Source organism: Alosa alosa, chromosome 11 (assembly GCF_017589495.1).
Source record: "Alosa alosa isolate M-15738 ecotype Scorff River chromosome 11, AALO_Geno_1.1, whole genome shotgun sequence".
Lineage (NCBI taxonomy): Eukaryota > Metazoa > Chordata > Actinopteri > Clupeiformes > Clupeidae > Alosa > Alosa alosa.
Genome location: NC_063199.1, coordinates 29851070 through 29966069, shown reverse-complemented (window position 1 = coordinate 29966069; position 115000 = coordinate 29851070). Strand labels below are relative to the sequence as shown.

Below are 115000 nucleotides of genomic sequence, written 5' to 3'. Positions count from 1 at the left end.
GATATTTCTTCTAATATTTGCTAAAGCATACAGGGTGGTAGACATCTTTGGCTTATCAGAAGTAGATTACTGGGAAATGTCTCCACCTTAAACTCTAAGTCATTGAGCATTTTCTCTACAATATGTGAGTAAACTACAGGCCAAGACATGACCGGATTCCTGTAGCCCACAGATTAGTTCCACCTCATATTTCAGTGATGCAGAAACAAGCCCTCCAAGAACCTCAGTGCTCCACATGCATACATCTTTAGACACTTATTCACACCAACATGATCTTTTGACAATCGTGAGAATCAATTATCAGTCTCATCTTCACTTGTGGGACCGTGTCTGATAGGTGTCTTGAGGACAGAGGCTTCTTTGTGTTATGTAGCACTTTTCCGAAGGAATCGTCAAATGATTAGAGTAGGACTGGTGCTGATCATGTGGTGATTAAAAAGGATGGTCTGTCAGTCCTCTAAAAGCCCTTTGGAAGATAAACATGTATTATAGACCCTTTCAACAATAAAAACAAAAACAATGCTTGAACGTTCTATTTGAAAGGGTCTATAGCAGAGACGAGTCGCATGTTGTGAGGTAGGCTACAGCCATCATAGTTTTCCTGAGGGGGTAAGACACTGATGCAAACTGGGAATAGCCCCTTTCAAGAGAGTTCCATTATCAGCATCATAGTTGGCCCCACAAGGCTTCCGTTTTAACATTCCATATGTAAGGGAAAATGTATAGAACGCCGGTCATTATGGGGAAAATAAGTCCTGACAGGCCGAACCGGACCCCGACGCGCTAGCGGAGGGGTCTTGTTTCGCCCTGAAGGGACTTATTTTCCCATAATGACCGGCGTTCTATACATTATCCCGCTTATTATACGGCTACCTGCCAAAACGAAAAAATAAACTCCATGATATGTCTCTTTACACTTATTTTTTACCGTTTCGTCGGGGCTTTTTCTGAAAAACAAATAGTTCGCAACACATGCTGAACTTGAATCAAACATTCTTTAGAACACAGCTGATCAACCGTTTGCTTTCACTTTTGAATGAAGTTCCAATGCAAGAAGTGACCGGAATACTTGCGGAGTGATATGATCAGCAGCACAAAACCCGTTGCCATTGACAGCGGTAATTATATGTTTGCAGCGGTAATTACATGAATTTATTTTACCGTAGAACGTTGGGAAATCCCATTCAAGTTAATAGAGCGTTCTACTAGCATTGTGAAGAGCCGTATAATAAGTTATCTTAATGCAGTGGAAGAAGATTGGGAACCAAATAGAATGTTCAAGCATTGTTTTTGTTTTTATTGTTGAAAGGGTCCATAGTCAATTAGCCAAGCTAGGTTTGACACAAGAAGGGTTGAACTCTGGTCAAATAACCCTGATCGGACCCTGGTCAGTGTTCTAAAAGAGGTGTATGTATCTCTACCTGAGGTGGTATGACGCTCTTCCTCTCCTCCCTCGCCAGGCGGCTCTGTCTGTCTCTTAGGTCCCCTTCATCATCAGGACTCTCTTTATGGGACACTGGGGGGGGGGTTCCAGACCTCACAATGTCATAAGCATCTGAGCAAACAGGACTAAACTTGAACATTCCTCATATCTGTTAAATGCTCCTTTATAATATTAGTAAGACATTGCACACACACACACACACACACACACATGCAGACACACACACACACACACACACACACACACACACACACACACACACCTTCTGAACAAACACTGTTCAATATACGCACTATATGATACAAACACTGTACATTTGTGGTGCTGTTGACGTGTATTAATATGCCATTTCCTGTCAATGATTAGACTAAGCTAAAATTAGTCAAGGATCTACTTACCGGTACTAAATTAAAAAGTTAACCATTCTGTCTGTATCGCATAACCACCTTCAGGGCATACTGTATGACTCAGAGTTTAATGATGAGTAAAACAGAAACGTGACAACTTTAACAAGAGTCAGGGTGTGAGTGAAATCTGTTTACATCTGCCACACTACTATCCTGAGAGGATCTACTGTGGTCTCCCAGACTATTTAGATGTCAGATGCGCTTTGTCCAAAGCACACTCGACGCCCAGGCGCGTAGCCCAGAGAGAGGGTGCAACTGGAAACCTCTACCCGCTCACCAAAAACATCAGTGCCTGAGCAGGCCCGAGACAACGGAGGGGGAGGCTGTTGATGTAAGTGTGACTGAGACCGGCGAGGTCAGACTTTTCCCAAGAGTCCTCATTCTCCGCAGGCCCACACGGTGCACCGAGAGCCCGAGGAGAGACTGCAGCGGGTGGATTTATGAGGTCACAGGGGTCACTCATAGTCATTTCTCTGCATCGCAATGCAAACAGACCACCGCCCAGAACACATTCCTTTCATACTATAGCACCAGTGATTTAGACGCTATAAGCAATAAAACTAGAAAAGGAAACCTTGCATATTTATCAACATTACTCAAAGCCACGAAAGGTATGTGTCACTACAGACAGGGCAGGCAGGATTTGTAAACAGTGGGACAGGACGGGAGACAGTGACATATTCTATACATATTATACACCCTGGATGTTTTAATTAAGCCTGGCTCACACTTTCTTAGGTTGTCAATTGATCTAAAGGCAGAGTTTTTACTAGCTTTTGCTGATGAAAAAAACTCCCTGCTGGATGGGACAAAAGTGCTTTTTATTGTGTTTTAAGTGGGGAGGTCTTTGTAGACCATTTTAGACCAACTAATCCTTACAATCAAAAGACTTGGCATTTAGATTACAATTTTGTGACTAAATTTAATAAATCATGTTCAGAATCAGTGTCAGTTTGTGCTGCTCACCGCTGATGTCTTCATACGGGTTCTCTTCACAAGAGCTCTTAGAACCAGAGCGATGGCACATTTGCATGGAGACAGTTCCATTTGTCTGAACTGTGATTGGCTGAAAGGTAGGACGATGGGCAGCATCGCCTAAACAGTACCAGTCCCTGCAACACACAAGACACACATCCTGTTGTCCTGACAAAAACATTCACACAAGCATTTCCCAACATACTTGACAAAGCTAAATTATAGACACTCACAGACACACACACAGATCTGAACTAACTCATTTGTACAAAAGTATTACCTTAAATACTTCCAATGAAGGAAAATGTATACAAATTTACAGAATACAAAATCTATATTATCTATATTATGCTCAGGTACAATTTAGAAAATAAGGAAATACAATTATTGCTAAGACACCAATTTGTGACTCACATCCCACTCAGTTTTATGTACAGAGACCAAGGGCTCCTCACCTGCTGAGAACGGTTCTGCAGAAGCCACTGCCTGTTCGGATGTGCTGACGGGTGTGCCTGGGGAGGTGGGGGGTTGGGGAAGGTGACAGCATGCGTGGGTGACTCTGAGGGGGGCAGCCATTGCCAGGCGAGGTGGGCCTCTCGTGAGGGTGGTTGAGCTCATACTCAAAGGTGCGCTTGGGCTTGGGTAAAGGGTTGACGGGCATCCCTTTGGGGGGGTTCTGCTGGGTGGCACCTGGGCTCTTTAGAGGTGTGGGGCTTTGCACCCTCATGTGGCCCGGCCTGAACTCTGGCACAGGGCTAGTACACCTGCTAAACTGTTTCCGCTCAAGTCCCCCCAAAGGCCTGCTGGACATGGAGGGGTTGGGGATAGATCCCCCAGGTCCGAAACAGCTGCTCGGGTACTGGGGGGCCTGCTCGGGGCAGTCTTTCAGCGCCTGCTCTATCTCCTGCACACGGCTGAGCACGGAAGAGCGCCCCCTGTGGGTGGACAGGGACCGCAGCAGCATCGCCTGGGCCTCTCGCCGGCTGGGCCTCTTCTCCAGGCGTCCCATCGCTCCTCCTCGGCGGACCTCTGAGCCTCCGCCTCCGCCCTCCTCGTCCTCCGTGCCCGGGTATGAGCACTCGGAGAAGGCGCGACTCAGCTTGCGCAGGTCCTGGAAGTCGAAGGCCTTCTCGCTGCAGGGGGAGGACAGCAGACTGGGGCAGCCTTCACTACCCCCGGTCTGCTCCCCCAGGGATCGCCGCTCCACGTAGAGACTCATCCGGGGGAGTTCAACCCGGCAGTACTCCCTCCGGGGCAGACGCCGCGGAACCGGCTGGGCTGAGGCCTCCGGACCGGGTTGGTTGGGAGAGGACGGCTGGGTGGGAGTGGAGCTTCTGCTGATGGACAGTTTCTGCGGGGGGTTGGAGTTTGGCGACGTGTCGGAGGCCTTGTGCGTTGACCCTTGCGAGGGCGCGTTGCTTTGAGGGTGCCCGCTTGAAACCCCCTCCAGTCGATTCTCCTTCTGGCCTCTGCCTCGACCGGGAGTGGCCGGCTTGAAGACGGAGAGTTGGGGGTCCAACCGGCCAATCCCGCGGCTCCTCAGCAGCTTGAGGGAGGGGCATTCTGCGGAGAGGGAGGAGCTATTCCTGTTGTGGGGTCTGAGGAGGGCGTGGTCTGCAGGGCGAGTGGGGCGCGGCCGTGGGATGGACTCCTCGCTGTCGCTGAAGGGGTGCGGAGAGCGCCTCATGACAGGCAGAGTGGGCGGAGGGGACACTGACTGGCACCTGAAACACACAAGACACACTCCTGCAAAACAGACCAATCTCTGTCCAGTAGAAAAGAACCGACACCACTGCCCTGAACCACATCACAAACACACACATCACATATGGGATGTGCACAGAACAGAATGCACCCCACTTCATGTCAAACGTGGTGGATGCACCAACCAAACAACATTGACTGTTGTTGGGGGTACAGATGCATTGTGGAGAAGTATCACTGTAATACATACACAACAGAGAATCAGGAGAACTTTAGAACTCATATAACCATCAGGAACGCTGCAACAGTCCAGAAACCTCAATAAAAGTAGTCAAAACAAAAGAAAACAGAACATAATTGCACATTAGTTTCAAATGAATAAAACCTAACAAACTGACAAATTCTTTTAGTCTGACACCATCTCTTTGACTCTGCCTGTGGACCATATGCCCCTCCTAGAGATACTGTCTTTGGGACACAAAGTAGGTTAGCAGAGTCTTTGTTCCGCACTCCAGTCTGACGGTTGTGCAATATTACGCTTGGCAGAGGGACTGGATTAGAGTGGGCGCTCGTTTCGTTTTCTGCTCAAAAAAGGCCAGAGGAACTCATCCAGAGCTCATTTCAGCGAGATCGCTGAGCGGGCCGGCCGCTGTGGAAATCCAGATGGGCCATTTCCACAGTTTACTGGAAATTTAATCTAAACCACATGGACATCCACCGTGCATGCTGGATGGATACATCACATACATCTTCCAGTTGTTTCATTTCAATTTTTTTAAGAGGGCAGGTTTTTCCTCTTGAGTATCACCATAACCTTGTCCACTGACACACGTCAAATCATCGTCTGACAAAGAGCTTGATCTCAAAATCTGGTTTTCAACAGTAAGCTCATATCTTTTGGTAGCCGTTTTTTTCTGTTTTTCTTTCTCCACCTGAGCACCTCTTCTGTCCCAAACCCGGATCAGCATCACTCACCTCTCTGGAATGTCCCCTGGTCCTCTGCCTCTTCGCTGAGACGCCGTTTTATAGTTCTTATTTGCGGTCATGGTGATCTTCCCTCAGACATTCCAGATACCTACAAAACAAAAGAAAACGACTTGGTTTCTCTTTCTCTGGAAGGTTCTAACTTGTTGAAATCAGGATTTAGCAACTCAGCCTGTCTGTCCCTGAGGAGTGGAGCATAGTTGGAAAGGACTACCAGCACCTGAAGGCATAGCTTCTCGATTCTCTGCTCTGACGAGTGTGCTATTTGTCAGCCTTGTCGGAGAACCAAGCCTTTGGCCTGCCATTGGAAACAAACTCTGTCTGTCTGAAGCACAGCTGAGCTGTCTGGGCTGTTCTCTTCTGGGACTCTCTGGCTCACTGATCCATAGATCTCCCAGTGAGAGCGAGCGAAAGCCAGGCGCTAGGCGTGCTACGCTAAAGTTGTCTCACCGCAAGCCCCAGCCAGAAGGAGGATCACTGTGCTTTACAGCCGGACATCTCCCAGAACCCATCAGATGAGGACAGCATCCTCAGTGAACTCGAAGTCAGAGTGAAATATGTCTCTGGCACCTGTGAGGCCTCTAGGAGCCTCGCATATGATGATCACCAGGGAAGTCCTGTGAACACTCTGAAACCATTTAGTGACTTTGAGTGGACTGGCACATTATCAGACAAATCAGTACCATATTCAGAAGAAAATGAAGCCGAGCAGGGCTGGGCAGCACAAAGAGCTGGAATATTTTTCAGGAGGATTAAAAAAACATCTCGCATAATGTTAAGCAGCCAACACTGTGAATAAGCCAAATGCCTTTTTCCAGTCAAAGACACAAACATTCTCATGACTAACACACATTAATCCCAATTTAAAAGGTCACTCTGCCTGTGCAATAAGAGATGCCAAAAATGTCAAACCAGTTGACCTGAGTATTGTTCCCCTTTCTGCTCTGTGTGAGGTATAAAATTGAGGATGAGAGAAGGCCTTTAGGGGCTGCTATCTGAAGGAGAGCGGTGGTCCTTGCTTTCTCTCCAGAAACAGACACTTGAGAAGGGAGAACACATTCTTTCTGTCACTCACTTCCTGCTTGGGAGGAATGGGAGATCTATGATCTCCATTTCAAATCCATCGCGAGGCAAACTCCCCCAGTGAAGCCTTTCTGGGTCATCCAATCAGATGTGAAAGTTCCCTGGGCAGCTGGACAATGCTGAAGTCATGCAGGGAGGAGAGAGCCGGTCAGAGTCTTGCCAGAGCACTCTGTGGCTTTACTCCAATACTGTTTCAGGGGGTAACATATGGATTAAGAGGTCCAGTGTTCTTTAACATATGAATGCATATTTGCCATAAATGCATCCTTTATAGTTCTATGGGAAGGGTCAAATGGTTAAAGTAGAATTCAACCGCCACCTTGGAATCATTTTCCCCCAATTTGCAGAAAACTGTCAGAGGAATGTTTCTCTCAGCCACTGTGACACTGCATAGTGCCATGTGACGGAGCTGACAGGTAGGGTCCTGCACCGTGAAAACAATGTAGGAACACCTGAATGGGTCACAGCATTTTAACACAACAGCTATGACAAAAGAGGGCATTTTAGGCAGACTGGTTGTGGCTATTCTTCTATACTACTAACTGGTGTAAGAAATCAACTTTCCAGAGTAACATACTAGCCCCCTTCTAATGACCACTTTTGGTTTCACAGTAAATACTAAAAGGGAGAATAAAATATTGTATCCAACATGTGTTGTACTCTTTGCTGACACACTTTTCATTTGAAATGAAAAGCACAAATACAGCTACAGAGACATAAACCAAGGACTGACTGAATGAATGAATGAATGAACGAATTACTGAATTTGTGTCTGAACTTAATCATGATTGAAGATGTCAGTCCCACATACCCCAAAAGGACTTTTATATTGTGCCTACTTTTTATTACATAAATGATGGAACTGGAATTGATGTAGTGTCAAAAGAATGTCAGTATCCTAAATCAACTATGAATGTGAATATTGGCTTAGATTGAGAGAAATAGCCTACAGTCCGTTTTTTTGTGAAAAAGACAGAGGTCCCATTCAATCAGTCAAGACCAGATCCTCTTGTTAGTTTTTTACAATTCGTTTTCAAAAGTTGCATTGTTTTCAAAAATCCAATCAAAAGAGGATTGGGTTGGCTTTTTTACACAATACGTGCATATACTGTACTTCTGCACTTAATGATTTAAGTCAAGTGTTAAGGTCAAGTTTTACATATCTACATTACATGACTATGAAAGAAATGTCATGTATGAACAATGTAAACAATTCGTTTCATGGGAACAGACAACAGCGCGGTGTTTATCTACAGGGGACTGTATCCCTGAAACCTAACAGCAGAACCGCAAACTGATGCGCTTTCTTTATCTTTTAAAGTCCCGTTTTAACATATATTTTAACAAGAACTGAACGAAATGCAAATAGATGTAACCATAATGATTTGCCTTCAAAGCACATAAACCCACTTACCTTCTTTTCAGCGTTTAATCAGAGTTCATTTCACCCCATTCCTAACAGTGCATTCCTCCTCCGACGGTCTAGGCGACGAGTAGGAGGACTTTTGCGTCATGACAAGGGAGGCAGGAAAACTAGTTAACGGGGAGAGGTTTTACAGAAGAAGAAACATTGAAAACGTGTCTTGTCATCTCTTCGTGATATGAGCCATTACATTAATTGCATCTCTGCCCAATTTCTTTCTGGGCAAAGTCCATCATGTCCTCGGGTGCCGTTTGGTAGATTGTCATTGCGCGTCGTGACGCACCGGTGGACACTGGTAAAAGCCCCTGCTTGTTCCATTAGTTGTGGTTTGTTTACCAATAAAACTGGGTTCCGTTGTGGTTGGGCTCATACTAAACATTTAGTTTGTTAATTAAAATTAATCTGAAGTCACCTATCACTAAGACTGCTTTCACAGACAGATGCACCGAATAAAGGCAACATCACAAATTAGTTAATAGGCCTATCAATTACAATCAGGCCTGCACTGATCATTTTCTGGAACAAAGGAGGCAAAACACATCACCATAATCATTTTGTTGAGGTAGCCCACCATGAAGGCTAAAAAGACAGGAAATCATATATTTCAGATGATAGGCTAAGTCTATAATAACCTCTGCCCTAAACATCGGGAGAGGACGAAACGGTATCGTGGTCTTAAACACCAAAGTTCTGGGAAGTGGGAACACATTCTGGTATGAGACATGGCAAGTTCCACGTTCCCCAAAATCAAAGGTTGTCAAAGCTGTAGCCTAAACAGCTGTACACAACTAGCGAACACGGCGCATTCAGCGACACAGTGTGGCCATATTTGGAACAAAATATCAACCTCAGAAAAAGAAACTTTTCCAGCCAGCAGTTCCTCTATTTATTGCTGGGTGATCCTTCAATTAGGCTGTTTTTTCCATCTTGAAGTTTGATAAATAAAATGAAGAAGAATTTTGTTTAAACTATGTCAAGACAGTGTTTACATGCTTTGATGTAAAGATATAATGATGGCCACAGCTGAGCCTAAATAGAATTGAAATATTATATTTATTTGCCAACTGGCATAGTTCGAAGTTATATATATAGTTATAGTTCTGTCCCCAAAGAGACAGAAATATAAGTTTTGGGGGGTTCAGATAATTTTTCTGATATTGTGAAAAAAGTCAACACCTATTTTCACTGTAGGAACATTTTAATGTAAAGCGATTTCAGACACCCCTATTGTGGACCGTACCATTGCGCTAGAAGCAATGGAGATAGAGAACGACTTCAACTTCTCAAGCAAGTGTGACCGTTGAATGACAAAACGCTAGGTAAATTCCTCCAGTAGGCTAAATTAGTTTGCTGCTGACGTGCATGGGTAAATGTAAGTTGCTAGCAGAGCATAGACATAATATACATAGACGCCGCATTGGCTGCTGGAAACAAGAAATGCGGCCGCCATCTTGGACCTGTCATACTCCTCATTGCGTTGCAGCAGAAAACACAAGATGACAGCACTGTGCAGCATGTTCCTGCTCAAATCGGCGGACCATACTCGGGGGGATTTACTTTTCACAAGTAAGATTTAACATTATCGTACTATTGGTTGTATTTTGTATTTTCGAACAATGTGGCCTGTATCATAGCTACATGTATGACCTTTGCAGCAAAAAAAACCGCGTGAAAATCTGTTCGGTATTCAGTGAGATATGATTAATTAAGTGTGCTGACAGCTCATTGCACCGGCCAAACAGATTACACTGAGTGGAGTGGATGACCGGTCCAAGATGGCGGCTCCAAATCTCGTCAGCGCTAGTAGGGAGCAGCGGTCGATGCGGCGTCTATGTATATTATGTCTATGGCCTGGAGACCATGGAGCAAATTTTCGCCTGAGATAGGGAACCAATCACAGAACAGGGGGAAGAGCAAGACGATGATGAGCTATGCACAGACGCATTTGATAGACATCCGTGGCACCCAATAAACGGATCTGGGCATTTTTTTCAAATACGAGAAAATTAACGTTTGGTTCCCAGACCACGTCTCATTGAGAAGTGTAAAAAAAGTGTAAAAACACCTCGTCCCTTGTTGCCTATGTCAAAAACGATTTGTTGCTCTTTGCTTTTCTTGATGCTTTCCTTGACCTGCCATGTCATTCTATTGTCTACCTTAAGAGAAATTTGTCTTGGAAATAATCTATAAAAGGACACACAGTGCACCACTAGGTGTCATAGGCATGGGTAGTTAAGTAGCAGTAGGCAAAATTAAAAGTAACAAAAACAACAAAAACTGTTTGTTACAAAATCAAAAGTAACAAACAGACAAACCACGGATATAAGTTACAAACTAACAGACAGACAAACCACGGATGGCCCTCTCACAGCCTGAATGAATACAAAAAACAAATAACTCAAGGGGAAACATTGGTCAGACACTAAGGCCCTGTTTAGATGACAACAAAAACGATGCAACTGGTGATGTTTTTCTGTGTTGGACCCTGTCATTTAGACGCAAACGGAGGTTTTATCCCCCTGCAAACTGAGTTTTTAAAAAAACTTTTTGAGTTTGGAAAAAACTCTGTTTGTTTGTTTGCGTCTAAAGAGGTACAAGCGGAGACTTATGTGAAGAGGCGGAGATTTTTAGTCAGTTCAGAAGAGAAAGAGGAAGTGATTCATTGCTGTTGTTGGTATTTTCGGGATTTTGATTGGCTAACGTGGGATTGAGCTTCTCCTTACACTGCCACCGACAGGTTTGGCATGCATATGAAGGCATATACCTGGGTTAGTGTAAAGGAAAACTTTTCTGAAAACTGACAGGTGTGCACAATGTTATTTTTGAAAACGGAAAGGGTGAAATGTCCGTTTATGAAAATTGCCGGCCACGTTGTGCATTTGCTCTCTTTAATCTGGTACGCCCTCCAAATGAGCCTGGGACAGTTGGTCAAGGCTAAAGTTAACACCATCTTGGTCACTGTGATACTAAGCACTAGTCCAGGTGTGGACTATGGCTACCCTTAACGGGTCTCCAACTGCAGAGTTACCGAGGCCTGGCTCCCTCCCGATACCCCCATGAGGCTGTGGAGCAGCCAGTGCTGGTGGGCTGGATGAATCTTGACTGGTGGGAACAGGTTTAAGCTCGGAGCGATGCAGGATCTTAAGGGGGCCCTCCTCCCCATACGGCCTGATCTTATAGTGTGTGCCAATTCCATCCAGACACTCCACAATTTCATACTTGGTGGATACCGATGTATCCTGGATTTTGTGGGGCCATGAAAATGGTTCTTGCAAAAGAGTTTACATGTACATTACATTTAGCAGACACTTCTTGACCAAAGTCACTTATGTATGTCATGACATTACACGTACAGTATGTCAGCTATATTACAAGGGATCACATTGTCCCCGGAGCAACTTGGGGTTAAGTGCCTTGCTGAAGGGCATAACAGTGGAAGCCGGAAATTGAACCGACAACTTTCAAGCTACTGCACGCTAGCCCAGCTCCTTAAGCACTACACTACCACCGCCCACTAGAAAAAGACTAGAGTGCCAGGTGGTAATATGGGTACGGTGTCAGGACCACCATGCCTACAATATGCCGCAGCCTCTTCTAAGTGTCTCCTATCACTAGCATAGACAGGTGGTCGACTGGTAACTGTGGCTTCTAACCGAACATCAGCTCGTATGGGGAGTGCTGTGTGGACTGGTACATGGTGGTATTATAGGCGAACAGGAGCTGAGGGAGCAACTGGGGCCGTTTACGCTTCTTTTCAGGGGGTAAGGTCCTGAGCAAGTCATGAAGTGTCCTGTTGAAATGTTCACATTGACCATTCCCCTCTGGATGATAAGTGGTGGTTCTACTCTTTGTTATGCTGTAGATGTCACACAGGTGCTTCATCAGCTCCCCCTCAAAGCTGCGCCCTTGATCAGAGTGGATTCTCCTTGGCACGCCATACACATAGAACCATCTCTCAGTTAGAATCTACACATAGAACCATCTCTCAGTTAGAATCTAGTTAGCTACGGTGGAAGCTCTCTGATCAGGGGTGGGAAAGGCCTGGGTCAACTTTGAGAAAACATTTGTCTAGTTACATTTGTCTTGTCTAGTGCTAGCCCCCAGATGGCCATGGTTGTTGTGTAGGCTAGTGAGCACTTCGACTCGCAACACCTTTGGCAGTAAAAACTGCAGCACTGGATCCCTGGAAGGAGGAGCCTGGATTGCTCGGTACAAGGTCCCATCCACTTCCTGTATCTGGGACCACTGCTTTATCAGCTGCTGGACTTCCCTTAGTTCACTCCAGTTGTCTTAACGGGTAGGTGGCCATCCCTGTCGCCAAAACCACAGGGATCTGGAAATACAGGGATCAGTCCCTTGTAGGACTTTCAGGTCTCTTTTGGTTCGACCAGGGATGGTGTCCACCATACAAGATTCTGTCGTCCAAGACTCTTGGATAGGTGCACTCGAGGCTTACATGTTAGCTATGGCAATCGGCAGGGGGACATCCAGGCCTTGTGACACAGATCGCAAAGTGTTAGTGGGGCTTGTGGGAAGCCTAGAAAGGGCATCGGCATTGCGATTAGCTGTCCCAGGACGATATTTGATGTTGTAATCAAAGAGGGCAAGCTGAGAAACCCAGCACTGTTCCAGAGCGCCCTGTTTCGCTTACTGCAGGTATTGGAGGGAATTGTTGACAGTGTACACGGTGAACTTCATTAGTTTCACTAATTCACGGATTGGGTTAAATGCAGAGACCAAATTTCCCTCACGGGATCAAAAGAGTATATATATACTTGTTGCCCAGGAGAGTTTGAGTTTCATGGCACTATAATTTGACATGTTCCTCTCACTTGGCCGCAAGCCCCGGCTAGCAAAGGCTATTTTTTCGACGTAACCCATCCTTCTCCTGTCACAGAACTGTCCCCAATCCTGCATGGCTTGCATCCGTCTCTAAGATAAAGGGACGACTGAAATCGGCATAACCGAGGACTGGTGCTTGAACAAGCCGTTCTTTTAAGGCTCTGAATCCAGAAAAAATTCTGAAGGCAAACCTGAACCTGACTACATTCAATGTTAACTATCCAAAATTCAGATGTCTCTTTTTTTTGTAATTGAAATGTATGCAAATTAGTGCATAATTAATGAGATATTGTTAAATTACATCAATAAACATACATTTTCAGAAAACTTGTAATGCAAAAAAATATTGTCTTTACATAAATAATCAACTAGTAAAGTTTCATAAGAATATCAAGGAGTTTTTTTTTTTTACCCTATTCACCCGTTCTATGTTGGATATGGAGGGCAGTTTTAGGCCGCAAATGCTAATTAACAGGTTTAAAACTAAAAAATCAGCTAAGTAAATATGATATTCAGAATCAGCACCCTAAAATTAGGCAAAATACCCTCTTTACAAGTGTTTTCTCATATTTGATCCCCAAGTGATAGTAGTCCCAGTCCTAATTATGCATTATATAAATGATGATGTCATCTAAGTGTGAAAATGGATTGTGAACATTTGAAGGCAAAAAAAATCTTGTTCCTATACTAGCAAAATATGCAAAAAAAATCAATTTTTACAAGAAAATCCAGCGGGATTACACAAGACACCGCACTATCATATCACGTCTTCATACTGTACATTGAATTACTGGCTACTTACCTGCTACTTACCCAGCTGAGGCTAGTAAAGTGGACCTTGGTTAGTTACCAAGGTTAGTTAGCAAGATAATTCTCTGTTTAAATCAAGCTTTACATTGTTGTGAGGTAAAATCGATTGTCATTTCCATGGAGATTAACTCCATAGCCTAGGTGTCCATTCTCATTTTATCTTGAATAAATTATTGTGCCCTTTTGAAATTAGTTTTGCACAGATCCTGTGTTGTTTTTATATTATGCACAAGAGGGTGATGTAGCTAAGCCAACAGTGTTTGTTGGAATACATAGCTGTTCACTGTTTCAGTTTTCAGTAATGCACTTCAAGCATAATACATAGCCTACAATACATATACACCTTTTACACATACTCATACATAACATTTATGTCAGATACAGGTCTAGAAATACAGTGTAAATTTGTCTGGAAGTGTATAGTGTTTGTGCATGTGTGTATGTGACTCATTTGTAGGATACTGTAGTGTTGATGATACCCAGCTTGTTCAGGTTATCGGATTCTTGTAGGTTACCGCTCTGTAGTTCTTCTGGTTTCTGTTGTATATAAGTATAAGTATATATACTTTTTTGATCCCGTAAAGGGGATCCCGTAAAGGTATTACTTTTACTAGTAATTAGAATGGTATTTCAGTGCACTTAACTTCTAACTTTTGGGAGTTCAAAGGGAGATCAAAACAGAGATCTGGGAGATCAAAACAGTTCTCTTTTGGATATATAATAACAATGAGATATTCTGTAGCCTACTGATTATCAGTTTGTCGCATGTTTAGACCTTGTATGTGTGTTGCACAACACATGTTAAACTTGGCGATCACGTTGGGGATTGATATGGTAGTGGACCATGGTGGTCATAAGATGTGAAGGAGCAGTACCCCCCAATTATGGTGGGGTAATTCGCACTCTGCCAACTGGCATTACACAATGCCATTACCATCATAGCATCAAAATCAATCTTCAAAGTAAAAAAGATCTAAAGTTGAATCTAATATAACAGGGAGATAATTTAAACTCTTGAATGTGGAAAACATGGAACCCATCAACAATAAGTATAAAAACAATGTTTATATTCAACAAATTACATTTAGGCTATGTTCTTCTCACCATCAAAATGTGTTTTCCCTTTGTTCAATAAAACACACTTTTGCATTACATTATGTTTTTCATATAGCAGCTTAACATTGAAGATAACAATGAAGAAAAGGGGGTTTATTATGACCGCCGCTAGCGAAATAGGGATTGTCAAAGTTTTTGTTTTTTTTCCGTCATCTACTTCCTGAATTTTTGGTCAACGATACCCGGGACACCGAAACACCGGGGCACATGAAATTTGGTGGGTATATAGCCCCACTAGAAAAATTTCGTTTGGTCCCCGGGGGCCACTCCCCCACCGCGCTGGGCCCCCTGAAACCCAAAAAATGCAGTTTTTCCTAAATAACTACCTGAACCGTGGCACTGAGGATGAAGAATTTTTTATGGTATGTTGGTCTCAAGGGCCCACATCAACCTGGCTCATAATCACTCATTTGTGATTTGCACCCCCCGGTAAAAAATTAAAATGCAATATCATTCAGCTTTAATCGCCCCTGTCTTCAGTTAAGATGTTCAGAACTGCACCAAATTTTATGTGTATGATTGACCTGGCATTCTCTGGGGGTATGCCAAGTTTCGTAGAATTTCATCCATGGGGGGGTCTTAAAAAATGTAGGTTATGTGTACATTTAGTGACTGTACACTCATTGGCCTGTATATGGCGGTGCACACATATACACATGCACACACACAGGCACGCACATAGATTACAATTAGAATGGCCGATACATAATTACAAATTTAGTAGGATGAAAGGAAAGCCAAATATTCATCATCATCATCATGGCTGCATTTCCAGTATTGGCGATATGTAGTCGTTTGTCCACTAGATGGCGCATCGTTGCAGTGAGACGTAATTTTGTTGGAAGTTAAAAGTGGGTTGGAAAAACAGTGGACTAAGGCTACTAACAGGAGCTAAGTGAGTTAGCCACAACACGTTCCCTACGTGATGGTTTTCTAATGGAAAAAATATATGGGCTTCCTGAAAGATAACCTATGATGCATCCTAAACACCGAGCTGGGACATTTCTGCTCAAAGTCTCAAAAAGCATCTGAGTCAACGTTCACTCCCAAACACCCATATAGGCTACTTCAACCCTTTATTTTCAAAGGTGATTCAAGTAAGGAAGAGCATGTCTCAAAGTAAAGTAACTAGGACTGAAACTACATAAATTCGTCAAAGTGAATCATTTGTGTCAACTCGCCGCAATGTAGATTTATTAACGCACCTGTGATGATCTACATCTCCATTTAAATCAAATTGTTTTAGAGCGCAAGTTGAGAGATGGGCTGTACCTACACATATTTGTTGCATGTGCTACAAAAATCATTCTTTGCGATGGATGATTTAGTACCAACGTTACACCGGTCCAATACAGTTTTGCCTATGGCTATACCATGTGACTGAGACGTTTTTTGTTTGTTCAAAGTGCGTGTTTAGGGTGTGAGAGGGGAGTCGATGTGCTTTGATTCCAGCTTGGTAGTAGTAGTCTATGCGATTAAAAAACATGTGTGTGTGAAGTATCCTAACAATGATAACGCTTTCATTATGGCTGCTTTAGCCACAGACCTTGAGCTACTGTATAGTGGGTTGGGTTCCATTTAGAAGTGTCGCTTTCCGTGATTCACACAGCTGCGTGAAATGTATTACTACTGATATGCAAAACTATTAATTTTTCGCCAAGAGGTGGCAGCTTAAGTCCGCTTGATAGGCTACTGTAAGCCATTGGTTCCCAAAGGAGATTTTATTTGGGTCGCCAGCATAGCCTAGTGACAATTTATGTTGTGTAATAGGCCTAGCATAGGGCCTACCTTATATAGCTTATAGTTTGTTAACAGTCAAGGTTTTGTCATAACTCCCTCTATGCATTTTTGCATTTAGAATAGCTCGAAACCGGGGCTTACACGCCGCGGGGTGGGGCTTGTGCGTGGATATCTCAATCGCAAAATTAAACAATATTTCTATCGGGCGCCTACCATGAACCAGGCTGGGTGAACTCAGCCCGATCTGCCGGCGATTCCTTTTCGATTTCTTAAAAGATTGAGCTTGGTCTGGCCAAAAGCCAGACTAACCATGGACCTCATAGTTGCAAAATGCAAGGGAACGTGAATCAGCATATTATTTGCACAAACAATAACGGACTAGCTCTTCAACTTGGCCCGTTAAAATGTGTATGAACAGTCTAGCAACGCATTTCATGAAGGCCCTTTTGGACATGTCAGTTATTTGCACCACTGGGTAAAACGGCATTTTGTTTTAGACTACTGGTATTTAATTTGTGCATTGACAATAAAGCTGAATATCATACTAGATGACTAAACTTATGCATATGTAGAAGAAGAAACATTCACAAAAATCCATGACATGACCTCTCTTCTTGATAGCTGTTGAAAACTGCATGGAACTGACAGTGATTGTTTTGTTTAATAATAAATAAATAAATACATTACGCTGCTACCTTCTGCTTTTCCCAAATACAATGTAGCCTACAGGTGTACCTTTCATCAGTCCAGTTGCAATGGATGGACTGTGATGAACTGCCCTTGTGATTGTTTAGATATTTTAAAAAGGCTACGTTGTTTGTTGCTACCCGTTATCTCCAGTGGTGACTGTTTAACTTACACAGATGCGCACGCACACACACGAATGAGCGCTCACACCACTACCCCCTAATGCTATTGTAGCCAGGGACTACGCCCCCAATTGATTACATGGGCCGGCCCCATAATTTACATCACATGGCGTAAATCACTTCCTCATTTAGCCTAGGCCTTAAATCGCTATATGTAGCAGCATTTGGATGGTGCGGTGTTGCTCGGCTCTTTTCGAATATAATCCCCCGGTCGCTGCAAGGAAGGTAAGCCAGGGTTTATTTTGGTGTCCAGCAGACGCCGTATTAATGCCCCCTTTAATTCACATTTATGCATTCACTCATTAGATTGCAGTTTTTTTTTGACGGTGAGCTCCCAGCGAACACTCGCCACATTCCTCCCCTTGTCCTAAGCCCCTCGGTCTGCTGATAAGGTGCCTTTTAATTCTTTGAATTTTGACTAGATGATTCAGTGTGTGTGTGCTAGTTTTAATATTATATTCTGGGAATGGTTAACAGGTGGGTTCTGCACTACGACTGGTCGAATTGGCACTCAGTTTAGCGTGGATGCAAGGTAATACCAGCAGGTATTACCTTGGGTAATCATGGGTTGCATTGCGTATCTGTTGCTGTTCAAATGTAATGCTAATACTACTCTGTTTGCCTTCAGGAAGAGCTACCTATTGCCATTGCTGTTTTGCCTTGTATTTTATTTATGATTTCTACAATTTGTTTTGCCTTGTATTTTATTTATGATTTCTACAATTTGTTTTGTTTACGTGTACTATATCTCGCACACAGACGCGGCTGTCTGGGCTGGCTGATTGTGGGTGATCTGTCTTGTTACGCCTGCATGTCCGTGTGCTTTGAGAGGGGAAGTTTGTGTCTGCGTCTCTGATCATTTTATTGTTTGTTTTGTTTGTGACCAACTGTGTTCGCCTCCTGTAGATACAATTAAGCTGCATCAGCATCACCCTTAGTGGCTGTATATCGCCACAGCTGGGGATCGGTCGGGCCCACTGGTGGTTGGGTACTCTTTGCTCCTCCTTATTGGTCACCTGCATGCTTAGTGTGTTTCCTTATAGCGTGTTTGTGTACACTCTTAACTGCGTGTTTGCACCACCCTTTGCTGTGAGTGTGGCTATCAGCGCAGCGTGTGTGTGACTATTTTTGCACAGGTAAATTGGCGTCTCTTCTGGGTGCTTTCCCTCCCTCCAGTGGCCCACCTGACATACTTTCCCAGCTGGTACAGTATTTCTTGTCCCTTTTTTACACAAGATACATGCATATTTATATTGGACTGTAAACTGTTGTGATTGTGCTTGATTGTAAACTACCTATTTAATGAACTAAATTTAGTGACATCTAATAAAATACATATATATTTTACTAACTATTTCCCTTCCAGCAGTTGATTTGCTTCCAAAAACATTAATAAAACTTTGCATGAACTTGAGAATTGGGTCTCTGCTCTCTCTGTCCATATGAGAACTTGTGTTTTAAGGTGTTATAATTGAGTAGGGTACATTTCCCAGTTTCCCTCTGGGTGGCGTAGTCGGGTTCCTTTGCGTGACTTTGGACTCTTATGGGCCCTGGTCACACTATGCCTCTTTATTTGATAACAATAAATTAAGAAATGTTTCCTATTCTGCGAAATGTTTTGTTTTTTTTCTCTTTCGGCCGCGGTTCAATGATACCGTTTAATTGTGCCAGAAATTATCCGCGGACCAGTAGGCCTAATCGCCTCGTCGAGGAGGCCCGAACCCAGCAGATCATAGACAGAGAATGCATAGGCCTACTGTATGCTTTGGGTAAAGAACACTTTGCATGTCCAGTGTACACGGAGAATGACAGTGTCTTGGAGCGGCCGCACCCCCGCAACTCCACTTCCAATGTCACTGATTCCGACAGATACGCCCGACACTTCTGCTTTTTATCTGGTGGTGGTGGAGTTGACCGGACATCTGAGGCTTCAGACGTTACCAATTTATCACCATCCATCCTGGCCTCTGAAAAAACTTTTAAGGCTCTGCCTGGGCCTGGCCATGTTTGAACCGTCTCACTCATTTGTTCGTTGTTTAACATGGACGTTTTAAGCGTGCGCTTCCTATTTGAAATGCAGCAGGCTATGCGTGTTGTTTAATAGCTTACTTTTCAAACGGTAGAGCCTGTTCATTTAAAAACATAGCCAGAGGACGTATAATATTGGTTTACATATTAAGGCTTATTCTCAAATTCAGATTGCGTTAGGGGACGGGATTATTAACCAATTTCAATCGGACAATTTGACCGGAGAGATTTAATTTTGTCGGACATTTAATTTTTTTTTCCGGCCAATGTAGGCCTACAACGGAAACCTGGCACGTACAGACACGGGAGAGGTATGACTCAACTCGTGAAAGTTAAGGTAAGAACATATATAGGCCTACTGACATTGGGTGGCGTGTTCCTTTAAGTTTCATTAAAGGTGCCCTGCCATACAAAACCGTTTTTACTTGTATTTTTTTTAAACATAGGTCCATATGTGTTTGTGCTATGTCGTGAATGTGAAAATGAACAGCTAACTCCTCTGTCAGCTCTACCCACTGAAAAGAAATAAGTGGAGAAATTAGGCCAATTGCAAAAGCTCTTCAGATTGACGTGCAATTGATGGGCTCATTACTATTCATGAGCTCACCCAGTTGAGACCTTGGCCACAAAATTCGTTTAGCTCTGTCAGTTTTCGTAGGCCTATGCAAGGATGGCTGAATGTCAACGGACTTGTGCGCTATGCACAAATAGAACTTCAACAATGCATTTTGCCCAAGAACCCAGACTTGAGGATCAAATGGCTTCAGTTTATTTTTTGGAACAATGCCACTGGCTTTGCAAAAAGGTTGCTGTTGAAGCCTGGAGCAGGCTACCATCGCAGTCACGACCAGTGCCTGTAAGTAAAACGTAATTGTGAACTCAAGGAAGTGCTATGTTATATCGGAACTCCCCCTATTACCGTCGGTCCCGTATTTCCACAGTCTTGCTTGGATGTGTCACTTAATATCCATTTCTATACAAACCAAGACAGCGGACTCCTACAGAAACGCAACCACCCACACCATAGGTGTATCTAAATTAGCTATGTACCAACAATTACATTTTACCGTGACTCAAAGAGCTGTAAACAGTGTTGTAAGGCTGCATGTACACAACCGCTTGGAGCTCCAGTGGAATTTTAATTTCATGACGAGAATTCTCGGTCTAACCGTGCCGTTGAAACGGTGTAAATAGGCGAGCCATCAGGCCAGCACTATAACTCCGAGCGTGGTAAACAAAATCGGACATTTCAGGCAGTAAATGCTCCCGTTAAGAACCAAACCAGATTTTGTTCAAATCTATACACCTATGGCTACTGAAAAATGTAAGGTTAATTTAGCAAATGTTATTTTGAAGTGTTAAAAAACATTTGTTCAGAAATTCTAAAACAAAGTGGTGATAATTGGGGGTGTTACAATACAGGTTTAATGAACTCGCTAGCCTAGCAGGTTTTAATTTATGCACATTTGGACAATGCTAGCACTCGCTAGCCAAGCTAAGTTCATGCCATGAAGCTAAAATTAGTTGATAATGGCGGTCATGTTATGGACGAAACCTACTAGCTGTTAGCCAATCAGAGTCAAGCAGCTTAGCTCCTTGAATATTAATGAGAACTGGCGCAAATCGAGCTGAGTCTTCATGCAGGGTTTCAATACCACACTAGAATGGCTTGAAACAAGGTAACCAAAGCATGTTTCCAAGGTAGAACTTCAGACATTACCACAAAGTAATGAAATACGTGTGGCAGGGCATCTTTAAACCAACATGGACGCTCGTGCCCAACACTAAACTCATGCATGAGCTGTCATCTACCAATCAGCATGTAAAAACTGGTGCCAGAAATTGCAACCATGTAATGCCATGTTTTCAAAAATGTTGGCAGCCAAATGCCATGCTAATTGGCTGAAGCCAGACAATAAACGGGCTCTGCTGAAGCTAACCCTCCAAATCCTGACACCCTGATATCAACAGCAATGAATTGGCTTTACCCTCAGTCTTGTAACAAACAAGCAAAAATAATTTATTGACAGCACATCCAACACAAAACACACAATAATGCACCCCCAAAAAAAAAAAAAAAAAAAAAAAAAAAAAAAAAAACACACATGCAGAAACTTTGAGGGGAAAATGTGTGTGTGGGAGGGAACCGTAAATATAAATAGACAGATACAAAACCCTAGTTAAAAGCATGATTAAAAATACATAAAGGTATGCCTTCATTATGTCTTTCAGGCAGGGGGTGTAATTTAACAGCATCATAATCAGTTGTGAGACATGTGGCCGGCCTCATGAACACGGCAGAAGTCCTGGCCCAGCACGGCTCTCTTCTTACAGGGGTGCCCCAACTTTGTGGTCCCACCACACAGAGGACGTCCTGAAATGGAGCTAAAGAAGGAGAGAATGCTAAATGTTATGGCAAGATCAAAGATTTAAATCATTATTATTATTTTTTTTAAAAAACACAAACACACACAGCACCAATTCAGTCCTATTTTCAAACCTGCCCAATTATATTTAGATAGATTTATAGCCATTTAAGTGCATAGATACAATGACAGCACAGCAAAATTCAATGTTTAAAGCAAGTGGCACACAGTAGACATTAATTAATTATCTTATGAATTGGCATGTCACTGAAACACATTGAAGAGTCCCTTAAGATGATGGGAAATGAGCGATCTTTTACCCATTGCTGGCACTGGAGTGATTCATGCTGGAATTACAAGACTGGTCAACCGTGTCCAGGACCCCTGCAAGATTCCGTTGGGCGATATTCTCAAAGACAACCTGTCAAATGAAACAGAAGCTGAGAACCGTTTATAATGGACACGAGTATGTATATCTGACTGGAGTCCTCCCTTCAGCTTGTGAAGCCCCTCTGCCCAGTACATCCTCCATTTATAAATGAAAAGCCTGGGTTGCTGCACACAGAGAAAAGAAGGGAATGTATCCTCCCGTATATAGCGCTACAGTGAACATCGACGAGGGATTCATATTAGGCTAATGTAAGCTGCAGTCTGCTTAGGCCTATGTAAAAAGAGCTACTGGACATAGACTAATGTCAGTTACATATCAATTTAGTTTCCTAGAAAGTAGGCAACAGTTTATCCTTCACCGGCTAATTAGCTCATCTAAGGAAACAGAAGAGTCCCACTGTATCCTCTGGCAACCACAGGAGTCGTAGCCTCTCTCCCCTGCCATCCATCCCTACTCACGCAAGACAGGATAGCTTGTTTACGTCCACTTATACTGACGTTAACGTTACTGGCTCCGAGCGCTACAGTGGACTAGAACTGAACTCACACACCCAAACAGGTTGGATAACGATACAAACTTTTACACACTCCGGAGTGTATTAGCCTAATGGGACGATTCTGCTGTAATGTTTAAAGTGTTTCGTTGTAAATGTTAAGTCTGTTTTAAGTTGTAGCCTAGTAGGATGTGTGAATGAAAGAGTGATTGGGCATTAGGCCACTGTTTTGGTGTTTTATTATTTAAGGGTATTCTATTGGCCTATTAGATTAAATATAGACATTTTAATATATTAAATACTCATTTATCTATATTTTAAATTGCCTATTATTTATTATAGCTACTATTGTTATATAATATATACTCACCTAGTTTATAGTGCTGGTGATTTGTTAAGGGTAAGTGCCTCACCTGGGCAGTAGACTGAACATATCACACACACACACACACACACACTATAGTAGCGTCACTTATACTTAACTAGCTCCGCTGGTGGGAAAACGCATGGGACTGAGTTGTAGCGCTATCCTGTTGTGTGCAGAGGGAATTTGAAAGACAATGGATTATCCCGCCCCTCGGACTGAGCACTGCGAATGGGGAGTCCCCAGACCCTACATCTTGATGTGGGTCTGGCTCGTCAGGCTAGTGTTGGGGGACCCAAAAGCCAGATTAATAACTGGTTTGTACCCGACTGCACTTACTCCAGATAGACCAGGCTTGTTTTTAACCACAGGTGTTGAATGGTTTGTTGTGCACAGGCTTGGTCCGCCAAATCGAGACCGCCATTGTGGTTGTGGGGGAGAAACAGCCACCAGACTGGGGTCACCTAGGAATGAAGTAAACGAGTTAGAAGGTAGAAGTGGCAGCAGCAATAAGGGTTAATATTCATGAGTTGAGCATTACACACCTGCCATGAAGCTGATTTGACCATCAATTTCCAATCCTGTACCACTGTCCAGGTATTCCCTACACAAAAAATAAGTGTGTGTGTGGTGTAAGAGGCACATGAATTCCGATATAACTGTTCAGACTACATGTCGTATTGCAAAACATCAGACCTGTATCGAATTTAGACCACATATGAAAATGGCCCAAATCAGAATTGAAAACTCAAATGGGTCACATCAAGTGGAAAATAAATATATAAATAAATATTGGATTTTGGTAGTGTAAACCAAGCCAAAGCATCTGAGCACTTGCTCACTCACACACACAGTTGTTGACTCACTTCTTGGGAGTGGACGATGGACGAGACTCGTACTCAGGAACATCCTCTTCAATCACTTTGCCTGGAGGACCACACAGAGCCACAGGAGGAGTGCCCCCCTTAATCCTGGACACTACCCACAGCATCTGTAGTACAAACCAGCGTCCTACCAGAGGAGAGAAGCTCATTATTGCAAGGCTTAACCCTTAAAGGTGTAGGTTTTTGAACATTCCGCAACAATTGAAGGTTCTAAAATTCTATGTTGAATTCAATGAACCCAGATATTCTTTAGAACGTTCATTTCCCAACATTCCCGTCACACCAGTGTGACTGTACTCCTTTAAGGCTTAAAGCAGGGAACGTTTCTGTGCCTGAAGTTATTTCTGAAGCCATTATCTAATTTAGGGGTTTTCAACTGATTGTGAACCAGGGACCACCACTGAATAAAAATACGGATTCCCACATTGCAACTACATTACTGAATCCATGGTCAGGGACCTCACGGAACACAAGTGGGCCGCAGACCACTGGTTGAAAACACCTGATCGAAATTAATCTATTTTATAAATCGTCACTAGGGGGTATCACGATTTCGATTTTATATCGAAATTACATCTCAATCTCGAACTTCGAACTCAAAAGTATAATCGACGATGCATCCACACCCCCAAGGTCACATCCAGCATGTAACTTATGCCAAAAAAACGCACACGCACGCGCTGAACTGCGGCGTCAGCTCCTCTAATTTTAGGCTGCAGCCAGTTAAAATATACACATCAACCAACCGAAATCGAAGCCCCTCTTGCTACTTTGAAATCATCTGTGTGGAAGTATTTTGTCGTACATTCACGTCAATTAACACTAACTTAGCAAGTGAAAAGATGATCTAGTTACAGTCCAAAATTATTTTAAGGCTTAAAATGCACATTGATTGGTACATATTCCATGAACACCAACCTTGGGTCTCTTCAGAGTGTGCGGAAACAATCAAATTATCATTCTGTGTTGTTTCATTTCACTATGTTCACGTCTCTGTTTAACCTAATGTTTGTTCTGTTTACATTACAACGTCGCGGTTGGAATGGTTTCAAAAATAAAAAGTGGTTTCAAAATAAAAGCCCCCCGAAACAGAAAAGGCCAAAAAAAAGTAAATAACATAAGGAATGCATTAACAGTAATATTAAAAAAGATCGAAAATCAAATCGAGGATTTGGAGAATCGTGACACCCCTAATCACACACCTGAATTTTGGCACAGTGCCGAATAACCTTAAGCCCTGCAGTTAACCACACCGACACCCACACCCACCTAAGGAGAGAGTGAACAACAGGAATGTAAGTGTGAACAGGTCGAAGGCAGATTGCTGGTTGACTTCTGCAACAGCATTGAGGGGCACTGTGACCATAAGAGAGAGACGAGAGAACGTGGGGCACTGAAGGAAGGACAGCAGCACAGCACTCAACAGGAAGTACCCAGCATGCATCACACAGGTCCAGACAGCACGAATATTCATACCTGTACAGTAGGTGACAAAACCAGTCATTACATTCAACATTTCACCACAAACAGAATTGTATATACAACATCCAAACTCAAAAATTGGAGGCTTTCTATAGCATCAGACATGGGCTAAAGAGAAAATACAAAGAGGGTTAATCTCACACCAAGATGCCATTGTTTTTTGGGGTTTGTAACATGTGCAATACCTGCCCATCCCAGGTATCTCTGGATAATGTGTAGTCGGTCCTCCAGTCGTCCCTGCATGTTGTCCAGATAAAGTAGCAGGTACCCCAGAGTGCTGTTCATGCGTTCCAGCTTCCCCATGAGCTCAGAGTAGAACCGTGCTGTGTCATTTTGCTGTTGCAAGAACCCAACCATGTTGCCCTCTGCAAATGCGAAGGATGATGGGTAAGCACACCAACTAAAGATGGTCATTAATATCAGAAGGTATAAAATTTCTAGATTACAAAGTACAGCAAGTGAGCAAAATAAATAGGTAGATAAACTAAATAATGGGGAAAACTATTTAAAACATTTGACTTGCTGCTGTAAAAAGCACTCACCTATTTTACTGTAGATGTCCTGGGCACGGCCTCTAACTTCTGCCAGGTCATCCAGAATAGCCTGATGACCATCTTGCACTTCAGAACCTTGAGCCTGCAACTGCTCACTTACGTTCTCTACAGAAGTAGGAGGGGACATAGATGGAGTAGATTGAGACCAGAAATACAAGTAGGACATACCCTGGAAATTCCAGAGTTCTCACAAAAGCACAACTGAATTGTCTCTGCGAGACACTCTGGCAATGAGTAATGATCAGGGGGTCAGGATTTGAAGGGTTAGCTTCAGCCACTTAGCATGGCATTTGGCCGCCGACATTTTTGAAAACATGGCGTTACATGGTTGCAACTTCCGGCACCAGTTTTTACATGCCGATTGGTAGATGACAGCTCATGCACGAGTTTAGTGTTGGGCACGAGCGTCCTCGCGCATCCATGTTGGTTTGCATTTCTGGAAGACGACAAATCAAATAAAACTACTAACTACTTGGATTAAGCTACTGATACTTGACTTAATGCCTACATGGTTTAGGCTGTATTACCGGACTTTGTGGTAAATAAAAGAAAAATGTTAATGTTGTCATATTGGGCTATTATTTGCCGTATATGCGGGGTGCCAAGTAATTACCTTAAAGTAACTGACTATGACCATACACTTTGGCAGATGCATTGCAATGACCTATGTCCAATTATTAGCATTGCGTTGTGTATGAAGACTATTTTAAAACGCACAGCCTGTAGTTCTGTAGAATGCAACGTCAGGATCATATAACCTATGTCTCCCCAAGTGATTTAAAACTAAACAAATGTCAATGACTTATTTCGTTTGCTTTCTTGCAACATTGACATGATTAGGCTATGCATTTGATTTAAATGTTCAGGCTGCCAGTCGAGGCAAAAGCCAAATGTCCAACAACAGTTGCAGACTCTATGCCTGCTCGAACCACAATACCCGAGGGATGTGCGCTTCTATCGGAAGTTTAACTTTATGTTGGCTTCATTTAGTCTGCCTGCAAATGTAGCCTAGGCTTAACAAGCTGCAAATTCACACTGGGTGCAGCAAAAATCCCAGCTATCCACAAGTTTTTCATCGCATGTCTACTTAATTAATAGTCATTTTCGTTGGATAGCCTATTGCGTAATACAACCTGTCCAAATATAGCATTTAGGGGTCATTATTTGTGTAGCCTAACGTGACTCAATATTGATTCGTATGTTTATTATCACAATATGAACATCACATTAAATAACCCAGGACTTCAGAGACAGGGCAAACTTCTACCCCCATTCCCAAAATGTTATCCCAAACAATAAAATACATTTGCGCTTATAACTTCTTTTCCTATGAGGGAATGTCCAATCTTAATCAACGACATACCGTTGTACCTTACGTTGTCCCTGTCTGTAACATGGAATCTAATAGGCTAATTCTAGCTGGTGCCGGAAACGAACACCCATGAAACGCCATTTTTGTAAAGATGGCTGCGGTCAATTTCAAACTTTTTTGGCTGAAGTAGCTAGCCTAGCATGGGCCATTGAAATGAATGGGGGCGGGACTAGATAGATAGATAGATAGATAGATAGATAGATAATACCTCCATGGTAATGATGCACATTACTTTTACCCCTTGCATCGCGAGGAACCAATCACATCAGTGTGCGGGCCATGAGGCGAGCTAAACAGATGACGACAGCGCTTCTACGAATCAGTCAGTAAACATTGGGTATAGTGTTATCCAATTTGCGTGCAGTGAGATTTTCAAACGCATGCTTGGTGCTGCCCCTTGAGTTGGGGCATTTTCATTATTCGTGGCCAGACCCTTAATCTCTAGATTACTAGGGTCTGGATTTTCCAGGCTAGGTAGGACAGAGAATCTCTTTTGTTTTGTTTAATTACAATCCACAATATAAAAATAATACACCTAAAAGCTTCAAGGTGGTTTTCGGTCACTTTTGTTATGGATTATGTCTTTGTTTTCTTAGTACTCTGCCTGTATGTCGAGTATGTATGTAGCATGTACAGTTGAAACCAGAAGTTTGCATACCCTGTACATACACATGCTAAAGTTGACTAAAAAGAGAATAATAAAAAAAATATATATATATTTTGGATTTACATACCCCTATGTTAAATTCCAATTTAAAGGCCAGTTATTTCATGGATCCAGGATACTATGCATCCTGATAAAGTTCCCTTGACCTTTGGAATTAAAATAGCCCCACATCACATACCTTTCACCATACCAAGAGATTGGCATGGTTTTATTTCAGTTAGCGTAATAGCTGGTTTGATTTGCATTGAGAGATGATCTTATGGAAAGTACTCATGCCAATCATGAGATATGGTGAAGGGTATGTGATTCTCATTTTTTGAATTAACCCTCTATACCCCAGTGGAATTCTACAACAATGCTTCAGATTCCTGGGAATTCTAAGAGAAAAGGGCAATTTGAGAAACATTTTAAATAACCAAGAATAACTAAAAATCTAATGAAGTGTCAATTGTAAGTTTCTTTCAGTTTAAAGATTAGAAATTGCTCTTTCAAATGATATATGATCCATTAAAAATTATATATTCATGTTTCCCATAGACAGCCATAGGCCTACTCACTTACAGTCTCAAAGTTTTTCACTAACAAAAAGTTATAAATATGGTTCACATATTTCTGTATTAGAAGCTGGGAAACACGATACTATATGAGTACTGATTTCATTGAAATAGACTGGCATATCTTGCACTTATTTGGGATTTAGCTGGACAGTGAGCCTTACAGCTAAAAAATGATGAGGATATGAACTAACGTGGGCCATGAAGCATAGCGTATGAAATCGCGACTCATTTGATAAGCATGTCACCAACAACAGGGACTGTTAATCCTGACATGGATTTACGTTTTGTTTTATATGCACATCATGTTATATAATTTATCTAAACTTGATCAGTTGATGATAATGAACCTGTTGCACTCGTTCACTAACCTTCAACCTATCCTGTGCTAACATTACGAGTCTCAGACTAACGTTAACGTTACATCAGTGAAGGTAGCAAATTAGCAGGCTTTTTTGTAATCACGAAGATGACGAGACATTGGCCTACTTGTATACAAATACATTTTCCTGACATCCATAAGCAGAAAACACAACGGTGGTTCCCGCGCTTTGGTTATTAGTCAACAAAAACTCATTTAGAGAGACATACATAAGTAGTAGTTTGCAATAACTATCTGTAAGTGGGATAACGATAATGTTAGCTTTACTGTACATGCCAGAAAGGGGTAATGTTAATGTGATATAACTGCAAATAAACCTGGCATGGGTTTATCATAAACTTTATTGTTAATTAGGCCATGACCCATCATTGAATTATGCCTATATTTTGCTGGTGCTAGCTAAACTCAAACTGACTTTCACAGTGACAGCCATACAATTTTTTTTATGCCAGAGAGGCAGCTAAGTCAGTCATGACAAACGGGAGGATGCTAACGTTAAATTTATTACACTTTCATGTTTTTATTTTGTCAATTTCTTACATCAATATGATCGTCACTTACATCAAAACATGGTGGATGCACATCAATACCATCTCATCTAATGAGAAAAGACGCGGATGCTTGTTAGAAGCCATAACTCCAGAGGCACCGTAAGTCCTCAGCCGGTCAGTCAACAGGCTAAACTCAAAAATACCGGAGAAAAGTCAATAGCGACCTAGCCATTTATGTGTGTCAAAATAAAAGTCTGGTGTTTATTTATCCACTAACGCTGTATTATTTCATGTATGAAGGTTATACTGTAGCAGATGTCTCTTTAAGAATTGCGGCCGGCCGCGGCCGTTACAGGAGAATACAGAACGGCCGTCGACGGCCGCTACGGGGTATAGAGGGTTAAGGCATTAAGATCAATTCCCAAAAGATGGTATTTTATTCCTCTTTTTAGTCAACTTGAGCATGTGTATGTACAGGGTATGTAAACTTATGAGCACAACTGTACGTGTATGTAGCATGTATGTGTATATTGAGTATGTCTCTTACCCATTCTTTGAGAGATGCCCTGGATGAGCTGTGCTACCAACTCCTGCCCGGTGCTGATGAGGGCCTTCTCCTGTGCCAGTGTCTGCAGGTTGGCACTGATGGAGGCATCAAGCTGTTCCTGACCATCTCTGAGCACCCCCTGCTGGAGCTGTAGGACATTGTGCCCATCTAGCAACTTATCAAGAGATGCTGCGGTCAGGTCCCGCAGTTCTTTCTGGCCTTCCTACAGACACAAATGAAAATGTAACAGCTTTTACTGAAACCCAACCTTGAGGAGCATGTATCACACACACAGTCACCTGCCTTGACTCGCACATATAAACTTAAGTGACAGCAAGGTCCATAAAGGCATAGATGGCAGAGTTTGGTGTGGATGAACTTGACTGGCCTGCGAAGAGTCCGGACCTCAACCCTATAGAACACCTTTGGGATGAATTAGAGCTGAGACAGAGCCAGGCCTTCTCGTCCAACATCAGTGTGTGATCTCACAAATCCGCTTCTGGAAGAATGGTCAAAAATTCCCATAAACACTCCTAAACCTTGTGAAAAGCCTTCCCAGAAGAGTTGAAGCTGCTATAGCTGCAAAGGGTGGACCGACGTCATATTAAACCCTATGGATTAAGAATGGGATGTCACTTAAGTTCATATGCGAGTAGGTATGTAATGATTACCGGTGCAATATGATATGATATTACCGTGTAATTTAGCCACTCTGCGTCTTTTTATGTTCGCGTCCACATGAAATCCATTCCACTCACGTTATCAGGAGAACGCCGTAGCCTAAAGTTTATTTTGAACACTTACTTTGGTCTCACTCATTGGATCCAAATAACAGAAATAGCAAACTCCAAGTCATGGTAGGGTAAGTTAAGCTATAAGCACAAAGCCAATTTAATATGAAAAAGTGAATGGGACACATTTTGAAACTATTTCAGCTTTTGTAGGCCTATCAGTGTTTTCTGAACATATTGAACACACTTTTAAAAACACTGTGATAACACCGAAAACCGTGATAATTTTGGTCACTATAAGGTTAAATTTTCATACCATTACATCCCTATATGAGAGTCAAGGCAGGTGACCCAATACTTTTGTCAATATACTGTAGTGTATATATAGAACAAAAACAGAAAATGAAAAAACCATGAGGTTAATCAGATTCTGAGAAATGGCAACTTAAAATCGTAATGCAGACCTTTAGGTCCTCCATGGCATCAAGCTGGCTGGTTGCCGTGGCTATGAGGGCGTTGACTGTGAGCTCGGCCCGTCGTCTGAAGTGCTGCTGCCGAGTGGCATAACACACGGAGCGTGCTCTGTTGCTCACTATGTGGTAAGCATTCCAGGTGTCAGAATCCATGTTGGCAGTGCACTCTTTTAAGAACTGAAGAGAAGAAGCCCGGGTTATGGAAAAGGAAAATGGCAAAAGTCACATGTAAAAAAAAAAAAAAAAACTACTGTTGCTTTAATGTTAGAATTTTACCAGGTTACAGCTTTTAAAAAAAAAAAAAAAAAAAAAATTGCATCAATACTGGATACTGTATTTAACTGTTGTCACACTGTTATCATTTGCTGGATTAAAGCACTTAAACATACAGACTTTAGAGTTAAATAAAAATGAGTGGAAAAAACTGGATGAGGAGGCCCAAACACCTCTACTTACCATTTCCTCTGTGCAGGGGTAAGTCCGCCGACCCTCCACCTCCGCTTGGCAGTTAAAAAGTGCCACACCCAGTTTGGCCAGACTCTCCTCTGACAAACCATCACAAGTAGACCTCAGCTGACCGATAACCTGGTTGATGACAAACCCTTCAGTTGTTAGAAGACATTCTGTGACTTGATCTCTAAATATTTATGGATAGCCTTTAAAACGACATTGTATGATTAGTCAATTGATCGCAAAGACATGCATTACCCGTAAATGACAACTGTCTAGAGGGCTAAGTTGCATCATATTGCCCTCAGCAAGAAACTTCTCATCCACCACACGCATTTCAAAGGTGGGAGGGTCATTTGGCACAGCAGCTGGACCAACTGGTGGTGGGGCAGGGGTTGGTGTTGGCGTTTCCTTCAGCCAGTCAAAAAGGGCCCCCACTGTGCCACACTGGGTGCATATTACCAAGAGACTCCACAGTGCCAAACTAGACACCCAGAGATGCATCTAAAGTACAAAGCCAAATTACAAAGACACAGAAACAATGCCATTGTAAATTGCCAATTATAATTACTCAATATTGATTATGACCATCATTATCCCTGTAATCTACAAAACAAATAGTAATAAGACCTGTTTGACCTCAAACACTGCTTTTAACTAGAACTGTATAGTTTATTGTATAAGTTATACTAGGATGATTAATTAAACAGCCCAATCTACTTTATTAATTAACTTATTTTAATTGAATTTGTTTTAACATGCAGCTGTTTACTTTTTCTTACCATTTCATCCCTTTTCATGTTATATTGCATGCCATATGATCTGAAACAGCGTTACATTCAATCTGCAAACTGCAGTCACAACACTGCTTTCCAAAAAAGATTTTGTCCGGGCATGCCACTCTCAGCGCTACCCACGGTGTAAGCAGCACTCCACTCAGTTTTGACACAAACATATCCATATATTACGCAAACAGCACATTCTCATCGGGCCAACGGCTGTTTAACGGCAAATTACAACAATGCGCTGCAAAGCGTGGACAAATGAAAGCTGTACGATAATATTCAGTTAAGACTGCAGGTGAAATGAATGTGCTATAATTTCACGTGAGGAAATTGGTTAGTCCAGCAAACACAAAAGAACAGAACTAACCTTAAACACTCCAGTCGATATAAGATGAGTTTGGTCGTGGATTCAGTTTTCAATGGGTCTTGTCCACAGATGTATCATGTGAAATCTAATTTAACTTTCTGTTGAGCGGCGCTCTACTCGTCGCAGCTTTAAATGGCAAGCATACAGCCAATCAAACAAGCGTATCTAAAATCTCGTGAGATTTCAGTGAAATTTCACAGTAGCGGGATTTATGTTTTGCAGCTTGTTTACAACATGGTAAAGTTAAGTTATTGGCCAGCTATGTAACAAAATGGGATATATGGAACAGCTGTGAGATGGAGTCTAAAGCAGTTGTCAATGCCATACCGCCTTATGGATATATAATTGCTAACGAAAAGTGGAGAGGCTCTGTGCTGGTACAAGGCTTCAAAGGTAACGTAAAGTTAATGCTAAATTACTTCCGTCGTGTGTACGAATGAATGCGACTAGAATTTTGGAAATGACTACGGAACATCTAATTACCAAGTTTACACACACACACACATATTCATGTAGCAACGACAACTATGACGTATTTTCTTCATCTCCTCTAGGAAACGTAAAGATAATTTTCGAGGAACATCTCGGCGTTGTTGATTTTCATCTTTCAGACAAGAGCTGTATCCTGTATGTATCAGAGAGCGATATAGTGGCTGGCAACGCCTACAAAAGGAAGATTGTTCGCTTCAGAAATGTAAGTTTGGGTCACACTTGGATGGTTCTCCCACGTCTATCTGCTTGCTCAGAATCATGAACAAACTACACTCCAAACTACAATTAAAACTACAATTTATGGTTATGTCGGATTTCGTTAAGGTGATCTTTCTTCAAATGTGTCATCTGTATTGGCCAGGTGCGTTTTAATATGCTTCATTGTCTTTCAGGCTAATAGCAGTCTTCAGGGGATTATTGTAGTAGAGAAGACACGCCTCAGTGAACAATACTTCAGCCCCTTACAAAAGTTTGTGGTGCTGGAGTTGGGACTGAACCTGCTGCCTGTCTTAAACCCAATGGAGGCCTCACAGCTTATCTATCAGTTGGTAATTATTTTGTCATTAATCATTTTTCACCTCGCAATAACAGTAACACTTTTTTTTACTAACAAAAGTGCAAACATGGTTGTAACCAGAGTACTTGGACCAATGTCTGTAATAAATTATGGTGTAGTAATGTGGATGTACAAATTACAAATAGTACAAATTTACAAAAATCCCCTCTTTAATGTGAAAGCAGATTTCTACAAAGTAATGTTATAATGCAAAATAAGTGATAGCCCCCCCCCCCCCCCCTCCAAAGTAACTGATCTAAATCAACAACATGTCTTGGGCAAACTTTAGTCAAGATTTAGATTCAAGAGCTTTGCCACTCATCCATAGAGCTTTGATTGGTGAAGAGCTCAGGCAAAAATTGCAATTGCTGTATGCATAGTTTCTCCCATCTCAGCTGCTGAAGCTTTTACTTCTTCAGAGTTATCATAGGTGCCTTGGTGGCATCCACCACCATTATTCTTGTTGAACGGTCACTCAGTTTGTGGTGACGGCCTGCTCTAGGCAGATGTGCACATTTGCCATATTCCTTACATTCCTTAGTGATGGATTTCACTGAACTCTAAGGGATTTTTTGTATCCATCCCCTCAATTATGCTTGTCAATAACCTTTTCTTTGAATTGTTTGGAGTGTTCTTTTGTCTGTATGGTGGAATTATAGCCAGGAATATTGATTGACCAGTCACTGGACCTTGCAGACACATGTGTCTTTATATTACTAGACTATACACATTCACTGCACTCAGGCGATCTCCATTCCAATTGTGAGATTATTAGCACAAATTGGCTGGGCCGCTGTTGATTTAGGTCAGTTACTAAGGTGGGTGAATATTTATGCAATCGCTTATTTTGCATTATATATTTTTAATGAATTAACATTACTTCGTAGAAATGTGCTTTCACTTTGACATTAAAGAGGGGATTTTTGTGAATTATTGTAAAAAAAGGCCAAATTAAATTGACAAAGATTTAAAGCAATAAAAGGGGAAATATCCAAGGGGGGGTGAATACTGTACTATCTGTGTTTTACCAAGTGAATCAACAGAAAGGGAACTGTTGGTAGCAACATATTGCCTGTGTAGAGAGGTGTTTGTCGAATAGGAAGGTTTTGAATAGCTGTGCTCAGAAGTGCTTTGGCCTTTAGTAATAGAAATGTCACCCTCCCCAACAGGTCCATGGGGAAAGCAAGGAGAACCCTTTCCGCAGGAAGAGCATTTCCAGGCTGCTGGATCCTGTGGTGTTGGCTCTGGTCCAGCAGATCCCTGGAGTGGGAAAGGTGAAGGCCCTGGCCCTTCTGCAGCGATACTACTCCATCCACCAACTCAGTCAAGCCTCAGCCAGTGACCTTGAACCCATAGTAGGGCAGGCCACAGCTCAACACATTTGGGGATTCTTCCACAAGCCACTGTAGTCAACTTGAGGTACAAGATACGCAGAGCAGCGCGTCTCTAAATATCTATAGATTCATTGTGGTTAGTTCACTTAAGATGTAAAGACCTTAAGCTAGTTCAAGCTAGGCTGTGCTTGAACTTGCATTCTTTAGTGTCATTGGGAGCTATTGCATATGTCTATGGATCAGACTATGAGCGTTTAATTATTTATTATTGAAGTCTATGTTGAGATGCAGTTTGTGAAATTAATGTTTCTAAGCTTTCAAAGACCTGAACATAATAAACCACTCCTTATGTACAGTGTATGTGCAAAAATGGTCTAGTATGAATCAATTAATCAATCACTACATTTATGTTTAATCTGTGAGGACAAAAGAAAACCATTATTTTGACAAGGCTTTGACAGCCATGACTTCTGCTTTGAACTATTTTCATGTGAAAATGAAAACAAACTCAATTGTCATGAGTGCCTAATCAGTGCATCTAGTCTTTTAGTAGTTATGTACTAGTATGCAAGGTTTGATGAAGATCTCTCAAGCCAATTAGGGGACATCACACTGTTTTGCATTGTATGACCCTATGCAACCTGGACCTTTGACTACATGGCCTTGCATACCTTGTTAGTCCATCTAACCTTTACAGTGAATAATTGTGCAAAGTTTGACAAGGATCCTTCAACCCCCTTGGGAGATATTGTACATACTGTATACACTCATATACACACACATTGATGGATGACCAGAAAACGGTATGACTGATGACTATACTGGTTTATATGGGGTTATTTCAGTTTTAGAAATAAAACCAGAGAAAAAGACTTGTAATCTTAAGTAAAATCTAAGAAACTGAATCTCAGTTACAGTGGGAACAGAACAAGCAGACTATTTTTTAGCAGTCCCATTTTTTGATTTCCTGTCTAGTCGGCTAGTTAGGTAGGTAACCCCCCCACACACACACACCAACATACCCCTCCACACACACACACACACTGTTTTCCTCATAAAAATATATAATAGAAAAGACTTTTAAGGCTAACCTATGTTAATACACCCTTTAATTTAAAGGTATTTATTTTGTTTAAAGCAAAAATTAGTTGGAGCTTGGGAAACTGGATTTCTGTGAGTGAGGTTGTTAGTGAAACTTCACTAATAGCCATAAGATGGAGCCGCAGATCAGAATATAAGTTGTTACATGGATCAGCTGGGTGGAATGACTTAAAACGGAACTAATGCTCGGTGGGGATCAGAATACTAAGTTACTAGGTTACATTCAAGTCACATACATCCTTATATGAAAATGGCACATACATGACCATTGACATTAAACTGAAGCCTAGTCAAAATGATAACATTGAGGAGTTCAGAGTAACACAATCCAACAAGGAAATATAGGCAGTGTAACTACATTGAAAGGACTTGCAACCTTTACTTTTCAAACGCTTTCAGGAATCTACTTCCTGCAGTAAATTCTAGACTGCTTTGTTCAGTCATCAGACTACCAGCCAGAACCAGACCCCACCAACACGTTTTCTTTTTGTTATCAATGACGGCCGTGTCTCACCTTTTGTTATCTAGCTAAGCCTTTGCCCAACCAACCCAGAGATACCCGGCTATTTATGTGCATTTTAAACACTTTTGGCCTCATAGATTTGGTTTAGCACTTTAAATGAAGACTGTCTCATTATTCCTCTCTCTCGCCCTCATTCACACATAGATCTTAGTTTTGCTCCCTTCTGCTTCCCTCCGTGGCTCTTGTGATGTATTGGTTTTCTGCTCGACTTCTCCCTTTAAGGGCCGCACACTGCTGGCAGTGTTTGGGCCTTCCTGCCGACTCACAAAGCAGGTCTCCTTTTTTATTGGCCTTCTAACGGGGGGATCAGTTGAATCCAGGCCCCCTTATTGTGCACTCTGTGCTGTTGGTGAGAGGGGGGGAGAGAGCGAGAGAAAAGCCGCAGCACAAATTCACGACTTGACTTCCTAAATTCCGCTCTGGGGATCCTTTAGAGGCGAAGAGAGGCATGAAGCTCTTTGCTTGCCCTTGTGTTGGAGCTGGAGTAGTCTCTACCACTAGGAGGTATCGCATCAATTTAACAAGACTGAGGCTAACTTTAGAGCTGTGTATGTATGGAAAAGAGGGAGTGGAACGAGAGTTTGTGAGAGAAGGCTTTAAACTTGTAATACATGGATGAATGAGATAAAAAGGTTTCAACTCCCATAGCTTGAGTGAGTAGCATGTTAAGATAGGGCCTTCAGTCAAACCATATTTATTTGAACAACCTTAGTCTATCTAAATCTAAAATGATTAACTGTGTTGTATGCAAAAGTAAAAAAGAAACATCACCATGAACAACAGCACAAGGAAATTGGCTTATAAGATCAATGTCATGATTCTGATGATGAAAGATAGGAAGAATAAGATGGCTTATGCAGGCAGCAGACTTGCAACCTCTCTGTCTTCGCAGTCTTGCCATTTATGAAATGTTAAAAAGATGAAAAGTAAATAATGCAGTCAATCAGAATGTTTGCTGGGGTGACAATTGGGACACTAACAATTGTCTAAAATGACTAATAAATGGTCATCTGCCATAATTGCCACACCTTTTTGTGCTCAATAGATGTTGACTAGATGTTGTGTTTATAATAATAATAATAATAATAATAATATAATAATTGTAGATGAGACTAGATGTTGTGTTTATTATAATAATAATAATAATATAATAACATTATAATAATAATGTTGTTATTATTATTATTATTATTATTATTATTATTATTATTATTATTATTTACAGTCCACACTTAAATGTACGATGCCAAGTCACAGGGAAAAGGGTTTATGTGCGTGGTGCACGTCAACGAATGAAAAAACTTCGAGAGTGGCAGTGATGCTCCTACTTCAGATGCGCAATGCGCTGCTGGACAGGCTATCAAACCAAATTCTCTCATTTAGCGGACGGCTTAAGAACAGGCGAAAGTCGAGACAAATTTCAACTAGCCAAAAAAGTGTTTTCGAACAACTATCAGTTTGCAAAGTTTAATGGCTATATGAGCGATTCCCTTGAGAGGTAGTTAGCATTCTACCCTGGACAGTGGGGGATCCTCTGCGCCTGCGCATTCTTTTTACAATGCATCAATGCACTGAAGAGAGTTCAAGAGAGGGATCTGAAGCTTTTCGTGTGCTCACAGAAATGGATGGAGGAAAGCGGAAAAGAAGTGTCTGTGCCAACCGAGAGCCGGAGGCGCAACAGAAAATGGTGAAAGATAAGAAAATCAAGGATATCCCCGAGCGAGTGACACTCAAGAAAGAAATAGGACTTCTCAGTGCTTGCACCATCATCATAGGTAAGATTGTGACAGGTCTGTCGCATTATGCAATACTACTAAATGGTATCCTAGCTAAAGTTACCATCTGAATAAAGTTGATTTTGCTACACGTTTAATTGTTTTGGATACAGCTGATTACTTTGGTACTGCATGGAGCAAGAAGAAACTCAGCAATACACATAAAAAAATCCAAACTACACCGAACTTCATAATAATTGTTTTCTCCGCGACTTACAGAAAACAAACAGATCAGGTCAATTTTGCAACCTGATGCACTGAACATATGTTTATCTGTAGCCTGTAGCACTTACTGTAATTTCTATTATTGCATTGTGTTTTGTCATGAGACAAATTAGTAAATGTATTTTACCCAATTAAACTCGATTCAAGAGCACTGACATCTGACTTATGCTGGAAGAAAATGCATTTTAAAAGCAGTCTGAGCAAGCATGCATTAACAGCAAGTGCTCCAGCATCTGAAGCAGCCATGGTCTCCTTCTCAGTGGCACTTGCCATCATGTGTGACTGCAGAGGACTTCTGTTCTGAGACTCCCCCTTGCATATGTCCCGAGTCCAGTGCTTTAACACCTCCACTGGGACCAGACTTCACAGTACTGAAATGCACTTAGAATGCTGATGCTCAAAGAGGAAGAGGGAGACCACCAACTGTGTGGGGCACTCATCAGCCTAACCCAGACAAGGCCCCTCCATCTTCCTTCACCCCTCTTCCCCTCTCTCTCTCTCAGCATCTATCATCATGTCTGCAAAACTTGATCATGTAAGCAGCTACAAACTGTGAGCGACTCCCTGATCACAACGTCTGACTATCCCAGCGTGCCTGTGAGGATGAAGCAGAAGTATTGTAACAAGGGGAGTGTTTAAATCTGCTGGCGCCTGGTGGCTGTGCGGGTTCTCAACAGGCAGGCGTAAATTATTTATCCTCCTGTTATGTAATGCTGCTTGCTGCCACTTGGCTGCCTTGTGCAGCACCAGCCTGGGCTTTAAGCGTGATGGGCTGTTCCACTCCCCTGTTCCCAACGCACTGGAGTTTTCTGGAGTTGGTATCGTGGCAGACACAGACCACAGGAGCCCAGGTCAGAGGTCTGAGCTGACCAGGTGCTGCTGGATTTGATGCTAAGTGATGCCGATGTTGGTCAGTGTGCATTGCAATGCATGTTGACTCTTGATGGAGTCTCATTTTATCATGCCCATACTGTATATTTATTAATGATAAATTGCTTTAACATTTGAGCAGCTTTCTGTTTTGTTGATGTCTGTTTATTTCATAACGAGAGTACTGGTAGAGGAGTGACAGGGACACATAAACACATGCTGTGCAGTATACTGCAGTGTGTTTAACATTTCTTAGATTCATCATAGAATACATTTGTCATACTATTTTTTACTGTTATTGTTTCTGTTTTCATTATGCTTAATGTCCTGGCAATTGTTTCTCTTCAGTCTTCAGGCAGGGAAATTAAGGTAACTGCAAGGTTATTGCAGGCCAGCTGTTCAAGTCACAGACACATTCAGCATGCCAGTACTATGTGTTCTATTTACTAAATCTGAAATCATTCTCTGCTGACAAAAAATGACTGTATGATACTGTCTAAGCAGCGTCAACATTTCAGGCCAGCCTTTACTTGACCACTGTGGGAGGCCACTACCTCCTGTCTAGATGCGCTGCACACATGCAAAATAATTGGCCTGCGGCTATTAGTACAGCTGGGCAATGTTGAAACTTTAGTCGCAGCATCCAGATCAGTTCCACAGGCATTGATCTTGTCACAGTATCTACATTTGCAATCATTTTCAAGTAATAAGACAGTTGATCACGTGTTTTTATAATCAATTTAGGGCTCTTCCATCATGTCTACATGTTTTACTGTCCGTCAGATTTCTAATAAGCAAGTCACAAACAATAAATGACAAAATAGCTGTTTTTCTAGCTTATTGTGGCTTACTTGAACCATCTTATTAACTGATATAAATGGTTCTTGTCAGAGGCTTTTGTCCAAAGCAACGTACAACAATAACAATACACATTATCATCAAAAATGAACAGTAGTCAAAGTAGTCATATAGCCTACATAAAACAAATCCAATAATAGTAATAGACTAAATAAGTTTAACAGAATTATGACAATAGCAAATAAATCATTTCAATAATAACAACCATTAATTTAATGTTTTTTGAAAATCCCAACCTTTTTTAGCCTGGCGGGCCATCCTATATCATTGAAATGTATAGTCTGAAATCGACCCATTCACCTTGCTTAATCCAAGGGGCGGGCAGAGAATTGTCTTTCAAACTGCCTAGGCATTAGTGCAATAGGCCAGCGCTACGACCAATCAGAACAAAGAGCAGGAGGACGTATCCGGTCGGCAAAACGGCAAATAGACCTCTCCAGAATAAGTCCCGCCTCCTAACTTCCGTGTCCATCCAACCTTTTCGTCGTCAAATGTCTATGGGAAATAACATGGCGTTTTGAAAGATCGCATTGTCAAACTCTGTAGGTGACAAAGTAGAAAAAGCTGCTGGGCAGATTGGCCTTGACACTTCTGCCATCTAGTTTCCACTGGATTTTTTGATTTTCGCGCCGCTTAAGTATAGTCTATAGTATACTACTTAAACGGCAATCCGACAATCAAAAAATCCAGTGGAAACTAGATGGCAGAAGTGTGTAGGCCAATCTTCCCACCAGCTTTTTTCTACTTCGCTACCTACAGATGTTTTACCGGGTATGATATTTCAAACGCCATGTTATTTCCCATAGACAATCGATGCCCGGAAGTTGGATGGATACGAAATTACGGAGGCGGGACTTATTCTGAGAGGTCTATACATCCTTCTTCGAAAGGAATGACTTAAGTGCATTGTGTTACTCAACTTTCAAAGAAAAGCACAAGTCCAACAACTCCAAAGTTGACGCAAACGCCAACGCCGATTCAAACAACCGCTCTTCGTTCGCCATAGCCACCTTCCTTGTTGTTCACCGTCGCAGGACTGTTGTCATCCTGTTAAGCCCGCCTTTAAGACTCTCTAACAAAATAGCGCTGTGATTGATGACGTCCACGGCGTCAGCCAATAGAAATCCCTATGGTTTGCTACTAGACGTACAGGCTGAGCAAAGTAATTTGCCGCCGCTAGGGTGCGTCTAGATTTCTAGGCTAAACCTTTTTGCTAGACTAGAACAAAGAAAGAGCATTAGGTAAATCATGCCACGAACGAGGAAGTTCAGACAAAAAGAGTTTTTGACTGTAGCCACTTAGTATGGATGGCACAGCAGACACTTATCAGGACCGAGGACCGCAGTAAACATGGTGTAAAACCTGGATCATAGAATTACGATAACATTAACAAGGTCCATTATTAAGTGTCCTGTAAGAGTGAAGGGTTTGAATTTAATTCTGTCTGCTATGAAGCCAGTGAAGAGCAACTTACAGGAGTTACATGTGTCTTCTTTTGCTGATTAACGTATATTTGAACTTTTCACCTCCTACAGGAAACATCATTGGCTCGGGAATTTTCATCTCGCCAAAGGGTGTTCTTGAACACTCGGGGTCAGTGGGTCTGGCGTTGCTGGTGTGGGTCTCAGGAGGGGGCATCGCGGCCCTTGGGTCTCTGTGCTATGCTGAGTTGGGGGTCACCATTCCCAAGTCTGGGGGGGACTACTCCTACGTCACAGAGATCTTTGGAGGTCTGATTGGGTAAGTGAGCTGAAATCTCATGCATTACGTCATGTGTCTAGATTTGAAGTATGGCGAGGGCACTGGCAGATGGAAAGTCCAACAGGAAGCCAAAAAGCACTGCTGATATCAGATATTTCACTACATCTCAACTCAACATGAGTCCAACTACCAAGACCTAATCACAAAGTTTTGTCTCCTTTTCAGTCACTAACTGAAATCAGTCTCCATCCATATTCCCTAACTCAAAGCGATATGTTCTATGTAAGCTAAATCAGGTAATCAGTCAATAAAATGCATTATAACTGTAACTAATCAGCTTATTACATGTGCCATTGATGAGCTCAATCAAGATACGATCAGGGAGAGACTGAGGACACGCAGTGCAGCGGGTATCCTTGAGCAGGTCTATGTGCATATTTTTTCATTTTTGTATTGTTCTGCCCTTCCTCTGCCCTCCCTCTGGTCCTGTTGTAGGTTTCTGCTGCTGTGGAGTGCTGTGCTCATCATGTACCCCACCACACTGGCAGTCATCGCCCTCACCTTCTCCAACTATGTGCTGCAGCCTGTCTTCCCTGAGTGTGTTCCCCCCTACGTTGCCACACGGATGCTCTCCACCACCTGTATACGTAAGTAGGTCCAGCCTTGTACAGCGACATACACGTTCCACTTCATCATTATGTAATATCTGAAGAGATTTTTAAAGTAACATGATGTAGGAATTCCCCCTTTTTGTTCATTTTGTAATGTACTAGATACCCATTTAGCACGAAAAGGCTCATCCTCCTACCCATGACAACAACGTACGTGTAATAGTGTCAGAAACTCTATTCTTCTCATTGTAAGTCAGTGTGGCATCAAAATGGGGTTGAAGCCATTATGTTAAGGTACAAGAGCTATGGTGTATTGCTTTAAATGGACATCAATTAAAATCTCTTGATGTTGGAGACATGTGAAAGGCCAGACCTGCCAGTGTGTCGGTGGTGTCTGAGGTGAACTGTTGTCGTGCCATCATCCCATAATATAATGTGACTGTAAGTGAAGAAGCAAACTCAAGCCAGCCATGCTGAAATATAGATGATGCACTGGGATTCCCTGTTGGATGTCACAGAGCATTACGTTTGTCTCACTCTTCTTTGCCAGTGTTCGCGTGTGTAGCAGGGATCAGGCAGTCAAGGGACTAGACAAAACGTATCTTTTCACAGGTTTAGTCCGTCAGATCAAAGAAACCCAAAAATGCAGCATGCAATGTCAAGCATACCACTTCTGATTGGTTACAGCAACACATAACGACACCACAGTTCCAAAGGTGGCTCCAAAACACCAATAAGGCTGCTTAATTATGATGAAAATCACACACAATAATACCAGGCTGCATTTTTAACTCTGTTACAATGAGATGTCCTTAATGTCTTCTTCCTACCACTCCAGTACATCAGTACTTCAAGAATTAGTATGTCCTACTGTACTAGTATGTTATTAGTATGTCCTTATTAGTATGTCCTACTGTACTAGTATGTTATTAGTATGTCCTTATTAGTATGTCCTACTGTACTAGTATGTTATTAGTATGTCCTTATTAGTATGTCCTATGTAGTTATTAATATGCCCTGATGATAAGTCAGTATCATAAACTGACCACTCTCTGAAGTCAGCCTGAAGTCATCTGGAAACGGTTCCTCCGTTATTGCCATACTGGGCTCTGGAGTGTGAGTGTTGGGAGTGCCCCATAGCATTACGTCATGCGTCTGCATGTGAAGTATGGCAAGGGCACTGGCAGACAGAAAGCCCACCAGGAGGCCAAAAAGCACTTCACTATATGGTGGCCCTTTGAAAAGAGATGTCTGGGCCTAGCGTGTGATTGCCGCATTAGAGCTCATTATTCACACTTGTTCTCGGAGCTGTTGGCCACAACAAAACAACCAGAGGACAGGAGTCGGGGGAGAGTGGGAAGCGGCCTGCCTCTTCAGGGACATGCTCATCTGTTTTGTCTTTGTTCTGCTGTGGTCGGAAGCCGTTTGTCAGCGCAGGCCGAAGGAGGCTGCCTCTACAGTATTTCAATGCACCACGGAGAGGGGGGGAGGTGAGACAGTGGGAGGAAGCAAGGGGGAGGGTGAACTTGTGACAGTGACAGATGCCTTGATGCAAACCAAAGACCCCAATTCTATAACCGGCCATTACTACATTCTTAGTTAGCTCGCTCATAAGATTCAAGGCCCACCAGTGGTGTTCCCCAACAACAACTTCTCACGTTTTTGAGTCGCTGTGCCAATGTGACTTGGCACACTGGATAAACAACGGTGGAACTCAGAGATTTTAGCGACACAAGCCATGTATTTCCTCTATCAGGTTTTAGTTTAGAAACAAAATTGATCTTTTCACATGATCACTATATGCCTTAAACTTTAGCATATGCTAGTTTGGCCCACCCACTTCCACTGAGTTAGGCTAACAGTGGGATGTGTTGGACTGGGTAATTGCACACACAGAGAAGAAAAGGGTATGTACTAATTTATCTAACTCTAGGATAGAAGGCAAAATAGCTAATTTCCCAAAAGGGCAGCATATGATTCTATAAGACTTGACATACACTAGCATCCATGGATTTTAGCCTCCTTGCTAGCATGCCAGCCGCTAAGGGGAAAAATTAGAAGGATTGAGGCCAGGCAAGTGCAGGGTTTAGCCACACAGTCGAAACTTCATACATAGCCTAAATGCACCACAGTTTTTGACTCATTGTTTAAAGGTAGTGTCAGAATTTATGGCTACTTCCTTAAAATCCAACATGCCTGCCATTTTAATTATGCATGATTGTCACATCATGTATTTCATAATGCTGAAAGATGGCTATAGGCACATCATAATATGTGTTAAAAGCAGCATAGCATTATAAATGTAGAAAAAATTGCATATTTTGATGGCCATATTTGAAGTCAAGCTAGCGGCCACTAGAGGGCTGCAAAAACTGAACCATTCTGGTAAAAATCTGGCCTTAGCCGCTGCACTAAAACTGTTGTTTAACAGTTATGACCAAGAAAAGTGTCAACAAGCTGTTTGAAGGCTTTTTGAATACATTGGATGTATTTTTTTACGGCCCTTATCTATTGGTCTTAAACAGTCTTATGTGTTCAATATTGATGTTTGTATTGGTAGACATGACCTGTGTGTGTGTGTGTGTGTGTGTGTGTGTGTGTGTGTGTGTGTTTGTCAGTGTTCCTCACTTGGGTCAACTGCTTCAGTGTGCGTATGGCCACCCGTATTCAGGACATCTTCACAGTGGGCAAGCTGATGGCTCTGGGCCTCATCATTGTGGTAGGGCTGGTGCAGATCTGTAAAGGTCAGTTTGATCACCTGCCATACTCTTCTGTTCCATGGTATTGAATTGAAGAGGCCTAGGTTGATAAATGCACTTGCTTTACTTGCTTCCCTTTTAATATATTGACCCACTCACCTTTGCCATGTTTGTTTATTGGAAAAAGCCTAAATAAATGATTAAATTAATAAATGCACTTGGCTCCTTTAAATCCGCAGTTCGCAGTGTTGTTCATGATTGCTGTGTTTTCTCTTTTGGTTTTTACTCAGGCAACTATGAGGGCTTAACTCCACATGTGGCCTTTGAATTTTTCAAGAGTCCGACAGTGGGGGAGATCGCCCTGGCTTTCCTCCAGGCCTCCTTTGCCTTCAGTGGGTGGAACTTCCTTAACTATGTGACCGAGGAAGTGGTGGAACCACGCAGGTGAGAACAGGGTTTGAATCAGTACACAGGTCAGCTGAAAGCTCAGACTGGTTTAGTGATTCAGCATTTGCCTCAGCAATAGGCCACTTGCCTGTGTGGGTCATAAATGAAGCAAATATCTCATGCTTGAGGTGGCTGGATGATCTCTGATTTCAGTTCAGCTCATTTATTCATTGTCCTTTCCCCTGAAATAAACATAATGCATGTAATGTAATGTTTGGTATGTCATTACCATAATGTTGGCATTAAAAAACAAAATACTCTGCTTTAGATTATGGCAAATAATAATTTTGCATGGGCTTAATATTTAATGACTGCTTTTGTACCACTTTTATACACAACAAACATCTAGAGCCACATACTTTGTAAGAGGCTCTTTGTGAGTGGCTGCTGTGGAAGTATTATATAATTGACATATATAAGTTGCTTTGGCTTTGGAAGTGTCTGCTAAAAAATTAATAAATTAAGTCTGTCAGCACACTTGAAAGCTGTTGTCAGTAGTCACAGCAGAGCCCTACATGCAGTGCGAGTTCGGCTCTCTCTCTGTCCGGCGACCTCCATATGATGCTTATCGATTGATTACCTCATCAGGAACCTTCCCCGTGCCATTTACATCTCCATTCCACTGGTGACCTTTGTTTACACGCTCACCAACATCGCCTACTTCTCCTCCATGTCCCCCGAGGAGCTGCTGGCATCCAATGCTGTGGCTGTCGTGAGTACAGAGCATCTCGCCCCTCTGCTAGTGTGGGTTTAATGAAGGGGCCCGGTCAACATCTCACACCATCCTACATCACCATGAAAAAAAATAGCTGTTTTAAGCTGTGAATGACAACAGAGCTTTGAGTTGCCATTTTGCACTTGATTTTTATTTTGTTTTTACTCTCTGTAGTTTTAATTAATGGTAAGACATGGAGCATGAATAATGACACCTTGAAGCTGTTTTACTTGTGTACAATTTTATATTCTGAAATTAAGTTGTCCTAGTCCTAACTGATTTCACTGTAAACATCACCAATTACAATACAAGTGTAGTTTTGTGACATGGGCCAGGATGACGTAGGTGTGCTTTCTCTGGCAGACTTTCGGGGAGAAGCTCCTGGGCATGTTCTCCACGATCATGCCCATCTCCGTGGCTCTGTCCACATTTGGGGGCATCAACGGCTACCTCTTCACCTCCTCCAGGTGTGTCACTGGAACGATTGGCATGGGCATGTGGCGCACACATTTCCTATGTTTCTGAGTCATATCTGGTTCTAACTCCACTGCATGTATAGTTATTGTGAATAATGTTCCTCTATTTTCTACTTTTCCTCTAAATTTGATTACAGAAGAAAAAATGTCTGCTTATTGACAATGTTTTTCATTTGCTGTTTTGCATGTGATCTCATCAAATGTTTTCAATGGAGGCATACCTGTTTTGTTGTCTGACATGTTTGTGATCTGCACACAGGCTGTGTTTCTCAGGTGCAAGAGAGGGACACCTGCCCAGTCTACTGGCCATGATCCATTTCAGGAGCTGTACACCCATCCCAGCCCTCCTAGTCTCTGTGAGTCACTCAGACTTCATATGGCACTTACACGTACCATGAAATGGCTGCACTCTGCTAAAAACTCCCATACATTTATTATGTGCTGCAATGTTTCGACCTGGCTGGGTCGAAACGTTCCACAGGCAAAAGCATTTGCCTGAGGAAGACCCAACCGGGTCGAAACGTTGCAGCACATAATAAATGTATGGGCATTTCATCCTTTTTGAGTTCTAGTTCCATTTGCTCTGCACCTCACCGGTGTGGATGTGCACACTACTACAACTACTCAGCACACGGACCATACCATTCTGGTGAAAGGGAAAAAAGAAAGGGGAACGATTCCCTGGGTCAAAAATGTTTGTTGCATTAAAAATACAAGGGGCTCATCAAAATGGGTCTCTAAGTTGTCAAAGAAGAAACACAAGAATTGAGGCACTCCTGTATAAAAATAAAAAGCCTTTACTGATCATCCTTAGAAAGTTAATTTTAACATTCTGTTATTTTCACATGCTGTTATTTTCTGTTTCTGTTCTTCTTGTTTTACAGTGCACAGCCTCAATTGTCATCTTGTGCATCGGGGAGACTCATAACCTGATCAACTATGTGTCTTTTATTAACTACCTCTCTTATGGGGTCACCATTGCTGGTCTTCTGTACTACAGATGGAAAAAGCCAAACCTCTTTAGGCCCATCAAGGTATCTAATGCCACCCTGTATCTACCAGGGAAGAGATTAAGTAACCAGTTAATTAATGTGGTAATGAAATATCTTGCAGTAATGCGCATCCATGCCATGATGTGTTATACTTAAGCAATAAGCCCCGAGAGGCCGTAGGTTACACTGATTCTACAACAGCTAAGGGGCGTTGTTAGGGACGACGCACTAGCGGAGTTGTAAAGTGTAACCGACAGACTTGAGTGGCTTATTGCTTTTCTAAAACTGTTGCTATAAAACCTGGCAAAGTTTCATAAAGTAAAGGCACAGTAACTGGAAATGTAACGATTTATTCATAGATAATATTCATAGATAATCATTCATCTATCTGAATGGTTGTCAAGCAACGTCGAGACACAGTTACTTTAACTTTTGTATCAAGTTATGGTAGCGCAGTAATATAGAACGAAATGCGGTCAAGGTGTATGTTTATGCTGTATTTTACAACGGCATCGAACGTAATTCAGCCAATCACAATCAAGGACCGGGACTATCAGTTTTAGAATATGTGTTTGACATTCAGCATCCTACAAATTTTATTTTCAGGGGCACAGTTCAATGTTTTATTACCCACTTTTGACCCATGGGAGCCATTTCACCTGTGTGTTGTTCCCCAAAGGTAAACCTGATTGTTCCAATCACGTACCTGCTGTTCTGGGCCCTCCTGCTGGGGTTCAGCCTTCACTCGGAGCCCATAGTGTGTGGTGTGGGCCTGGTCATCATGCTCACTGGAGTGCCTGTCTACTTCCTGGGGGTCCACTGGAAAGAAAAGCCCAAGTGTATCTATGATTTCATTGGTGAGTCAATATCATTGGTTTAAGTTGATATCTTTCATGCTTATGAAGTAGTATAAACACTTGTAGTGGTATAAACACAATTTAAATTCCTCCTACATTTGTTGTACTGCTTTTTAATGTAATTGTAATTGAGGCATTTGCAATGGTAGTGTATTGTTTGCTGTTAATGTTTATTATTATTATTGTGATTATGTACTATGTATTATTGTTATGATCATTGCTTTTCGTAGATCAAAGTGTATGCTAAGTAACCACAACCCTAACCATGCATTCTAACAGAATGGACCACCTACCTGGGACAGAAATTGTTTTTTGTGGTCTTCCCACAATTTGACCCTATTGTTATTGCAACAACTCCCACTGACTGGACAGACAAATCCTCTGCTACAAGCAATGCCTCTGGGACTTTTTGAGGTGTTTCATTTTGGACACTTTCTTTATGTTTTTTTTTTTTTTTTTTTTTTTATATGGATCTGTTTCAAACGTAAAAACAATAGACACTTGTACCCCAGTTTATATAATAAATCTCTTCTGAATTGCACAAGCACACGTTAAGTTTGGACCTAGGGGCAAACATAACACCTCACTATTTTTGTACCCTGATATGAGATTCTAGCCAAGCAATCACATTGATGATGTGTAGCTATCTGTTCCCAAGAAAAAAAGGATAAATACATGCACACTTAATTTTATGCCACCAATGTGCAAGACTTTAGCCCTTCACATCCTCATCCAGGAAGACCTAATAGAAACATTTTGGAAGCGTAACATGACATGCATTCATCTTTTTTATCGCTTCACCCTGGCCAACAATACATAGTTTTGGTTTTGAATGTTAACACCTTTTTCAGTGTTTTCTAGATGTGTCCCCTGCTTTTCAGCCTCCCCACCTTTATTGATATTGACAAATAATGACTTACTGTGCCTTATTAAGTGTAACCTGCCCAGTGTTCACTGTGAACATAAAAAATACAGGCATAATATGAAGTCTACTCATTCACTTCCTTACCATGTAAAACATGGGGCAGCTGTTCTATACGATACCTGCCAAGGAATGGCATAAACACTGCTTAACCCACTCAAACTACTTAACACTTGGAAATGTTATGAATGCCACCTTCATTGTTGCACTTTTAATGCTTTTATCTAACATATAGTAACTATTTATGTGTAATTTGTGTCAAATTGTTTTACCATTTTCCTGTTGTACAAACACATCTTATATGTCCAGAATCAGGTGATACATTTAAGCACAATTACTTTTTTATTTCTAATAATGTAATCTAAATTGGCTCATGTAGAAGAATCATTAGATTAGTGTATATTATGTATTTATCACATTTTTTCTTTCTTTCTTTTTTTTTTTTTTTTACCAAATTTGACCATTCATTTCTGCTGTGCCAGGAGTTATTGAATCTCTCTGCTGCAGGTTACACATGGAGCACTGTCGCAATTACTAATGTTGCAAACCACATGTTCTTATTGTTACGAAACAATACTTTATTTTACAAAAGTTTGTTTCTTTTGTATATATCTATATCTATACAGCACCTCCACATTTATTGGCAGCATGGAAAAGACAAGTAGAAAGTGGTATCAAAAGATCATCTGTTAGTCTTCTGTCTTAGTCTCAAAATACAACTTGGAGGGGAAGCAAATTTATTCTGAGAAGAAAAAATCCTCAAGAAACCCAGTCATGGGTTCTTTTCCAGGCAAGTTTCTAACCATTTTATTGCTTTAACTGTAAATAATTTTCAGGCAAGTGTTTTACATACTCATTTCCTGACTAGCAAGGTCAATACTTCCCCTTACTTGAATTCTCGTTGTATGTTGAAGAAGGATGTTTGACCTTGGTGAAACCTTACCTTAATGAAACAAAATCATGGATTACTGCTTGGCGGTTAAAATGCATTCTGATTGCCTTAAAAAAGTTAAAATGTAAATGGGAGAAAATCAGTTACATTTTATTTATATGATTGTCTAGGGATGCCAATAATTGTGGCACATGTTATTTTGTTCAAATTCGCTTTCCTTCAAGGTTAATTTTGTCCTCGTTGTTTTCAATAGGCCTACTAATCTTTATGGGGTACCAATAAATGTGGAGGCCACTGTAGGCTATATTGTGCAATTCAATCGTTATTAAAAAGAAACAGTATCTGTGTCCTAATGCAAGGAGACATATTGACAAATGATTATTCAGACACATTCTGCCAGTGTGAAATCGTGGTAGGCCTCTATACAATAAAAACAATTCTCAGACACTTGTTAGTGAATGCCTCAAAAAGTGCTGTGGCATTGATTGAGTGTGTGTATTTCTCCTATGCAGATTTTCAAGAATCAGTGTATGTGGTTAAATAAACTTTGCATTATAAATTATTGTATTGCAAACACTCTCAAAGGACGTGTTTAACTGGTTTAGGCAACTCTAACAAGTTTATATTTTTTCACTGAGGACAGGAATAACAATTAGAGCACAATAAACACAGGAGTTTCAAATTTTGTGGTAATGGCTGTGTATTATTTGTATTGATTTTTAAAGTAAATTTTAAAAGCACGTAACAGATTTGCCAATCTGTCATTTGTTCTCCCGGAAAGGGAAAAGGCACCGCTGGGATTCGAACCCAGGATCTCCTGTTTACTAGACAGGCGCTTTAACCAACTAAGCCACGGCGCCGCTGACGTTCGAGATGAGAAAAATGTAATTTTCACACGGCATTTTCTAACCTTATGATGTATTTTCAATATCATTTTACAAAATATAATCGATTGTGGTGCTACCAAAAAATTCACCATGATCCTGTATTTTGTTCAGACCTCTTTCGAACGCATTTGATACAGCAGGCTCGGTTATTGCTACGAACCCAATCTTATCCGCGGCTGAGGAACCCCTAATCAGTTCATCGTGCACTAAAATATACATTTCTGCATGTATTCATTTATAAGTTACAAAGACACAAATGACAAATTCTTTAAAATACGTTAAGAAACTTACACAGGCTCAGTATGCAACACTTCAATCGTATCTCGCTGTCAAATGCATTACTGACCTCTATTGGTTGACGTTGGAATTGGTCAGAGGCCAGCTTCTCATTTGAAAACATTTGCATAGTTGAAAACATCACAAAAACCCAAAATACAGGGATATGTTCTGTAAAAAGTATAGTTGTTTTATTTACAAAGGCTGTACAAATAACATATTGGTAGACATGATACAGTAATCTCAGAATGACTATCAGAGTTTGCTTATGCGCAAATCAATGTTGTGTTGGAAAAATGCTAACGGATTATCCAGGTCGAAACCAACATTGAACTCAGGCATCTTCTGAGTGGCCAGTACAGCCACAAGGATGGCCAGCATTGCTGTGAGTCCCCAAATGTGTTGCTGCTTCCCTGAGCTGGGGTCTGAGTAGAAGAAGCTGTGGAGAGGTTCCGGGATCCTGGGAACAGGGTAAACAGAGTGCGCTGCCTTCTGTCTGAAGAAGTCCAGAGGCACAGTGAACACCTCACTCACTTCCGCTGGGTTTGCCTGGGCCACAAATGACTCCTCAATGAAGCCCACCACTGGTGTTACCAACAGGCCGCGCTATTTCAATAAGGGAAAATATGTAAGACATATGTAAACATTGACAGTGTTTGAGAACTACTTGAGTAGTATATAGCTTTCTTTTTGTTGGAAAAAATATGTAATTTGTAAGGACGTCCAAAGATGATATTTCTCATCTGTACATTGTAAGTGACTTCTTTTCATTAACACAGAAAGACAAAGTGCCTAATGAAATACAGCGAAAGCCTTCCCAAAAGCATCATAATTGTGAATCTTTTTTTTCATAATACTTGGTTTGTGTGTGGTTTCTTTAAGAAAACTGCAATTGATAACGCATCAGTGAACATATTATTGTTCTTTCTTTTGTATGATATCATACATTGGTGCATTATAGTCAAGCACTTTACATTGCTACTCCACACAAAAGTTGCTGTATAATTATTCATTGACTAATTGATTAAAACACAACAAGACAAGTGGAAATTATGTACCTTGTTAATGATGGGGAAGAGTTTACAGACCACCTCCACCTGTTCAGGAGGAAGGCCTATTTCCTCTTTAGCTTCCCTCAAGGCTGTGTCCACCTCATCTTGATCCTCAGGGTCAGACTTTCCACCCGGAAAACACACTTCTCCAGCATTGCTTTTGAGCTGCAAAAACATGTATAAAAATGTTAGTTATTTGTATTCTATGTGGAAATGTAGCCTACTTCGCAAGGGCCAACACTTATGGGGTTTAAATGACGTCTTGTCAAGTCCAAAACATTTAGATTGTGGTTCAGGTCTGGTCTCTGTTTAATTTAGAAAAGTATATTACAGAACAACAGTGACATTAAAGAATAGGCCTACTGACATGAGGTGAACGTAAAGTCATCAATACGTGTAGCTCCCCTCCTCTTACGAACACTGGAATAAGTACTGAGGCTTTTTGCATGACTGGCAAATAGGAAAACACGTCCCCAACGTCGTACTTCTTCAGAGCGATCTTGACTGTTTCTTTAATGTCCATCCTAAGAGAGACAAAGTACATGTTTTGAAAATACCGCAAAACACTCGTCGTATTTGGTTGAGCATAACAAGACTAACCAGGCATAGCAATGTTTTGCTGACGACTCGAGATACTAGCATTAGCACAACAGATGAAATAGCAGACGTGTAACAAACAGTGGGAGACATACCTTCATTATTTATTACAGTTGCACCCAGGTGTCACGTCTCGTTTGGCATTACATGTATATTTTCCTTGATCTAGCAAATCACAAAATGACCGATGACAAAGGACAGATGGGTAGTTGACTGCTGGCACCTATCTGTCGAACGTGCCTCGGGAAAACCCGGAAGTTTAAATGGCTTTAACAATCTGTTCTAATTTTGGAGGAAAAAAAAGTGGCCTTAATATTACAATATGAATGGGCGGAACTCATGGGAATCGTTCTGAAAATATTTATTTATATAGTAACAATGACAGCACTTTATCTGTATGTCCTAACGTCATTATACGTGCACAACAATCTCATGTTTCCCATCTTTGCGGCATTGAACTGAAAGTATTTGGCATTTTGCACCTGATCCGTTCCGGGAAAAAAGGAAGGTATTTTTTCGCTCCAAAGGTTATTGGACCAGAGAACTTTGGATCATATGCAAATGTAGTTTCCATAGGTACCATTACGCAGTTACAGGAAGGGGAAGTGACAACTTAGTTCTGCGTGCAACCCAAACAAACCGAACTTGTATCTAAAAGAAAGATCAGCTGAACTTAACTTATTTTTAGATATGGGAGGATCAGCAAGTCAGTTGCCGAAGGAACAGCTCGCAGAATACCAGGTGAGCCCAACTACACTTCAAATGAGAAAACGCACTCAGTTTTTTTATGGACAACTTGGTTATCTGGCGTTACGCTTGTTCCTAAAAGTTCAGCCAGCCTTCAGTGAAGTTAGAAGCTAAACTGCTGAGCCGAAGCAGCATAGCCTAGCCAGCTAAGTTAACTTTCCACAACTAAATTGTGAGGTGGTCAAAGGGGTATTTGTCCAGTAGCTGAAAAAGAAAAAAACAGATGTGTACCAACATTTGTTTTTACAATGTCTGTGGAAAACGGGAGGATGGCTAAAGTTGTTTCCTAGCTAGCTTTGTGCGTTACCTCGCCATTAGCCTGCATAAAGCATTATTATACGGTCTATACGGATAACGTTAAAGTTTTCAGTCAAAGTTTAATGTCAGGATAGATAGACGATTGTAAAGGTAAAGGTAACTCCAGCACCTGTCATGTGTTTGTTTTTAACTGTCAGTGTCAGTGCAACAAGTTGTTGTTGAAATTACTTGACGTGGACTGATAACAGGAACTTGACCTGGGAAATGCGTAGCTCAAAGGCTTTTTCATGGCTCGATTGATGCAAATGTCTGTTTTTTTTATTTTTTCACAGGAGCTTACTTTTCTATCAAAACAAGAAATTTTACTGTAAGTACAAGTTCAATCGTATTTTGCCCCATTATTTGGAAGATAAACCACACATATGTAGTAGCTAGAAAATAGAGAAAGAACTTTATGATGACCAAGGCACTCCTTAATTAAGATGTCTTTATTACAAAAATGACATGCCCTACATGTTAAAACCTGTTAAAAATGCCCACGCGTAGCGGCATGCAGACCTCCTTCAGGGCATAGTATTTCCAGCCTTACAAATCAGCTATGTGCATAGTAATAGGCACAGCAAGCCTGTGGTAAAATGAGTCCAGTAGTAAAATAGAGCCGACTTCCTGGTAAGATAGTACTTTGCCCGACTTAAGCAACATGAGGTTAAGGAAAAGTTAAGTGTTAGAATACTTATCATATCATATAAACATAATAGTCCACCTAAAATAAATCAACATTGCTGCTTACTCAAGTCACAATGTTAAACGAATTGATATTCATTGTATGTTCCTATAGTGCTCACAAAAGATTCAACGAACTCACAAAAGATGAGCGAAATCCCCCCACCAGGGTGCCCATGGATAAAATACTGGCATTGCCAGAACTCAAGGTGACATTTATGGCAGGATATTAAGACCTCTTCCTTATAAGCTAAATTTATTATCTCCATAACTGTTGACTATCTATCTACATGGGTTATTTGTTCTGCAGTCAAATCCTTTCCGGAAAAGGATTTGTCATGTCTTCTCCACATCTGAGGTAAAAGATGGAAGTCTCACCTTTGAGGACTTCCTGGATCTCTTGAGTGCTTTCAGTGACTCGGCAACCTTGGAAATCAAATCCCACTACGCCTTCCGTATTTTTGGCGAGTACATATCTCATTGGGCTTAGAGCAAGGAACATTTCTCTGTCTAAGTTATCAGAAACCTTTGAAGTCATTATGTATATATAATGATCAATTTTCAAATATTGAACGGCCTGGCCCGTGTCTAAAAGCAAGCACAGTGCCTTAGAACTTTAATCCCTGCATCTATCTCACTTTGCAAGTTACTTACACCTGAATAGAGTATAAATAAAATCTCATTAAACATTTTCTGGGTACAGATTTTGATGATGATGGGACACTAGATGGAGGGGACTTGGAAAAACTGGTGAACTGTCTGACGGGTGACACCGATGATACACGGCTCACCCAAGAGGAGATGAGACAGCTAATAACCAATGTAATTATCTGCAGTCTGCATCATTTAATGTTTTTTTTGTGCACTGTCCCTGTTTAAGTACATAAAGTACAAAATGACAATAGTCTCTGGCCCCTCTACAGTCTCAAAGCTGTAAAACAGAGTTTGAGAGTTTTCTCTGTGTAACCTGTACTCTTTTGACTGGGTTTCATTGTGCTTTTGTAGATTCTGGAAGAGTCGGACATTGATAAAGATGGCACGGTGAACCTCTCTGAATTCCAGCATGTCATCTCAAGGTCTCCGGACTTTGTCAGGTAGGATGGCACAGGTTATAGATTACCTGTATTTATTGTCAACTTTTATATATTCTGAAATGTATTATTGTTTATTTTTTTACAGTTCTTTCAAGATTGTGTTGTAAATTATATGGATTTGGATGTAAGGATTTGGAATGGGTCCACAATTTTCACAGAGAACACCAGCATTTTATCCTTTCAAACAGTTATAAACATGATGCTGCCTTTGAACAAATTTTCTGTTTGATGTTTTCTATCACGGGTCTGTACAGGGGCATTTTTAAATTTGTATGTGTAATCTTTGTTAAATCTTTGTGCAATAAAACAACATTCTACACTGTAAATAAAATGTACTAAGAATATTTACAACCATGTTCATTGATTTCATGTAGTGATTGTCAATCCACCTGTTTACATATAGCTGCTTAGTTATCCGCATGTGATCCTGCAGGGTTTGCTTGAGTTGCAGACACAAATGTGTTCCATGGCCCGCATTTCACATCTTCCACATGCAGTCCATGTCTTGGGAAAAAGTCCACAAGGGAAGGTTGATCTGAGCTGCATAGATTCTCATGCCCCAACTGTCCATAGTCACCTAAATATGAAAGAATATGAAATCATGTTAATGACATGCTGTAATTTCGAATATAGTAAATACATATTTATTGTACAGAAAGAAAGCATCTGCACATTTAATATGCAAGACTGTAATCTTACAATGTAGACACACCAGAGAATGGTGTAAATCATATCTGTAACATGCACCACATGTACTCCCAACAACAGTAATTATTCAGCCATATCATACAGCTTCTCAACTTACCCCATCCCCAGGTATACAGATCCCCTTGACCTACAAAAAAACATAAGACTTAATACAAATACAAGTGCTCTTAACATAACTATATGCAAGATATTTACTGTGACCTTACAACTGACTGCAGCTGTGTGGCGGGACCCACAGCTAACACTGCTGACTTCTGAAACATGTGGAATGTCCAGCAGGGCAGGAAAGGCTTGGATGGAGATGAACACGTCCTCCACCGTCTCCTCCTGTTCACTTTCGGACTGCACAGTTTCTGATGGAAACAACAGTCTTCTCCATTAAATATATTAATAAATTATTAATAATATTCACAGACACAGTAAAACAAAAATAGATGCTGGTACATGTTACATAACTTGGTCATTGCCAATTCTTATAACTATTTATTTTCTATGGGCCTATATAAAAAGAAGCAAGAAAGTTGTGGTATTTGGCTGTAGCTGTAGTACAGCATGATTGAAGGAAGTTGTTAGAACAAATGACATCATGCTGCATTACATCAGTGTTTATTTCCTTACGGTGATTGGCACAGAGGGCGTCTTATCAGTGTAGGACTAACCTTTGTTTTGTTCAGCCTCTTCCCTGCAGCGGCGGGACGGGAGACCTAGCTGGCCACTCTCGTTCCAGCCCCACATGTACAAATCTCCGCCCTCTGGCACCAGTACACGCAGAACACATAGATCCGTTTGGTCAGAAAATATACTCCACTTCAGATCTCATTTAAAGGCGCACTCCTTGAGTATGATCCATTGGACTTTTTGCCCAACTTAACTAAATTCCCCACACGATCTGATCATACAGTGTGTGTATTCACAGTAAAATGCAGTTTTCAAATCACAATTCAGTTTTCGAGCACAGTCCTGACTTTTGGAAACAAACAAAATGACTAGGACAGAGCCACACTCTTCAGAAAGAAGAAGTATAATTGAATTCGATATTTGATTTATATATATATATAAAACATTTTACTTTTTTTTCTGCACATTTTACGTACGGTTGCTGACAACAGATGCATACTATATCCATGCGGGTTCTCTCACCGCTGATGCATGCAGAGTGCCATCCTCCTGCTGCCACCACACACACAGGGAGACCCCACAGCGCCTCCACCACCCGCGGCTCTTCCTCTGCAACCAGAGTGCCGTGGCCCAGCTGACCATGGCTGCATGAAGCATATGATTATGGTTATGGTACTTAGCAGACGCTTTTGTCCAAAGCAACATACAAATAACAACAATACAAAGTTAAATTTAACAATAAACGACTAAAAAAGTAAGTAGGACTACATTAAGGAGAATACCAATAATAAAACAATGTCAATTAAATCAATAGCCTAATGAAAATAAATAAATCCTATAATATACAAATCATAACGCATAAGAAACGCTTAATAAACTAAGTGCATGTTGAACAGATATGCCTTCAGACCCCTCTTGAAATGTATGTTGGTTTGTGAATGCTGCCAGTGAGTTTCGTTAGAGCGGTCCCTACCATTTTGTGTGCGAGGACTGTTCCTTGACTTACATGCTACTGAGCCTCGCTCTTTGGTATCTTCAAGTCATAGAGCAGGGTTATGGTTATTGTATTTAGCAGAAGCTTTTGTCCAAAGCAACTTATAAATACATCAGAAATACTAAAGGTCCTATTCTGTAACTTCTGTAAGCTAATCTTCACAGTCCTTGTGTTGTGAACAAACATACTGATTAATCAGGTTACCATGTTATTTGTCCACTATTAGTCTAATTCCTCATTTGTCATTACGTCACAGCCTATTAAGGAAACATCACAAAATGGGTAGCCTATAGGCTTAAACATTTTGGTATATTGGTATGAAATATCTTCCTTTTTCTGCCCAAGGTCTAGCTATGTGCTACGCACCCAGTTAGCCTACCTATGCCCCCTAGTAACACCCCCAATTATCACCACTTTTGTTCAGAAATTCTAAAACAACGATGTTTTTTAACACTTCAAAATAACATTTGATAAATGAACCTTAGATTTTTCAGTAGCCATAGGTGTGTAGATTTGAACAAAATCTGGTTTGGTTATTAACGGGAGCATTTACTGCCTAAATTATCTGATTGGTTTGTATAGAAATGGATATTAAGTGACACATACACGCAAGACGGTGGAAATACGGGACCGACGGTAATAGGGGGAGTTACGATTCAGTAAAGTTAAGTTTCACTTTCTCATGTAGGTTTCAATTTCTTGAGAAATGAAAGCTTCACAAAAAGATAGCCTACACAGAGATTGTCAGTTAGACTAACTCGGCAAACAGCTGAAGGTATGTGTTTTGTTTTTCCATTGAATGAACAAATAATTGACTAGAAAGTATTGTGAGGTAGTTTAAAGGGACATCTGAACAAAATTCAGACAGTTGAATTTAACATGAAACAGATAGAAGACCTTCCAATCATAATAATAATTGGGTAATTATCCTGTCAGTTTGCGGGAGACTTCCAAGAGAATATAAGGACAATGTTTCTGATTATGGCATGTTAAGAGCTGCTATTTTGTGGTTATGCAATGCAGTAATTTAAAACTGTTTAGTTACAGTACATAAAATAATATGATTTCAAAAGTTAAAAATTATCAAGGTGAATTATATGTCTTCTTCTGAGATTCAACACAAATTACATATTTTTTCCAGCTAGAGGGGGTCATGCCGACAATTAAACTCCTGGAAGACATTGAGGACCTGAGTCGTTCCGAGACATTTGGTCAGCCAAGTCCCAGACATGGGTTAGAGCTGTTGTTCTGGTTTGCTACAGAATATATTTCGTTTGACAACAACAACCAGATTGTCATGATATACAATCCAAAGGATGGGTACTTTGGCTTCCATCAATTCAAAAACAGAATTGATAATCAAGATGGTCGACTTCTACCCGTTCAGATCAGCCCATACTATGAAGTGGGTAACTTAGGGTCAACAGGAGCAAACCAACTACCTTACTATGTAACAAAGAAGTTCACACACGGCATAGATGGAAGTAACACTGATCGCCTTATTATTGGCTTGAATTCAAATGGGAGAATTCGTAAAGTCTATGTGACACAACATAAAGATCTGAGAAACTTTAGTCAGGACAACACTTATCAGCTCAGCGAGAGCCTTCTATATGAAATTCACAATATTTCCCGCTGTGAGGCTTTCTTGAAAAAGGTCTGTGAAACAGGAAATGTGAAGGCAAAGGCACAGTCAAGACAGAGACAAAGAGAATATGTCTCTATTCCTATGGATGACAATTTTCCAACACAAGAGGAAAAGACATGTTGTCCATGCACAATTCTTTAAATATGCATAAAATAGAAATCCTCTAGATTGCTTCATGATTAGAAATAGTTTTTTTAGTCTGTTGTGAAAGTCTGGTCTTGATCCCTCTGTATTCATCATGCTTATTTCTTTAACAGCCTGAGGTTACTGATCTTGCAACTGATTTTGCGGTTTACTTTAATGTCTATGTATGCTTGGCTATATGGGTCATCATTGTTGTTGTTTTTATTTGTTGTTTTTATTTTATTTCTGTTACTTTATTCCTGGGGCCTATTGCACAAAACTAGGATAAGGGATTAAGCCGGGATATCTTGGTTATCCTGGCTCAAATTATCCGTGATCCAGTTGCACAAAAGCGGGATAGGGGGCAGCAGGATATGTTATGGTATAAGTTACCATGGCGATTTATTCTGTGAAGCTAGCCTGCTCCAGACCAGGCTAAATTCCAGGATCTATTTAATCTCATCCCTTATCTCAGTCAGCAGTCACCACAAACGGAAACCAATAGTTATTCCACTGCCCACTACACATTGTCATCACATATACCTAGACCATACATGGGCAACATACGGCCCGTGGGCTTTTTACCTGACCGGCCCGCGTAAGGTCCGTGAAAGAACAATAGTCAAGAGCCTAGCATAGAGATAATGCACGCAAATCAATATCGTTGCTTTTATTTTGAAAGCGATTGCTATTTGTACGCCCATACATTTGTGCGTGGATGCATACGATGTAAACACCCTCACTGATGTGCTGGTGAATAGAATTTATGCTTCTGCGTCGACACAATGCAGTTGCCTTTAAGTCAGCGTAAACCTTTCAAAGTTTTGTGTGTCTTATGTCTGCGCCGCTTATGTCTGTTGGCGATACGAAGTGTTAATTTCAAAACGTTACTGGCAGATAGATAGTTTACATTCGGATAACCTCGTCATTGTAACCAAAATATGTCTGAGTTTATTTGCAAAGCTTATGTTAGCGAACTACTGTAGTATGATGCTACTACCCACAGGTTGCTTGAAGCAGCTGGCTCAACACACAGGGCGCATCACAGTTTTGTGCATTAAGTTAAAGCAAAAACATAGCCTACATTTTTAAAATAGTTTTCTTTGTGCATGTTGATTAACTAATGACAGCCTACTATTGTCTGCTCCACGTTTTCATAGTCTAATTCTGCATAGAGTTAATTTAATGATGGTAATGATTTAATGATTAAATATTAAATATTGCTGAGTGTTGATGAAATGGTGGCTGGATGAAATGTACTGACTCCTTCACATTTTCATGGCCTAGCCTAATTATATAGATATTGTAGTACTTTTTTATATCAGTCTTTGAAAACTGAAAAAAATAAATAAAAATGTCAATGTCAAAAAATCATTTTCGAGAATGAGGATTAAATAGGACATAGATTAAATAGCCTATTGCTGTTTTTCCTTTGTCTCCCTCACATTTTCATCTGTTCTTATGAGTAGTAAACAAAACCATATGATTTACTTAATGTTATACAAGAACAGAATAGAATTGGACAGAATTGAGTTCAGACTTGAGTTCGGTATTTTGGGTCCGGCCCTCCTCAACAGTCCCAGTTTGTCATGTGGCCCCTTGGGGAAATTAGTTGCCCACCCCTGACCTAGACCCACTGTCATTATTATGACCGCCGCGCAGCGAAGCGGCGGTCATATAGGTTTAGTCAGATTTTTTTTTTTTTTCTTTTTCAAACACACAAGCACGCACATACACACACACACACACACCCCCACACACATAAACATAAATTTGTACACGCACACATGCACACAATTCAAGAATTTTCCGTCATCTACTCCCTGAATTTTTGGTCATTGATACCGGGACACGAACCACCGGGTACATGAAATTTGGTGGGTATGTAGCCCACTAGACTTTTTTACGGAAAAATTTCATTTTAGTCCCCTGGGACCACCACCAACCCCGTGCTGGGCCCCTGAACCGCCAAAAAAAAACAGTTTTTCCTAAATAACTACCTGAACCGTGGCACTGAGGGATGAAGAATCTTTTTATGGTATGTTGGTCTCAAGGGGCCCACATCAACCTGGCTCATAATCACTCATTTGTGATTTGCACCCCACCCCTCGCAAAATGAAAATGCAATATTATTCTGCTTTAATCGCCCCCATCTTCAGTTAAGATGTTCAGAACTGCACCAAATTTTATGTGTATGATTGACCTGGCATTCTCGGGGGTATGCCAAGTTTCGTAGAATTTCATCCATGGGGGTCTAAAAAATTAGGTTATGTGTACATTTAGTGACTGTACACTCATTGGCCTGTAAATGGCGGTGCAAACATATGCACATGCACACACACAGGCACCCACATCCCATCGGGTATTAGAGCGGCCGATACATAATTACAAATTCAGTAGGATTAAAAAGAAAGTCAAAATAAATATTCATCATCATCATCATGGCTGCATTTTCAGCATTGGCGTAGAAGTAGTCGCTTGTCCACTAGATGGCGATCGTTGCAGTGAGGCGTAATTTTGTTGGAAGTTAAAAGTGGGTTGGAAAAACAATGGACGCCTCATACAAGGACTGTAATTTACCGCAGCCCAGACATCTAATAAGGATAGGGCGATGTTCACATGAAGTGTAATTCCCATTTCTTCTTGAAGCGAAATAAATCTGAGGATGTTTATCGGACATGCTTGGTTTTTACTGCAGGCACGTAAATCTTGTAATATCAATAAGGACCTAGGTAATGTTACCGTTAAGCGTTGGTTGAGTGATGGAGGCATTTGATTTATTGCATTTGTAGAAAACTTTAAATGCGGTTATACCAAGCAAAATGTATAGCAGCACTGTTTGTATCTTTCGACTGTCATTTATTGCATCGTGCTACAAAATCATTCTGTGCAATGGAAGATTTACCAACGTTACACCGGTCTGATACAGTTTTGCCTATACATGCGTGAGACTGAGGCGCCTGTTTATTTTGTTTTAAGTGCGTGCAGGGTGTGAGAGGGGAATCGATGTGCTTTGATTACAGCTTGGTAGTTGTAGTCTGTGAAATTAAAAAGCACGTGTGTGTGAAGTATCCAAACAATGACACCTTCATTTCATTATGGCTGCTTTAGCAAAACACCTTAAGCTACTGTGTAGTGGGTCCCATTTAGAAGTGGCTACTTCATTCACGCTTCCTTGACTCATGGAGCTGCGTGAATGTTATTACAACTTTTCGCCACGCGATATGACAGTTTAAGTCCGGCTTGATACTGTAAGGCGTAAGCCATTGGTTTCAAAAGGAGATTTTATTTGTGTAGCCAGCATAGCCTATTGACAATTTATGTTGTAAATAGGCCTACCTTATAATCCTACCTGTAGCTTAGGGAAGCTAACAGCTTTCTATTAGGATCTAGTTTGTTAGTTACCGTTTTGTCATAACTCCCTGATGCATTTTGCATTTAGAATAGCCAGAGTGTGTATATCTCAATCGGAAAATTAAACAATATCGGTGCCTATGGACTAGGCTGGGTAAACCCAGCCTGATCTGCCTGCTATTTATTTTTTGATTTCTTAAAAGATTGAGCTTGGTCGGATGAAAGCCAGACTAGCCATGGACCTCAGTTAAACAATGCAAGGGAACATGAATCAGCCTATATTTGCACTAACAATAACGGACAAAAGCTCTTCAACTTTGGCCCGTTAAAATGTGTATGAACAGTCTAGCGACGCATTTCATCAAGGCCCATTTGGACATGTCAGTTATTTGCACCACTGGTTAGATGTAAAACAGCATTTCGTTTCAGAGTGGTGGATGGAGTAAAATATGGAGACAAATTGAAGTGTGATTTGGATGTGCGGAACGGATGTACAGGACTGAGCGGCGGTCATATTTTGTACCGCTATGCGGTACATCTAGTTTAAACATTTGTAATCATTAAATAACTTTTACATACTCGCCATTCCCGACCTGTCATGCGACAATGTGACATCACAGGAGTGCCTAACCATTCTGCGCGTGGTGGTCGCGGCACTAGTTGCAATATTCTCCTAAACAGAGGTGTTGCTGTTTGTTGCTGGTGTGAAAAGGCTACCGCTACCTACTTCACACCGTAGAAGAAGCAATGAAGCCGCTCTAGTTGCCATGGTGAATCAGTGAATCTGTGATCGGTGGCCTTGGTCTATTTGAGGGAGCCGTGGCTGCCAACTTATCCAGGATAGGTTTCACCTGGCTTGATGAATCCATGTCTGCTCCTCCTGGCTTGCTCGTTGTGCAACCAATTAAACCTGTACGCTCTTGTTTTGGATTCATTGAGCGCAGCTCAGTAACTTATCCCGGATGTCTTAATTCTGCTTTTGTGCAATAGGCCCCTGCTTACCCCCTTGTTTAGAGACATCTTGTTGCCATTATTTCTATGGATTTTAAAGTATATATGTTTTACAAATATAATTTGGATCACTGAGAAATATGTTTATTATTTTCTGGGTTAATGCCCCAGAAACCCAGGTTAATGGGGTGACTGGGGACTCCTCTCTCCTTTTACCCCAATAGGTTAGATAGCTGACACTTGAAAAATTCCATTTTTCACATAGATCTCTTTTTCTCGAGGTCACCGAGTACTGCCGGTACGAAAAAAAAAGAAAAAAGAAAGAAAAGCTAGGTGTTGAGTTACTGCAGCCATCAGCTAGAGTAGCCAGGCAGCTACAGTGCTACACTCTGGGGCCATGTTCATGCTGGCCGGAATTCTCCTATAATCACCCTAGCACATAATGTACAACAGAGATGAGTAAGAGACTTTATATACAGGCATGCAGTCTCACCTTCCACTACCCCAGGTGTATATGGTGCCACCAGCGCACAGGAGGAGGGCATGGGCTGTGCCCAGAGCCAGCCTCTCAGCACGGAGCTGAGGAGACAACGGACGGAAAAGAGGGGGTTCCGAGGCAATGTACCCCTCTGGAACAAGTGGAAGCGGGGCAGGATGACCTGCAGATTGAGCAAACTTGTGATGGACAATCTGGTTGCGTGTACTTGTAATGTTACAGAAAGTGCTCTTGGGTAAAGGACTACTACTACTACTTATAATAATAATAATAATAATAATAATATTATTAATAATTATAATAATAATAACATTTAAAAGCGCTTTTCAAGTCACCCAAAGAAACTGTACAATTAAAAGGTTATGGATGTTATACATTACAAACAGACAGAAATTACAAACACAGAGGACACTGTACAAATAAAAGTTCAAGACGCTATACACTACAAACTGAGGCACAGACAGATGATAATGCACACCAGAGAACAAGAATACAGGGCACAGTGGAAAGAAGACATTGTGAGAAATAAAATAAAAAGAAGACAAAATAAAGAAACAGGATAAAAAACAGTTTTGAGGCTGTGGAATGGGATAAGGAGGCGGAGGGGAAAGCTGTTCTGAACAGATGTGTTCTAAGCATGGTTTTTAAGGTGGGACATGTTGTACAGCTGCACAGTGCTAATGGCAGGGCACTCCAGAGTTTAGGGCCTGCCACGCTGAATGAAGGTCCTGTCACCCATAGAGCAAAGCCTATGGGGATAGGAGATGGGCATCTGTGGAGCGTAGAATACAAGGCGGTGTGTATGGGGTTAGGAAATTTGATGGGTAGGGAGGGGCCAGATTGTGGAGAGATTTGTGTACAAGGAGAATAATTTTGGATTGGATGCGGTATTGAACTGGGAGCCAGTGTAATTGGTGGAGGATGGAGGTGATGTGATCCCATGGCCTATGGCTGAGCACCCTAGCAGCAGAGTTTTGAATATATTGTGGGCTGTTTAATCTTTTGGATGAGATGCCAGTGCGTAGGGCATTGCAGTAATCTAACCTGGAAGCGATGAAAGCATGAGTGACTGTCTCAGCGGGAGATGGGGTTAGAGAGGGATGAGCTTCAGGTGAAAGAAAACGGTTTTGGTGATGTTTTTGATGTGAGTCAAAGGAGAGGGTAGAGTCAACCATGATACCAAGGTTTCTTAGCTCAGCAGAGGTGGTGGTGAAGTAAGTTAGCTGTGAATGTGCCAGTTTTAACTACAAAGACTAAGTCTGCTGGAGAGTATTGCGGGAGAATGTTGCCAAAGAGACATTTCAAACATGTTTTCATTTTGAAGGTGAGTGTATTGATTGGCTTCCACTTCCACTTCCACTACTTATTCTGATAGAACTAGGTTGCATCACCTGTCTTTCTGTCTGATGAATCCTGTTCTGACTTCAAAACAAGCTCCATGTCTGCTCCATCACAAGTCCAACACTCGACTCTGTCTGTGAAGCGAAGAGTCAGGTATCTCTCAGTGACCCAGGCATCCACACACCCACCGCTCCCGCTGATGCTTTTTCGGCTGTCTGATGAACCATCAGTGAATCCTGTCAGATGCACCTGTCCTTCACCTGAGAAAGAAGGTCAACTGAACTGAGAACTGAGGTCAACCCTGTTAGGTAATGTTTCCCCAAGACAATACACGAAAATGTGGCACTAGAAAATAATAAACTTATTAAAGGTTTTTCCAATGTGTCATAATCTGCGTGTAACTCGCCATATGGCCACTGTTTACTCTTTATCAGAGGAGTCAGTTGTCGCATTGCAACTGTCAACTCAATAAGCCAAACTTACCTTTCCCAGAAAAGGAGGCCGTGCGACTCCAGCACGCAATAACCTGCATGTTCCAAGCCTCAGGTTCCTTCGCATGTTTGGTCTCTGATACAAGTCTGACTGGACTGTCATTTGAGTTTTTTACAACGGCAGGAACAGCTATTTTAACTTGCTTCTCGCCAGGTGTCCCACAACCCGCTTTACCGAATGGCACAATTTGCCCAAAGCCGTTAAAACCAAAGCCAAACCAACTCATTTGATCGTGGTAGCTGCTACATGCTAGCGCAGGCAGCCAGGGTTAACGTTAACCTGCTATCATTGTCGGGTAGGTATCGTTAGGTGCAAGCCTCTTACGATTAATGTTAATGTCCAGCCAAAGAAAACACTTTCAAAGACGTGTCTTCATCATCCTCAAAGACTCTACGCAGTACAACACAGCATGCTTAACTACTTGTGGGGGGCGCCATTGCAAGTTTGAGTTATGAGCATGCGCAGAAACTGAAATCGGAGTTGTCAAATTGCTGTTGTAGTACTTTAGCGTGCACTGATGGGATTTTACTTTTGATTGAAATTAGTGGTTTCCAGCACTCAAATAATACATATTTTCTTTATTGCGCGGTAGTCCATGTAAAAATATTAATTTATACATAAAGAAAGCATTGGTGTACGGTACACACATTTAGTGTTCATATAAAAAGGCACAGCATACCATAATTCAACAGTGCAGATGATATATATAAAAAAAGAAATCCCTCTTGTTGTATAATGCAAATCATACCCAATATTGAACATGAAAACATCACGATTTCTTCTGTTTAAGACATTAACCAGGCTTTTGGAATGCAAGTGTTAAATACTATGCAGTATGCAGTCATTACATAAAACAAATAAGATGGAAACGTTTTGTGTGTGTGTGGAATGTGGCAGCACATTATTCTGCACTACATTGGGTGTGCTTGGATTGGAGCAACTGTAGTGTTCATGATGCTTATAATTTCTTAGAATTCACTTCAAACTGGATTGATAACACTGCAGCTTTCCATGCTAGTTTTCTTGAGCACTGGCTGCCTACTTCAGTGGGATGTGACGAACCACAGAGCCAAAACATAACTCAACTGCCTCTCTTACTAAAACATCACATGACCAGACAGAATGACAACTTTTCTTGAAGTCTTATGTCTTAGTGGACTCTTGAAGGCCCCATGTGCTGTATTGGAGATCTCATGAGAGCTATGGTCACGCCTCGGACCTGTGCTCTCCTGCCTCGGACCTGGGCTCTCCTGCTTGGGCTCCCGCCTGGATCAGCCCGTAGCCCAGGGCCAGGTCAAGACATTGCTGAGCGATACGAGACTCGGGGGTGGGTGCCGGGTTGTCCCCTTTGGCCATGACAGAGAGGATCTCCAGAGCCTCGCTCTCAATAAACTTCTCCGCCAGGTCGCGCTGCGCCTCCATTAGATTCATCGTGATCACTGCGCCGCGGTGACGGAGGTCCTGACTGTCGCTTAGCAACAGTGCCTGCATGATTTCGAGCCAATGGCTTGTCTAAAAGAGCGAAGGACACAGGAGAAACTTTGAGATAAAACTTTCTGATTTGAATCAATCATATTTTGGGTACATACTTGTCCATAATTGACTTCTTCATACACTGCCTCTTTTGCAGTAGTGGAAAGCACTGAAACAACAGCATTGTACAAAAGGCTGCCTCTCCCATACTGAGGCATATATCTTTGCTATTAATACAAAACATACCCAATACTATGTGCTCAACCCTATATCACTGTAGGCTGCCAAAATCTCACCGTGTCAGGGATACGGCCACATAGGTCAGGCTGCTGTGCGGTCAACATGGCAAGTGTGCCAGCTGCTGCCTTGCGGAGCCTCTCGTCATCCTCGCCAGAGTACAGCACTAGCAGCTTCAGTCGGTCACTCCCCGTGTCCAGGAACAATTTCTGCACCTGAGGTCAGACACAGGGATAACGGAGCTTTTTACCCATCTTTCTTCCAGGAAAAAAAAACAAAATTTTACATACACTGCTACCTACCGTAAATATCCACATATTTTGTGTGATTGCATCAGAGGAAGTATATTGTTTTCACATGGGAAGTATAACCCATGCTTCTTTTTTAAAAGTATTTTTGGGGTAATTTTTGCCTTCATTCGGAGAGGCCAGTGAAGAGTGACAGGAAGTGAGTGGGAGAGAGAGATGAAGTAGGATCAGGAAATGATCATGGGTCGGGTTTGAACCTGGAACCTATGCATCTGTATCAAAGACATCCAGGTGATTCAGGTGACTCACCTCTGTGCTAAGGACCAGGTTGCACATGCACTCCGTGGCTGCGGCACGCACCATGTCGTGCTCCTCAAACATAAAGCCCTCCACCTTTGGCACAGCCTTCTCCTTAATGATCTTCTGCCTGTTCAAGACAGCAGCAGCTCATTAGCTGGTCAATTAAATGGTCTAGTAGTCAATTAAATGATCTAGCATGTAAACATATTGATTGGTTCAGAGAACTTGTAGTGTACAGTACGTTTTTCCCCTGAGCTGACTGACCTGAGTTTCTCGCTGATGCCAGCCAAGTTGGTGAGGGCCATCAGTGCTTCAAAGTTTTGCAACGAAGTGCACTCCAGCTGTAGCAGGCTGACGAGAGGACGGACCACTTCATAGATCTAAAACAAAGTTGTTTTACCAACAACAACACATTACATTTATATAGCACTTTTCTAGGCAAACGTTACAGTAAAGGGAGGAGGACATCATCTTAACCACCACAAATGTGTAGTATCGGAATGAGAATATACTAACATATACAACTGGCCACTTCAACCCACTGTGTTGTTATTTTAAAGCAGTGGTCCCCAAACTTTTTCTTCCGAGGGCCAGCTCACTATGCCTGGCTCTAAGAGAGGGCCAGAGACTCTGAGTATATCAGTAAACATAAATAGCTTAGTGCTGTGAACAACAACAGTCTACCTTAGTTGAATATTCCATTACATTTAATCATAGGCTACTGCAATTTAATACCATTGTTAGCTGTGTTTATATTGCCATCATGCCATGTAAAATGTAGCTCAAATGAAATAATACTAATAAAAAGACTATAGCATTCCCAAAAGTATTAGCAGGGAGTCCCAAAAGTATATTTTATTTAAAATGTGTGAACTCTGAACTCTGTGTCTTAGCATACACAGCTCAAGTTGTGAACAAGCAATATCCTACAAATAATTTAAAGTTCTCAAACTATGAGAGTTTTATGAAATGCTGGCAAAAACATCTGGAATGACCACCATTCTAACTTTCACTCACCTGATGAGAACTTTGTGAATTGTGAATTTGGATGAACATTTGAACGAGTGAATAAGTCCCAGAAATATGACTTGAATAGAAGTTAGTTAGTTATTAACAATTAATTGATAAACTTTTAGAATACTTTGAGCACTGATGCAGTCAGCATAGGCCTCTTACATTGTTTGCAGGTATAGGCCTACATTTCATTCCGTTTAAACGCGAAACAGCGCCAAAACAACCACCAGTGGACAAAAAGAGTATTACACGTGTACTGTTAAGCCTCGCCATAGAGAATGAATGGGGGAAATTACGGAGGTTATAGTTTGACATGTCATACTCCCGTACGGGCCAGATGCTATATACCACAGACATGTTTTGGGGGGCCACCAAAAATGAGGTGGCGGGCCGTAGTTTGGGGACCACTGCTTTAAAGCTAAACCCAAGAACCAGACCACTCACTCTCTCTCCAGGGAAGGCGATCTCTGGGTTGTGCGTGATGGTGATTTTGGCCAGTGCCTGTGCTGCTTTGGTCTTGCCCTTGTCTGTACTTTCTGTGACAAGTGGGAGCAGAGCCTGAAACCATAGAGCAAGGACTTCCATTAATACCAATATGTAGCCCAGTTGGGTGTATGTAATTGTAATGTGGTTGAAGTTGAGAATCGATAATGCTTGAAAATGCTCCGACCTTTCCTCCCCCCTGTGCTACCACTGTTCCCCTGTCCTCTTGTCGTTCCACCAACGCCAGGAACACCCTAGAATGTTACAAACCAGAAGGAACACTAAGCACATCACTAACAGTTATGATAAGGCTACTAGTCACACTCTGGATGAAAATCAAACCATGCTTCTGGAGAGATCAAGTTAGAACCAAAAGGATGCTAAATAATGTGAACATGCTCATACATTTACAGGATGTTGTATCTACTGTATTTGTGGACAGAGATGATTGAAGTCATACCTGGCGATGCATTCCCTGCAGGACTCTGTGAGGGCTGGGCTCTCCTGCTTGACCATACACGTCAATGCTGACACCACCCCAGCCTCCAGCAGCTTCACCAGCCTCTTCTCCACATAAGATTGAGTGTCCTGTCACACACACACACACACACACACGCACACACACACGCGCACACACACACGCACACACACACACACACACACACACACACACACAATTACCTTATGGCACAAGAATGACTGAAAACATGGTTCATACTAAATGCCATACTAAACCTGTAACACTATACAACCCCTAGCAGAAAACCAGGGGGAACAGCCAGGTTTTTTTTCTCTTGGTTGTAGGTGAACCCCTCTTTAACAACAAATGTGTGAAATGTGGTAAGGGGAGGGCCCATGGTCCACTTTTGCTCAAGGTGACTGTTTCTAAGACAGTGACTTCTGAGCTGATTAGTTGCAAAAGTTCTGCCCTGCAAAAGTAAACACATCACAACTGCCAGTACCTTCGGATGCTCTTCAGGCACATGCTGTTTGGCATACTTGGCCAGCTCCACCATCTGAGGGTCAGGCTTGTCCGCGTCGTAGCTGTTGGTGCAGTTCACCAGCGTGGAGCCAATAGCGAACAGTACAGTCTTATCCTCAGACTGCGGAGATGGAAAGAGGACAGGGCACTTATTTACTGCTGACCGGAAGGCATTCAGGAACCATGGAGAACCATTTGTTTAGATTCTAGAATTCAAAGGCTGGTGGTCAGAATACCTTAGCCAGGTGGAACATGGCTTGTAGGGCGTTCTTGTCCTGCACCAGGTCCTCCTTCACATCTGCGTCAAAGGTCAAATACGCAAGGCCCTCGATGGCCCATCGCCGTGAGGTGGCCGGTAGCGACTCGTTACATAACCACCTGTGAGAAGAGGTGCAGGAAAACATTGCTCTTCTTATCAAAAGGCTAGACATGCTCTGATGGGAATGAAACAAAAACTAGCTCAACTAAAGCCGCTAAAAACTATAAAACTATAAATAATGACTTACTTTCTGCACTGTTTGGCCAATTTTAATGTGGAGCCTTCGGCAAATTGCTTCATGCTGAAATCGGTGCCTCCTGCTGATCCCAGTTTACACAATCCCTTTGAGACACACACACACACACACACACACACACACACACACACACAGACTTTTAGGACTCAACGACAGAATGGAACTCTTAAATCCTATCCAGGTGTACATACTAAATAGCTCTTTGGTCTGAGACTCACAACCAGTGCCCTGACACGTATCCTGTCGTTCTCGCTGTTCTTGTAGAGGTCCTTCAGGAGTGTCACGCCGTTCGCTGTGATGAACGAGGCCCTCTTAGCCTTGCCAGCTGCGTGGATGAGGGTCTCCACTGCCACCTGCTGGTGGACGAGGTCCTTTGAGGCACAAAGAGCGATGACCGCGTCCATCATGCCAGATAGCTCCAGCGTGCGGTTGCCAACATCACTGGGGCCCTGCAGTAGCACAGACACTGCCTGGATAGCCCGTAGCTTTGACTCCAGACTTGTGCGCTCAAAATGATTCCTGACAATATAGAAAAGGCAAAATCACTTAAATCACAGTTTTCATTATCATAAAGGTTAAAACAGTAAACCATATATACTGTATTGTAAAGTCACTATGGTACTGTACCTTAGAGTATGTTTTTGTATACTGTATTTTATTGTCTATAACAGTGTATCACAGTTTGTTACAGTAAATCTGAAAACTAATTTAAAAAGCTGCAATAAGTGATCATTTCTCCACACTGGCAAAAAATAAAAAGTTTGCACAATGTCAATGTCAATTGTCAATCAAATGGTACGTCAATAATCAGCAACCAATATGACATACAGTATTGTCTCATCCCTTCCATGCTACCAATCTACTTCTTCTACATTTACATTCACATGTATTTATTTAGCAGACACTGTTATCCAAAGCGACTTGCATGCTAGCCCATGTCCTTAACCACTACACTACCACGGCCCGTGGTTCTACATACACTTAAAAGACAGTGGCCCTCATTTATCAACCGAGCGTAGAAACCAGCGCAGATTTGAGTGCAGGAGGCTCATGTGATTCATGAAACGTTCCCATCACTCCAATTACAGCGTAAGAGTGAATGTGTGTTGGTAAATGTGGTGGCTGAAAGAAAACGTAATTTAAATATCAATTTAATTTACGCCTTGCCCATAGGATTTATGACATAAAGGTGCATAATACGTCGAAAAGAGAAACATTTCTGACCAGGAGATAGCTGCATTGACATTGCAAATCGCGGAACCTTGTTAATTTTAACAGCTAGAAAAGTGTCATCAAGAAAGCCGGGAAACTAGGCTAGCGATTTAAGTGTAACAGACTTTATTTTCACAGAGAAAAATATTTATGACTGTTGGAAAGCTAAAATAATTCTCTCCACATATGGCTATCCTAAGCCATCAAATGTGTCAACATAACAGGCTACATTACTGAAAGTAGGCTACACATGTGCAGGAAAAGTCTTAGGTCCAAGATATTCCATGTATTCAACTCTAAAACTTTCCAATCCTCTGCCGATTTACTACTGCAACATGCTATGCTGCCACAAAAACTTGTGTACACAAGTTGAGACTTGATGTGAGATCCGTGCGTAGCCACTGCTCACGTTCAAATTGATAAAGGCCATGCTTTGCGTGGAAATGAGCGTATGCTTGTCCTACGCCTGTTTTATGTCGTACGTTTGTTTCGTAAATGAGGGCCAATGGCTCCACCTTTCAAAATGTTACATTGCCTTTAACTCACTTCACGTATTCTTCACAGATGCGGCTGAAGTTCTCCCTTTCAGCGTCACTCTTCAGGTCCTCATAAAGTTTGTTGAGTAGCACTGAACTGCTCATGTGGGAGTTGTCTGTCAGCGGGGGACCGTTGTTGATCTCTGGCACTGTTCCTGCTACTTCCAGAATGTTCTTAAGTCCTGAACGTGGAAGAAGGATGTCCAGATTGAGCTTGTTGAACAACATGGTTTTAATAAGCAAAAGCCACAGTATGTCAGTCTGGCCCTTACCCTGGTCTGTCACCCACAGTGTGAGTGAGTTGTCTGGGTTCTTCTGGGATTTGCGGGGAACTTGCTTGACCAGCAGGTTGATGGCACTGTCTCGGCCGGGTCCGGACACGCTAGCTGCGGGCAGCATGTCCAGGAGGTGCCGCATCATGGAACGCAGCTCCCGAGACGGTTCTGTGACACAAGCACACACACAGTTAGACATACAAATATGCACAGTGACACGGGCAACATAATGTCCATGGCCACCAACACATTTTTACCGATTCCTGCAGGAAGTACAGCAAACAAAAGCTTTATGTTCTACTTTTAAAGAAAATACACTGCCCAGGTCACTCAGTGCATAATAAGACATTAGTTTACAAAAGTGCTTCAACAATGCTCTTCTGTGTGTTTTTGTATAAAGCCCACCCTGCATCAGATGAATGACTCTTCACCTGGCTGAGTTCCCTAGCTAAGACTTGCATTTGGAAGTGCCAAATAAAGTGTTAGCCTGAACAGTCTCCAGTAAAACCCTTCCTTACAGGACACCAGCACAATATTCGGTCAGCAAAGTCCTTCCATACCAGGCAGGATGGCCTCGTCTTTCCCTCTGATGTCCTTCTTCATGCCCTCGGTGAGCGCCTCAAACATAACCTGGAGCAGGTGGCACGCTGCCAGGGACACGGCCTGCTCCCCAGAGCCCATGACCGCACACAGCTTTTCCATGCCAAGTTCATTCACAATAGCCATGGTCTGTCAACAAGGACACAATTGTTTCCACAACTCTTTTCTGTATTATGTTAAGACATGCTTGTGTGTTTGCTATGATTAAATATTGATCACCTCTGTTATTTAGTTTATCAGTGGGGAAAGAAATCCACTCACCCTTGACTGGTGTCCGGTACACAAGCCGACCAGCGTTCTGAGGGCAGACAACAGAATTTCCTCCTGCTTGGACTCAAGGAGCCTCTGGAGGAGTTTCACGCCATCATTGCGAAAAATCTGCTCGGCTCCTGCATCCTCACGGGAGAGGACCACCAGGTTCTGAGCTGCCTGCATGTGGAGGAAAGAAAGACAGGATGAAATGAGATGGGTGCGCAATAGTAACGCATGGCTACACACAGTGTGTGTGTGTGTGTGTGTGTGTGTGTGTGTGTGATGTCCTTTACCTTCTGTTTGTCTGACTGTGATGTCGAGCTGTCAATCAGGAGTTTGAACATCTGCTGGACACGAGCATCTGTGGAGGAGAGCTGTGACGCCTGAAGGAGTGACCAGAAGAGTAGATAGAAAGTCTTCAGCTACATACAACTCAATACAATGAATAGGCAATGGAAATGCAGTCACATCATGGCTATGTTCTTGCAGAGTAACACTGTGTAACATCCGTTTTACAGAGCAAGAACTGAACTAGTCATTCAAAGATTAATTCTGATTTTTTCTTTGAAGCCAATTACCTTTTGTTGGATCTGAGCGCCAAGTTGACGCAGGAGGTCCTGGAATGCTTTGTTTTTTGGCTCCAGCTGTGCGCATTTCTGCGCGTCCAGGAATGCCTGATCCAGTCGGCTAAGGTTCTGTAGTGCCTGCGCACGACGATACCTTGCTTTGACATCACCTGGATCGGTATCAAGAGCTGGACAAAGACCATGTATACTCTTCAATGTTTGGCCTATTCATTACTCTATTCACTTTACTTACATTCGAGCAGATATCTGGAAACAGAGGGAACGCCAAGGTTGTAGAGATGCATACCTTTTGACGCATCCGTCTCAGCCTTGGAATAGTCTTCCAGCTTCAGGTAACAGGCGGAGCGGTTGCGATAGAGGATGGCATTATCGGACTTGCTCTCGGTAAGTTTCAGTGCCTTGGTATAAGAGCACAGGGCTCCTTGAAAATCGCCCGTTTTAAAGAGGTTGTTTCCTTCTTCCCTCAAAGCCGCCGCGTCCTGGGTCATCTAGGGTATACCCCACTAGATTAACAATCTTGGTTTCTGAGGTCTTCTAACTTGTGACACTGTAACTGTTACCCTACTCCCGTAGCCCATAGGCGATAGAAAACATGAGGAAGGAAACTGGCATTCTTTACAATAACAGATTCACACTATAACAGCAAAAACATTACTGCACAATGTTAAACGTTGATGAATGAACGGATAAGGTTTCAATGAATATGCATTGACTTGAATGGTATGCTATTAAAATAACTTACCTTTTCGTTTCAGCTTATTCACAAGATCAAAGGGAATGTAAACTATTTGGCTATGTAATGTGTAGCTGTATGGAAGATCGTGGAAATATTAGCAATCCATGCTAAACTACTCCGTTATTGTTATTTCACTAGACTGTTCTAGATTGTCACTTGCGCCTGTGTATTTCCGGGTGTGGTGCACGCTGATGACGATTTGAAGCAGCCCCGCCTCTCTCTTTCGCCTCATAACCATACATGGCTTTGCTGTAGCTGCCCAATGATAAACTGCAGACGCCCTGCAGACAGTTGAATTATTTGCTTAAGTTCCGTTAGAGATACAGGCCTGTGAAACATTTATCTGATTACTTCATATTACGATCACCTCATTTTCTCCAGTAGCCTAGGCTAGATTAGGCCTTCCAGACAGACAACAACTGAAATAGCATGAAAACATAAAATAAAAATCCAACATGCAAACAAGACAAGTAATTTTTCATACTGATTTCCTTTATGCAAATACATGTTGAATTGCTGAAACCATGACATCTCACAGAAAAACGTGATAGGTGAATTATTTTCTGCCGATAACTCAAAACAATAAGGAGTGAATGAAATGACAAGAATGCATAATGTCTATTCTAAAAGTAGACCAGTTAACATTTAATATAGATTGTTGTTTTTTTTTTTAAAGTTAGTTAGTTGCTGATGCTAATGGTGTCACTGAATCATGATGGCTACTTTTTAGGCCATTCCCTCAAGGCTCAGACATCCTGCAATGTGATACTGTTTATTTAGTTTCCATAGAGACGAAAAGAGCCCAGAGGGTTGCACAGAGCCATTGAATCCCTGTTATCCCCAGCATTCTGAGTGGCTGGCCTTATGCAGATGGGGATGAATGACTGTAACTTACAAAGGGACAGCCATACACAACCTATCCCTCTTACAGTCTCAAAGGGAGAGTAGGCATGTGTCCTTTTGTAGCCATGTTAACTACCCCTGGCCTGTGCGATAAGTCAGGGCAATTGGACAAAATCTGAGATCTGGTGTCTGACAGGTCCGTTTGTGTGTAAGTATAGCTTCTAGGGCTTCTGTTCTGAAATCATAGAGAAAACATGCTATTATGTGAGTTTTGTTGCTCACAGCTTATGTCAACAATGTGTGTGCAGAGTTAATATTGCGTGAGATGGCTGTTCTTATCTGAAAAAAGCATCTTTGACATAAATAAATCAAACAGTGCCTAAATTGTGTAGAGGGGTGGCATATGCTTTTGTACTGACAGCTTGTGATGAATTATTGAGACATATGTTCAAATCCAATTTCAGAGAGAATTTGCTGAGATATAATGAGGTTGCCTTTTTGTATCAACCTTGTCTCTGTTATCTCTTCAGTATTTCCCAGCATGTCCCACTCCAGTGTCTCAGAGGAGCTGATATGAACATTGTAAATTATATCACCGGTGCTTCCTTGCTGTTAAACCTACATGACTTACAAAGTCTAGACTCAGTTAACTCCTCTCCATGAGATAACAACCTTGATCTTTTTTAACATAACATATTTTTAAAATGAGTCTTTGCAGTACCCTTACAGGGAAATGAGTTCTTATAGCCAGTTGACTTTGACTACATTGAACTTATCCTTATTTAATAGGTTTACAAATGTTGCCTATTCTAATGATAGACCTACATCTTAAATATAGTGCAGTATTACTTATATTGTTGTTTGCCATTGTTTTGAGTAATGTCCTTCATAGCCCCCCCGACTCACTTCAGCTTAATTCCAGTGGCCTTATATTTCCCCTAAATTAATATTAAGTAGAAGCCCATAAACGAAGAGTTTCGTTTCATATTCGTTACATGATAAAAAATTCATAACTACATTTAATTACATTAGGCTACACTTGAGAGAGATAAGATATACTGGAGGGCATTCAGATTAATTTTCAAAACCAAGGGCAAAGTCACTCGAACATTTTTCACATAATCCTAGGACCGCAGCAATGTGGCATTTAGCATAGCCAATCGTATGTTGATGCGCCTGTGTGGCAACAGCATTTCCCATAATGCATTTGAGCAACTGTCTGTCGCTAACTGAGCTTCGATCAAGGCTGGGTGAAGAACTGACGGTCACCCTCGGGGAATATATAAATTTCTCTTCGTGAAAGGTAAATGCATTTACAAAATATTATTAGTGTTTATGAATGGTAATGTGCATATGAACCTCATATCTAGTATTATTGTCATTGGCTCAAGCATAGTTCCTTTCTAGGAGCAAGTGGTCGGTCATTGAAGAAAGGATTTGTCCAGATTAGGTTTGTATTGTTATGTTAGCTAACATTGGCTAATTGAGTAGGAATTTGCTAACCTGTCATCTATCTAAATTGTGACTGTATTACAAACACTGCAGCAATAGGTATTTGTTAGTGTCAGTCCAATGGATGCAGAAATGCATTTTTGCCTGTGCCAACCCCTCGATAGCTGGCTAGCTAGCTAGCAAGGTGTCTTTATACCATAGCATGCTGCATGCATCTAACTGGCGTTAGCTAGCTACCGGTAACTGTTAGCTATGCCTTTCGAGGTTTGTGGACCAGCAGTGGCCAATACAACGATTTAGATATGAAGGTATGCAGTAGATAAGGTCAGTGGCACCTCATCATACAATATATGACTGTATCTCCAAACTAGGCTATTTAGTTTGCGAAACATGTTACGATTCTCAGCTACCGATAGCTAGAGACATATCAATGCAGGCTGGCATGTTGCAATGGATAGGCATCTAAGATACCTGGCTAAATTAACACAGTTAAGACCAGACGGGAAAATCAGCAGTCTCAGTCAGCTAGCTAGAGGTAGCTAGCATTAGATAGCCAGCGTCAGTGTCTTTATTTACTTGTCCAGTTTGTCAAATGGTTGTTGGTGATAATGTCAATGACTACTGCCACCTGGTTTGTCACCTAATCTAACATTTAATTTTATGCCTGGGCATATAAATAGCATTTCAGAATGTAATTTATGATGTCAGATGATTCGGAAAGTTACTGTGTTGCAAGATGCTATAAACCATGGACTGTTCAAATCCTTGAGGCCAGGCAGACGTCTCTTTTCACATGACTAAAACATACGAAACAGAGAGACTGATGAGTTTGTTTCCTCAAGCCACGCGGACCCTGAATACATATAAAACTCTAAATATACTACATGGACTTGCCACACTGCACTCAGCCTATACACACTGTAATTTTACATACTGCACTTTTTACCCCCCTTCTCTCTCAATGTATTTATAACATTCTTCTAAATCTTTCTTCATACTTGTAGTCAGTCAAATCAGTTTTATTTTTATAGCGCATTTAACATGCACGGAGTGCAACCCAAAGCGCTCCACAAACTTAGTGATACCTCTGCACAGGAAAGTTGAGCAGCTAAATAACATTTCACTACATGTTTTACAAAGTATCTCTATCTATGTGACAAATAAAAATCCTTGTGTGCATAACGTTAGTTTTTTTTGGACATAAAAGTACATTTAGTCAAGTTAACCACCAATTTATTTATGTGAATAATTTCAAACATACCAGTAAAATGTGACACTAAAAGGATTTGCTTGACCTTGTACTGTAGATTATTTAATTTGTATCAAAACCAGATTGAGTCTCTGAAGTACTCTCTGTGAACTACTGTACATTACTGTCTGCTTAAGTGAGTGTCAGGTGTTGCTAATTCACTTAAGCACAGTTTACTCTTGTTTACAGGTTGTGAAAGACCAGTGACACACATCCCACATGTTCAGGATCGTCAAGGATTTAATGGATGCAACATTAGGAAACCATTAGGAGGACCTTATGGAATCTATATTACCACATCTTGGCTTAAACCCTTTTCGGCCCGGTCAGGACCAGAAACTAGTTACCTCTTCACCAGCTTAGCCCAAATCCCCCAGGCCAATGCTAAGTCCCTGACACGGTGAGGAGATTGGATTAAGATAATATTAGAATTCGCTCAGAGAAGGAGCGGAGGAACGCACCTGCATGCCCCAGGGCCCAGATTCAGGCCACTGTGTGCTCATCTTCTGTGACTCCTTTACAGCCACATACACACACTTTTTGCCACAGCCTGCCATTTGTGCAGTAGAAGCTCACTTTCCAGCTTACATCAAGCCCTGGGGTGGTGAGTGGCCATTTGAATGCGACATCTCTGCGGCTTCAAGAGTGCAATAGGACCCCCTGCCTTGACCAAGCTTCTGCTTCTGATTACCTGCCCCCTGTTTAGTGTGTTGGTGTGTCGTGACTGAAGCCTGAAGAGTGAAGTGGTGTTGATGGCCACATGGCGGGAACATCTCGTGAACATAAATGAGTAAATTAGCTGACAAGTAAATGGAAAAGGTCACAGCAGGCGAAGTTGTTGCTTCCATGCCCAGTGCGGTCCATCCGCTCTGAGAGATGCCATTGCTGCTGTGGACGGTCTGGAGAGGGGAGGCTGTGCCTGCCTGAAGCTTCTGTGGAAAGGACTGCATTGGCCTTGACAAATTAGCACACACAGACTCCGTATGCCTCACTAGCATACACACTATGCCACTTGAACAGTAAGCTCCCTGTCTGGGGTCCCGCTGTTTGTAAGCTGTTGTGTGTGTGCGTGTGTGTGTGTGTGTGAATGTGAGTGTGTGTGTGTGTTTTTTTTTTTTCTCTCTCTCTTGTTTGCCTGCCCTGGAAGTTTTGGATGGTTGAGCACAAGGGGCACTCTGAAGGAGCCCGGTGGTGGTGGCTGAGATTTGGCTGCAGTTGACAGAGCGGCGTGCCAGCCAGCCCTTCCGCACCGTATCCCCACGCACACCTCCCACACCCCTGCATCTGACGCAGGGAGGTTTTCGGGGAGAGCAAGGGGTTAGTCATGAGGATCCACTGACACACACACCTACACACACGTGTGCACACACACACATACACACACACAGACCGCTTTATTTCCTCGGACCGTCTGCGTTTTCAAGACTCCCTGTCCAACCCTCCCCCTCCCAGTGTGAGACGGAGGGAGCTGCAGGCAGAGGCCATAGAACCCCGCCATAGAACCCCGCCATAACCTCCTCTCCGCTGACACTAACCTCAGAAGCCCAGCATGAAGCTGAAGAAGCAGGTGACTGTATGTGGGGGTGCCATCTTCTGTGTGGCGGTCTTCTCCCTCTACCTGATGCTGGACAAGGTCCAGCACGACCCTGCCAGAAGGCAGAACACTGGGGGCAACTTCCCCAGGGTATGTATGCAAGGAATTTTGAGTGATTCTTGTTTTTTTTTTTTTTTTAAATGATCTGTGCCATGCCACTGAAATGAATTTCTACATAATAGTTCTACATAAACAGTCTGCAACATTTAATTTAGACTCCTGACAGTCACTTGATGGCTTTAAGCTATTAGGCTGAGCAGATTATTCCAAGATCAAAGAAGTCTTTTTATCACTCTGCTGTAATTCTCTGAAGCTTAATTAAGTCCATATTTATAAGGTGCTAATTGGCTTAAATTGTTCAGATTAATTCATTCACCACATGACTCCCCCAGTGCTTCTCCTGACCGAGCGGCATGTAAGGAAAGATGGTGTTTGACAGCCTCAGTAATTACCTGTTTTAAGACCTGCCATCTTAATTACTTGATGAAGACAAACAAGAGCAATTAATTAATTTGTTAGGTTTTGTTTTTGTTAACACGCTGTCAGTGTGTTTGATGTTTCTGTCCTAGTGTGATCTTTGCTGGCAAGAAAATGACAGGAGCGGTCATCATGCCTGTGGTTGATTTTGTTTTTGTTTTGTTGTGGTGTGGTATAGAGCCAGATCTCGGTGCTGCAGAACCGCATTGAGCAGCTGGAGCAGCTGCTGGAAGAGAATCATCAGATCATCAGCCACATCAAGGACTCTGTGCTGGAGCTCACCGACACAGGCGCCATCTCGCCCAGCGGCCACCTGCCTTTCCGCAGCACCAACGGCTCCTGGGTCATGCCCTTTGACGGGAGGCCCACCTTCCTCTCGCTGCGTCCGCGCGACTGCCAGTTTGCTCAGACCCGCCGCGGCCCCACCGAGCTGCAGGTGAGTCCGGGCCAGTTGCTTCACCTGGCATCTGATTTGGCACTGGGCATTTATTCATGAGACTGCGTGTTTTCTGTGTGTATTCATACTACTTGTTTTCTTATGTTAAGCATATGTTGTATATTGCATATCTGTTTATGTTGATAATGAAAAATGTCACTACAGTCGTACTTTACAAACGTACTGTGAAAGCACGTTCTCAGTAATATTTATTTATATTGGCATGAAAATAAGTCATCCATCTCAAACCCTGAAACAAAACCCTGCTCTTTGACCTGGGGAATGTTTGTATGGCATTAACTATTTAAAGGCACATCTAAAATATGATTTTTTTTTTTTTTACTGTGTGTTAACAGACGCTCGATGTTTACTCTCTGCTGAATTTCGACAATGTGGACGGTGGCGTGTGGAAGCAGGGCTTTGACATCACCTACGACCCTGGCGAGTGGGATGAAGAGCCCCTGCAGGTGTTTGTGGTGCCACATTCACACAACGACCCAGGTGGGCCCTCCCCCGCAGGCCAGCTGCAGCATTTTCAGACACTGCGCCTGAATTCAGGCGTGGGTCAGGCAATGTTAAATGTGAAAATAGATGATTATATGGAATAGCTTTGAAGGGTTCACTTCTTGTGACTTAAGGCACCGAAATGTTCCTCGCTCTAAACCCTGCATCTCTCTTTGCCGTTGTCCTGTTTTCTGATCTGATCTGAAGCTCTCCACTTCAATGGTCTTCTGAGATTCATTAGGTGAACACGTTTTCCATAGTGCCATGCAAAGAAAGTCCACCATAGACGGGAAGTCCACCATAGACGGGAAGTCCATGGGCAGGGCTGTAGGTCCTTGAGCAGAGATGGGAAGTAATACTTCGTTACTGTACTCAAGTAGATTTTTCAGATATTTTTACTTTACTTTTACTCCTTACATTTTAACACGAATATTGGTACTTTCTACTTCTTACATTTTACAAAACAGGCTCGTTACTTTAGTTTCAAATAAATTCAGTAGAGTTACCGTTATTATTTTTCGCGTCATCAATAGCGGATGGGAATATAGGCTACGTTGCACTTGACGCACCACTACAAGATGACTCGACAGATTTGGGCGGCACTCGCGGCAAATCATTGTAGTTTGATGGCAGTAAAGTTAGCATGTAGTGTGCAAATGTATAGTCCATCTTACTGTATACACACCCATGAAGCCAACAAAGAAAATGCAAAAATAGAGACTTTTGTGTAATTATTCCATTTTGTGTAATTATTCTATTTTAGAACCTGACATACAATCCAAATAATCTACAAGAAACCTCAGAAATGCATACTTTTATTGTCAGTATGCATTTTGGGTAGCCAAAAGTCCTATGGGGAGTTTCATATGGCATTACAAAACGCATGAGCATACCTTGGCAAATAATGGTCTAAAGTGCTCATTTTTTATTCTATATTGATCTACTTTTGCACACAGCTTCGCAAGACCTGGTGCTAAGACTCAGGTGTGTTTCTAAAATCATATCAAGTGACCTAGAGGGCTGAAATGTGGTCAGTTCAGAGATGCTTGTTATCCAGCAAAAGCAGAAAACAATATTCTAGGCTCTGTAACTCCGTGCCAGTGCTTCCTAAGAAACTACAGGATCTTATCTTTCTAAAGATGTCCAGCATTTGATGGTAGGTCAAAAGAACACACTGCCCTCTGAAGTAGCCTAGGCAGTGCACTGTTGGGGGGGGGGAAAGCCTAAAAATGGCCCAACAGGTTATGGGAAGATTTAAAAAGAGAGACTGGCACTGGCAGAGTCTTGCACTCAAGTAACATTTGTGTGGTCCAGGTAGGCTACCGTTGCATAAAAAATGGTTATCATTCACAAGACTACTTTTACTTTTATACTTTAAGTACATTTCCAAGCCTGTAGTTTGTTACTTTTACTTGAGTAAAGAAGTTAAATCAGTACTTTTACCAGAGTATTTTTTAACACAAATATTTGTACTTCTACTTGAGTACGGGAAGTGAGTACTTTGCCATCTCTGTCCTTGAGGAAGGAGAGGGTTTATGTTTTGTGGGTTTATGTGGCAGAAGAAAATAAAGTGGTGAAAAAATGGTGGAAGTGAAGTGAAAGAAATATGTGCTGAAATAAAGGATCGCTGGTCACTCTGTTAACATGGAGTAGCTGATGTCTTTGGGGATACACCAGTTGCGAAACTCCGATGTTTTCCTGATAACCGATGCCGATATTTGTTAGTTTACTTAATTTTTGTTGTTAATCAGACCCTTTAATCAACCATTTTCAAGTCTTCCAGGCCTTCGTAGCACCAACATAACACAGCATTTACTGTAGCAATATGGGCCTGTACTGATGTTGGGCTAATATATCGGTGCATGGCTAGATGCCTACATTGAATGTACTCTGCATCATTGAACCATTGATTCAGATGAACCATTGGCTCCACATGCATTCGTGATTGTGCGTTAATTGACCATGCCATCATAAGTGGGCTCGTTATGGAATGAGGAATTGTTGGCATGACTATGGTTGCGTGAGTGAGATTCAGTAGGGCTTTCTTGCTGCTGCTGCTGCAGCAGTGCGGCTGACTGTGGTGAGGGTACAGCGTGTTCAGCTTGCCTCTGATCCTTCACTTAGACACGCGAGCGGCCTACCCTCTCTTTAGTTTGTCTCTCTCTCTCCCTCTCTAAATATCGCTCAGCTCTCGCTGCAGGCACACACACACACACACACACACACACACACACACACACACACACACACACACACACACACACACACCCTGCGGGCTGTGGGTCTGAAGGGACTGGACCGTCTGGGCTGGCAACAGCCTAGCCGTGTGTGTGTGTGTGTGAGATCAAACTAGCATCGGGCAGACCAAATAATCACCACCACACTCCTGATGACCATGTTACATATTATATGCATAACTCATATGGTAAAGATGATTATTATGGGGAATATGACTGAAAAGAGCCATTTCACTTTACCGGACGAGTTCATCCTAATATTATTCAAACACAACTGCTGGAAATAATGAGTGATGACTTGGCCCTTTCATCTCTCGCTCACCTTTCTTGTTTGCGCTGACTTCATGTTTTGCGCAGGGTAAGGAGACGTTCACGTCTGAATAATTGAAGGAGCGTTATTTTTAACAGGGCTTTCTGAGGCGCAGGCAGCTTCTTGTTTGTTGTTCTGAATGGGAGCCTGTCACAGCTCTAAACTTTTGTGCAGTTTTTTTTTCTTCTATCCATCCATCCCTTGCTCCCTCCCTCCCTCCCTCCTCCCTTTCCTCTAGGCCCAGTAGCAGGATGGTGCAACACAGTGGGGAAGGGGGGAGGGTGTTGCTGGGAAAATAAATTTTGAGGCTAAGGCTGCTCGTTAACTCCCGTTGTTTTTCCATCTGCGATCAAGGCTGGATCAAGACGTTTGACAAATACTACAGCGACCAGACGCAGCACATCTTCAACAACATGCTGGTGAAGCTGGCAGAAGACCCACGCAGGAAGTTCATCTGGTCTGAGATCTCCTTTTTCGCCAAGTGGTGGGAGAGCGTCGACATTCACAAGCAGGCAGCCATGCGCAAGTAAGGATCTGGCCAAGAGTGGCACCACTGTGTGTCTGTATGTGCTGCCTCCAGTTCGTAGGCTACTACTAAGGTTTTAGATGGCCATAATGCTAGTACTGCAGAGCAGTGAAAGCCGTCCATTGTCCTCTGTGGACGTACAATTGGCCCTATAGGCCCATTCTACACCACGTCCTATTTATTCAAGAAAAAAGTCCTTTTCAGACATTTTGAATGAAGTAATTATCCAACCACTCCAGTTCCTAAGCTATCAGACAAAAGAATGTAGATCAGGATATTGTTAATGCCAGTTAACATTTAGCAGTGATTTCTCTTGCCTATGAACGTTTTAAAGACACAAACCTGTTGCTCTTGCCTGCAGGTTGATTCAGGACGGACAGTTAGAAATGGTCTCGGGCGGCTGGGTGATGCCTGACGAAGCCAACACCCACTACTTTGCCATGATCGACCAGCTCATCGAGGGGCATCAGTGGCTGGAGAGGAACTTGGGTAGGTATTGCCCTGTCGCGCCATCCACACTGCTTGCCTCAACACTACTAGGCCCATAAATATAGAAACTTTACGTATAATGCAGTTTTTAGGGTTTTGTATATTACATTTACATTCAGGTTTACATTTACATTTATTCATTTAAAACCTTAGCAATATATAGGTAAGTAGGTTTTATATGTCTATGACTAACCCTATGGTCAGATGAGCGAGACAGGAGAAAGACAAATGGCTATTCCTAGCTTGTGCTTACCAGGTCACTAACCTAAACTAGAAAGCTGGGCGTGATTGCTCAGATTTATCAACACACTGACCGACCATGTTCTAGTGCTCACTACTATTTTCATAAAATAGACCTCTAGCCTATTTTCATCCCACCTGGTTAATTGCTTGCCTCTTGTCACGATAAGTCCCTAACTCTTTCTGTATATGAATGGCAGCTAGTTGCTTCTTCTTTAAGCTGTCAGTTGAATTGGTCAGTGCTGGTCTATATTTTTAGGGGCTTTTTATGCTTTTAATTGGACAGGACAGTAGAGAGAGTGACGGGAAGTAAGCGTGAGAGTGGGACCAGGAAATGACCCAGGTCGGTCTCGAACCCAGGTCACCGTGGGCACGTGGAACTGAGTATGGGATGGGCTCTAGCCAGTTGCGCCACAGCGCCTCCCAGTGCTGGCTTTTTAAATGGTTTCCTTTCCTTTTTCTCTCCTGTGGGTCTCAGGCATCACGCCGCGCTCTGGCTGGGCCGTGGATCCGTTTGGCCACAGCGCCACCATGCCGTACGTGCTGAAGCGGGCCAACCTGACCAGCATGCTCATCCAGAGGGTCCACTACTCCATCAAGAAGCACTTCGCCGGCAGCCGCAGTCTGGAGTTCATGTGGAGACAGGCCTGGGGTGAGACGTGGGTCAGGGAGAGGAGGGGGGTGGGGGTGTTTTGGTTATAGAAATACAACATTTTGATATCTCATTCATGGCAGACCTTTAGTTCATGTTGAACATAGGAGGAGAAAGTTGTGGTACACCTTGGTGTTGTATTTTGATCATTTGTTAGGCATTGAGAAGTTATTTTGTGGGTTGTTTATGCATTTCTTTTATACACTGCAGGCTTTTCACTGAGTTTTGGGGAATGGGACAATATGCCTGAACCAGTGTATCATTGCTACTGCTGTTAATGTTACTGAACAAAATCCTTGTTCAAATTCTCTGTTACTATGGTGACAGACCCGGGCTCCAGCACGGACATCTTCTGCCACATGATGCCGTTCTACAGCTACGACGTTCCGCACACCTGCGGACCCGACCCCAAGATCTGCTGCCAGTTCGACTTCAAGCGCCTGCCAGGCAGCCGGGTCAACTGTCCTTGGAAGGTTCCGCCCAAACCAATCGTGGACACTAACGTGGCTGAGAGGTGGGTGTATTCAGTACATCAGGATAGAATAGAGTAGAATAGAATAGAAAGCCAATCATTATTGTGATTTGTATAGCTCTGCATACAATGAAAGGAATAGATGGATGCTCCAGTTTGTTGCATTAAGAAACAAGCTTAAACAAACAGCATCTAAACTTGTCAGTACAATTTAATTTGAATATCTCCACTATACAGCATGTTTCCCCTCATGCCTGTTTTCAAAACAAAAGAACAAAAACAAAACAAAACAATGGAACCCAGAACACTGAACAGAATTCAAGAAAGCACACATACAGATAAATAATACATGTCTACACTTACAGCAAGTCTCTCCAGTCCACACACATTCCGCAGTGAGATGTGCTGTGTGTTTCAGTTCTCATAACTCTATCACAAATACTACACAAGGTAGAATCTGTCGACCATGTTTTATCTGACTGACTGAACTTGCACAAGACAACATTCCTTTTGCCATCACGAAACTGGGGCTAAACCTGAAGGCAGCTCATCAGCAGGAACGGTAGAGAGCAGGTTCCTAAAACTGTTTTTATTTCTTCTTCTTGTACGATCTATGCTTCCCTATCAGTCTGAAAATCTCCCTTTTAAACAGCTCCACACGGCTGCCCTCTCACAGTAGGTTTCCACACAGCGAAACCGTTTAATCACATACATGTTTTCATTACAACTGGCAGCCTACACCATCCCTCACGCACCAAACACAAACACGCTGAACTGATTGGTTCTGGTGTGGTTCTTATTTGAATAAAGTTACACTTTCGCCAACTCTGTTTCGCGTGCCTCGGCAAATTCGCTCTCATTTCGCCCAATCAGGGCTAACTTCGCCACCATTGAACCTCATTGAGAGGGAAGCTAAATTTGCTTCAAAGGAAACCCACCGTCAGGCCCCAGTAGACAAAGCTGGACAACAAGAAACTATAAATAGACAATGTCAGTGCTAAAGATCAGGAAAAACAATTTGCAGAAAATGTCAAAAGTGAGAAAGATAAGTCAGGTCATTATTAAAAAAAAAAGCTGATAGATGCTATATTGAGAAGACCTATATTCAGATGCACTTATGAGATGCCACACAGACAGCCAAAATACTTTTGCTCTGGAAATGGGTGTGTAATGTATACTGATGCTTGTTTTATTCCTCCAGGGCTAACCTTCTCCTGGACCAGTACCGCAAGAAGTCCAAGCTGTTCCGCAGTAAGGTTCTGCTGGTCCCACTCGGTGATGACTTCCGCTACGATAAGGCTTTGGAGTGGGACCAACAGTACCACAACTACCAGCGTCTGTTTGACTACATGAACTCCCACCCAGAAATGCATGTGCAGGTATGGTTCTGGATTTAAACAGGCATTCAAATGACCTTGTGGTTAGGCTTGTCTTGTTACTGTGGAGCTCCTTATAAAAAGCTACCAAGGTCTTAAATCAGTAGACCGGACATCTTGTGGTCTTGTTGTTTATGACTGAATGCTGGTTCTTGCCTTGTAAAAGCGCTCATTACATCCTAAATGCCATTGTCCTGGGTGCGATATAGCACAGTGAAAACATTAGCATTTCCAATTTGCCAAAGACGTTCTTTAATTATGGAAGGAAATTAAATCTGCTCGATGAATTATTGGTGAAACACTGTGTCTGATCTTTAAAAGGCTGTGGGGTGGAGGTGTTTGTCTCTGCAGTTTGGCAGACACCGATTTTAGGGCCTCTCCACGGCTGTACAACAAACACCCCATTAAGCCAAGCTGTGAGTGCAGGAAAAGCTCAGAATTAACGATTAATTCATATAAAGATCATAAAGTTTTATGGGGCGAGAGACTGCACGGCGGAGATCTCTGGACTGCCCCTAGTCGCACGGAATCTGCAAGTTTTCCGCTCCATCTGCTTTTGTTAGCGAATTCCTCGCTCAAGGTTTCCCTCTATCCCCCTCTTGGCAGGCCCAGTTCGGGACCCTGTCGGACTACTTCAGCGCCGTGTACAAGGCCAACGACGTGGCCCCCGGCACACGGCCGCCCGACTTCCCCGTGCTGAGCGGCGACTTTTTCGCCTACGCCGACCGCGAGGACCACTACTGGAGCGGCTACTACACCTCCCGGCCCTTCTACAAAAACCTGGACCGCATACTAGAGTCCCACCTCAGGTGAGTGGACTCCTACCACCACACCACACCACACCACACCACACCACACCACACCACACCTTAGCTGGGCCTCTCTGAGCAACTGCTGCTAACCACTACAGGCTGGTTTAGGCTGGCTGGGTTCTGGCTAAGATGGCCTTATTAAAGAGGCAGAGAGGGGGCATTATTCTCTCTCTCTCCTCTCTGGCAGCGGTGGAACCATTTTATGGTGCAGGCCTTTGTTCGGTGGAACAGCCTCCCTAATGGCAGCAATTACAGTCGTCTCTTCCAAAATAGCCTCAATAATGCATGGAGATGGCTCCAAATTGGCTCATCCACTTGAGAGAGGGACCAGAGACCGCTGTTCTGTAGAGAGAGAGAGAGAGAGAGAGATGGAGAGAGAGAGAAAACAGTGTGCTCATGGGATGCGAGAGAGAGAGAGAGCACGGAATGGTGTGCTCATGGGATGGTAGAGAGAAAAGGGACCAATAGACTCGTTACTTTTCTCCTCTTTAAGGTTCAGCACACTATGCAGCTTTACGAAAAGCCCAGTAGACCTGAGTGTGCACATTGGATGTGCTGGAACGCTCTTGGCAGCTCGGTGTTGGTTATATTAGTTCACTGATCTGTCTGGACGTGTGGCTCTGGTGGTGGTGGTGTGAGGGGAGCGGTCTGGGCTCTGATGCCTGCTCTGTGTGGTGGTTCCTTAGGGGGGCAGAGATCCTCTACAGCCTGGCGCTGTCCCACGCCCGCCACTCGGCCATGGAGAGCCGCTACCCGGTGTCGGGATCACGCTGCTGCTGGGCCTGACCGAGCATAACGTCGCCCTCTTCCAGCACCACGACGCCATCACGGGCACCGCCAAGGAGGCAGTCGTCATCGATTACGGCAACAGGTAGCCACAGGCAGGGGGCACGTGTGCGTGAGGATGTTTGTGCACACACTTGTGACTATGGTAGAGAGTGTGTGTGTGTGTGTGTGTGTGTGTGTGTGTGTGTTTGTGAGTGCTGTGCATTTTGGAAGTGTGTGTTTGTGTTGGAAGGGTTGGTGATTTTGTCCTTGAGCTTTCCTTTTGTATTTTGGCTGTGAGTTTTTTTTAGGTGCGTGCGTGTGTGTGTGTGTGTGTGTGTGTGTGTGTGTGTGTGTGTGTGTGTGTGTGTGTGTGTGTGTGTGTGTGTGTTACTGTAGCAGCAGTTGGAGACTGGTAGGATGGCTGTGTGTTTGTGTGTTAACTCTAGCAGCAGATATGTGTCATCACAGCAGCAGTGTGTGAACTTATTGTCCTGTGTGCTCTCTAGACTGTTGCGTGCTCTGGTGGGCCTGAAGAGAGTGATCATTAATGCGGCCCACTTCCTGGTCATGAAGAACAGAGACGTGTACCGCTTCTACCAGTCGGAGCCCTTCCTGGAAACGGTGAGCTCGGACGCACATCAGTTCATTACACACATCTATTCCTATACGTTTGAGTGTGTGTGTGTGTGAGATGTTCTCCCTTCACTGTAAAGCACTTTGGATGCCTTGAAAAGCGCTAAATATTGTGTTGGTGTTGCTGTTGTTGAACTGTGTGTGTGTGTGTGTGTGTGTGTGTGTGTGTTTGGAGAGCAGGATGACCGACGAGCCACCCAGGACTCCCTCCCTCAACGCACTCTGATTGAGCTGGACCCCAACGCCCCCAGGTGAGAGCCCCTCACTAACACTGCTGTCCCTCATCCCAGGCATCTCTGGCTCCCTGTGTTTCCTCTGCTCCCTCTCTCCCTCTCTGTGTTTCCTCTGCTCCCTCTCTCCCTCTCTCCCTCTCTGTGTTTCCTCTGCTCCCTCTCTCCCTCCCTGTGTTTCCTCTGCTCCCTCTCTCCCTCTCTGTGTTTCCTTTGCTCCCTCTCTCCCTCTCTCCCTCTCTGTGTTTCCTCTGCTCCCTCTCTCCCTCTCTGGCTCCCTGTGTTTCCTCTGCTCCCTCTCTCCCTCTCTCCCTCTCTGGCTCCCTGTGTTTCCTCTGCTCCCTCTCTCCCTCTCTGTCTCTGTCTCTATTAAATTCCCTTTTATTTCCCTGGGGGACTGCTCCTCCATCTTCATTATCACACGCGTACACATTGTATGCTGTGAGGGAGAGTTTGGATGGTGGTCTGTGTATTGTTTGTGTATGTGTGTGTGTGTGTGTGTGTGTGTGTGTGTGTGCAAAGTATGCGTACGCTACATCTGCAGCCCCTTAGGCATCTGATGACGTGTAACCCTGTGTAGCTGCACAGACTGTGTGTGTGTGTGTGCATTTGAAAAGTTATGCATTAGTATTGCCTGTCATCTGGTTCCGTTGCACTTGACGGAGCAGGACAATCTGTGTGTTTATTTGTGTTCCTCCCTGGGGTGTGAGTGTATAAAATAAATCTGTTTCAGTGGTACTGTATGTATCTGGTAGCATTTAGCACAGTGATGCAGGCCTGGTTGTGTACTGTGTTGGTGTGTGTGTGTGTAAAAGTATATCTGCATCTGTGCCCCCTATGGTATCTACAGGTGTTGTTTGTGTGTGTGTGTGTGTGTGTGTGTGTGTGTGTGTGTGTGTGTGTGTGTGGAAAGGAGGAAACCAGGCTCAGATGCTGATGCTTCAAAAGTGTAAAACAGTGTACAAGGCCTTAGGACAAGTCTGCGTAGGTTCCTGAGGTGTTATTCAAAGTGTGTATGTGTGAGTGAGGGATAGGATGTAGTTAAACATTGTGGTGCAAGTGGTGCTTTTGGTTTGTGTAGGTTTATGTGTGTGTCTAAAGTCTAGTATTTCTGCATCTATGTTCCCTCAGGTATCTGGTGGTGTTTAACCCAGTGGAGCAAGACCGGTTGTGTGTGGTGACTGCGCTGGTGAGTTCTCCAAACGTGCGTGTGCTGACCGAGGATGGCCAGACCTTACCAGTGCAGCTCAGCGCCCAGTGGAGCTCCTCCTTGCAGGTCAACGCTGAGGTCTACCAGGTCAGCTCGTGTGTGTGTGTGTGTGTGTGTGTGTGTGTGTGTCTGTTCATGAATATGAATGTATGCGTGTGTGTGTGTGTGTGTGTGTGTGTGTGTGTTTTGGTGTTTTCTCATGCAATTGTTGGTGAGTGAATATATTTGTGTGTGTGTGTCTGTTCGTGTGTGTGAGTGTGTTTTTAACCGCATCTCTCCCCTTCAGGTGTCCTTCATGGCGCGGCTGCCTGCTCTGGGCCTGGCCGTGTACCACCTGTTTGAGACCACGGACTCTCCGATGACCATGCGCTCCGAGACGGTGATGCGTCTGGCCCCGGGGTCCGGGGCCGTCAGGGGCCTGGACCCGCTGCCTCTCCGCATGCAGGCGGCAGACGCCCAGCCCTTCTTCATCCACAGCCAGGCCTTCACGCTCGGCTTCTCCGGCACCACCGGCCTGCTGGAGGTGCGTCAATCATTAATGTGTAGAGTTTTATGCTTAAAACATTCCAAAAAAGAGGCCGTGTGTAGAAAGTTTAAACCATTCAAACCATTTAAAAACCCCAGAAACATTTTAAAAAAACGTGATGAAATGTTTTTTCCATCATGTGAAGTAACTATTTTGACAGAATGTCCAAACTACCTGTGCTCTGTGTTGCCCATGTATATCATCCCATCATCCCATTTAGCATGATTGGCAGCCACAGGGGGGCGGTCCTCTCTCAGCGCTTTGCCCCCTAGTGCCGGAAGTCAGTGGAGGAGTACCATCGGCGTGTTACCAGACGAGTCGAGTGATTATGACTGCTGTTAACCAGCAGCAGATCTTACAGCATGCACATGAATTCAATCAAACAGATTTGGATGATTTATTCCTCTCCCTTCCTCTCTCCTCTCATCTAATCTCATCTCTGTCTCTCTCCTCTCATTTCTCCCCTCTTTCCCCTACTTAATGCCTTCCTCTACACATCCCTCGTTCGTTCCCTTGACAACATCCTCAGAGTTTCTAACATGCCTCATTATATGGTTTGACATATTTCCCTGCACTGAGCACACCAGATCCATCAGATTCGTCTGAAACCCTCGATAGCATGATTCAGCTAATGAAGGGCATCATCATAACCCCAGCGCTTTACTGTGCCTGCCTGGAGACCATTCTGGAATTAGGAAAAGCTCCAGAGTTCTGCTATTTTTACATGTCAGATGAACCAACCCTCACTCTCTCTCTCATTTTCTTTCTTTCTCTCTCTCTCTCTCTCTCTCCATCAGACGATCCGGCGTAAGGAGGAGTCTCAGGAGATGCGAATGCAGTTCCAGTTTGTCACCTACGGCACGAGGCCATCCAAGGACAAAAGCGGCGCGTACCTGTTCCTGCCCGACGGCAGAGCCAAGGTAGCTCCCACTCCCTCAGCATCATCAGCAGGAGCAGCTCAGAACAGCGCTGCCGGGTGCTTTGTTGCTATTACACTGCAGTGTCCTCCATCCTCCGCTCTCCATAGTCCATCTCCAGCCAGCTCATTTTGTACAGCAAGATTTAAGATTACGTTATTTTCCAGATCTTATTCAGAGAACATGTGCCTATTCACTTAGAAGCGTGTAGCTGTGCATCCAATGCTGCATGCTACATTGATGTATGGACATCTGTTTTTGTATGCAGGTCATAAATTGCCGATTTGATTGTTTTTTTTTTTTCAATTCAGAAACACATTTCACCTGCTCAGAAATACAATCACAAACATTAAGTAGTACATCCAGTACATGTCAGTTAAAGCTCTCTCTCTCTCTCTCTCTCTCTCTCTCTCTCTCTCTCTCTCTCTCTCTCTCTCTCTCTCTCTCTCTCTCTCTCTCTCTCTCTCTCTCTCTCTCTCTCTCTCTCTCTCTCTCTCTCTCTCTCTCTCTCTCTCTCTCCCCCCTGTGAAAGCCGTATGCCCAGAGGGATGCCCCGGTGGTGCGCGTGGTGGAGGGTCCGCTCTTCTCCGAGGTGGTCACCCACTACCAGCACTTCCAGCAGACGGTCTGCATCCACAATGTGCCCGGGGTGGACGGCCTCTCCCTAGACATCAGCGTGCTGGTAGACATCCGTGACCAGGCCAACAAGGAGCTGGCCATGCGTGTGACCACGGACATCCAGAGCGAGGACACCTTCTACACTGACCTCAACGGCTTCCAGGTTAGTGTGGCCCGCAGGAGTTAGGGGTTGGGGGGGGTGGTTATCATTGCACTGTACAACACATTTTTTTTTTTTTAAATGTGTTGTATATGGTCCTGGTACATTTTTTTTTTTTTATATTTTTTACCCTGTTGCCTTGTAGAAGCTGGGCTGAGGGCTGAGGCTCATGAAACATGGATGCTTATTTTGGACAGTATTACCACTTGTTGCTAGGTTACGTAAAACTCTTAGGCTTTTCATGTATTAAGTATATATTTTATTAATTACAAAAAATGAATCCAATCCAAAGCAGTAACACAGAGAAGGAATAAGATAAAGCATTATAATTAGGTAATAATGATTATATATATTCTATTATGGAAAATGCTATCAGAGAGAGTACAGTACCTTTGCATTCTTATTATGAGTCATTCTTCTGGTGCTACTGTGGTGAAGTGAGACATTCTTCCTTACTTAGCCACAAACAATTTCCGTGGAATGCTGCCAGGGTATAAGACTGGATGTTCCTTCTGGTGCTCTTCAGTTTAGGGATCCAATTAATGTTTTAAAGAAAATCTGAGGCACTCACAAGGGTTATATGTTTAAAAAGTTTATACGTTTAAAAATGTAATCTCACTTGGCTATTAAAATATGTATATAAAATTCGTTTCGGTATAATCAACCATTTTGACTTGTCCTGATGAAAGCTGATGCCAAAATGAGTAGGCATGTCTTAAAATGAATAGTCATGTGAGATTAAAGGCCTTTTCAACATATAACCTTTGTGAGTGCCTCATATTTTCTTTGAAACGTTCTTTCTTATTTCTCGTCTTCATGACCTTGGTATCTCTGTCCCCGCTGCTGTGCTGTGATGTGATGTGTGATCGTGGTGTACAGTAGACCCAAGGCCCTGGTTAAGTGCTCTGGTGTAGTAGTAGACCCAAGGCCCTGGTTAAGTGCTCTGGTGTAGTAGTAGACCCAAGGCCCTGGTTAAGTGCTTCAAGAGTTCTGGGCTCTTCCTCATCCACAGATCCAGCCACGGCGCTACTTCCACAAGCTCCCCCTGCAGGCCAACTTCTACCCCATGCCCACCATGGCCTATATACAGGACAGCCAGCACCGCCTGACCCTCCACACGGCCCAGGCCCTGGGTGTCACCAGTCTGGACAGTGGTCAGTACCCTGCCGACACCAGCATCTGTTCAGCTGACGCTCATCAGCACCCAGCTGGGAGTGGAATTAAACTGCCTGCCCCTGTCACACCTCGACCTCCACATCTCTTCCTTCTCCTCCTCCTCCCTCTCCTCCTCTCTCTTCTTCCTCCCCTCTCCTCCTCCCTCTCCTCTTCTTCCTCCTCCTCCCTCTCCTCCTCCCTCTCCTCCTCCTCTTTCTCTTCTTCCTCCTCCTCCTCCCTCTCCTCCTCCCTCTCCTCCTCCCTCTCCTCCTCCCTCTTCTCCTCTCTCTCCTCCCTCTTCTCTTCTTCCTCCCTCTCCTCCTCCCTCTTCTCTTCTTCCTCCTCCTCCTCCCTCTCCTCCTCCCTCTCCTCCTCCCTCTCCTCCTCCCTCCTCCTCCCTCTCCTCCTCCCTCTTCTCCTCTCTCTCCTCCCTCTTCTCTTCTTCCTCCTCCCCTCTCCTCCTCCTCTCTTCTCTTCCTCCTCTCTCTCCTCCTCTCTCTCCTCTTCCTTCTCCTCTCTCTCCTACTCTCTTCCTCCTCCTCCTCCCTCTTCTATCCTATCCCCTTCTCATCATTATTCCCTCTTTACTTTCTCCTCCTTTATGTTCCCCCTCTCCCTTCCTCACCCTTCTTTGTCCTTTCCCTCTCTTCCCCCCCCCCCCTCTCCGTCTGCAGGTCAGCTGGAGGTGATCCTGGACCGCCGCCTGATGCAGGATGATAACCGGGGGCTGGGCCAGGGCCTGAAGGACAACAAGAGGACCCTCAACCGCTTCCGCCTGCTGTTGGAGAGGCGTCCGGGCAGCAGCCGGGTAAGGCCGAGCATCAACGCCGCCACTGGCCTCCTCTTCGCTGCTCACGCACTCTCATCTCTCTCCTCTTTTTATCGATGTCATTTTTATCCTCCATCTCTCCTCCCTCTCTCCTGTGAGGGCCCTGCTGATTGGGAGAGTGAGGACAGGACTCCGGCTACTCAGGGTCACTAAAGGGTTTTTTAGTAGAGCAGAGCTTTGTCCTCCTGTTCTGAAGGAGTGCAGTTTCTCTTCTTTGTGGAGGCCCTCCCATGCATACTGTACTGTACATGCCCTCTGTCATTACACATCTTTTTCCCACTCTCATATTGACTCTGTTGTCTCTCTTCTCCACATCTCTCTCTCTCTCTCTCTTTCTTTCTTTCTTTCTTTCTTTCTTTCTTTCTTTCTTTCTTTCTTTCTCCTCTCTCCACATCTCTCTCTCTCTCTCTCTCTCTTTCATTCATTCATTCATTCATTCATTCTTTCATTCTTTCTTTCTTTCTTTGTCTCTCCTCTCTCCACATCTACATCTCTCTCTCTCTCTCTCTCTCTCTCTGCTGCACTTGTTCAGCTTGCATCCAATGCTGGCCTGTTTGCCAGAGTCTCCTCCTATTTCTCTGGCATGTTCGGTGATGAGGCTAAAGAGGTAACGTTGCCATGGCAACTGCAAAGCATAGCAAGCCGTTCTCCCCATGTGGTTTTGTTTGCCATCTGTAGTATCAACACACCCCCCCCGGTCCCTCCCAGTGCCGCCCACAGGCAGGGCGACCCTCAGTCAGGGCAACCTTGCCTCTCCCTGGTCAGAGTGCCCCCTTTCAGTGTGGATATAACACCCCGGCTAAGCTGTGATCTGGTAGAGGAATAGTGCAGTCTCACGCAGTGATAGTTGTGTTTGAAACTTGATGCTGTGTATGATGGGTGGATTTTGTGTGTGTGTGTGTGTGTGTGTGTGTGTTGCTTTTCACTTGTATCAATAGTAGGAGTACGAATTGTTTTTTGCACTGATGGTTTATGATGGCAGACTTCCTAATGTTTTTTTTTTTTTTCACTTAGTTAGGGAAAGTTAGGCTTTTTTTTCGCCAATCTGCAAAAAAATTTCTTTTTATACCATGTACCACAATTACAAAACAAAACTTTCTTAATCAGTTTAAAATTTAACAAACCTCATAACAAACCTTTACATGTTGCTCACTGTCCACCCTCAACGTTGGACACTCTTTTCTCCATCTATCTATCTATCTATCTCTCTCACACACACACATTTATGCACATTGACTCTCTCACAAACATATTCACAACCACTCACACACACACATTTATGCACATTGACTCTCTCACAAACACATTCACAACCACCCACCCACCCACACCCACACAAACACACAAACACATATGCAGCCAATCTCTGGTCGTAGAAATGAGGTTTGTTAAATTTTAAACTGATTAAGAAAGTTTTGTTTTGTAATTGTTCAATAAAACCACTTGTTATGGATTTTTTTATGGACTTGGAGTCATTTTTACTCAAAACGAATGGCTGGGATGGATTCAGCACTCCTAAAACCCCCGAGTTTGACATCTCAAAAGCTAATATTGGTCAACAAAATGTTTTCATTATTTTCGCCCAGTCTCTCTGGGCACCCCAAACTTGATGGGCTCTCCAGGTGTTTCCCCGAGGATTTGGCTGTGGATAAATTGGGAGGTGTTACTAGACACCTATAGGAACACATGGTAAAAAAAGCTATGGGTAAGAATCTTTTTTGCAGATTGGCGAAAAAAAAACCTAACTTTCCCTAACTAACTGGAAACCTGCTGAAACTGGTGTGTGTGTGTGTGTGTGTGCGCGTGCATGCATCTATGCAGCAGGTCATGGACAGCGAGCCCCTGAGCTTCCCGTCCATCATCAGTCACATGACGTCAGCGTTCCTGAACCACGAGGTGCTGGCTCTGCCGGTGGTGCCCAAGCACGGCGTGCCCCCCCTGCGCACCTTCGCCCCCCTCGCCACCCCGATGCCCTGTGACTTCCACCTGCTCAACCTACGCACCATCCAGAGCCAGGTGACACCCCCATCCCCCACCCCCCAGACACACCATCCAGAGCCAGGTGACACCCCCCATCCCCCCACCCCCTAGACTCACTTTTATGCATTTATTCATACAATGTACACACACACACACACTCTCAAAGCAAACTGATGTTAGATCAATTCATTGGAGTCATTACACATCATAACACATAATCAACCTCTTGGCTGCTTTGTGTGCATAATGTGTGCCTGAAGTGAGTATATGTACATGTTTGTGTGTTGTCAAGACCACATGGGGTATTATAATTTAATTTGGTGTGTGTGTAGTGATACAGCATATCGGGTGTAGTGTACTTAGATGTTCAATTGGTGTTCATGTGTGCATAACAGCAGGACCCTCAAAGCCCATCCCCCCTCACCGCTCTGCTGCTGCACCGCAAAGCTCTGGACTGCAGGCTGGAGGCCCAGAACCCCGGCTTCAACTGCAGCACCACACATGGACAGGTCTGTCTCCCGTTAGCCTGAGCTTATAGCCATGACATTTACATGTATTCATTTAGCAGACAGACGCTTTCATCCATAGCAACTTACATATGTCAGTTATATTACAAGGGCCGTTCTCCTCAGAGCAACTTTAAGGGGTTAAGTGCCTTGCTCAAGGGCACAACGGTGGAAGCCGAGAATTTAACACAACTTTTCAGGCTACATGGCTTTAGATGTAAGATGAGAAAAGTTACCAGTGTACCATTTAAATCGAAAGTTCACTGATCTTAAGCAGCAACATGGACTCGCAACAACAGACTCGGGAATAGAATCAGGGTCGACCGATTGTCAGGGGTTCTGCTGCTCCACTACCACGCATACATTTCTGATATGATTTACATACGACATGTCTTATGTTTTAATTGAATGTGTGACTAAAGACTAAGAAGAAGTTTTTTTTGGCGGCCTTCCTGCAACGCACTTTGGGCAGTTATCGGGCAGCTATTTTCCCATTCAAATGAATGTGGAGGCATACAGAAAGGTGTTACAAACTAACCCCATGCATTTCTATGGAGGATTCGTTGAGTACTGTCTCCTCATTAGAAAGTCTGCTAACAATCAGTAGTAGATGTCTACTGACCACATACTTTCCAGTGATCTATGTGATGACTGAAGATTATTGAGCGATTGTATGATGTCTGACGTAAGTCCTTTGTTTCATGTTTCCTCTCTCTCTCTCTCTCTCTTTGTTTCATGTTCTCTCTCTCTCTCTCTCTCTCTCTCTCTCTCTCTCTCTCTCTATCTATCTATCTATCCAGCTGACCATGTCCAGTCTGTTCCGGGGTCTGGACCTGCAGCTGCTGCAGCCCACATCTCTGTCCCTGCTCTACCCGGGGACGCCTCTGGCCAACGACTCCGCCATCACCCTGGAGCCCATGGAGATCTCCACCTACAAGCTCAAGCTACGTTAGCCCACCACACAGCCATGCACGTTTGGGGCGACCAGGGGGGGTCTTGCTCTGGAGCCTCTACACCCACACAGGGCCATCTCTTAGTGGGCTTCTGCTCTCTTGCCTGAGCCCACCCAGACCACCTGGACTAGAGCAGCCTGGCCACCTCAACCCAGAGACCCAAACAGGACTGTGGGCAGTGGTGGTGGGCATTCTTAAATATCAGGGGCTGCCTGGACACTGTGGAGAAAAATAAATTAAAAAAACATCTGAAACATGGGAAGGGATGCAGGGGGATTTTGGAAGGACCTGATGAAGGTCAAGATGGCTGTGATTTTTCTCATTCAGGTTCCGTCTACGCCTGGTCAAGCCGTCTCACCAGGGGCCTGACCAGACGCTACATGTAAATATTGTAACATACAGACGTGTGCGGTTGCGGGAAGGGTGGTAGTGGTGAGGATTAAACCTCCAGTGCAATTTCTTACGCTCTCTCTAGCTCCCTTTTTTTCTACTCTCGGCCATGTAAGCTGTGTTGGAGACTCCGAACCTACATGAGCTCGTGATGTCCCTCTTTTCTACGCCACCGGACTGCTCTGCGAATGTTGCGACAGGAGGGAGGAAGTGGGCTCTGTATCAGGGATCTCGACCCCATTGCCCCCCCCTCGCTGTGGAGTGGGGTTCCATGGGAGTCTGTTCCCATCAGGACTACGACCACAAGACTCTAAGCCTCCCCTCCATGTCCTGTGGCCCCCTATGGACAGATGACCTTAGCGTAGTACTAGTAGTTGAAACTGCACCGTCCTCTCTACCCCTGCGGACTTTGTTAGCGAGAGGTCTTCTTCATCGAGGACTCTGATGTTTTAGTGCGAGTGGCGCTGCCCTTTGTCTGGAGCGGTCCTGTCACTTCATATGACTGGGTGCCCTGAGGACACAACACTCGCTGATCCATATTGGTTTCTTTTTTTCTTTGTTTGCTAGGAATGGTGTTGTGTACTATGCTAGTATGCAGTAGAAGGTGACGCCTACCGTTTTAACATATGAACACTATCGGTACGTTTAATTGTGTTGTCGTCACAGTCATCGTCATTGGTACCCTTGTGAAGGCCCGAAGTGTGTGTGTGTGTGTGTGTGTGTGGGAGGACTATGTGCTGAGCTCCACTGACGTGCTGGCTTCCTGCTGTTCAATGAGCTACTCAGTGGAGTGCCCTCCCCCTGACTCACTCATCCTCCCACCCCTAAGCACGCTTTTATCCACTTGAAGGGGATGATTTAAGTTTGGTTTGCCACTTCAGTTTCATCATATTTGACTAGTTTCAGACATAATGATAGGGCAGGCTATATGAACTGTAGCTGTCGTGGAAACACTTTGGAACAGATTGGCAGCAATATTTAATTTTGGTAGTATTATTATTATTATTATTATTATTATTATTATTATTGTTGTTGTTGTTATCATAGTGGAATCAGCACATTTGACAGCTAATGATGCTGGAGTTTTAATCCAACCCACTCCACCAAAGTTCAGTGATGTTTTCTTCCCAGCAACAGACGATCATCTCATTCCAGACTTCCATCAGTCATGAGATATGACTGCCTGCCACCACCCCCCCCCAGGGTCAACACTGCCATTCAAACACTTCTAGTGATCATTACTACATGACCCTCTCCCCCCTGCTAAGGCCTACTCTGTCCATAACACTCAATTACTCATCACTACATCACTAAACTACAACACCGTCTCCACTTGTGGTCTCTCTCAAATCATGTAGGAAGGAAGCCTACTATCAGGTGTAGACATTTGCATTTTGATACTACTAGTCTCACATGCAGTCTTAACTCTTAACAACACTAACACGTTCCAACTCCCCAACACGTTCCATTACTCCCCAACACGTTCCATTACTTCATCTAAGGTGTCCTTCACCTCAGACTTGTTCCATTGCACTACATGGTGTCATTGCACTTACACTCCAAGCATAATGTAGCCACTGCCACTGCACTTCTCCTAACCCTCCCGTTACACACTCCTCCCCAGGACTTACTTTTTCCTTTTCTCTCTAACCCTTCTCCTTCCCTTTGGCTGTCTCTCCGTAGCTGTCTTCTCTGTGTGCAGTTTGCTGTTGAGACTTGATTTTGTTTAGCAGGAAAAGAGATGAATAGCTTATTTATTTTTATCCCCGGCTCTGGTTTTCTGAGTGTGTTGTAAGTGATGTATCCAGGAGAATATGCCAAGCAGCTGAAGAACATTGAATAAAGAGAAGACATGTACATGTGTTGTGTGGAAAGTGGTCTTTTTTTTTTTTTTTTATTTATTTATTTATTTATTTATTTATTTATTTATATCCCAAACTGAAACGTGGCAGGGCACACAAAGCGACCGCCATGGAGTCTCGGGCGCAGCAGTTCCTAGTCACTACCCGATGGTTTCGCGGTGGGCCTGGGCCTGCAGAGGACTTTTCTTTCGACAAGTATCATCTCTAGCTCCCGCCACTCACCGGCAGGGAGCAGCAGAGAGGCACGGAATGCCGGCAGCGTCTATCTCTTTGTCCGAACCCAAAGGCAAACGCCCATTATTTTACCCGATCGAGCCTTCTGACAGATAACATTTGGGGCAATTTGTGCGTTCATGTTTGTCCCTTTTATGTGTTTTAAAGAGAACAATGTGATTTATCTCCATGTGTTTTACATAAAGTTACAATGGTTTATGCTTTTCAGAATTTTAGGGGAAATATTATTGTGCACATAACAGGCTTCTGACATGATGGTGATATATTGTCCTACTAACGTATGTGATGGATGGTTGGATCGATCTGTTGAAACCTGTCAACAGCTTCGAGTTTTATTCAGTGGCAGGGTTGTGGAGTTTGTGTGTGAGTGACCTCACTGCCTTGGTTGCTAAGGCTCGCCGGCTCAAGCTTTTCACTGGCTCCCAGGACATAGGCCTACACTCTCCTTCGATTTTCCTCTGATCATACGGAATTATAGGCCTTGCTAAAATAGTGCAATTGTGAACCGCAGTTTTGTCTGGCCTGAAGTGAGCCGTGTGGATAAAGAGGATTGGGTTTTCATTTGAAAGAGCAAATACAAGTGCTGTCAAAAGATGCTGGATGTTGGGCACCTTTATCATAGGGCTGACGTAAATAGTAAGTAGCCTAGCCTGGGTCTATCATCTTTAACGGTTTACCTAAACCAAGGCGTGTGTGAAAAAAATCATTGTGATGGATCATCTACTGAAAGAACCAAGCTGGCGCAACTGCCTAGCCTACCTTGTCAAATAAGGCAATGCAAGTTTTAGGAGTCCTACTGTAGGTTATTACGATCTGATCGTAATAACCTACAGTAGGACTCCTAAAACTTGCATTGCCTTATTTGACAAGGTAGGCGTGCAAATTTTATGTGTAGGATTAACCTGACATTCTCTGGGGGTATGCCAAGTTTCGTAGAATTTCATTCATGGGGGGGTCTAAAGAAATTAAGTTATGTGTACATTTAGTGACTGTACACTGATTGGCCTGTAGATGGTGGTGCACACATATACACACGCACACACACAGGCACGCACATACCATCAGTATCGGCAACTACAACAGGGCCATACATAATTACAAATTCAGTAGGATTAAAGGAAAACCAAATATTCATCATAATAATTTGGCTGCATTTCCAGTATTGGCTTCACGTAGTCGTTTGTCCACCAGATGGCGCATTGTTGCAGTGAGACGTAATTTTGTTGGAAGTTAATCTAAAGTGGGTTGGAAAGACACTATGCTTCCTACAAGGACAAGACTAGTTTACCGCAGAGAACGTCTAATAAGGGTAGGATGATTTCTGCATGACATGTAATTCCCATTTCTTCTTGAAGCCGAAATAAATCTGAGAATGTTTATCGGACATGCTTGGTTTTTACTGCAGGTAGGCTATGTTAATCTTAAATTATATTAAATAGCTGGGCTGACCTGCCATTAGGCATGGTCAGGCGGCCTCGTCATCACCATATCGTTTTTGGGGCCCAAGCAGCGAAGCTGCGAAGGCACCCATTGTGTTTCTACTGTTTCTTATTATTATTCCTCTGCCATTGAAGTCTATGGCAGCCCATAGAACCGTCTGGTGAAAAGTTGTGAAATTTGGCACACTAATTAGGCTGAGTCCCATGATTAATGTCACCCAGTTTCATGTCGGCAACTTAAGCGCTCTAGCGCCACCAACAGGCCAAAGTTGGACGTGCGTTCCGCCATGATGGATTTTCCGCCATTTTGGATTTCATCAAAATCACTTAAAACGTATCAGAGGTCACACATTTTGTCCGATCGACACCAAACTTGACAGATATCATCTACAGACCATGCCTCATTAATGCATTGCTTTTTGTCTTCGGAACTAAAACCGTTCGCGCGTAACAGCCAATCGAAATTTGCGGCGAATCCGCCAAACAGGAAGTGAGCTCATATCTCAGCAACCCATTCATCTATCATAACCAAACTTAGTCCATGGACTCAGGACCCAATCAGGGGGACGCTCAAGAAATCTGGTGACCTTTGACCTCTAGGGGGCGCTGTAATTAAGAAACATGCCTTTTGGCCTGTAGCAGCAGTTGTGCTTAGAATTAAAACGCACTAGTTGTTTGCATAGAGTATGACTGTCTTATGATATCAGGGGATCTAAACTTGCATGTGGATAATCCTGAAAACAATTATGCCAAGGAATTCATTGCACTAATCGATACTTTCTCCCTAACACAGCATGTACAGGGGCCAACACACTCCCTCGGCCATACCCTCGACCTTGTTAACACAAAGGGTCTCGATGTCTCTACAGCTGTTAAAGACCTGGCCTTATCTGATCATTTTTGCGTGTTCTTTGATGTGTCTATGTCCCCACACACTCAAAAACACAGCTATGATGGTAAAAGGAGAATCATAAATGATCAGACAAGTGCTCTCTTTGAGCAAGCACTTTCACTAAAGTCAAGTCAACTGTCAGACTCTGAAGACTTATTTGATCACTTTAATGCAAAATGGCAAACATTATGGATGACATTGCTCCATTACAATTCAAGAAAGTTAAGGACAAACAGAAAGCACCATGGAGGCAAAATCCAGCAGTTAAACTTCTAAAAGAGAGTGTAGGAAGACTGAAAGAAAATGGCGTAAATACAAACTTCAGATCCACTATGAAATCCATAAAGAGATGCTCCGCATATATAACTCTGAAATATGCAAAGCAAGACAGTCTTTCTTTTCTAACATTATCAATAGAAGTTCAAATAACACTCGTATTCTATTTTCAACTGTTGATAAGTTAACAAATCCCCCTCACAATTAGCCTGAACTTCTCTCAACTAATAAATGCAATGAGTTTTCATCTTTTTTTTAAAGGTAAAATTGACAAAATCAGACTCAACATATCTGCTTAATTACAAATTCAACAACCTGAACTTCCAGCAACAAACAGAGGGAAACTAAACTTGATGTCAGAGTTCAGCTTGATAGACTACGAAACACTTGAAAAAACGGTACAGAATCTCAGCCCTTCCACATGCGTCTTAGACACTCTGCCTACCAATTTCTTCAAAACTGTTTTTCACCTCATAGCGCGGATGTCCTTCAAATTGTAAATGTATCATTGCTGTCTGGCACTTTTCCTAAGTCACTGAAAACAGCTGTTGTAAAGCCACTTCTCAAGAAGAATAACCTGGATGCCTCCATGCTAAACAATTACAGGCCCATATCCAATCTACCTTTTATTGGCAAAATTATTGAAAAAGTAGTCTTTAATCAATTAACCACCTTCCTAACATCAAATGGGTATTTTGATTACTTTCAGTCTGGTTTTCGGGCAAATCACAGCACTGAAACAGCTCTCATTAAAGTTTCCAATGACATACCTCAACACAGATTCAGGTAAAACATCAGTCCTAGTGCTACTGGACCTTAGTGCAGCATTTGACACTGTTGATCACAATATTTTACTACACAGACTAGAACACTGGGTTGGATTTACAGGCATAGTTATCAGCTGGCTAAAATCATATCTACAAGAAAGGAGCTTCTTTGTTGCCATCGGAAACTGTACCCTCAACACCAACGTCCTTGACCTGTGGTGTTCCCCAGGGTCGATCTTGGGGCCACTATTATTCAACCTCTATATGCTCCCACTTGGACAAATCATTCAAAATAATTTGATTTCATATCATAGCTATGCAGATGACACACACATTTACTTAGCTCGATCACCAAACAACTATGGTCCTCTTGAATCTATGTGTCAGTGTATAGAACAAATCAACACCTGGATGTCTCAAAATTTTCTTCAGCTGAACAAAGAAAAACTGAAGTAATTATATTTGGTAAAATGAGGAAAGACTTAGGGTTGCCACTCTCCTTGACACAAAAGGGTTGAAGGCAAAGGATACTGTTAAAGACCTTGGTGTATTAATTGACAGTGATCTAAATTTCAACAGCCACATGAAAGCGATAACTAAATCAGCTTTTACCACCTCAAAAATATTGTCAAACTCAGAGGGCTGATGTCAAAACATGACTTAGAAAACTCATTCATGCATTTATCTCCAGCAGGGTTGATTACTGCAATGGACTGTTCACAGGCCTTCCTAAAAAGACTATTAAACAGCTTCAGGTGATACAAAATGCAGCAGCTAGGACTCTAACAAAAACTAAAAGAACTGGACCACATTACTCCAATTCTTAAATTCGTTGCACTGGCTTCCAGTAAGTCACAGAATTGACTTTAAAAGCACTATTGCTTGTTTATAAATCAGTAAATGGAGCAGGACCTAAATACTTGTCAGACATGCTTCAGCAGTACACACCTTCTCGCCCTCTCAGGTCCCAGGTGAAAAACCTGCTAGTAAAACCTACAGTTAGAACTAAACATGGTGAAGCAGCTTTTAGCTGCTATGCGGCTCAGCTGTGGAACCAACTTTCGGATGACATTAAAAGGCCCCAACTGTAGCCAGTTTTAAATCTAGACTTAAGACCAAACTGTTCTCAGACGCTTTCTGCTAACTGTGCCGAGTTACAAATTCTGAATCTGCCTCGATAATTATTCTACTTTGTCTTTTATTACTTTTTTTACTACTTTTGCCTTTGTTTTTGCTTACTAATTATTCTTTATTTTTAAATGATTTTACCTTGTGTTTTATGTTTTCTTTTTATTATGATCTTTACCTTTTAACTATTCTTTGACTATATTGCCCTTCTATGCTTTTATTTGTTATTATCGTTTGGTTTTGTTTATGTAAAGCACATTGAATGACCTCTGTGTATGAAATGTGCTATATAAATAAACTTGACTTGACTTGACTTGACTTGACACTAGTGGTGTCTGGTACTACTGTTGAACGTCCTTAGGCCGACCCAAGCCAACTTGTGATGTCATCGTAATTGATTCGGCCGCCATATTGGATTAAATCAAAAACGCAAAAAAGTTTTGGCAGGTCACAAATTTCATCTGTTCCTCACCAAAATTGGCAGAGACCATCTTCAGACCATGCCTGATGAGTGCATTGCGTTCTGGAACAATTGACAGAAGCTTTGGCCTGTACCAGCCAATCAAAATTTGCGGCGAAGCCGCCAAACAGGAAGTGATTTCATATCTCAGCAACGCTTTCATGTATCAAAACCAAACTTAGTACATGTACCTCAGACCACATCGGGAGGACGCTCAAGAAATTTGGTGACATTTGACCTCTAGGGGGCTCCGTAATTGACAAAAATGCATTTTGGCCAGTAGTTGCTGATGCGTATTATTTTGCAATGGAAGTCAATGGCAGCCCATAGAACCGTCTGGTAAAAAGTTATACAATTTTGCACACTAATTGGGGACAGTCCAATAATTCATTTCACCAAGTTTCATGCTGGCATCTCAAGCACTCTAGCGCCACCAACAGGCCAAAGTTGGACTTGTGTTCACGGACGTAACTTTTGACCTGTTGACCCGAATGGCAAAATGAGGTATCATTGGAATCCTTGGGCCAAGCCGAGTTCAACACACCCTATGCCATCAATTTTTGACCTCTGTGTTTAAATCACAGCAAGTGTGATCATATCTCAGTCTATCTTTTATTTTTGATGTGAAACTGATGACAGCAAGTTCCATCTAGTTCATTCTAATGTGTGCGTGCAAGGGTGGACGGGTGGGATGGGCAGGGGCGGTTGGGGCGTGGGCTGGCTGGGGAGGGGGCGGCGACACTCAGTCCTGGTTCAGCCCCACAAAATCAATTATGTTTTGATGTGAAACTTGACCTTGTAACTCAGCCAATCTTGGGTTGTATGGCATGGAACTTGCTGTGACTGCTTAAGGCTATATGTCTGATGCAAACGGGCATTGACTTTACATGGCAAATTTGGACTGCTGAACTGACTGCTTGGCCCCTCATTGCTGCTTTGCAGCTATATATATATATATATATATATATATATATATTTTTTTTTTTTTTTTTAAATAAATGATCATCCGCATCCAAACAATATATTCTAATCCATAATAAGGATTGAAAAAAAAATGTTGCCTCATGATTACTCATAAACTCATCATAAAATCAAATGACTGCAGTGCAGCAGCAACTAGCTAGTCTGAACTGAGGTCTTGGTGAGGTGTGGAGTTGAGCGATTGACAGCAGCCATGAAACGTTTCCAGAGTGGAAGTGATAAACGAAAAAGAAAAAGGGAGGAGGAAGAATTTAGAAAGAAATTGCCTAAATTAACCAACTTCTTCCAGTCGAAGAATTTTTCCACGGGAAGAAAGTAATTTGGACAGTGATGCAACAACATCTGCAACATCTACTGAGCGAGGTGGTGTAGCTAATGCTAGCTGCAGCAGCTATGGCACCAATGCACCACCTTGCGCTACATACTATTCTACTGATGATTATGATGTTGATCTAAGTGAAACAGTCGTGAGGGACAAGATCACTGTCACTGCCTAAGTCCGCACCGGTGCTGTTGGTGCTGCTACGGACACCATTTCAGTAGCAGAAGCTTTGGGTGCAACGAAACCAGTAACGTGAGTAGCCCTAACACGATACCTAGCACTACAGTTATCAGTGACGACCCTGCGTTATGGCAAGACACCGTAAGACAGGGGTCCCCAACCTTTTATGTACCATGGACCGGTTTGATTCCTAGTTTTCCACGGACCGGCGGGGGGGTACGGGGTTTCCATGTTCCATGTGTTGTGCATGCATTACTTGAAAAGAACTAGCTCCAGTTATGTATGAACAGTGAAGGTAACGATCTCTTAAACATGTGAAAAACGTGAACTTGAAGAAGTGAAAATTGAACAATATGAACTATGAATATTGAACAACTTGAAGCTACATCTATAAGTGTGAACATGCTTAACAAAATATGGGAACAAAACATGGGAACTAAACGTGCATTACGAATATAATCAGTGGGAGCCCTGTGCTTGTTTCCCTGCAACAAGAAGGTTCCATCTGGGGGTGATTGAAGACAGTGACCAGTGGTGGAGGAAGTACTCTCAGTACTTAAGTAAAAGTACAAATACACAGAGAAATATTTACTTTAGTAAAAGTAAAAGTACCACAATGACAACCCTACTTAAGTAAAAGTAAAAAGTACCTGCTTTTAAATGTACTTTTAGTATTAAAAGTAAAAGTATTTGCATAATGATTTATTCTCTTAATATCTATATTCTAAAAGAAAGATTAGTATGGGCTGTGGCATTTTAATTAAGCTAGTTTTAGGTTATACTCGACTAGATTTAAGCTAATGCAATTGTGCTTACCATCTGTGGCCCAGTTTACATTCTGACCTACAATTCTAGAGACTGTAATTCTGGTTATCTACTAGGGTGATCTGCTGAGTAAAATATCATTCAGCAAAACACGAGAGCCTGAAGTTTAACGGGGTAGACAAGGGAAACGTCGGATGGATCGTAATGCCAATTCTGCTGATTGAACAGAAAAGTTGCTGAGAAAGGTGTTATGATTAGGTTCAGTTTCACTTGTGCAGACGCACATAGACATTGAATGAGCGCTCACATTTCTACCCCCCAATTGTAGGCTATGCCTCTTTATTTGATCACACACAATTAAGAAATATTTCCTAATCTGGAAAATGCTACGTTTTTTTCTGCCAGCGGTTCTATAATAGTCTACCATTCATTTGTGCCGCAAATGATCAGACGTGTGACAGAAGCATGGACATAGCCTGTAACTTCGCTGATCTGCGGATAGCAATCTCATCGCAGAGGAGGCCCTAACGCTTCAGATAACAGACAGAGAAAGGCACAGAACACAGTTGCATGTCCAGTGTAGCCATGGGTCTGGTGAATATAGCCTACCGAATGCAGATGGCTACAAGCTCACGCTGAACCTGGTCTAGATTAGAAGCTTATGTTTTAAAGATTTAGCAACTGGGCACGTAGCGCTCCAGAATCGTTGGTAGCAACCCCGCCGCCTGGTAAAACAAACGTGTTTGTCAGAGAGAAAAGAAATCTGATCATAAAATGTATCGTAAAAAGGAACGATGGTGTTGTAGAAATATAGCGGAGTAAAAGTACAGATAATTGCTGTAAAATGTAACGAAGTAAAAGTCAAAGTATGCACTATAAATTATACTTAAGTAAAGTATAAATACGTGGAAAATTTACTTAAGTACAGTAACGAAGTATTTGTACTTCGTTACATTCCACCACTGTCACTGACCAGTGACACGGTATGAACAGTCTAGCAACGCATTTTTATGAAGGCCCTTTTGGACATGTCAGTCATTTGCACCACTGGGTAAAACTGCATTTTGTTTTAGACTACTGGTATTTAATTTGTGCATAGACAATAAAGCTGAATATCATATGAACTAGATGACTAAACTTATGCATATGTAGAAGAAGAAACATTCACAAAAATCCATGACATGACCTCTCTTCTTGATAGTTGTTGAAAACTGCATGGAACTGACAGGGATTGTTTTGTTTAATAATAAATAAATAAATACATTATGCTGCTACCTTCTGCTTTTCCCAAATACAATGTAGCCTAAAGGTGTACCTTTCATCAGTCCAGTTGCAATGGATGGACTGTGATGAACTGCCCTACTTGTGATTGTTTAGATATTTTAAAGGTTTTATAACAATGCTACAAATTATTTGGCAAGTGCTACAAATCTATTCACCTTTGCAGCGCCAGTAGGCTACTTTGTGTGCGGCCCGCAAACACACATTCCAAACAAGCATACACAAGTTTCAAGAGTGGGAGATGGAGTAGAAGATGGAGACAAATTGTAATATGATTTATTTTCGCGGAATGGATGTACAGGTCATGCGCTATGCGGTACATCTAGTTATTTTACTGATTGCATGTCAGGCAGATCCTAGTCGCTTCTCTGGCATTTCTAAAAATAATATTTAACATGGCCCATAGATGATGAGTACTAGGCTAACCTGCTCCTGCTTGTGATGCAAGGCATCCATTCCCTTCAAAACATAATGACGAGCGCACGCGGCTCATTCCTCCCAACAGAGCTAATTACAGAAGGCTGTTTACGCGCGCATTTCCACCGCACGGACCTATCAGTCCGAACGCATCTGTGGCCAGACCGAGCAATAGGAGGGGCTGGGCTGCGGTTCGTTCTTTCGCGCCTCCGTGACTGAACGGATGAGCAACGAGAGGATCTCCGGAGAGAATGTCTCTGGATTCACATCACGCTGACTGATGAAGGTCATGCCGGCAGCTGGAGTCTTATTTTTAAGTTTTTTTGGCCAGAATCAGCATATTCGAACCCCATGTAATACCATTACAGATGCCTATGTATCTCTGTCTCTCTCTAGTTCTGTCCACTTCCCCACCACTTAGTTTCTCTCTTAAGGCAATAAGCAAGATTGTCAAAATGATGCGAAATACTCCATCAATGTTTCTTAACAATTAATTTAATATACATTGTATCAACATCAGTTAAATAGAGAAAAAGCTAGAAAATACTGGACTTGAAATTTAAAATAGGCTGCTTTGTGCTAACATGTAGTCTCAATGCAGATGTAATTCTTCACTCCTGTGTGCTCAGTGATACAATCGTAAGAGATATGCTCTGACCTTTAGAAATAAGCACGCACGCACACAAGCACACACACAAAATCTCTTTCTTGTGACAATTAAACTCGAATAAAACCGAGACATGTTTTTAGCTGAAAACCTGAAAATCAATACAGCATCTTTGGGGATAAAAACAGTAGGCCTAAATGTTCTCAGTTTGTGCACTGTGGGATCCTAAAGAAAAAGCAAGAGTAAAAAGACCAAGAAAAAAAAATAAAAACACATTTGGTTCTTTAAAAAATGCAGTTGATGTGTACAGAGGGATCTTTAAAGCACTTGTAAATACCTCACACTTCACACAACAAAGCTCGACAGGGGAGGCAGAGGGGATTTTTCTACTGCATTGTTTTGGATAATTGGTAAGTGTGTGTGTGTGTGTGTGTGCGCACTCTATCTAACGATCCTTTAAGGCTGCTTCTCACTGCTATTCATGAATCACACACCGTTTATCATCCTCCATACACGCACACACAGCATAATCACTTAATTATACCTTTCTCTGCATAAACATATTAGAGTTGCGATACGTCACGAAAGGTGAAATAGCGATTACTGTAAGGTTCTTCTACTCGAGAGAGACACCAAGACTTCAATGGCATTGCAAGAGTGCTATAATAACCTTGTTGGGAAGAGCCGAATCAATGATTGTGAATGTAGTGGGTGGGGTCACTTTGGAGGCTGTATTTTAGGTGCTGCCAAAACAGGAAGAGGAGCTGAGCATCTCCCGGGCAACCCAGCTGTGCATATAACCTCAGCGCTGACAACGCTAGCAACAACACTCTGCAATGCTTGCTGCCTTCTGAACTAGTGCAAACAGTTACAGCCCTTAGGTTCATCTCCTATCACTTTGAAAAACACACATACAAACTCGCATACCACTGCACCCACACACAAAGAAGTGTGACATACAGCCTCCTTAAAGCACAGAGCGCAGAGGATAAAAAAAATACATCGGTGGTAGTCACGGTGGTGGTGTGTGTGTGTGTGTGTGTGTGTGTGTGTGTGTGTGTGTTAGTAAGGAAATTCAGGGCACAGAAAAGCTTGTCACAGGTCACACATCTAGCGTAGAGTCTGCTACCCTCTGTGTCTTTCCTTCTCTCTTCTCTCTCTCTCTCTCTCCCTCATCGCCAACACTCACATCTGCTACTGAGCTTTGCGCCCCTCCCAGGACATCCATCTGAGCGCGGCCGCTAGCGCTACCTGTCGTGTTGCTGACAGAGGCCCAGCTCTGCCAGGTCAGACCCCCATCTCCCCCTCTATCTCCCCCTCCAACACCCACCCTGCTGTTCACTTGTTCATCCAAAACAAGTGCCAGAGGGAAGAGAGAGAGAGAGAGAGAGAGAGAGAGGGGAAAAGAGGGAAGAAGAGTGTCATAAAAAGAGAGAGAGGGGTAAGGTGCATCTGGATTTGGAGAGCAAGAGCAGGATGGCAGGAGCTAGAAGCAGATGGGGAGAGAGTCAGAGGTTTGCTCCCTGCGGGTGAAGATGAGGAGGAGGAGGAGGAGGTGCAGCAGCATAGGCAGCAGGCGGGCGGAGGAGTGCAGCAACGTTGCTACAGAGAGCTCTGAGTCCTGATGAAGGCCGTCCGCTCGCTCTGGCAGTCAAACTCCTCGTTCTCCGACTCTGAGTCGCCGTCGACTCGGCAGCAGGTTCCGTCGGCCAGCTCCTCGTCCCCCCACACCGTGGGGATCCCCCTGTAGAACACCCTGGGCCCCCCATCGCGCACCCCCAGTCCCAAACCAAGCCCCAGTCCGGCTGAAGCCAGCGAGGGCAGTTTAGTCCTCCGGCCACTGGGGGCGCCGGTGTCAGAGCGCCACTGCAGCAGCAGGAAGACGCCGCCCACGCCGGCCAGGGCCAAGGCACAGATGAGCAGGCCCACCAGAGCGGGCAGGTGGCTGGACGACGGCTCCCGGGGTATCGGCTGGAACGGTCCCTTCCCTCCTCCTCCCTTCTCCACCCCGCCGCTGGCCCCTTCCCCTGCAGACGCGGCGGGCCCGCCGGGGGACTTGCGCTGGACTGGGCTCTGGTTAAGGCAGGCGCCCAGGAGCATGTGGCTGTGTGTGGGGCAGGAGAGGCAGTCGGAGGGGCCGGGCCCGGAGCAGGTCAGGCAGGACGAGTGGCAGGGCAGGCAGGCCTGGACCGACGACTGCTCCACCCAGGTC

At 42.9% G+C, this 115000-nt stretch overlaps 10 protein-coding genes, 1 long non-coding RNA gene and 1 other non-coding gene across 19 annotated transcripts in view; 5 read left to right on the top strand and 7 right to left on the bottom strand.

Annotated features, from left to right (window-relative positions):
- Window positions 1–8252, bottom strand: part of LOC125303782 (DENN domain-containing protein 2B-like) — a 26501-nt gene extending 18249 nt beyond the window's left edge. For 2 of the 3 annotated variants that reach the window (XM_048257698.1, XM_048257700.1), the window contains exons 1-5: window positions 8012–8252; window positions 5506–5605; window positions 3282–4550; window positions 2818–2963; window positions 1422–1555 (exon numbers count right to left, since the gene is read on the bottom strand). In XM_048257698.1, coding sequence (XP_048113655.1) covers window positions 1422–1555; window positions 2818–2963; window positions 3282–4550; window positions 5506–5576 — 1620 coding nt within the window. In that variant the 5' untranslated portion in view covers window positions 5577–5605; window positions 8012–8252. The remainder of the gene's footprint in view (window positions 1–1421; window positions 1556–2817; window positions 2964–3281; window positions 4551–5505; window positions 5606–8011) is intronic. The other variant, XM_048257699.1, reaches the window with a different exon arrangement.
- A 9514-nt stretch (window positions 8253–17766) lies between these two features.
- Window positions 17767–18225, top strand: LOC125303849. The gene is made up of 3 exons (XR_007195125.1): window positions 17767–17789; window positions 17875–17929; window positions 18026–18225. It is a non-coding gene; the product is annotated as an uncharacterized LOC125303849 (long non-coding RNA).
- Window positions 18226–21516: 3291 nt separating this feature from the next.
- bmb (brambleberry) lies at window positions 21517–32882 on the bottom strand. 2 transcript variants are annotated; one of them, XM_048258107.1, is made up of 13 exons: window positions 32779–32881; window positions 31885–32130; window positions 31633–31761; window positions 31168–31353; window positions 29973–30195; window positions 25948–26064; window positions 25591–25770; window positions 25193–25399; window positions 23906–24050; window positions 23585–23643; window positions 23379–23503; window positions 22112–22212; window positions 21517–21810 (listed from the first exon to the last, which is right to left on the bottom strand). In XM_048258107.1, exons 2-13 carry the CDS (start codon window positions 32128–32130, stop codon window positions 21687–21689), a joined length of 1842 nt encoding a protein of 613 aa, XP_048114064.1. In that variant the 5' UTR covers window positions 32779–32881; the 3' UTR covers window positions 21517–21686. The 2 variants fall into 2 exon arrangements, with proteins under 2 accessions (XP_048114064.1, XP_048114065.1); XM_048258108.1 differs by lacking the exon at window positions 25193–25399 and having other exon boundaries at window positions 32779–32882.
- Window positions 32883–32977: 95 nt separating this feature from the next.
- On the top strand, window positions 32978–35518 carry faap24 (FA core complex associated protein 24). Its single transcript, XM_048258109.1, has 4 exons — window positions 32978–33171; window positions 33333–33472; window positions 33663–33818; window positions 34996–35518. The coding sequence occupies exons 1-4, from the start codon at window positions 33075–33077 to the stop codon at window positions 35233–35235; spliced, it is 633 nt and encodes a 210-aa protein (XP_048114066.1). The 5' UTR covers window positions 32978–33074; the 3' UTR covers window positions 35236–35518.
- A 2851-nt stretch (window positions 35519–38369) lies between these two features.
- Window positions 38370–51493, top strand: slc7a10b (solute carrier family 7 member 10b). The gene is made up of 11 exons (XM_048257905.1): window positions 38370–38559; window positions 42048–42252; window positions 42709–42860; window positions 45443–45568; window positions 45814–45967; window positions 46559–46682; window positions 47049–47152; window positions 47421–47517; window positions 48046–48195; window positions 48833–49010; window positions 49290–51493. Exons 1-11 carry the CDS (start codon window positions 38406–38408, stop codon window positions 49421–49423), a joined length of 1578 nt encoding a protein of 525 aa, XP_048113862.1. The 5' UTR covers window positions 38370–38405; the 3' UTR covers window positions 49424–51493.
- A 117-nt stretch (window positions 51494–51610) lies between these two features.
- trnat-agu lies at window positions 51611–51684 on the bottom strand. Its single transcript has one exon. It is a non-coding gene; the product is annotated as a tRNA-Thr (tRNA).
- A 472-nt stretch (window positions 51685–52156) lies between these two features.
- On the bottom strand, window positions 52157–53983 carry nudt7 (nudix (nucleoside diphosphate linked moiety X)-type motif 7). Its single transcript, XM_048257235.1, has 4 exons — window positions 53732–53983; window positions 53407–53563; window positions 53046–53204; window positions 52157–52593 (listed from the first exon to the last, which is right to left on the bottom strand). The coding sequence occupies exons 2-4, from the start codon at window positions 53560–53562 to the stop codon at window positions 52243–52245; spliced, it is 666 nt and encodes a 221-aa protein (XP_048113192.1). The 5' UTR covers window position 53563; window positions 53732–53983; the 3' UTR covers window positions 52157–52242.
- A 243-nt stretch (window positions 53984–54226) lies between these two features.
- Window positions 54227–56802, top strand: LOC125303471 (calcium and integrin-binding protein 1-like). The gene is made up of 7 exons (XM_048257236.1): window positions 54227–54377; window positions 54974–55008; window positions 55480–55573; window positions 55675–55828; window positions 56068–56186; window positions 56370–56458; window positions 56544–56802. Exons 1-7 carry the CDS (start codon window positions 54327–54329, stop codon window positions 56563–56565), a joined length of 564 nt encoding a protein of 187 aa, XP_048113193.1. The 5' UTR covers window positions 54227–54326; the 3' UTR covers window positions 56566–56802.
- LOC125303469 (RCC1 domain-containing protein 1-like) lies at window positions 56067–67626 on the bottom strand. 2 transcript variants are annotated; one of them, XM_048257233.1, is made up of 8 exons: window positions 67175–67626; window positions 66742–66951; window positions 65348–65513; window positions 58307–58428; window positions 57826–57918; window positions 57373–57519; window positions 57264–57293; window positions 56067–57035 (listed from the first exon to the last, which is right to left on the bottom strand). In XM_048257233.1, the coding sequence occupies exons 1-8, from the start codon at window positions 67407–67409 to the stop codon at window positions 56866–56868; spliced, it is 1173 nt and encodes a 390-aa protein (XP_048113190.1). In that variant the 5' UTR covers window positions 67410–67626; the 3' UTR covers window positions 56067–56865. The 2 variants fall into 2 exon arrangements, with proteins under 2 accessions (XP_048113190.1, XP_048113191.1); XM_048257234.1 differs by having other exon boundaries at window positions 65348–65483.
- Window positions 67627–67746: 120 nt separating this feature from the next.
- unc45a (unc-45 myosin chaperone A) lies at window positions 67747–76809 on the bottom strand. The gene is made up of 19 exons (XM_048258020.1): window positions 76640–76809; window positions 76184–76385; window positions 75889–76064; window positions 75604–75693; window positions 75320–75487; window positions 75019–75187; window positions 74456–74626; window positions 74194–74365; window positions 72654–72954; window positions 72427–72521; window positions 72157–72298; window positions 71901–72041; window positions 71399–71526; window positions 71126–71192; window positions 70900–71013; window positions 69706–69821; window positions 69451–69568; window positions 68953–69108; window positions 67747–68695 (listed from the first exon to the last, which is right to left on the bottom strand). Exons 2-19 carry the CDS (start codon window positions 76383–76385, stop codon window positions 68390–68392), a joined length of 2832 nt encoding a protein of 943 aa, XP_048113977.1. The 5' UTR covers window positions 76640–76809; the 3' UTR covers window positions 67747–68389.
- Window positions 76810–78651: 1842 nt separating this feature from the next.
- man2a2 (mannosidase, alpha, class 2A, member 2) lies at window positions 78652–100822 on the top strand. Its single transcript, XM_048256962.1, is given in 24 exon segments — window positions 78652–78779; window positions 80367–81861; window positions 82427–82684; window positions 83041–83185; window positions 86090–86261; window positions 86623–86750; window positions 87469–87642; window positions 87970–88156; window positions 89316–89493; window positions 90097–90299; window positions 90989–91062; window positions 91065–91173; window positions 91577–91691; window positions 91884–91954; window positions 93065–93230; window positions 93430–93666; window positions 94467–94589; window positions 95119–95367; window positions 96377–96518; window positions 97194–97327; window positions 97881–97955; window positions 99170–99364; window positions 99724–99837; window positions 100635–100822. Coding segments are annotated over 23 exon segments (3537 nt in total). The 5' UTR covers window positions 78652–78779; window positions 80367–81726; the 3' UTR covers window positions 100788–100822.
- An 11836-nt stretch (window positions 100823–112658) lies between these two features.
- The window catches only part of furinb (furin (paired basic amino acid cleaving enzyme) b), an 87143-nt gene continuing 84801 nt past the window's right edge, over window positions 112659–115000 (bottom strand). For all 4 annotated transcript variants that reach the window (XM_048256480.1, XM_048256483.1, XM_048256481.1 and 1 more), the window contains exon 16: window positions 112659–115000. This exon is cut by the window's right edge and continues 97 nt beyond it. In XM_048256480.1, coding sequence (XP_048112437.1) covers window positions 114391–115000 — 610 coding nt within the window. In that variant the 3' untranslated portion in view covers window positions 112659–114390.

Excerpts from the sequence above, each read along its gene's own strand:
- bmb (XM_048258107.1), bottom strand. The coding sequence starts at position 32,130 with ATGCATCTCTGGGTGTCTAGTTTGGCACTGTGGAGTCTCTTGGTAATA. Across the intron at positions 25,400-25,590 it reads GAGATACCTGGGATGGGCAG|GTATGAATATTCGTGCTGTC; the intron begins GTATTGCACATG and ends CCTACTGTACAG. Across the intron at positions 21,811-22,111 it reads CACTCCAGTGCCAGCAATGG|CTCCATTTCAGGACGTCCTC; the intron begins GTAAAAGATCGC and ends CTCCTTCTTTAG.
- faap24 (XM_048258109.1), top strand. The coding sequence starts at position 33,075 with ATGGAGTCTAAAGCAGTTGTCAATGCCATACCGCCTTATGGATATATA. Across the intron at positions 33,172-33,332 it reads GCTGGTACAAGGCTTCAAAG|GAAACGTAAAGATAATTTTC; the intron begins GTAACGTAAAGT and ends CATCTCCTCTAG. Across the intron at positions 33,473-33,662 it reads AGATTGTTCGCTTCAGAAAT|GCTAATAGCAGTCTTCAGGG; the intron begins GTAAGTTTGGGT and ends ATTGTCTTTCAG.
- slc7a10b (XM_048257905.1), top strand. The coding sequence starts at position 38,406 with ATGGATGGAGGAAAGCGGAAAAGAAGTGTCTGTGCCAACCGAGAGCCG. Across the intron at positions 42,861-45,442 it reads GCTCTCCACCACCTGTATAC|TGTTCCTCACTTGGGTCAAC; the intron begins GTAAGTAGGTCC and ends TGTGTTTGTCAG. Across the intron at positions 49,011-49,289 it reads GTGTATCTATGATTTCATTG|AATGGACCACCTACCTGGGA; the intron begins GTGAGTCAATAT and ends GCATTCTAACAG.
- nudt7 (XM_048257235.1), bottom strand. The coding sequence starts at position 53,562 with ATGGACATTAAAGAAACAGTCAAGATCGCTCTGAAGAAGTACGACGTT. Across the intron at positions 53,205-53,406 it reads TGACTTTACGTTCACCTCAT|CTCAAAAGCAATGCTGGAGA; the intron begins GTCAGTAGGCCT and ends ATGTTTTTGCAG. Across the intron at positions 52,594-53,045 it reads TCTTCCCCATCATTAACAAG|CGCGGCCTGTTGGTAACACC; the intron begins GTACATAATTTC and ends TTATTGAAATAG.
- LOC125303471 (XM_048257236.1), top strand. The coding sequence starts at position 54,327 with ATGGGAGGATCAGCAAGTCAGTTGCCGAAGGAACAGCTCGCAGAATAC. Across the intron at positions 55,009-55,479 it reads TCAAAACAAGAAATTTTACT|TGCTCACAAAAGATTCAACG; the intron begins GTAAGTACAAGT and ends ATGTTCCTATAG. Across the intron at positions 55,574-55,674 it reads TGGCATTGCCAGAACTCAAG|TCAAATCCTTTCCGGAAAAG; the intron begins GTGACATTTATG and ends TTTGTTCTGCAG.
- LOC125303469 (XM_048257233.1), bottom strand. The coding sequence starts at position 67,409 with ATGAGTTGGTTTGGCTTTGGTTTTAACGGCTTTGGGCAAATTGTGCCA. Across the intron at positions 58,429-65,347 it reads TACACCTGGGGTAGTGGAAG|CCATGGTCAGCTGGGCCACG; the intron begins GTGAGACTGCAT and ends TGCTTCATGCAG. Across the intron at positions 57,294-57,372 it reads CCACACAGCTGCAGTCAGTT|GTCAAGGGGATCTGTATACC; the intron begins GTAAGGTCACAG and ends GTTTTTTTGTAG.
- unc45a (XM_048258020.1), bottom strand. The coding sequence starts at position 76,385 with ATGACCCAGGACGCGGCGGCTTTGAGGGAAGAAGGAAACAACCTCTTT. Across the intron at positions 74,627-75,018 it reads AGACGAGGCCATCCTGCCTG|AACCGTCTCGGGAGCTGCGT; the intron begins GTATGGAAGGAC and ends CTTGTGTCACAG. Across the intron at positions 72,042-72,156 it reads CCATGTTCCACCTGGCTAAG|TCTGAGGATAAGACTGTACT; the intron begins GTATTCTGACCA and ends CCATCTCCGCAG.